The sequence below is a fragment of the Oreochromis niloticus genome, linkage group LG20 (genome assembly GCF_001858045.2).
Source record: "Oreochromis niloticus isolate F11D_XX linkage group LG20, O_niloticus_UMD_NMBU, whole genome shotgun sequence".
In the NCBI taxonomy this organism is placed as follows: Eukaryota; Metazoa; Chordata; class Actinopteri; order Cichliformes; family Cichlidae; genus Oreochromis; species Oreochromis niloticus.
Genome location: NC_031984.2, coordinates 28,948,369 through 29,065,702, shown reverse-complemented (window position 1 = coordinate 29,065,702; position 117,334 = coordinate 28,948,369). Strand labels below are relative to the sequence as shown.

The 117,334-nt window shown below is 39.3% G+C and overlaps 5 protein-coding genes, 1 long non-coding RNA gene and 1 other non-coding gene across 10 annotated transcripts; 5 read left to right on the top strand and 2 right to left on the bottom strand.

Annotated features, from left to right (window-relative positions):
* The first annotated feature begins 23,342 nt into the window (after positions 1–23,342).
* Positions 23,343–23,414, top strand: trnaq-uug (transfer RNA glutamine (anticodon UUG)). Its single transcript has one exon. It is a non-coding gene; the product is annotated as a tRNA-Gln (tRNA).
* Positions 23,415–24,052: 638 nt separating this feature from the next.
* On the bottom strand, positions 24,053–54,853 carry calcrl2 (calcitonin receptor-like 2). Of its 3 annotated transcripts, none has more exons than XM_005454091.3 (13): positions 54,718–54,853; positions 38,381–38,438; positions 38,066–38,240; positions 35,175–35,282; positions 33,486–33,598; positions 32,746–32,837; positions 32,401–32,530; positions 32,031–32,184; positions 31,502–31,562; positions 30,544–30,610; positions 28,375–28,593; positions 28,102–28,143; positions 24,053–27,927 (listed from the first exon to the last, which is right to left on the bottom strand). In XM_005454091.3, the coding sequence occupies exons 2-13, from the start codon at positions 38,432–38,434 to the stop codon at positions 27,649–27,651; spliced, it is 1,494 nt and encodes a 497-aa protein (XP_005454148.1). In that variant the 5' UTR covers positions 38,435–38,438; positions 54,718–54,853; the 3' UTR covers positions 24,053–27,648. The 3 variants fall into 3 exon arrangements, with proteins under 3 accessions (XP_005454148.1, XP_005454149.1, XP_005454150.1); XM_005454092.3 differs by lacking the exon at positions 54,718–54,853 and adding an exon at positions 38,569–38,644; XM_005454093.3 differs by lacking the exon at positions 35,175–35,282.
* Positions 54,854–55,777: 924 nt separating this feature from the next.
* itchb (itchy E3 ubiquitin protein ligase b) lies at positions 55,778–77,199 on the top strand. Its single transcript, XM_003449120.5, has 24 exons — positions 55,778–55,941; positions 58,815–58,906; positions 59,970–60,111; positions 62,156–62,280; positions 64,143–64,277; positions 64,566–64,611; positions 64,720–64,901; positions 65,994–66,240; positions 67,082–67,177; positions 67,408–67,582; positions 68,436–68,505; positions 68,784–68,868; positions 69,021–69,149; positions 71,412–71,484; positions 72,052–72,123; positions 72,303–72,391; positions 72,522–72,681; positions 72,821–72,954; positions 74,722–74,862; positions 75,080–75,200; positions 75,277–75,381; positions 75,733–75,829; positions 76,074–76,146; positions 76,505–77,199. Exons 2-24 carry the CDS (start codon positions 58,837–58,839, stop codon positions 76,602–76,604), a joined length of 2,667 nt encoding a protein of 888 aa, XP_003449168.1. The 5' UTR covers positions 55,778–55,941; positions 58,815–58,836; the 3' UTR covers positions 76,605–77,199.
* Positions 77,200–77,311: 112 nt separating this feature from the next.
* LOC109196226 (uncharacterized) lies at positions 77,312–79,792 on the top strand. The gene is made up of 2 exons (XR_003215500.1): positions 77,312–78,729; positions 78,878–79,792. It is a non-coding gene; the product is annotated as an uncharacterized LOC109196226 (long non-coding RNA).
* Positions 79,793–81,499: 1,707 nt separating this feature from the next.
* Positions 81,500–90,059, bottom strand: znf341 (zinc finger protein 341). Of its 2 annotated transcripts, none has more exons than XM_005454094.4 (16): positions 89,970–90,059; positions 89,260–89,370; positions 88,033–88,223; positions 87,606–87,755; positions 87,196–87,525; positions 86,917–87,100; positions 86,714–86,807; positions 86,542–86,632; positions 86,297–86,462; positions 84,281–84,498; positions 83,952–84,160; positions 83,553–83,649; positions 83,217–83,349; positions 82,645–82,756; positions 82,483–82,553; positions 81,500–82,366 (listed from the first exon to the last, which is right to left on the bottom strand). In XM_005454094.4, the coding sequence occupies exons 1-16, from the start codon at positions 89,998–90,000 to the stop codon at positions 81,810–81,812; spliced, it is 2,745 nt and encodes a 914-aa protein (XP_005454151.1). In that variant the 5' UTR covers positions 90,001–90,059; the 3' UTR covers positions 81,500–81,809. The 2 variants fall into 2 exon arrangements, with proteins under 2 accessions (XP_005454151.1, XP_005454152.1); XM_005454095.4 differs by having other exon boundaries at positions 86,714–86,804.
* A 494-nt stretch (positions 90,060–90,553) lies between these two features.
* e2f1 (E2F transcription factor 1) lies at positions 90,554–99,113 on the top strand. Its single transcript, XM_003449122.5, has 7 exons — positions 90,554–91,899; positions 92,147–92,246; positions 93,222–93,441; positions 93,584–93,736; positions 94,010–94,124; positions 94,215–94,497; positions 95,726–99,113. The coding sequence occupies exons 1-7, from the start codon at positions 91,648–91,650 to the stop codon at positions 95,965–95,967; spliced, it is 1,365 nt and encodes a 454-aa protein (XP_003449170.1). The 5' UTR covers positions 90,554–91,647; the 3' UTR covers positions 95,968–99,113.
* A 2,976-nt stretch (positions 99,114–102,089) lies between these two features.
* On the top strand, positions 102,090–114,289 carry LOC100697959 (protein-glutamine gamma-glutamyltransferase 2). Its single transcript, XM_005454097.4, is given in 16 exon segments — positions 102,090–102,153; positions 102,778–102,972; positions 104,488–104,528; positions 104,530–104,679; positions 104,681–104,732; positions 104,826–104,944; positions 105,043–105,171; positions 105,263–105,440; positions 105,930–106,065; positions 107,252–107,355; positions 107,586–107,825; positions 107,986–108,027; positions 108,693–108,905; positions 109,048–109,208; positions 112,014–112,153; positions 113,291–114,289. Coding segments are annotated over 16 exon segments (2,091 nt in total). The 5' UTR covers positions 102,090–102,116; the 3' UTR covers positions 113,445–114,289.
* Positions 114,290–117,334: the final 3,045 nt, after the last annotated feature.

The window sequence follows — 117,334 nt, the reverse complement described above, 5'->3', positions numbered from 1 at the left end:
AGGTATTCACACTTTCCTATTTAACCTTTCAATTCAAATGTAAGTAAACACTAACACATTGCTCTTCTCCTTATAGGTGTGACTGAGCATGTCAATACACTATCTCGCTGAGTCATTCAGTCATACAGTTCATATATATAATATACAAAGGCTAATGTCGCCTTGATTACTGCATTGAAAATCTTTACTTTTAAGCTCTGCGCCATGAGGATAGTCAGCAGTGAATGGCACTGTAAAGGTCATTGGAGCTGACGACTGCGGATGTTCATACTTCTATTCACATCACTCTCCATTTTTAAGAGCAATTGAATTGTATTGCCTACTTGTAGTTCAGTGGTCATTTTCTGCATATAAGCAATAGGCCACACTGGTTAAAATGATCTGTATGGTTGGATATCACATAAAGGAGGGAGATCAAAGCTTTTCTATTTCTTTCCAGCTTTTACATTTAAATATTAACTGGGTTAGACAATCTCCATTTACTAACCAAATATGGATGTCAAAAACTGATGTTTAGTGAAAAATATAATGGAATCCTTCAAAACTGGATATGTGGTTCCTATCGCCAAATAGCCTTTGTAACAGCAATAAATGCATTATTCCAATTTACAGCAGCATGGCTGCTCCCATTTGGCTGATAACACTGATGTTTCTTTATTCCCCCTCTGACTTCATTATCTCAATCAAGCGGTGCATGAATCAGTGCAGTCTGCCAGCTTTAACAGGGCAAATATATATGCATCTACATTCGTAAACCAATATACGTGACAATCACGTGTACGGGATATTTCCTCTGTACAGCGTTGCCTGTGTGTGCATGTGCTGGAATCTAGGCCATCCCCTGTTGCTTTGTGTCTGAGAGGCGGATCAGTCTATACGATGGGCAGCGAGGCATATGGGCGTGTTTATGTCAGGGGCATGCGCACAAGGGACTTAGTCTTCCTCTGGGTTTGTGTGTGCATGAGAGGGAGAAAGAAAAAGAGAGAGAGAGAGAAAGTGAGCGAGTATCATATGAGATGCCCGGATTTTCTTGGGGTGTTTTGACTGTGCAAACACACTACAGCGTAATAGGAGCAGAAGAAACACGAGGACTCCTCATAGCTCTCTCTTCCTCACTAGCTTCCTTCCTAGAACTCGGAATGTCTCCATCTCACTTTAATGCCCCCACCTACTAACCAACGCACACACACATACACACAGCACTCTCTCCCACTCACAGGGTGAGTCTAGAAAACAGCTGGAAAAGCAAATAGTTGCAGGCAGCCCTGGCCCACTGGCTCTTATATATATGACTGGACCTTTACTTGGATGAATGCAGTCCTCACACTGGTTTTTCAGCTGCAGTCAGAAGGCACAAAGACCAGTGCAATTGCACAAACCTAAAGGAATGCTGCAGCACTTGGCAAACACACTCTTTGATCAGCTTCACAGTGTGCAGCCAGAAGATTGGTTGCTGTGTCCCCTGAGTGAGCCACAAGATTCTCAGGGATGTTTTGGCACCTACACGGCCACACACAGGAACACACTGTCCGGGGGAAGGAGCGGTCTCAGTAACAATCAGGCCCTTTCCTCTGTCCCCATTTTAAGATTTTTTTTTATGCTCCTTGACTGTGCCTCATCCTTCAGCTCTTCGACAATGTCATCACAAGCCTCCAACATCAATAAACTGGGCCCAATATTCACAACAAATTTGCTGCATTCTTTCCATTCAGATGCGAGGAAATTTGAGAGCTGAGCAAAAGTGGAACATGGGGTCAGTAAGTCAGCAAATTGTTTTTGCCACTCCTGCATAGACTAGGCTTTGTTAGCATAGTCCGCTCTGATTAGAATTTACAAGCCTGAACTGTAATGTTTTTGGGATTAGATTACAGTCATGTAAATGGAAATCCATTTTACAGTTTTATTCAACAGAAAACAGTTAAAAATAAGGCAACAGTGACTTGAAATGTGCTACATTTCATGGTAATCCATCTTAATGTTGAGACATTTCAGTTGCAATCAAAAATGTCATTCTTGGGGTAAGACTAAAGCCCATGAATCACCAGAGTAAGCAGGACTGACTTATTTATTCCTTCTGTTTATAAATATCAGTATAACATATTACTCATGTCCGTATTATAACAAGCCATATTTCTTGTGGACAGTCTTCTTAGCTAAGTTCTTCTGCCCTGTCTTGAACGCGGTGCGGCAAGAGTGCAGTGTAGAAATGCAGCGAATGTGTTATCAGTGTAGCTTTGTCAGAAATCAGGGAGGACCTTTACAGAAATCAGAGCCGCCGTGCAATCTGTCCATCCATCTGCCATACTCAAGTCTGGCACTGCGTTTCGACATAATTATGAAACTCGAGGAGTATTTCTCTCATACACAGCAGATAGTGCCTATTCAGCACCTTGCCCATTGTGCCCAGACCACACTGTTTAAATTCTTACAAACCACATAAAGGAAGTTTTGAATCCTGAGATTAGTGGTACCAAGTAAAAGCTGTGACCACCAAGATCCCACTGACTCTGCAGTCCACTTTATGGAACATAAACAAGAAAGAATCGAGCCGCAGAAAATGTGAAACTTGACCTGTTGTTTCTTTTCAGAGTTTTAAGTTTCCTTTTGATGACATGTTTTCTAGATGCGCCAGTTTTACTTACTCATCTGGTTACATGTTATGTAAATGGTTGGCTTTTTTTTTAACAAAGAGGAACTGATTCTGTTTATTTGACTCTCTTTAAAAAAAAAAGTGGTTTTTGTTCTGTTTACAAAATACAAAAAGCATTTACAAATGTGAGGTTTTTCTTGTCTGACATGTCTGACACATCAGGTATTTATTTTTTTTAGAACAATTCAAACAATTTGCTTCTTCCTTTTTAGATGCTATTTTTTTCACCTTTGGGTACCAACAGGGACACAGAATCTGCTCTATACAAACAATAATAAAAATAATGATAAAATAAACCAAAAAAAAGCACACACAAAAATATTTAAATATCTCTTAAAGTTGCATTTGAGCCTTTAATTAGTTGTAGTAAATGATTCACTTTATCATTTAAATTCATTGTCAATGGACATTTTTTGTAGAAACCTGCATTATATTTTATATATGTTTCAACACAATTTTACTATAAAATCGAATGAAATATCTAAGTCATAGTACTTCATAATATAATTTATTTTAAATTCATTAAAATCATCAACAATTTTCCCTGTTTTTGGATATGAAAACTAAAGAACCAGCAGAACATGTGCAACTGGTTTCCCCTCAAAATAACGATAATGCTGATGACATAAAAGTCTCGAAACTATTGTGTAAATATGAAGCTAATATCTTTAAAGAGTTACTGTGATAGTCATTCTTGCACTTTCCTTTTTCTCAGAACACATCCGTGTCTCACGTTTCCTCAGGAAGTGATGCACTACAAAATATGCTGCCTGTGTAAACTGCACGTTTAGACACACTCGAGCACTCCTTTCTGTGCCCCTGGAGCTCTTTTTATTTGTTCACAATCTGAGAAATCCAATACCAGTATGTTGCGTTACTGTATTGCCACTTGGCTGACGAGGGTGGAGGGGTGGGGTTATTTGATGGATTATTTCCAGTCTTTTCAGCTCCTCAGGAAGCGTTTAATGTGAAGTGGCTGGGTGGGAGAGAGAGCGCAAGCACTTCCAGCCAGAGAGCGAGCAGTCCACTGCGAACACCTACACAGTCATAAATCACCTCTATCATAACACACCACCTGTGTACAGACAGAGTCTGCAAAAAAATAGTTTCCATCTGCGCTTAAAAGAGAAAAATATTCTTTTTGTTTTTTTTTATTTTGGTGAAATGATGGAATAATTATTGTAGAATTCTTCAATGTGGAAAAATACACAGGCTGCTGTAGGAGCTTAGAGCTTAGCAATATCAGAGAGTGCTTAAAGCTGTATTTATAAATAAAAAGAATTTATATGTTTGCATCAGTGGCTAATATACATAAATGTTGAGGTAGTTGGGATATAAGTTGACTGAATAGAAGCAGGAGGATGAAAACACAGAAGACTTTTCTTTAAAAAACAGATTTCTTACTTTTTGCTACAAACAGTTATTTTAATGAAACCCTCAGAAAAGAATTATTCTTTGGTGTAATTACTAACAAGCTGTGGGTTTGTAATACTTGTGATAAAAAACTCAAGGCGAAATGTTTTAAATAGTTCAGATGTTTAAAACCAAAACACTTGGAAAGCACCTGGCTGAAAAAATGCACAAGATCGCTATGAATACAAATATTTTGCAAAAACCCTGAGCTACAAAAACATTACAAAGTAAAGTAAAACCACACAAATGTCTTGGAGTAAAAATAGTTTTCTAGAAAAGTAGTGCAGTTTAAGTATAGCTTAAGATAGTGCTTAATTGTAGTATTTGAATGTGTTTAACTATGTGTCACCACGGCTTCAGTCAGATTTAAATTATTTGGTGACTTCACCAACATTTATGTTGATTTATGCAAATCAATTAGGAACAAATGATCAGAACTGTCAGATATTTAACGTGATAATTCTGATAAACACCAAATAACGACTTGAAGAAATTCATCAGTAATTTCTGTTATTCATTATTTTCAGTACTAAAAAATAAGTTTGTTCTATATAAATTGTTTTTCTTTAGATTTAAAAATATAGTCTGCCAAGATTCAATTAACCTTAAAAATGTGTTTTATAATACATCTTCTTGTTCACATAGTATATTGATTTAAAAAAAATATATAAGCAAATAATAACAGAAAAATAAAAGATATAATAATTTGAAAAAAGAACAGAAAAGAAGATATACATTGTACTTATAAGAGCTGATCTTCCCACATTATAACATACTAATCATAAACTGGCTGAAACCACAGAGGAAAGAGAAGTGAAGCCCTGGTGCAGAGCCGAGTCTCTAGAGTGAGAAACAGACAGCTTTAGGTTCCTTAACCGGCAGTTTATATATAACTGGCAGTTTAGATATATATATATATATATATATATATATACATATATCACTGACACTGTGAAGAAAACAAATTAAGAAATAGAAAATGGCCTGTTAATTTTCTGCCAGTATATCTGTTTGGTATGGTATTCAATGGGTTAAAAAATATAGGAAAAAACAATAAAGATGCATTCCTTAATAAAGGAATAATAAAGGAAATTCCTTCATTTTAAAAAACTGCAGATTACTGTAGTTTTACTTTTTTTTTTTTTACTTTTTATGTGTATATGTATATGAAACAGTAATGAAGTGTGTGCTTTCTCTCTCTCTCTCTCTCTCTCTCTCCATATATATGTATGGAGAGAGAGAGAGGAGGGGAGAGAGAGAGACTGGCCAGAGAAGCTTCAGATGGGCAAAAAACCAGAAATATGGAAAAAAACAGCTCCCACATTTCTCACATAGCTCTTAGACATTCTTTGTAGAAATGACAAAGATTTCTACAGATTTTAGATTTAGTGAAAGTATACGTTTCCCAGCTGTGGCAGAGGTGGTAGAGAGTCGTGATCATTTACACTGAGGAAAGAGATTCTTGGGTGAAAAGAAATACGAGGGAATGTGATAGTTTGGGATACTTTGGTGCTAAAGTTGAAGATTTATGTGGGAAGCAAGGAACATTATCACCCTGTTTTACGAGGTTATGCCATGCCTTGTGGATACAGCTTGAACAGAGCAACTTCCTCCGACGGCAGGACACTGAGCCGAAGAAAAGGCTCACAACGATGCAAAGACTATTTACAGAAGAAGCCTTCAGTTGGTATTCTCTTTATATTGGAGCTATCTATTGAGCTGTCGTAGGAACAGCTTTGCCTGTGGTACAGAAGAAGAATTAACCAAGCCAATCCACCTGCTGGGAGGTGCTTTAAGAAGAGCGGAGTGAAATATCACCACATTATCTCAAAACATGTGCAGCTAGATGATCAAAAATCAGTAAAGCTTTGTGTTTGAAACACAAACTGATTTTTCTCAGTCAATACATGTTCTATTGCCTCTCTAATTTACTCGATAAATAAAAGTGTCAGTTAAACTTTTGGCTTAACTTAACTTAAAAACACAAGACCATTACATGTGGTTAAGTCTGCACATTTAAAACAACATCTTAGATTCCTTTCAGAGCTGTGGTAATGTGGACTTCAACTGTTTCTCTATCTAAAGTATGTGCACAAACATAAAGGAGAAGTTTCTGGGTGGGGAGGGAGAAGTCACAAGAAGAGAGACTGCACACAGTGCAGATGGATGAGACAATGGACTGCCGCGTCATCATTCGACAACCCTGATCAATGTCAAGCTGTTGCACAACACCAAACCCCCTCTCTTTTGTCCTCCTTTCTTGCTTCATCTCCTGTCACCTCGCAGGCTTGCGCTCAATCCATGCAGGAGAAGTAATTACAGAAAGTTATTCTTTCTGAAGCCAAAATAAGAAACATCCCAAACCGCTACGATGTGGTGACAATAAGAAATGAGAAGAAAACACAGAAAATCTTTAAATAGATCATTTTGTCAACATTCGCAAAGTTCAAAGAGCCCTCCACAGTTTGGTGCCTCATCTCTCATCCTACAGCATTATATGCTACATTGCTACATTACTTAAAGACTTTTAGTGTTTTTGTTGCTTTTTTCAATGCAGGGTTTCCCGTCTTTCTCAGCTGTTTTCATTCCTGTCACCCCTCCCTCTCCCACCAGTCCCTCATGACCTCCACTATACTGCTAAATGGAAGGGAGGAAGCCCACATCTCAGCTTCAAATGACTCCATCTGTATTTGAAAACACTGAATATCCCCTCCCACACAAGAAACACAAGATACGGGACCTGCCAGTCTAACTGATGCACTCTTCCGCGTTCAATCGCTCACGTTCCCTTTCTTTACTTGTCGCATGTCTTCTAAAAAGTCCACATGCTGCATAAGACCGTAATGGAATACCCGCCGTGTCAGAGGCCAAAATGGTGTGTCAGGGTTGGCTCGAAGCCCACAGATGACATACTTTCTCATGAGCCTGAATAAGCCTGATAACTCCAGCTATCGTCTAAACTTCATATGTAAAAAAAAATGGGGTTGTCTTTTTAGAACTGAAGCAAGAGAACAGAACAGCAGGGCGAGACCCCTTCTTTTCCAACGGCATTATTCGCCCTTACTCGTGTTATTTTTCTCATGGCATTTCTGTCCCTTTTTTGATGTGATTTCACTGAACTATGAAATCATACACTTTGACTACTGGCAATTTCCTACCGCTAAAATTCCTGTTTTTATGTAGTATCCCACACATCCCACACTGGTTTCCCCACAGCTGGAAACTGGCAGGAGGTTTCAAAAATGAGGATGGTGCCATTTTCCTTACAAGTTCTTCTTCGCCCTACTATTGTTGGACATGTTGTTTGTTTGTTCTTTATGTCATTGGCACAGATGCTCCCGCTGGTTTGCTTTTCCCTCCACTGAAGGTTAGGCAGTGTGTATTCGTCTCTGCCCCTCGTTTTCCCTTCTATAGTCTCTGGAAATGATCACGACTCTCTACCACCTCTGCCACAGCTGGAAAATGTACGCTTTCACTCATTCTAAGTGCACAAAAGTTAATGAAACAACTGGAAATCTTTGTCATTTCTACACAGAATGTCTAGAGCTGTTTTCTAGCATGAGCTGTAGACTATTCATGAGCAGATCCAGGTAACACGCATCACAATACTCTAAAGCACGTACTTAGCTCCAGGGGTTAAACTGAGCACAGAACATGTGACTCCAGGAACATACAAACATGTGGGAGGAATTGTTACTCTGTTTGGCCTTTAGGGTTTAAATTAAATTGCAGTGATCTGATATAACTAAGTCCAAACTGAAAGCAATAATAATAATAATAATAATAATAATATGAAATAAATGCATTGAATTACACTTAAACTTCCATGGCTCTTTAACATCACATTGCTGGGATGCTACATGGTGCTAGTGATCGAAGTCTAAAAAACAATGTTAGGGAAGATTATAAAAGTGAATCACCTGACAAACAGTTTTAGCTTTTCTAATGTGAAAATATTTTATTGTGTAATGACTTTTGTAGAACAGTAAACAACTTTAAGAAGGATTAAGTTGAACCTTTCACTATTATTCTATTATATTCTATTATTATTCTATATACTAATTAGTCTAATGAGAAAAAAATCCATCTTATTTATAATTGAAGTAATCCCTAGATGAAAACATAGCTTTGTTTTTGACAGTACTGTTTTAGACCTTCGCATGTGTGCAAACAAATGCCTGATGCATATTACAGCAGTACATATGGATGGGCGCCTCAGGATGTGTTTCCACATGTTTGGCGGGATACACGAGGATGTCTGTGTGTGGCCAGGCATACTCCACCGAAGTACAGGCTGTCTTGTGCTGCTGATGTTTTGCTCTCCTTCTAAGACAACAGGTGTAAATCTGGATAAGCCCAAATGCTTTCTCCATTATCCTGCATAATTTCCCTAGAGGGGAAAAAAGAGAGAAAGGAAGATCTGAGGAGGCATGAAAGGCTTGAAAAATCTCTGGCTTTCCCCAGCTGTGCAGCCAAATGAAGAGCCAAGACGTGCATGAGCACACACGCTCGTATGCATATTTACAGTGTGTGTAAGTCCATAAATTTATACTTTGTGCATGAGTGGTGTGTGTTTATCTCATTAAAAAAAAAAGAACATCAGAAGAAAATCATAAACTGGAAACGCTGAAAAGCGTAAAGCCTCAGAGCCAGGGTTATACATAGAAAATTACACACTGGCGTACCAACACCGCCTGACTTGAACTTGGACATGCAAACACTGAAATTCTCCACAAACACGATTCCTACTGAGACAGCCAGTGCACGCAGCATTATTCCTTAACATCCCGGCTTCGTATTTACTCAACTGATGAAGGTCTGCTGCTGCCACTGCTGCTATCTGACCACCAAACTGTTATGTAATTGCAAGGCGGCTCTATTTTAATTTTTTAAACCTCTACTTTTAAAAGGCTTTGAGGTAAAACCAGGAGAAGGATGATTGTTGAAAGTCTCCAGGCAGAGCAATAAGCTCCTTGACAAGCTCAGGTTAAATGTTTCATGTGAGAGGGGAAAAGGGAACTGTGTGTGTGTGTGTGTGTTCGGGCATGAGTGACAGGTAGGACATAATAAAGCAGGCTCAGTCAGTCGGTAAGTGACTGTTTGAGGCAGTGTTTCCATTGTCAGGTTTTGATAAACACATTTTAAAGCTGAGAGGAAATAAAGCTCTTGCGTGTAAACATTCGAAGGTCGGTGTGGGACAGAGCCTCCGCTGTAGCGACCCCTGTTTGGTTCAGACTCATTTGGCTTACATTTTAAATGTTCAGCTTAAGAACTTGACTTGAGAGGGAGAAAAGGAACAGGGCTGTTAGGCCCCTAGACACTGCTGCTGTCTCCCTGAGTTATCATGGGTAAATGTTTGACTAAGAGTGTCCCAGCTTGTCATATCTGCTGCATGCTAGTGTGGCCTGTGAGGCCTGTGTGAGGGGAGCAGACAGTAAGCAGTGTAAGCAGGAGTAAGCATGCAAGCTGCTAAATTTTTTAAATTATTACTTATGTTCGCAGCAGGGTATGTACACATCCACTCCTGTTTCCTGATGTGTACACTTTACACACACTTTTTATTTCGCACTATTTATCACACACTTGTATACTCTGTATTTGCTTATTCATGCTCTTGTTTATTGTATTTACCTAACCATAGGGACTGTGTACACAAGGTCAATCTACACATATCTGCATATTTAGCTACACTTTTACTTAACATGAATGACTAACATCATATAAGTGCTTTTTGTAATTTGATGACCATGCATTTAAATACTGAGTGTACTTATTATGGTTTTTTTTTTTCATTCGCTTTGGTTGAATTCTTGATTGACAGTTAATTCTGTTAAAACAATAAAAACTTCATAAATGTTGGTTTTTGTCCAAATCAACAATATCATATAGGGGATATATGATATTGTTGTCCCCATATAGGGGACTACTTCTCTGCTTAGGCTGCTGCCCCCGCGATCCGGCCTCGGATAAAGCGGATGAAGATGGATGGATGGATGGGGAAAAAATAAATACAATTTAAACAATTATTGGTTGTATCCATGGTATTGTAATTAAAGCTCCACAAGAGCCTACCATTATTTCAGTCTATCATCCATGTCATTGCAGGGAGTATAGCCCATCTAATTCTGAAAGTCTGCTGAGGCCACAGGCATTTAGAGTTTTTCTTGAAAAACAAACAAACAAACTTCTTTTAGCACTAAGAACACAGTTCAGTCCTGGGGAAAAATGAAGAACACCCCATGATTCAGTAGCTGTAGAACCACCCTTCACAACAACAACTTGCATTACATAATAGGCTCCAGCTCCACTGAATTGGCTAAACAGAAGAAAATGGATGGATGGATGAATGGATGGATAGATTGTTGATTCTTTTCTTTTCCAGGTCTAGTCACGGTAGATTTGCTGTCATCCTTGAGATCATTTCCCTGTTACATGATCCAGTTTCAGCCAAGTTTTAGCTGTTGGATAGATGGCCTCCTCACATTTGACTCCTCTGGTATACAGAGGATTTTATGGTTCACTCAAAGACTGCATGGTGCCTGTGGGATAAAATAAGCTCAACTCCTCACCCCTCCACTACCATGCTTGACAGTTGGTTTGTTGCGTTTGGTTTTGATTTTCACTTTGATCTCGTCTGTCCAAAGGACATTGTTACAGAAGTCTTGTGGGGTTTTTTGTAACTTTGCAAAGTGATGATCAATTAATCAAATACACTTGATTAGCAATACCTGATTTACTATTTTTACAGAAGAAGTAAGGGTGAAAAGGGTAGTATTTCACAGGACTGTGAAAACTCTCTTTTTGACATGGTTGTAAGTTCTCATTTGCTTTTCATAGTAGAATATAAAGCCACAACTGTTTGACTGTTTGACTCAATGGTCAAAGAATAGCTGATATAAACTGCTCACATTCTATTATTTGCACAGAATAACATGTCTAATTCTTTCACAGCATTTGCAAATGCTTTTACAGAAATGTGTAAAATGTGAATGATTGTCAAAATCTAACTTTCAAACCTGCCGAGCCCAACGGTGTATGAATATTCTAAAACATCCTTACATGTTTCTTTTTCATAAAACCCTTTTTCCCCACAGCTTATAGACCCTAAAACCTACAAAATACTGTTTTGAAAGAATGACAGGGACTACATACATCTTCTGATTTCCTAAATGTCTTATATGACATGTTTTACCTGGCGCTGATTCCCTAATGTAGAAGACTATAATTTAAGGATTAGTGTATAATCTATCACAGTGAATAAATCCAACTATTCATTTTATTCCATCCATGAGTTTCCTGCATTATCCAATTTAGGGAGGCCCTGGAGCCGGGTGCATAGGGTGAAAGGAAGGATACACCCTGCACAAATTGCTAGCATATTGTAAGGCAGTTAATAATATTAAAGGGGAAATAATAAAACAAGATTTTTCCTTTAGTGAACAGCACTTATAGTGACACAGTCATAGTAATGATTTACTCTGTTTTACAGAGGGGGAAAAAAATTACACTATCATGTCATCCAAAACAAAAGAAATAAATCTTGTTCCACAGCAATATTTGTTTTTATTGCTTATGTCTCAAAAAGAAGAAGAAGAAGAAGAAAAACATGTATTCTTTTAAAAATTTTCTTTTGGATTTTGTGTAATTAATTTCGTCCTGGACAGAAAAGCAAAGCTTAAAAAGACTAATAATGTCTCTACCTTTAATCTAAGCAATCATTCTATAACACTCTAAAAACACACACATTTACATATACACTGGAACACACATTATGCCATTAATGACTTTGTAAACAAAATACAACGTCTAAACCATGTCAACATCGACTACTGCATGCTACTGCAACTGCAATAATTTACAACAGTCACAAAACAGTGCAGGGAATCCCTGAACATCCTGTCATTCTTCTACCTTTGGCTACAAATTGTCATAAACTTCACACTTAATGCTGTCCTTCTGTAATGTATTACCTAAAAACAGGACAAATAAACAATTTGTTATCTTAAATGCTGTTGTCTCACTTCCCCTTCTTCATTCGACCAGGATCCTCCATGATTGCAAATTGTTGGATGTTTTACAGTCTTCAATTTCATGACTTACGCCTGTAGAATACTTTGACCACAAAATAGAAATACTACAAATAAATGCTCTTGGACTCTTTTGTCACGTTCTGCGATCATTTTGAGATTTGAGCCAAAGCAACTGGGAAAAACTCTAAGCTTAAATGAGTTACAAATGAATAATGTGTGAGCATGACTGAGCTACTCAGATAAACATTTTACACGGGACACGAAGGGGTGATGACATGTGGTGGTGTGGCGAGGGGAAGACGACAAATTATACAAAGATGCAGACGGTGAAGAAGATGGTTGCGGGATGCACATCACATTACAAGAGCAGTAGGTGTGAAGTTGATGACAGTCTGCGGCCAGAGTGAAAGCAATATTTTTTGACTTAAGTATACCTCTGCATATAGAAGGCTTATGCTTTATTTCATTTTGATAGTGTATGTATTTTTATGTGGTGTAGTGCAGCATAATTTTCAGCTTGGTTGTTTTTTTAATGTTTTTTTTATGATTACTATACTATACACAAAAACGTTGTTGTGCTTTAAAAAGTAGATTGTAAAGCCATGTCCTCATGAAATCAGTGTCTCAACAGTATTCACTTGTGTTTAGAAAAATGTCTTTAATTTCAAACTGAAAAGAAATTCTGCTCCAGACTTCTGAGAAGCCTGAATAACTAGCTTTTTGATTGCACTTCATCTTCAAGGTCTCTTGCAATACAAGTTAGTTTTATTTATCCATGTGTATTTAAGCTGGCAGCCAGAATAATTAAAAAGGGTAAAATGGGATTAAAGACGTTAGCATTTTGTCACTAATTCAATTTTCATTGCACGTTACATTACATTAGAAAGCTCAAAAGAAACTTAGTTGGACTCAAGTGGAAAGTTAAGGTCTCATAATAGCTAACGTGCAATTCAGAGGTTTTTCCCTTTCAGCAAGAAACACTGACTTCTTGTCATTTATGAGCTTAAAAAAAGAAACATCTTTCATCTTGTTTGACATTCTAACATTATTCATGGCTTACAAATCAAGAGCATAAAGTCCAGTGTGTGACTGCAGAAGTCTTTAAAGTTCTAAAATAAGACCATTAACACTATATTTCTGTTTGCAAACCACCTGCAAAAAACCTGGAATGAATTTCAGCCCAGGACCGTCTAAGCCAATCAGACAAGAAGGATCCCAGGAGGACGCCAGCAGCTTTCTTTGCGAAAGCATGATTTAAATTACCACAAGTGGAACTAACTAAATATAAATTCTTCTAAACTTTAGGAAAGAGTGTGACTAAATATTCATATCTCAAGATCCACTAAACTACTGTTCCAGTGAACAATCAATCTTTGGGGAAGACGTTTCTTCAAACAAAGCAGTCTAGTAGTTCTGCATAATGGAGTCATGGCTTAAATCTTATTTTACAATTGAAAGGTAAAACTGTAGTCATCTATGTGGGAAATCAATGATACAACACTCTAAGGGCCACAAATTAGTTTGATATTTTGGGATATTCTGGTTTATTGAATGTGCGAATCACTCCAATTTCTCTATGATGCATTTGAAGCTATAGTAAGCTAGCAGACAGTTTTTAGCTTAGCTTGGAAAGTTAATTTGTTCTCGGCATGCAGAACTGGCCAGTCTGTCTCCGTCCAAAGGTTAAAAACAAACTGCTCCTAGCACATCAGAAGCTCAATTATCAACAAGGAATATGTCACTTACCTAATCCAAACAGCAAGCTTAAAAACACGTGTTTGGTTGTTCTGTATTTAGCATAGTGATGATTGGATAGGCTCATTGCCAGCGTGATTGGAGGTGGAGGGTTAAAAATGGAAGGTTAAATATATACTGGCCATACCAATGTTCACTGTACAAAAGAATTAAATTAAATTTAAAAAAGACAGTTTTGTAAAGACTGGTTTTAAAGTTTTTGGGTAATATCTCAACACTAGGTGTCAATAGATTACAGAATGCAGTCAACTTAATTTTTTTTCCTCACCTCCCGAAACACCTCTGGCTGCTGTTTATCTGTAGCAAGTGTAAGATGACAGTCAACTGTTACAAAACTCAGTTCACAACTACGCATTTGATTTACAAGTACAAAATATTTATGACCACAATTTGCGCCCATACGCTGCGTCCGGATAAACAGAATCAACCATTTGGGATTTACTTACCTGGATGATTGAGCATCAAGACTTCCTTTGAAGTGGATCTAACATTTTTGGACTTAAATAAACTCTCATATACAATTTGTAATCAGACTGTTTATCGGATAGAAAGTGTGGTTTTTAGATAACTCAAACCTAACATTAGCTAGAATATTAGCTTACAACCAGTTGTTATTGTTTAGCTGGCTTGTTGTCAGGTGCCCAGAGATGGTAGGGTCGCATCTCTAATCTGCTGACAATAAGTTGTTGTTTTTTAAAGTAATTTTATGCATATTTTCATGTAACAGAGCCCAGACTTTAGTTCAGGAGATGAAGCTTCAGGTGAGGATTACATTTGATCCAGATTCGGGTCACATTGTGTCTTTCCTTTGCCTTTTTGCTTCTTTGATGAAGGGGACCCCTTCATTAATAAAATTAGGCACTATGCTGGGGAACATCTCATGCCATCCTCGCCACACCTGTAAATGGCTGAGAACAAAAAGGGGAATAATTCTTCATAGACCTGGGACTCTGTACACAGTGTGCTGTTGCCAAGTTCAGTTTAATCTCCACACCTCAATTATAAAAAATTACTATGTCTGACTTTGGTTACTGGGGAAACTGCATGCTGGCTAATGGAACATGGGGCATCATTAAAAAAGCGAGTTCCTTTCCTGCTAACTCAAGAAGTTTTCAGTGAAAAATGTGTGTGGCTTAATTCACAACAAGCTGTAAGAATGGTCAGATTGATGATGGTGTGACTACAGTAAAGGGCAGCATTGACTGGCTTATCTTTTTCTGAAAACCAAAGGTCATGGAGGCTGTCTGAGCTAACACTGGCAATACCTGTCACTAATCTCAGGTGCTCCGTGCAGTCGTTATGCAACACGACACCACATCTGTCTCCCAAGTGACAAAAACCCTGTAGCCATCATTTATTTTTCATAGTCTTACGAAAGTGTCATTTCCTGTTTGGCTGAAGATAACTTAATTTTACTGACAGATGTCATTGTCTATTTCATTGTAGAATGTAGAACTACCAAGGGAAGGGAATCGAGCACCAGTTCTTGTAGACAGGATCATATGTGTCTCCTCATTAGGAAAGGGATTTGTGTCAGTGTGGAACTGCAGCCTATAGCTTTATATTGTTAAATGGTAACTATGAGGCAATGTGTTTCAGGTCATTATACAGAAAAATGTGATTAGTGTATTACTTTTAAGAAAAATGTTCTGTGTAATATGTGTAATACATTGGGGTTTTTTTTGAGTAATGACCCCAACAGTGATCACAATAAAGAGGGGAAATTCCTCCAACGTGCACAAACAATTCAGTTAATTTGCACAAATGTAAGCTGTGCTGATACACTGCTTAGACACGGTGGTGAATATCAACACGGAGTCAGTGGGAACCTAATGAGAATCAATAAGGAGTCAAATCAATAAGTGATATCAACAATGGAATCGGAATTACTAAATTCTTATCAATTCCCATGCCTTGAACTACCGCAGTGGAGCAGCAATTTTAACACTATCCTGGCCACTTATGGTATATACTGTGTGTTATATTGCAGGGGGCAGTATTACAGATCTTGTGAAGCAGTGTAGTATTCCAGGTTCAAAAACAAGCAAAGGATAAGATTCACTGGAAAATTAGCTCATTTGGCAAAAATATATTTTTGCTTGTTTGGATCCAAATGGCATTTTTTGTGTGATAATAACTAATATTCAAATGCTGATTTGCATTTGTCAGAATAATACTCTGATGTGTCTTCTCGCCTTAGATGCCTTCCCTTATGACTCCATTTCATTTGTAAGGCAGACTCACTATTTTACACACACACACACACACTGAATCCTTGCTTACAGTGTGAGCCTGTCTGTGGGAGTTCTCCTCAGTACAGTATGCAGTCTGTGGGTTTTATCAGAGGCGTCCCACCTGGAGGGAGTCTGGAGGCAAAAACACAGCTTCAGACAGATTTAGAGCTCTTTCTGCTCCACAGGAATGAACGAGCGGTGTTTGTCTTGCACCGTGTTTGAATAGTTCTCTTTTTGGGAGCGAGCCTCCCATTGGAAAGTGGCTCCTGGGGTGTGAGGATGCATAATGATGCCGTTGGATAAAAGTCTTGCATCTGTAAAATGGTGACAGAACACACAGAAGCAACAAAAAGATTAAAATTAAAGGAAAGCAAAGTATTTCTGTACATTTTTTATCATTATTATTCAGTGAAAAGTTAGCCTTGAGTAATCTTCCACATGCCAAAGAGTTTTTTTTTCATCCTGTGAGTAACAATGTGTTCTGCAGAATTCCAGCCTTCAATGAGTAAGAGAAATGACAAAAGCCTCAATGAAAAAAACATTTTTTAAAAAGAAAGTTGGAGTCAAGCATGTTCCCAGTTTGTTAGCTATTAATCTCCCCATGCGAGGCTTTCCCCATAACTTTTTAGCACCTTGTTTAATGTTGGGTAAAGAGGACACTTGAGAAAAGATGGGACGCATAAATGTTCCAGTTTAAGAATTAAAATCAGAGCAGTCTGAATTGCAACTCTGGGCATATCCAGTCATATATTTTCTGTTAATGGATGAAGAAGACATGTGTTCGGCAGCTGTCACTACTGAGAACTATGTATCTTCTTAAAATATAGTTAAGGGCCAAAAATAGGTCACATGCCTGTTTCTGAGGCTGATATGTGCCTCAGATTTAATTTAGTCAGGCTGACTAAGATTAAAACCCAAATTAAGCTTGGCACAAAAGCCTCACCTAATGTGGTTATGCTTTTCTTTTCTTTAACACGTTTAAAATGCATGATGATATGCTTTTTTAATGGCTTGTCAAAAGTACATGTGGATCAGAACACATGTCTGTTTATAGTGGTATGCCACATGATAATGATTCTCTCTCTCTCTCACTGCTATATGTATATATATCAGTGGAGGGAATGTGATGTGATAAATGATAGTTATAAATCCACAGTTCTCTGTGACCACTCTGAATGCAGTGGAGCTCAGATTAATATTGCCCCTCTTCATGGTGACTGTCTCCAGTGTATTATTGAAGTATCTAACCAAAATACAATCCTAGTATATATATATTGCAACAGTATTCAACAGTAGCAAAAGTATTTAGTATTTTTTCTTTTGCTTGAATTTGTGAACATAATATAATTCTATATATTTGAGCAAGGTGGAAAAGCTGCCATGTAACTAATAATTTGCCACCATCTACATTTGTGCCTTTGTAGTGCAGCTATTGTGTCCTTTAGCTCAGGTCCCCCAGGAACAACAGCACACTGCCAGGCAATTTTAGCCCCCTGATCACGCTCTAAATTTCACATCACGTGACCATCACAGAGCTCGACATGTATTGTTCTCACCGATGGTTACAAAAGAAATGCAATTGGAGCCATTAGGCACACAACAGCGTCGCTGAGATAAAAGGTTTGTGAAGCTTTAAAACAATGTTCAACCTATGCAGGCAGGGATCAACTTAGAGGCAACTCAGAAGATTATGCCATGTGCTAACATAACATTCATGGCACACATATTAGCATTAGCACTGATAAGGATCTGATGTACAGTCATAGCTACTGACATCAAACTTTATATATAGCCTGAGTTTTTGTGAGTTATTTTTCTAGATTAAAAAACAAACAAACAAAATTTTAGAAAAGATCAAACTTTATTTATCCCAAAGGACAATTTTTGTACTGCTCAGAAAAATCACACTGAAAAATAATAACAATAGAAGAATATGTATGGAGCAATAACATAATAAAATAACATCAACACCTAAAAGTGTGACACTAAATATAAAGTATTCATTGTAGAATTTAAGAGAATCTTAAATTAGGATTAATGTAGGATTATTTATGTTCACTTTATACTTGTACGTGTTTGTTATGTATAATAATGACAACACAAAAAGTCAATACATGAAACAGCTGCAACAGAAGAAAGACAGAGAACTAGGACAGCAGAAATGAAGCACGTCCGAGGCAAACTGCACAAAGTCGTGAAAGCAAGGTTAAAGGGATGTCCTGGCTGCTGTGTTTACAATATTGTTATTATTAGAATATAAGATAAAGCCTCAGAGTGATCCAGTAATTGAAAGTAAAGATGATACAACAATAAACCACTGTGAAATCTGAGTAAATAAAACAGAAAGAAGGCGAGTATTACTGGAAAGGCTACAATTTGCGCTGCTTCTGGTTTCAATTTCAGCTCATTATCCTGAAATGAGAACATTCTCAGAGCTTTATTTTGAGATAGCGCTCACAGTTTTCTAGTGATTATAAATTTGCCAGTCTTGCACATGCTTTATTGGTTGCATATTTAAGCAAGGATTAGTACAATTTCATTTTCATTTTGCTTTAAGTGGCCCTTTAGAATGTGGATTTCACTAAAGTGCTTACTGTGACTGAAGTTTAGTCACGGCTAAAAATAAAAAGCCCACAAAATTTCTACTCATGGTACCAAGGAAGGTTTGATCTTTGGATGACATGTTCGGTTTTTATTATGTGTCACTGCAGTATGAACCAGAATGGCATTGGCTTTTATTTATTTATTTACTTTTCCTTTCTGTTGCTGCTGTCTCCTCTGTGGCAATCAGGCAGGGTGACTCTCACCAGGGCCAGGCAGGCATGGAAGCACGGACAGGACGTGACTAGATCACATGTGACAATAGTGCACTGAAGGAGGCCTGCACGTCTACCACTGCTGACAGAGCGACATTATGGAGACATAGAAGGGGGTGGCAGTCGCTGCCCATGCGGAAGTGAACACAAAGGAAGAGGCTGTAATTGGTTCATATACAATTTCCATCACCAAGAAAGCAGGAAGAAAAACTAAAGTGATCTGTAACCGTGAGTCTGTGTGGAAAAAAAAGAAAATCAATTTGTCAAGAGACCACATCTCAACCGCAGAGAGCGAGAGACGTGTTAGAATGAGATCAGGAGAGATTATAAGAGCAAGCTGAGAAGGGGGGCGTGGGTCCAAAGGTGCTTATCTGAAGCTGTGTGAGTTACATAAACACTGACCCCTGCCTGCCTGCCTGCCTGCCTGCTTTGCTGCTGGATGGAAATCGGGTTGCAGCATCCAGTCAGAGCATTTAAGGTCACAATCACGGCCAGGACACTATGTACAGCCAAGAGGTGACACAGCAGGCTGAGACACCAATAATATCTACAGTACACCAGGGTACACGGAAGGGCTAGGAAATATGTTTTTGGCTTGTTGCCTCATAGCGGTGTTCACAAGTGCTCTGCACTCTTTGCCTTTTGAAAACTAACCAAGATGAACAGATTTGCTGGAGATTAGGGGGGGAAAGGGCTTAATTTCATAATTGTTAAAAGTTGTTTAGATTCATCCTGTTAGGGATACAATTTAATCTGTGAAGGGGCTCAATCACCATCCCATCCCAAGATGCTGTACACTTAGCGTGGTTGAAGGTAGTGTTGTGTTGCTGCAAATTTTGGCACCAATCCGATGCCAGATACAGGGCCAGTATTATCAGTACCAATACTTTTGATCTATAATGGCAGTTCATGTGAGGGAGAGTGGTGTGTCGGGATTCATGAGATAAATGGTTGTTAATTTCCAACACATTTTAATGACCACTAAATCACTGTTATTTTTTAATGTACATAATAATTAGCTAATACAAAAAACCACATCTTTCAGCTTTTTGTGGGGTTTGGAGATCTGGATTGTACAGTAAATATGCCTATCGCTACACAAAAAGGTTCACACATTTTTCACAGTGCATGTTTGAGGTATAGTTTTTTTTATATCCAACAAAGTGTCGTTCATGTGTGACCAATTGGACACTGCCTGCATTTGCTCTTTCCTGCAGTACCTGCAGTACCCACATTACTGGAGCCGCACACCTTACATTTTACGAGCTTGGCTAACATCACAGAATGGCACATTAAATATGTGATGGCTTGCAAGGGCGAAATTTGGACACGCTTCAGTTAAAATGCCAAAGAGGGAGCGAGTGTATTCATACCAAGAGAGGCTGCACGGTCATCAAAGAGCTAGATCACAAATCTCAAGAGACGCTGCAAAGCACACCTGCGTACAGTAATGGGGGTTAGCTGAGGTGCCTGCCTGTAAATTTGAAGTTCAGAAGAAACAGTGTGCTTTACTGTCTTTTTCCTCTCTTGAATTTACTGCAAATGCTGGATCTTGCTTCATCATCTCTCGCCAGACCTTTCATTGACACTTTTTCCTGTGAAAAACTGAAATCCATTGTGATGTTGCCACAAAAGATAAGCCTTAATAAGACCTAGCCTTCCCTTTAAATCAATAACAAATATTCACAAGAATAATCAACCTTTTGTAAATCACACCCCACTAAAATCAGACCAGACAAACCCCAGCTAGACGCTGCTATCTGCAGTTATGGCCTGTAGAGCTACATGAAAGCTAAAGACGCTGTTTGCAGGATTTGAAATATGTATTGCAGCGTTGCAATGTACTTGAACTCCTTTTTCTGTCCATAGTGTGTTTGCAAAGAGAGACTTAGGCGATCGGAGCAAATACTTTATGCTGTCAGTTTTGACTGGTCAAAAACTGAGCAGTGACATTGCTCAGGTAGCTTAGACACTGAAATAAAGCTTTGACATTTATTGTAACATGGGTATAATTCAACTACAATTTAGTAGCTAAAAATAATGTTTTTCTCAGAATGCCTTTCGTGCTCATCCTAAAAAATGATTCACTTAATGCTTTTAAAACCTGTTACCTTCGCTCATTCCTTTTCCCCACCGTAATAGTGAAGGGCAGCAGCAGTTAGCCCGGAGCCATCATTTTATGGCTAAAAAGGAGTTAAAAATGACAGGCAGCTCTTTTCTTTTCTTTTCTTTTTTTTTTTTGGGAAGCACTTGCTGGCTTTGTCTGTCAGACATGTTCTTATAATGATAATGCCTTAAGCTCAGCCTCCAATTTCTTAAATAATAAAGGTTAAACATTTTAGTGCACTGCACGTGTCATACATGAAAGAGGTTTTCTTTTTCTTTTTTCTAAGCTTCAGAAGATTAGATGGTTGATTTGTAACTGCTTTGTGTTGATAGAGCTGTTTTTTTAAAGCTGTTGACTCATGAAACAGTATTAAGTCAATAGATGTGAAAACTGGGTGAAAAATAAGTCCACTGATAGTTTATGTGCTAACTTGGTTGCACTGATCCTACCCCAGTTCACATATGATTAAAATAAACTTTACTGAAAGCACGTATAAGCACTGATGCATAGTATAGCTTAAAAAAGGACTTAAAAATGCTAAATCTATGCACATTGTAAAAGCGTATTACAGAAAAATTAAACAGTGTATAGTGTGTAGAACAGACTGAAGGGCCACACATACCATCTTGTCTTGCCTGGACAAGAACTGAGGCTATCACTAAAACAGGATTTAGCCTAAATCTGACAGGCTGGGATTAAAGGAAAAGAACAGAGGCTCATTTACTCCTGTGCCTGCTCACATGTGATGTGCATATGGGATTTATTCATGCTTGCATTCAGCAGTTTTTCACCTTGAATGCTTCAAATGATCTTTGATCATGACACTTTCAAAATGTCAATAAATGTGTGTGTATATTTAAGTTGGATAGAGATAAATGTAGCACATCGATATTGACCCTGCATTTGATAATTGGGTGAAATGATAACTATTAGGGCTGTTCTCGTGAAGAAAGATTGAAATCATACCTTATTTCCTTCTGTGTGGCTGACCTACTACCTGCATATAGGGGTTACCACAGTATAGGACGATCTGCAACAAACACTCCACTGAATTGATTTCAGTCACATTCCTGCATCCAAAGTTCAACACCACATTGATCTCCCTCTGATCCTTCTTAGGTCGAATGTGAGTGTAACCAAGTGGCCTGTTTGCTTAAACATACGTGCATTAAAACCAGTCTTTAATGGGGCCAAAGGTCAAGCGGGAGGCATCCGCTCACATGCTAGAGATTGTAATGAGTATGGCTGCTTTAAGCTGTTAGTATAGATAAGCTGTGGGGAATCAGGTGAATGTATCACCAGAGCACCCCTCTATTACACTATGGGTGGATGGAGCTGTATTGGATGGACTTGCAGAGCTTATACAGAGAAGCTCATCCACAGCATTCTGTAATTATCTAGGTCTGCACAACTGGGGCAAAACCAATCGTGCTTATTCGGCTGTAGTGCATAAGCTCAGTGACCGTGGAAAAGTGGAAATTTATTTTTAGGTTTGATTAAAATATAATCAATCTCATTTAGGGGAAAAATGTCATTACAATAGTTTAATCAAGTGTAGGGACAGAACTTGTAGCCTGCCTCATTACCTGCATTTTCAACAAAGTATCCGGGGGTGGTGATTTAATATGGGTGGAATTCCTTCCTGTACAGCCCAATAAAGAGCACATTTTAGTGAAATTATGTGATAAAAATGCAAACCATACAAAAACATAGAGAAGTAGACGACGGTGTGGAGTATGGTTAAAAACACATTCTCTGCTGCCTCCACGTGGCGTATTGTGTTACTACAACTCAGCAATAAACAACAACAACCAACTAAAGATAATAACATAACATTAACAGACGTACATATACTTTATTCTCACTGCTGCTTTCTGATTTATTATTCAGTTCATTTCTAGTATCCGAACTAATCTACGTGTACGTAAGAATGAACCTGGAAGCAACGATTAAGATTAGCGGCGTTTCTTATGAGAACTCACGGTAGTGAAATATCTCGTTGTGTTGTCATGATACTAGCTAGTTATACTACCGAGTACACGCAAACTACTACTCATATAAAAGCGCATAGAATCAACGCTGCCTTTTCAGTCTTTGGCATGTTTGAGTTAGCTAAAGGGGCTCGCTTAAAACCTACAACGCCTCTTTGCAGCTAACGTCACTCATATCCCGTCAGCTATCTTTAAATAGGCTATAAAGATAAATTACAGTTTACTGTCATCGTTTCAGCGGTGTCGTTGTAATGTAGCTGAACCTAAACACACAAACACGTCTAAGAGTTTAAGCAGTCTCTTCACTTCCTTCAAAAGTCGACGACCCAATGTGGCGATACCATCCGGTCCCATGGTGTAATGGTTAGCACTCTGGACTTTGAATCCAGCGATCCGAGTTCAAATCTCGGTGGGACCTCGTCCTTTTCTACTACAATGCAAGAAAATGCGGTTTTCTTTTAAGTAAACCGACATGTACTTAGAAAACAGCGAAAAACCTTAAAGCAGATATTTATTCTTTGGCTTCGCTTAACTCTTTGCTATTTAAGATATTTTACAAAATAATGGATTATACACGTAAACACTTGGGGAAGATTGCCCTGTCATATCCACCAAGTAATTTGTTATTTGATTATTTAATGGTCAATGGAATGGAATTCTAAATGAATAATTCTAATTGTCAATTCATTAACAAATGCCTACAACGAAAAACGAATTGCTAGGTCATCCTAGCAAACTGCTTATTTCCCAACATATAATCTCAATTACCTGTTAAATTTAATAGTACTTATTTTAATTACTTTATATAGCGTTGGTTTACACTAAACAAGGTATATTAAATAAAATAAATAATAAACAAACCAAAAAATAAATAAAGTACCACACGATTGCCATATTAAATATACGCCAAATAATAAAGTAATGAGCAAAACTTAAAATATTTTAATGGGAAAATAGTTGAGCATAAGTATGTAAAATAACAGCAGAAACACTTATGTAAAATACAAATATTCCCAAAATAACCCAGAGTATAGAATAGTAACAGACACAGCGGGCTTATGTTCACACAGATTTATTTCCATACATAAATGGCAGTGTTAAAAATATAAATTCAGTATTATGTTTGTCTGTGTAGGTTCTCAGTCATCCACGTCATGGCAATCTAAGCAGCTGTGAAAGAAACACGACTGGGCTTCTTTAGGTTTCTTGAAGACAGATGGTTTGAAAGAGGAGTGAAAGACGCCATCTATGTCCACTGTGAACGACCATCCTTGAGTCGCTTTTCTTTCCAAGCTCCTTAGAGTAATATGTTTGAAGTGAAAATTTGTTTGGCACTTTATTGGAATGTTTCTCAAATTGCTTTGCAAATGCATCCATGACAGTTGTTTCTCTGCTGAGCAGGTACTTCCCAAGTTGGTGGGATTAAGTGAAATAGCTCCTTCACAGTGCTTTCCCATACTTCGTTAATTTCCTGTTACCTCACTATACTCACACTGGAGCCTTTGTTTTTCTGTTATGATGTGTGTGTATGCATGCTGTAATAACAGCTAAATACATTTGCTAACAGCTCACCTTTAACAATAAGACTTGCTCAGTTTTCCAGTGGTCTGTAGCCAGGATACATACAGTGCACTACTATTAAATTGTATTTCTGTGACGTCACTGTAAAGTATAACTGTGCAAAGGAAGAGAGAAAGCATTGTGTAACCATAATAAGCACTCTTTGAAATAATAAAACAGCAACACTATGGAAAAAACTATAACAAAAAAGGCACACACATATCTGTTACACACAAACTCTTCTCCTGTCTGCAAAAGTTAGACAAAAGCTCATCTTCATTTCATCTGAAACCTCAGGGTATTAAAGCTTTACATCAGATCAGTATAACCTGTTCTATTACAATAAAATTAATGTAATTATAAAAGAAACATTAATGGCAGACATTAAATAAGTGCATTTTTTTCATACATTGTTCACAAGAAAGCAGTGGCAATTTGTGAAGAAACAAATTGTCTGATACCAATAATTGGTGGTTTAAAAGTTCGATGTCTCCCCCCCCCCTTTAAACACATGAAACATGAATAGATTTTCCTTATATTTTGTTATGTGTAGCTATTTATTTACTTTTATATGCTCCGCCCAGCTGGTTGTTGTGTTTGTGGCATTCCAAACAGGTGAGTTACGAACAGTTGCAGAGTGCCCCCTGGTGGACAAAATATCGTCAACATTCATGACATAGTTGAAGGGTAGTTCTCCCATCTCGTTTCCTTTTAAAAATTTGAATTATCAGCCATATTCAATGTCTTCAGTACCAACAGATTGGCCAACATTTTGGCTGATAGTATCGGTCTGCTGATAAATTGGTCAGGGTCTAGTGCACACACTATTTATGGAACTTCTCTGAGCCTTTCCTGTACTTAAAGCTCAGCCTCAGAGTTTTGAGCCAACCTAGTTGAGCCGTTCTAGTTCTTATTAATCTCATTGTAGAGAAACTGAAACTGGAGCTCAGCAAGAGACAATGAGAAAAGATTGGCAATAGAAATATTTTTTTGCACACGTATGTAAATATAGTTTGGATAATATGTAAATAAAGTTTCGATAAATAAAATACCACTCCTGGATTTTTAGCTCTTTTGCTGATTGTCCATAAAACCCTAACATGCTGACTGGTCAGTTACAGATTGAAGTTAAGGGATAAAACTCCAAACTATAACTAGCCACGACAAGTCTAGTTAAACCACAACACACACAATATTGTTTAGTCTTTACCTTACATTCTCTTGAACTGAACTAACTGAATTACCTTGCGTAATAAACAGCTAGCATAGTAGTTGCTAGCTTTTACCTTTTGCTAAAATCTAACTAAGTTCAGCTTTTCACCGTAGTGGGTTTGCTTGTGTTGTTTACTTAGGTGATGAAGTACCATAATGCCACTTCAATTTACCAAAATTGGTATTTTTCGACAAAATGCTAAAGACTAAGTAGGGTTTAAGTTTCAGATTATCCAGCTGCAGCTATTGGGCCAGCTAGCTTAAACTTTGGATATAATTTTTAGATTTACATGTCTAGTTAGCTGCCTTTCCGTATCATTTGGTTTAAGTTAACATCTTATTCTTATTTTTTTACATTGTTACAGTAAAAATCAACTCAAACTAAATATTACTGCATTTTGCCTTTTTTGCATTTTGTATAGGGCACATTAGTTCTATAACAGTGTATTTTCCAAACTCTCTGGGCACAGCACTCCCTCTGGTAATAAATCCCATCTCTATTATAGGATTCACTGTGGTGTGAAATTTAATATCTGAAACAACTTTAATGAGGATGCTGGCTTTCAAGACACCATGAGGTGTTTTTATCTTTCTTAAATAAAAGTTTGTAAAAAAAAAAAAAAATCACATCTGTGGGCTACGACATTCACTTGGTCACTCTGATATACAGTCAAGCGTTCGGTGGCTCTATGGGGCAACTAATGACACAAACACTCACCTGAAAATATGCATTAACTGTTTAGAAATGAGCAATGTTTTCATACACAGTCCCCTGTTATCAGAGGCTTAAATAAGGATTAAGATAAAATATCTGGATTGACTGCAGTTGCTGGAACTCTCAATATGAGGGCCCACAAGGTGTCTACAAAAGTGAAAGAGGAAATCATTCCCCCCAAATAAACCTATCAGACAGATAGCAAAAGCTTTTCAAGTGGCCAAATCAACAATCTACTACATTCAGCAGAAAAAACTACTGACCATTAACAGGACTAAAAGATCTGGAAGCCCACAAAAGGCAACTAAAGTGGATGATCGCAAATTCTTTCCTTGTTTAACAAGACCCTTTGAATTTAGCCAACCCAAGAACACTCTCAGGGAGGTAGCTGTATAATTTCAAAGTCTACAATCAAGCTAGTCACCTCATCTCAATCTAATAAAGCATATTTTACAGTTACTAAATACAAACTAGAGGGAGGGAAATCCACAAACAAGCAGCAACTGAATGTGGCTGCAGTTAAGACCTGGCAGAGCATCTCAAAGGAAATGCAGCATTTGATGATATCCAAAGTTTTTAGACTCCGAAAGGATTTTCATCCAAATCTTAAAAAAATGTTAAATTAAAATGATGCTGGTTTATCCAGTTACTTTTGAAAAATAAGGGACAATGTATTAAAATGGCTGGAATTCCTAAACAGCTAATGCAATACTCTTATTAATCGCATTAATAGATCGTCTTTGGTGGTGTAGAGATGTGTCATTGTCCAAAAATCTATTTTCCTAACTGCATCTAAGATACAGCGTCCCGACTGTCATCTTTCTCTATTCTGATGAAAACTACAAAAAACAAACAACAACTGAAACTTGACTTGACTGCAGCGACATAACAAAACGTTACAATACGATTACTGGATATGATGAACGAGGATAATGAATGATTGTTTTCTTCATCAGTTCCTAAAAGTCCAAAAACGTAAGCGTAGAAATGTGCCTGTATGAACTACACATTACATGCTTTTAAATCGCTCTCCAGACATTATGTACATACATACAAAACCTAACTTTTATTGTGAAAACTCATCGTCAGTCCCTGTTTTTTTCAGTGTGTGTGTTGTGTGTGTGTGTATATGGCACTAAAACCGTCACCTCTGTGTTTTATTCAGTCAGATTTGAGTGGTCTCCAGTATGTTGCCTATCTCCCCGTTGGTGCATGCATTGCTCTTCTTCCTGCTGGCGTTCTCCGGCACCACAGAGATCGAGTCCTTTTTTTCTGAAGGTGCATTGGCAGGCGTCTCTGAGTTCATGGTGATGCGGCTGGTTTCGGTGATGGAAGAGTTGGTGTGGTAGTTAAAGGGGCTGTTGGTGAGAGGTGTTTCACCCCAGCCGGTTTTGCCCCAGGCAGATTTACACTGAAACCACTTCCTCCGCACTGCTGTTTGAGCCTGCACATCAACAGTGAATAAATGTCATCTTATTTATGCTCTTTAGCCAATTCTAAGTCAGCGTTTTGGGAATTTGGACAGAATTTATATCAAATGAGTAAAAAAAAAATCTGCATTATTTGTGTCATGACTGAAGTCAGTCAGTTTAGCACTTTGAAAACTTCTTAGACATACCTCATTATTGCAGAAACAGAAAATAGATGCCACCAGGAGTCCCTGAAAAGTAACAGCCACAGATTCAATAGCAGTAAAAAACCATTTCTCAGTGAGATCACTATCTATGTGGTAAATTTGGAACGGGCTAATATTAATACACAGTGCTTATTTATGCAGTTTTAGGAGCAAAAAGTGGCCCTTTGTCACTGCATGTTGCAAATTATCGAAAGCAGTCTTTGGTTTAATCACAGAGTTTAATGTATCTCAAGTGTGCCATTGTTTTGAGTGTACCTGGAAGTGAGTGAAGATGTTAAGAAAGAACTCATAGACGGCGCGGCTAATGCGTCCCTCCGGCGCCCAAGGGATGAGGATATACTGGATTCCCAGCAGAGGGATGAGGATGAGCGTGGCTCTCACTGCTTTCATGTAGGTCGTGGACTCAGCACAGTGTGTCTCTTTCAGTTTCGTTATCAGAACCCGGACGATATTCAGGAGAAAGAAAAAGTTCACCTGGATAGATGCATGGAGGGGGATAGAGAAAAAAATATGTGGTTAAAACAAATATGGAAGAGAAGAAGGAGACATAGTGTTTATTATGAGGCTTTAAAAAATCTTTTATACAAAAAATACAAGTGGCCTGATGGTGGCACTGGAGTCCCAGTAATTAAGGAGACTGAAGTTTAATACATGACTACTTACTGTCTACTTACTCTGTGCGCCTTTTACAGATAAATACAATCATTTTGGCACTCGTTTCAGAACCTGGATGTCATGTTGGGTACTACATGCTAATGTGTAGCATGTTTTGAGGCCAAATCTGCTCTACAGTATTACATCAATTTTCTCCCATAATTATTCCAGTGGAATTGACACTAAACCAAACAGTGAAGGCAGAGACACACTCCTAACTGATGAACAAGAGTTGGCTGTGATCGGCTTCTTCTGCACCAGAAATGACACCTTACAGAAATCAGGCAACACATCCCAGGCAATGAAGACAACTTCAGCAATGTGGAAGCTGTAAGTATGCCAACCACTGCACATATGCTGAAAAGGTACCCAATTTCCCTAAAACAGCTCTACTATGTGCTTTTCAAGAGAAATGCAGGCATAGAGAAGCAACAGACCATTAAGTATGTTCAGTTTATGGCTCTGGATGCAAATAAAAACTCTCATAAGTTCATTTTTGTAGATGAGGCAGGCTTCCAACAAGCCACGACAAAGAGCGAGGTCAGAATTTCATTGGCCAGTGGAACATCATCACAGTACCTTGACAACGTGAGGCCAATATCACATGTCTGCTGCTATATTAGAAGATGGTGTGGTGGGATGCAGATCTTGTGTTGGCTCATGCAATGCAGAGCTCCTTGTAGCATTCCTTATGAGCTAAATCTGGTCTCTGGGACTGCTGGGGAATTCTGTGATACTGTGTGGGACAATGATAATTTGCATGATGCTTTCAGGTGCAGCCATGGTTTCATCCACAATTCACCACCATAGACTTGTCCATGCACTCTCCTTTCCTCTGTCTGACTGAGCATTTTTCCCCAAATGGAAGTAGAAAATATGTGACAGGCATCTGCATCAACAAGTGATCATCCTCCAGACATGCAACATGACAGCAGACCAGTGTCGGGCCTGGACTCGCCAAAGGTTCTTTCCAATATGTTCCAATATGTATATTATTTTTAGTAAATTGCTTTCATTTAAAAGGAACCATGCTGTTATTTACAGTGTATTTTATCTATCTAGTCGTCTATTTTTCTTTACTTATCTGGGTCCCAGTTGTGGGGGCAGCAGACTAATCGGAGACCAAGTTTTTTCCCAAGCCAAACGAGAGATGTAATCTCTCCAGCATGTCCTGGGTCTGCCCCAGAGGCCTCCTGTTGAGTGGGACATGCCTGGAGCAACTCATCTAGGAGGTGCACAGCAGCTAAGCTAGTAAGAAACCTCAACTGTCTCCTTTCAATGTGGAGAAGCAGAGGCTCTCCTTGTCTTACAGTGGATTTCATTAGTAAATTTAATATTTGTTCATTGATTCCACTTTTACAGCAATGACATATGTGTACTGCATGTACTCTAATATTCAATGATTTTCTGAACAACTAAACACTGAAACTGTGCCAGTTTTCCCTTGAAAAAATACGAATGCAAATGCTGTGTTTTGAACGAGAATTTTGTTTTTTGAGTTTTGAAAAATGACATCCAGGTTCTGAAACTAGTGCCAAAGCTATGATTTGAAAATTGTAGCATTTGATCATTTTGCTGTAATTATCCTGGCAATAGTTATCATGGCACTTAAAGGCAGACACAGCGTATTTGATCTCTTTGTTAATAAATGAATGTGTATCTGGTAAAGTGTCTATTTCATGTATCAGTGTGTGCAGCAGTGTAATGAGCTGTGGCTCAATATTTAAAATTTGGGTAAAAGATATTTAAAATACACTGTTATCAACTCACAATGAGTGCAACCTGAATGGGGGCGTGTACGATGTAGAGCAGCAGAGTGTGCGTGCTAATCCAGCACCTGAAACAAACACAAAGAGGAAATCATTGTTCATCATTTGTGCCACACTCAATGAACAATGCAATTTGATAAGATAATTCTATATTTTATAATTCCTCTCAAGAAAAACTCTGGCAAAGACTGTACTGTGAGGCTAGAGTAAAGACCTGCAAAAGCACTTTATTCTTTGAGTCCATACTGGAGGCAGAACAAAGGATCACAGTGTTTTTTTTAATATTCTTATATAGTCTCTTATATATAAGATGTTTAATTGTATAAAAATATTTTACTGAGAAAGCAGTTAAATTGACAGATATTCTAAAAAAAACTCCCCAAATTTTAAAAACTCCTGAACAAAGTTCAGATGGGAGAAATTTCATAATGGAAGCTCTGATTCAACCCAAATTAGATGTGACAGTGGGCAGAGGGTTCTTCTGTGTATCTGAAAAAAGAATATAAATATCATGATGGACTGATTGAATAGAGCGCTACATATATAAAAATATAAAGATCAGTAAACACCAACTGCATTTTTTGGGGGGGGAAGGTCTGACTGTGATGAATCCGGCAATATAAACCATGTGACTGTACAGATTGTGGGTTATGGGAATGGGTCACATTGCAGTTTGTACATGTGGATTACAGTGAATCAAATTACTCTCAGCGAGTCATGCTTATAGCTTATATCGATTATATAGTGACTTTAGTTTGTTGAACATTTTTCAGGCAAATATTTCTATACAAGAATCCACTTCATATTTTGAGACTATAGAAAAGATGAAAAACTCTCTTGTGATTTGCTCTACTTCCAGTACGGATATCTCTACACTTCTTACTACATTTCTCATCTTAGTCTGAACTTCTGATTTACAGAGATGACAATGGCAAAACAGTAAATGTGCTACATCTTACGGGTCGTCATGGAAAAGCCCACGAGCCACAGCATATGTGACAGCAGGAACGATGGGAAAACCTTTGGACAGAGAGAGAGAGAATCAGAAATGAATACCAGTCTGACGCCCAGGATCTCTGCAGAGGCTGCTGCAGCTGCAGCATTACATTTTAGTGTATTAGTGAATGAGGATGTATATGTATGTATAATACACGTTCACGTGTTTGGGTATAGTGCCGTGAAAAAGTACTTACCCTCTTCCTGATTTCTTTTTTTTTTTGTTGGGATTTTTTTATATTTGTCATGCTTGTCATGTTTCAGATCATCAAACAAATTTTAATAGTGGACAAAGATAACCAGAGTAAATAATTAAGGGGAAATAATAATCCCCTTAACAATAATGTTAAGGGGCTATCCCAACCTACCTGGCCCTTTGTGGCCAGAGCCAGGTCTGCAAATTTGCTGCTAACATGATTCCTGCATAACTAGACTAAGCAACTCCAAGAAGAATTGGAAAAGGCATAAATGTGTTTGATCCTCCTGACTCACCCCACCCCAGGATGTAGTACCAGAAGAGCTGCTGTTCCCCAACAAAGACGGCCACTATGATGAGTGTGTGGAGGTAGATGCCTTCACACAGCATCCAGAAGTAGGTGGAAGTAGAGGTATACTGAGTCAGTACAGCCAGGATCTTACAGTTCACCTGATGGAGGGGATATCGTAAGTCCTTATATACCGAATATGTTATAAGCAGATTTTTAATAAATATGTAATTAAACACAAACAGCGGACCACAGGAGAAAGCTGAGAAAGGCACTAGACTATGGATTATAAGGCCTTTTATGCACATGATATGGGCATTTTTGAAAACAGAGAAAACTCATGAGTGTAATGAGATGAAGACTAGTTGGTAGCTCACAGAGTTGCTGGTGTCTGTGCCCTGGCTATTGACTACACTGAATGTGAGCCATATCATAGTAACAATTGAGTTTAAGATGAAGGAAAGAAACATGTTCTTATGCAGGGAGATTCTCTGGCAGCTAAGGCTCCTGAAAGAGAGCAGAGAGAGCAAAGGAACAGCATCAGTGGACTACCGTATTAGTTACGGGTACTTCAGAATGAACTAATACTTTTCTCAGGTGATTATTATTCCCATTCAAGCAATCACCATTATTTTCCATGATAATTTAATCATATGACTATGAAGAGGGGAAAACAAGAAGCAGTCAATTAACCCAGACAGAAGAAACCTCCCATGACTCACTTGAAGTAGGAGAAGATGGTCAGACTGATGACTAAGGACACAATGGAAAGACTATGACCCACCATGGCCATGTAGTAGACACTGAAGGCAAGCTGCAGGGAAAAAATTGCTCAGCTATGATGAATGTAAATAGATTTATCGCTGATTAAGAGTGATTTTCTTTTAAAATTAAGATGTTAGCCAGCACAGTAAAAGTAATAAAATCGTTGCATCTTCTCTTCACAGTATGTGAAAGCAGCACACAGCAATGCAAAGAAAACAACTGCAAACTCTCTTCTGAGAGAGAAATTATTTGCTGGATGGCCATCAATTAAGATGCACTAAACAATAATCATTGCTGGAGAAATGGCATGGGAATTTTTAACTGATTAAAGACAATATACAAAAAGTCTGACAGGCTTTAGAGATTTGTTTCTGACAGGAATATTCTTCAAACAACTGGCTTGTTAGTCTAGACATGAAGTGTTATGGCTTTCTAATAGTTAAATTGGCATCTCCAAATCAAATAAAATGAGATAAGATAAAATGGCAAGTTTAAAGATGAAAGTGCAAATAAATTCTAACTCCAGTCATAAAATTTCACAAAAAATATTCATTTATTCAGAAAAATAGCTCCCAAAACCACAATTTATTACTGAGTCCAGATTACAGTCAAGGTCAATGCTCCAAATTGGTCAATCCAGCCAAAACCAAACCAAATTAAAGAAATGCAGTAAATGGTGAAAACAGCTCCATTTCACCTTGAGTTTGTGGTTAGTGTGTGCAGAACACATGGTGTAGTTGGACCAGATTCTCTTGCTCTCTGGGTGATGGAACCACTGGCCATCAGGATTACAGACTTTGGTAACCCTCTCTGTTGAATGAACAGATTTTACATGTTGTCATAGTTGGCAATGATAGGCCCATTACACATGAAATACAGCATGTGCATGATTTGTAGTACATGCAGTTAGGTCTGTAATTTGCTGCACAAAGGGACAATTTTTGCAGTTTTGCCCCTGTAAACCACCACAGTGGATTTTAAATAAACCAATCAAATTGTCCTTGAAGTGAAGGCTTTTAGCTTTAATTAAAAACCTAACCCTAACCCTTTGGGGCCATTATCACAGTTTAACAATTGCAACAACTTTTAAACACAGTCCCCCATTTTTGAAGTCTCTAAATTAGTTAGACAAACTAACTTAATTTTTTAAATATCAGGACTGTTTTTACATGAAGTCAATGACTGCCTTAAGTCTTTAACCCATGGGCATCTTTAAATGCTGTATTTTCACCCTTGAAATGATCTGCCATGCGTTTACTGTAGCTCATTTAAGTTACTGTTTGTTTGTGGGACTTCCTGCATTTAACTAGCAAAAGGGTTGTTTTTGCAGTATGCTTTGGGCCATTTTCCCCTTACCCAACAGTTTTGCAGCATTTGGCTGAATCTGAACAGAGAGTATAGCCCTGTTCACTTCAGTATTCATCCTGCTATTTCAACTAAAAGTCAAAACACCATTCATCACTAGTGATCTAGTTCCACTAGCAGCCGTACAGGCACATGCCATAACAAAGTCTCCACTATGTTGGACAGATGATTCAGTTTTCTCTTCCTTTTCTAGTAAATTAGCCTTAGTTTCATCAGATTTTTCTGGAAAGTCAAATCAGGTTTTCAGGTTCATTAGTGTAACCAGTGGTTTGCACCTTGTTGTAAACCATCTGTACTTCATTCATGAAGGTGTCTCTTGATCGCAGACTTTTGACAATGACACGTCTACCTCCTTGAAAGTGTTCTTGACTTGGCTAAATGTTGCAGAGTTGTTTTTCTGAACCATCGACAGAATTCTTTCATCATCCTCTCTAGTTGTCTTCTGATCAGTGCAAACAATTGTTTTAACACTGCAAAGATTGTTGATTTGGCTACTCCTGAAGTTTTTTCGATCACTCTAATAGATTTATTCTGGTTTTGATCCTAATGACGGCCTTCTTCACTTGCACTGATAACTTTTTGAGCCTTACATTTAAAATGACTAAAAAAAAAGCCATAAAACACAAATTCATTACTTTGAATGAAATTCAGACATTATGTGTCCTTTATTTCTCATGAAATAGCAAGGGAATGGACACCTGTCCAAGAAACTTCTTGTCAGTCCAATGAAAATGAAAATGGGCGACTATGTATAGACTATGTATAGACTATGTATAGACAATGTATAGAAATGCCTCTAATTCCTAAACAAATAATACAACATTTTTGTTAAACCCATTTGATTGTGATTTAGAGTTCAATCACATCTTGATTACTTGATTTAAAATTAACTATGGTGGTGTAAATTCAAAACTATAACTATCTTTGTTCAATCTATTATTGCCCTAACTGTATCAGTACAAATAAAAAAGAAGAATACAAAGAGACACAAAATTAACATTTGTGTCAATTACAGCCTTACCGCTAGGGTCAAAGTCCATAAAATATGCTGGACACATCTGCATGACAGTTCCTGGAGCTGAATCATCCCAACATAGCCAGCCATCCCATGTACGGTTACAGTAAGGGTCTAAAGAGGGCAGAGGAGAAATGTCTTTGAGATTTGTATGTCTGTGCAATGGTGATTTAGGGAAAGATAACCATCAAACACACACACACACACACACACACACAGAGCAGCTGCATAGTGTAGTGGTAACACTATAAGCCTTTTGGAAGTTCTAACCAAGTGGCTAAGATGAATAGACACAAAGCTCAATACATGAGCGGCACACAGAAAGCAATTGGCGGTAATACCAGAGGGGTAAAACACCAGGCACTTGTAGACAGAGCAGTTGCTCGAGAGTGCAAGAGCAGAGTGACCAACTGTGCACTGCCTGGATTGACTACAAGAAAGCATATTACTCATTGATCAACAGGACCCTAAGAGACGTCATTACGAACTCAATGGGGACATGGCAAACAACTCTAGAAGCCAACTTCAAGCCAACTGCATTGCTGTTCTGCATAGGCCTGAACCCCCTTGGTGAGCAATGGCTATGGATACTGACTACGGAATGGAGCAATTGACAGCCACCTCCTCTACATGAATGACATCAAGCTATACGCCAAGAGTGAATAAGACATCAATTCATTAATCCACACCACTAGGATCTACAGCAGCGACATTGGAATGTCATTCGGATTGGAGAAAGTTGAATAGTAACAAAGAGAGCGAAGGTAGTCAGAACAGAGGGGATCGAACTACCAGAAATGAATTCCTCAGGCAGCAGAAACCCAAGAAAGAAGAAGAGCAAGGATAAGAATCATCATGGTAGGACAGGGCCCTTCATGGTATGTATGAAGGCAGATTGAGGAAATTGTATCAGTGGCTGGACAAAGTTGGACTGAAGGACAATACAGAGGCCTTAATCATGGCACCACAAGAAATAGGCCTCAGCACGAGCTCAATAGAAGCAGGGTTCTGCCACACCAAGCGAGATCCCAGGTGCAGGCTGTGTAAAGATTCCCTGGGATACACGGAACAACATAAACAAGTGGCTAGCATAGTATACAGAAACATCTGTGCTATGGCCTGGAAGTCCCACGGTCAAAATGGGACATGGCTCCTAGGGTGGTTGAAAATGACCGAGCTAAGTTCCTGTGGGACTTCCAGATACAGACCGACAAACTGATGTTAGCTAACCAGCCAGACATGGTAGTGGTGGACAAGCAGAGGAAGATGGCTGTAGTGATAGATGTAACTATACTGAGTGATAGCAACATCAGGACGAAGGAACACAAGAAGCTTGAGAAGTACCAAGGGGCTGAGAGAAGAACTCAAGAAGATGTGAAGGGTGAAGGCAATAACTGTTCCACTGGTAATCAGAGCACTGAGTGCAGTGACCCTAAAGCTAGGCGAGTGCCACCAGCAGATCCCAGAAAGAACATCCAAGATTTCTGTCCAGAAGAGCGCAGTCCTAGGAACAGCAAAGATACAGCAAAAAGAACACCCACAGGGGCGAGAGGCACCCTAAAGTGATTATACACCAGCCTCTCATTTTGAATTTATTTTATCAGGCGCAGGCAACCCTTTAAATTATTATTATTATTTATATATATTTTCCATCCAATATAAATAGTGTGTTACTCTTATATAAAGTGTGTAACCACAGCTGGGCTACACAAAGCTTGTCAACAATACTCGGAAATTCGCTTATACCAGGTCCCACAGAGGCATGTTGGGAATTGAAACACACAATAACATTTCAAAGGCAGTGAAGTACTGAATGGGAGTAACAGGCACTGGGGAAATACAAAGGGCAAGTTTCCTTTCTTTCTGACTCACTTCCTCTCTCTCTTCCTCTTTCTCTCTGTCTCTCTCTTTCTCTTTTCCAAGGAATGTGAACACACCAAATAGGAAGGACTGCCAGTAATACACCTAACTTTCCTTACTATTCAACTGCTATCAGTTACTTAATATGGTGTATGTTGCTTTACGATATATATACAGTATTGTGCTGTAAACAAAATGCTGTAAATAAAGAGTGCTTTCAGAAAAATAAATGATTGTTTATTGGCCCCAAATGTATTCTGCAGCAGGATAATGACCCCAAACACTCAGCCAAAGTCATTAAGAACTCAGCGTAAAGAAGAACAAGAAGTACTGGAAGTGATGGTATGGCCCCCACAGATCCCTGATATCAACATCATCAAGTGCCTTTACGTATTTTTTCTTGATAAACAGAAAATACAGCAACTGCTTTATCACAGAGAGAGGTCTACACAACAGCAATGGACTCCTTTACTGCCCCCGAAAGGTGGAGGATGGAAAATATCCAGACTTTTGTTGATGGTGGTTCAGGGGTTTATTTCAAGCCAATTTCACATTCTAAGACAACTTAGTGGGTTAGCGGTAAACAACCCCATCTCCCGTGTATGCTTGCTCTACGGAGCTTTTAAATGCCATTGCTAGCAACATTTAAATTCTTCCGATATAGGTGAGGAATTTGAGGAGTTTTTCTTCTGCCTTGGTGAGATCATGAGTGAAAGCTGAGAGTTTTTATTTTCCTTTTCCTCTTCATTTACTAGTAATGCAACAAGTCATCTGTTCTAGCACTGGCTCTGATATAATTATGTGGAATGTTTTCCAAACACAATGAAAACAGATGAATTTTTATTAATTAATTTGATTAATTAATTGTTTCATGCATATTGTGCATGTTTATATTTGCAGAAGAAGGGTTTTCAATGCTTCTTTAATACTGCAGCATCTGCCATCTACCAGGAGTAATATACTTAAAAGAAATTCATCCAGCTGGGATAAGTGCTTATAGTGAGCATATGGAACAATGGGTAAAGTGTTATCATCACCTTCTTTTGTTACTGGATCGTGGATTATTTTCAAGTAGCATTCAAACTGAGCAGCCAGGATCTGCCGTCTCGACTGTCCAAGTAAGTTGGCCAAGTCCATGTCAGTAAAATTCTCCTGTCGTGGCATTGTTTTTTCAGTGACCGCCAGGGACTCCATATCCTGACAGTGGGCCACCTGGGCAATGTAGTCATCAAAAACAAAGAGTGTGTTAGAGATACTACAAATCTATGTCCTCTAATTAAATCAAAGCACATTCTGGCTTTGACATGAAGCATTAGACACTTAAACAGCTAATGGGTGAAAGGAGTACTCACCACTGTGAAGAGTGCCAGTGCAACCAGCAGGGAGAGTGTTAGGGTTTTCCACATGTCTCTAAAAGGAAAAGAAGAACATGAACAATGTAATTGTGAAACATCTGTACGCTAAGTCTCCCACCATATGTACATGTGAAGTGGCTTCAGCTGCTTCATTCAAGTACGACATAAAACCACCACTAGCATACATGAAATCAAGTGCTCCGTATAGCGTCACTGCTGCAGGCCGAACTCAAATGCCTCTGTGTGAACGCACGCTTTTATAAGCACGTTCGTGTATGTTTATTCGCTGTTTGTGTATCTTCTCATTTATCAGCAAAGGAAGTTCATGCTCCCGCAGTCATTTCTCTCTACTGTCCACTCAGGGTCACAGAAACAGATGTGTGTTTATTGTTATTTTTGGGCAAAAGAGCAGCGAGTTCCCTTTAGCTTTTCATCTTTAATGAGCCAGCCAGTTACAGAGTCTCGAACAACAAATACACAGTCGGTGTCAAAAGGCTGTGCGCTTTAATTCTGTTGTTCTCGCTTTCTATAGTCAGACTTTGTTTCGGGCATTTGCTCAATGCAAAAATCTACAGCTGCACATTCTGTTTAATTTTTCCTTGAAGCAAAGTGTATTGTGAAACTCTGGTGTCTACATTTTTTTTAAAGATTTTAAATTATTAAAGTCAAACACAACTGATAAAATAGCAACATTTTATCAACATGGTTACAAAAAAACCATTTTGCCAGATGTGAAAGGGATATAAACTGAAGAGTGTATGAGAAAAATATCTGAAAAAGCAATAAGAGTTCACATTATTGTCAATAAATTCTCTGTAGGGGACAGAGTAATGAAAGCATTTTGACAGATGCGAATAAGAGAGATAGAAAAGCAAAGAGGTAAAAGAATGTGTGGAAATGTTGTGAGTCAGCGGTGTAAGGGTGTGTGGATCTGGTGCTTTTAATGGTATGAATAAAGCATTCTTACTGTAACTTGCTCTACTTCTTCACATGATAAGCTATGCAGAGCGTCCATGTCTCGTCGAAGGAAAAACGAGACATAGCCTTATATGGGAGGAGCAACCAGACAGGCAGTTGCTGCAGCGACTACAGGATCTACTGTGCAACCCTTTAAAATTTAAACATTTTATCAGTGCCAAAACTGGGTGTAGTTTCTCTAAATATTCAGTTTTATAATTATTTTTTGTGTGTAAAAGAGCCTGGAGAGAAGAGCTCTCAGAATACAGGCACACTTGATTTCATTGTCCAAAGTCTTCTGCGTGACTGGAAATTTTTTCCCCCACTCAATCCAGCAGACTCATATAAGATGAAAACATTTAAGTTTACAACTGAAATATTCTTGTTTGATGCTTTTGTCTCTGTTGCTTATTTACTCATTGTGACAATAGAATACATTAAAAATAGTTTTGTAACTCTCATGAAAATTTAGTTCCCTTATTTTTAATTAAACATGCACTGTTGATGAAAAGAAAGAAACAAACACTGAACAGAGTAGGTGAGGAGAATAAGCAGAAAAGGGCTTGGTAGACAGATTAATCCAAACAAACAAACAAAAGACAGGACCCTTAAACATTTAAGAAAAAATGCTTAAAATATAAACTTAATGTATATCAATTAGGTAAATTTCATTTGACCAAATTACATTAAATTTAACATTTTACATTGTACACAAATTACATGTAAAATTACCATATAATCAAATGAAGTTAAGTCAGCATTATGGACATAAATATTTTTTAGTGTACTAAGCATACCTAAAATAAACTAAAATAACACAGAAAATTAAATGTATGCTGATTTCTTCACAGATTACAGCTAGTTCAAAATGCTGCGGCTCGCCTCCTAACTGGAACTGCATTGGCTACCCATCAAATATTGTATTGATTTTAAAATCTTGTTGCTTACTTTTAAAATAATAAATAATATTGCGCCTAGCTATCTCACTGACCTTCTCAGCCTGTATACTCCTAGTCGAGCGCTAAGATCATCAGGTCAGTTACTCATGGTGCAGCCTAGGTCTCGGCTGAGGACCAGAGGCGATGGTGCTTTTGTCTCAGCTGCACCTAACCTCTGGAACAGCCTTTCTGCTACTACTATGCGTGCCTCGGACTCTATCCAATCTTTCAAATCACGGTTGAAAACGTACCTATTTAATCTGGCATTCCCGACTAGCTAGTGCCCTCATCTCATCTATTTTAATCTTATTATTGTATCTTTGTTTAGCCTTTTAGTTGATATTATATATGTATGAATTGACCCTCCTAATTGAGGTCTGATACCTACTTTATTTAGCCCACACTTCTGGTCTAATTAGTGCTTCCCATCTGTTAGTGTTAGTGCTAGTGCTTGTTTTGTATTTTGGTAATGCCTTTTATATAAATTTATTTTGATCTATTGTATTATTGTGAAGCATTTTGGTGTACCTTTGGTTTTAAATGGATGTCATTTACTTGTATTGTATAAAACAGCTTAAACTACACTTATTATAATTAAAATATCTGTTCGGCAATGTTAAATGTTAAACTCCAATGTTTCTCAAATACTCACGAGTCGGTCACAAGCATACAAAAATGACTTGTAACTAGGTTCGAAGTGAAGGCAACACACAGGAAATGTCCCAAGCTCATTACAGTAAAGCTTGCCTGCAAGATTCTTTCCGAACTGCTTGCTTCTGCAGTTTTCCTCCACCAACCCAGAGAAAGTTTTGGTATTGCTGAGTCTGCTAAGATCAAGTGCAACCACGGATTAGTTTAGATTGTTTAACCACAGCTTTTTCCTCCAGCTGAGGAGTATTTCAAATTGACTGCAGCTCAGGGGGAATTTAATGTGAATATTGATCTTTAAGTAACTTACAGAAGTAAAAAAGTCACTTGTGTTTTTGCATTCTTTACATTAAGAATCTTTACTACTACCCTGTGCAAATAAATTTCTGATTTGGTCTTTTAATGGCGTCCTACCAGCGAAGAGCAACATCGTAGCCACAGGCTATTGTAGCCTACCATTACTTTTTTTTTCTTTGCATCACAATCTGTGCTGTGACAGTTTTTCCCATGAACTTCAGTTTTGAGTTTCTGTCAGTGACAATGATGACACGCACAAACACACACAAATATTTATAATTATGATTCAATCCATCAAGAACCAAACAATGAATGCCCCTCTTTCTGTTTTGTACACAGTTGCCTCTCGTAATGTATTGTTCCCCATCAGAACATTGTTAACCCAAGGACACGCACCCGCACATATCATAATGCCTTGGCAAGTGCTCGCTATGTGCCATTGTCACCAATAAACACTGCTTGCAATCTATCTGTGAATTGTAGCCAAGTGGTTTGGTTTGTCTTTGTTTTGCGGTAACAAACTGAGATGCTATTGCTGATTTGTCATTCCTTTGTCCCTGTGGTTTTGTTGTCTTTTATTTTCTCCCAGGTCGTCACCTCTCAATTTGAACTTAGGTGATCCAGATGCATGTTGATTTGAGTGTACCCAGAGAATTGTGTGTCCTATATTTGGCCAGACAAACACATTAAGACGCACACATACAATAAAGCCAACACCCTTTCCGCTTGATCTCTTTCTTTTTCTCTTACTCCCGTTCTTGAAGACTCTTCCTCCCAAACTACTTTTTGTCCTCTGGTTTTTCTCATCCTACACTGCTTCCTGTCAGCATTTATCTCAGTCATACCGGTTCATCAGGTGAGAACAAAAACCCGAAAATCACTGACATGTCAGTGACACTGAAGAATGTTGTGACTGCTTTTCTTCTACGGCTATGAAAAAAAGCTGGGAATCATGTTGGCCAGTGTTTGAACTCAGAGATTCAAACAGTGTTTGAAAAAGAAAAGTCGTACTGAGTCCAGACATAAAAAAGCATATCACTTTGACAAAGTATCAGCACATGCAGCTTACAATAACCTGGTTCATGAAGAAAACAATGAGTCTTTATACTGTAGCTCTGAGCGCCTTTAGCACTGTAGCTACAGCAGGCCAGCTGGGACAGTATCACTAATACTGTGTAAAATAACAACAAAAACAATAGTTTTTCCCCCTAATTTAGTTACCTTTCCACAGCATTATATTAAGAACTTTTACTTTATAACTCACTATACTGTCTGCTTAAGTATAAACAGCAATAAATCCAACAATCTCCCAATTTTGACCATGTTTATTAAAAGTCCCAGCACTGTCTGCAGTACATGTAGCAGAGTAGCATAACAGCTGAGCAGACACTGATGTGGGTCAAGTCACTGCGCTTTTCTTGTGTTGCATGGCACCATCATTTTTCACTTTCAATATAAGTCTGACACTCTGTATGACTATATTAGGGCATGCTCTGGAGCTTACTTGGATAGATATTTATATTGCGCTATGCTACACTTACCCACCACTCAAATATTTACACTGTAAAAACAAAAGATCCACACACGTACACGGAGCAGTTCTTTCTATGCCCTTTTGGTGCATTTTGCCCAGCACATGCGCACTCACGTGCCACTACATGCATGATAAATGATGGTTCAGTAACTTGCAAGGAGGTTTCCCCCTGATTAGTAGACCTCCTGAGACACGGCTTTGGCTTTAATCAGCTGTGCTGTGATTTACACCATATTTATACTTGAATGATCAGTTTTCCACAGATGAGGTTTTTTTCTTATAAAAAATAATTAAAAGTCTGTTAAGGCTTTCTTGTGGTTCCTTGACTTTCCAAAATTTAAGCCTTCATCTGTCAGGCTCCTCACCTGTGGAATCAACCCTCAGTCTGACTTCAGGAAGCAGACATCCTCTCTACTTTTCTGCTCATACGCTACTTATCCTTTTTTTTTCTCTTTCCTCTCAAACCCAACAGATCGTGGTAAAAGACAACCGCCTCTCTGACCTTGATTTTGCTGGAGGTTTCTTCCGGTTAAAAGGGAGCTTTTCCTTCCCACCGTCACCTACTGTTTGCTCACAGGTTATCATTTCCCCATTTATACTGTAGGGTCTTTACCCTACAGTATAAATGCCTCAAGGTGTTGTTGTTGTGAGCTGGGGCTAAACAAATAAACCTGAATTAAATTAAATACTTTAAAGATTAGGTTTTGAACTTTCTTTTTTGTCGGGCAGATCTTGTACACTTAGGTCTGTTGATCAGCACCTGCTCGTAATAGCAATTTTCCAGTGGTCTTGTACAGCTGACCCTGCATTCTTAGTCATAGCCCCAAAACTCTGGAATCATCTCCATCCTCAGATTAGGTCATCTACCCAACTACCAATCTTGAATTCCCAACTGAAAACATTCTTCTTTTCATTTTCCAGCTTCAGGCCAGCTTCTGTTTTATTTTCCCCAGTGTGTCTCTGTTTCTTTTACTATCTTCATTTTTATCAAAGTAGTTATGAAATTATTCTTTTTATCCTTCTTCTTGTTGACTTTTTGATAAAGCTTACTGTTACTATGAATTATGTGATCCACTAGCTGCTGACATTACAGTCCTCCATGAGGCTGATCCTGATCTTGGAAAAACTTCCTTCCAGGCTCATGATCCTGGAATAATGACCTTTTAACTTGAAGTGTCTTCCTGTTAAAAAGGAGGGCTTGCTCCACATAGTGCTTGTTCATAAGGGATTATTTGACTGTTGGGGTTTTCTCACCAATATTATATCTTAATAAAACTGAATTTAATTGGAATTAGATTAACATGTATATGATTACTGAACTAGTGACAAAAGCAGTAAAATTAGCAACAGCAAGGTGATCTGAAATAAGAGACACCTATGCTATCAAGGTCTGATGTCATATATTTGCATTTTTTTTTTTAATAAAAATAAAAACTTTTTTACATAACAGCAACTAAAGTCTAGTATAGGTCAGGCTTTTTCCAATGGCTCAGTGCATTCCTTTAATAGAGTTCTTTCTTTCTTTCTTTCTTTCTTTCTTTCCATAGTGAGATGTTTAGATGGCCTGAGAGCGGTCACTGTCAAACTGGTATGCATTGCTTGCTTGTCTGGTAACAGCTGTAAAAACAAATCAGGGCCACCAGTTCACCACATGTAGCAGCCTCACACTAGTAATAATGCAAAGGAGTCATCACCTATTGGAAGTGCTAATAACAGAAAATACTAACATGAGTCCAAACACGTGTCAGATGCTGTAGCCTTTCTTGGCAACCACAGAGCTCAAGGTGATGTTTTCAGTGGATGGCGAGGTTTCACTCACAGACCTCGCAACATATGCGCAGTAGTTTGAAGTAATTAGTCCAAACTGCTACTTCACAAGTGATTTTGGCAAATGAATTCTGACTAAATTAAGATAAACTGTCAGACTCTAAAAGAAGGAGCGACCTAACAATAAAACCTAACACGTTTTATGGAATAGAAAATGAAGAAACACACCAGGATCCTGATGTCCTGATGTCATAAAATGCTTTAAAAACAAAAGATCAGTCATCGGTGATATTGTGAGAAGCCTTTATTGCTAAAGACTTTTTCTCTCCTTAAACAGAAGTGTTTCTCATTATTTTTTGTTAAACCAAAGTGACTCTAATAAATCGTCCCTTTCCCTCTTTCTGGAAGACGGAACGTAAATATGTCTACATCTGAAAAAGTACAAACTGTACCTCTTGAAAGTTTATGAGAAACAGAAACATGGGAGTCTGACTGGAGTGGCCCGTATTAAGCAAAAATAAGAGAAAAATATTGATAATTTAGAGATAGATTAACAATAACAACAACCGTGCTATGTTTCTTTGATTTCCTTCCAGTGTTTAACCCTAGAACATTATCGCCGGGTGATTTACACCCGGGAAAATACATTTACATGATTTCTCTCTCCTGCAGCTGTTTGCGTGTCGAGGAGCCTGTGCCTTCACCAGGGAAGTCTCAAATGTCCCAGGAATGGGTGGACCAAAGACCAGCTTTCCAGAGTCATTATTTTGTTTTAGGAGGGGTTTTTTTTCATTTTGTTAGACATGGCACAGTTGAAAGTAAAAGACAACCACTCTAATTTGTCATGTGTTGTCATATTTTGATATATTTGATTACTTTTTATTGGTTATATTATATCGGGTAAAAATCACCCGGCATTAGTGATTGTGTTACTATTTATAGCGATAGTGTTCTAGGGTTAAATATCACCACACTGTAATGTTTTTGCACAAAATACCCAAGAAGAGCAATCCTGCCCACAAGAAAACCACCACCCTATAGCTTTAACCCTTCTTGTAATGAGGAGCTTTGAGGCGGTTGCTGTTCTTCAGATACAGCAGGTGTCAAAACCACATCAACATACTGAAGTTTGTGGTCCGCATAAAGGATGCCCTGAGCTCTCCTGCATTATCCAGGGCCCAGGGGAGAAAAAGCTTGACCCTGGCGCATCTAAAACCAATACAATTGTTGTTGATTTCCATTTTTTGAAGGGATGGATTACACCTTAAATCGGTGAGGTCATCTTTGCAAAAAAGTCAACAGTGCCTATATTTTCTGGGGGTGAAAAATGTAAAAATATACAGTCATCGAAAGAATTCTGCAGGTCTTTTTGTAAGAGCTTCAGTGATAGCTTGATTTGTCGCTATGATGAATATTAACACAGTCAGCTTCCGAAGAACATTTGGGTCAGGAATACAATAATCATTCTAGATCAGGACTCACGAAACACTTACAGGAACAAACTACAGTTAAATGGGTTAAATGAATCAGGACACAACACGCTGTCTACAGAATCAGTACACATTTTCTCCAGCTGCACATAACCATAGCAAATTTCCCATCAGCCTCCTGGTACTTGGAGGTACCTATATAGTAGAAAAGACTATATAAGTACTAGTCCATTTACCATTTATCCTTTGCCTTTTGAACATACACTGTTTTATATTTGTCTTGAACTATGTCTATCCAGCTAATATTATTATTTTTCATTGATTTATTTATTTCATTTGAGCTTTACGTGACCATTTTAATTTGAACAATATATTTAGTCTTATAGTCTCACAGTTCTTAAACCTGGCTCCTATTTTATCTTTCAGTGTGAAAGGACGCTCTTTTCCAAAAATGAGACGAATGAAGTCATTTCCATCTGAATCGAGCTATTTACGGACAAGCTCCTTAAACGCCTACTTTTTCTCAAACTGCCTTTTCCTTTAAATCATTTGTGACCTCCTATAGTTTCCACAATGCCAGTTTGACAGCATCCAAAGAGTGGTCATTTCCATCATGAAGTTACATGTGCAACATGTGTAGGCAGGAGAAGCAGTGGTGATGTTATCAGCAGAAGATACAAGAAGACTTTCAAGTAGGGGGGAACTACGAGAGACACAGCATGTCTCATAACATCACTGCATTCCGGTCTTTTGAGGTAACTGTTTCGGAGAAATTGTGTCTCCGTAGTGTGGTCAGTATGTCCTGCAGTCCGAGCCTCTTTGGACCTGTAAAGCACTGTTTTCCCTGTTTTACTGTGTTTGCTAAAATCACCTTTGGTAGAGTAAGAGTTCAGACCTTCCTCAGTCCTTACTGAAGAGATTTAATTCATTATTGAATCTTTTTCTTCATGATCTGGGATATCGTAGCAAAAGATATTCAATTCAGTTCAGTTTTATTTATATAGTGCCAAAACACAACGACAGTCACCTGTAGTTGATGCACAAATCACAGAGTCTCAAATAATATATATAATATACATATAGACATGAATGATATTATCAATTAATCTAAAAAACATGTTATCCAGTGGTTGTAGATAACAGTTAAAGAAAATTAAAATTGGCCTTTTTGGCATATATAATTTAAATAAATAATTTAAAAACCAGCTGCGCCAAAAAAGTATTCATTTAGCACACTAGGCACCCCAGCAAACTCAGTCTGTTTAAAGAACCCTAAACTTTCATCACTGGATCTGCAGGTAACTCTTGTTCATGTGAAACCAGGAGATGACTGCACTAATGTAACCTCCATCAGAAGTATATGTCACATCTGCTAATATTTTTGATAAATAAATGAATGAAAATGCACATTTGTTGCTTGAAGGTAGACTATCAATGCTGATAAAATGTTTGCTTCTTGCTCAGAAATGTGAAAAAAAGGTTCAAAAGAAATTCCTATAATTTCCATGGGAACTTACTAGTTTTTTTGCATGACTATATGGTCTGCAGTACAGGTCACCATCCGGAACTAATAGGAAATCCAAATGTTTTTGTTTTTGCTGTCCCAGAATTAGCTTTATCGGTACTTTTACCCAGTAAAATAGACTGCAGATGCTGCTGTGAAATAAAACTTTTTTTTTCTCCACTGACCTTAGTGGTCATTATTGCATAATGGCTAATTTTGTATAAAAAAATAGAATATTATTGTTAGTACATGTGTTATCAATTTCAGCGTTGCATTTTTGCAGGGTTAAAGGAATTTGAACTGTAGGAAAAAAAGCATTTTTGCCTTAAAAGCAGTAACTCGAGAAAGTTATTTTGGGAAGAATGCAGTTAGTTTGAGAAAATCCAGACCACATGGGTAAATACCAAAGAACAAAAGCTTAAATTAATTATGAAAAACCAATTTAAAAACTAACAGGCCTAAGAGCAAATAGCTGGCTGGAATTCTTATGCTGCTGTCAGCAACATAACAGAAAAAAGGACTGTGTAATTAAAAAGTCTTCTTTGTTAGATAACTAAAACAAATGCCACTCAAAGCAACAATGAATGCACTCCACTGGAGGTGAGAGTTTATCAGTGATAAGATTAAATCCCAAAAACACCATGGAGAACCAGAGGGAGGAAAAAGAAAAACTGGCCTTGATATTTATTTACAAGCCATATTTCAACTGTAGATGAAAACTGTTCTGTACATAAAAGCTCTAATATGCTCTACAGCTTGTTTATGTATCAATAAGTACTTAGAGTTAAATATAATTGCCAATATTGCAATGTGTTTTTAAAAAAACTAATTAACCTAAACTTCCATTAACAAAAGTCTTTCAAACTACTGAGTGATTGTCTGTAAAGCATACTTAAAAGTGTAAACACTCCTCATTTTGTAAATATTTGAACTTATATATTCATAAAGTGCTAATGAACTGTTGATGTTAACATTTCATTCTTACTTTTTGCAGGATGGAAGGACTTTAAGTTGCACGTACTGTAGTAGTTAGATATGGTAGAATCCAACCAAAGGTCAACCTTCAGGGTCAGTAGATAACCCTGGAGGTGACGTAAGATGATTAGGAGGGGGTGGTGCTGATGGCTTTGGTTTGAATACTTCTCTTTTTTGTGGAATATCGGTTCATTTAACTCACCAACGCGCAAGCAGAAGTGAATTTAATCTGCAGGGCCGGGCACTTCATTTTCCCAAGGGGTCCCATGAAAAACTGGGACTGCTGTGGAGGGCCGCACCAATAAGCTTATTGGTGAGGCCCATTAATCATTCCCAAACACTAAAGCTACTGTGTCTACATTTTCAGGCACCTTATATGACTCTTCCATGTTTGACAATCAGGGGAATTTAATTTTCGGAAGGGGCCATATGACTGGGCCTGTTGTCTGTCTTTGTTACTGTTTGTTTATACTGGAGCACTGTAACCAAAAATAATTTCCCCTAAGGATCAATACAGTATTCTGATTCTGATTCTGATGATTCTGATTCTGAAATAAAGTGCTCATATACAGTCAATTTAGATTTGAATGAATTTGCTTTGTTTCCAATAATGCTTACAGAGTCAAACAAGTATTTGTGGCTCATCCAGCTATGTTTTATTCAGCTAATTCAGCTTCTCATGTTTTATTATCTGCTCAATGTTATCCGTTTAGTTTCTTAAATATCCAACATTTAAAGTTCCTTTCAGTAAGCTGCTGTCGAACACCATCTAGTAGGTCAAACTGTCACTGCTTCCCTCCCATACAGGTCTGCTGCGGCTGAGGAAGTGTGTGTGTGTGTGTGTGTGTGTCCCGCAGTGCATTTGTGCATCTGTTCACACATTATTCCTATTTATTTGTATTTCACTGGGGGTGGGGTGGGCATCACGGAGCGGCAACACAAACCATAGTAATATGCAAGGAAAGGGAGACAGGAAGGATGGATCCTCTGTCATCCTGCACCAGCTTCCTCCCTGCTCTCCCCTTGCCACTTCTAAAGAGCCCAACAGGTTAAAAATAAGCCATTGTTACATGTACACAAAGGGATATGGAAAGGACTTTTATAGCGAGGGGACACAGATAACATTCTCAAAGCTTCTTAATATAAAAACACTCAGTTCGGTAGAGAGAGGTGAGGAAGTTCACTTGCAGAATTAGAAACTGAACAGTGTTGCATAGCCTTTGCATCTCTATTCTGTCACCCTTGCTATCTTTGTAGTTCAGTTGGTGGGTGTCGATTACAAAGTAAAATGGGAGGGCAAGTTTGCTGTAAGTCACAACTTTGTTTAACATGCTAATGTGTAAACATGCAATAAATCTACACAGTATGCTTGAACAGTATGAAAGGTCAAATAAGGCCTCCTTTGTTGCTCATAACTTACATCACTAGAAAAATAAGCTCTGCTGTAATTTCAAACAAGGAGGTACTAATTGAAAAAACAGACTATATGCAGCACAGAGCAGCTCGGCTAGTCCTGAACAGAAGCCCCGAGGTCATTTTTCTCACAAGTAGGCAGAAGTTTACAGTAATTTGGAGTGTGCTTGGAGATATCAATACCATTACAGATTCATCTGTTTGCCTTAAGTAATGTAACACACATCACATAATTTTTATTATTTTTTTTAATCAACAGGAGGATGAGACTGTCTATTTACCACATCTGCACTCATAGTTCAGTACTGTTCACTAACCCAGAAATAATTTCCATGAGCTGGCTTTACTAAACCTAATCATGCTATGCAGTCACACAACAGGGGTTATCAACTTGCCAGGAGCTTGTAAACATGGAGTGAGAATGCACACTTCTTGTTCTCTTTCTCACAAAGAGAAAAACCTATAAACCTAAACAAATATGAGGAATAAGCGACACAGCTGGTGAAGCCAAAGCCAGGAAAAAAAGCTGGCTCTGGCCAGACTGTGCAAGTTAAAAGGCTTATCAATAAAACTGCCCCTGCATTAACAAAAAGGTAGATCCCTCTGTAGTTACAATTGTGTGTTCCACTAAATTAATGTCTTTCTTAGATGTGTGCATGTAGCATGGATTACACTTGTCCTTAACATTGCAACTGTGTTGGTGCTGAATGGTGAGTAGCTAAACAACTAGCAATAAAACCTGTACTAAGATAAGATAAGATAAGATGGCCTTTATTAGTCCCACAGGTGGGAAATTTGTTGCAACCTTATAGTGACAACCTGTACAAGTCTTTAGGGTTTTAATTAAGATTATATCTAAAAACATCTCATTAAGCTGCTTGTCAGCAAAAGATATGATTTTGCTGGTCTCTGAGGAAGCCCCCTCTTAACGCTTAGCTTTGAAGAGAGTTGAATATCTCACTAGTTCTAACTAAACTGAATTGAAAATATTCTGAAAATAACTGCTGCATAAAAACCAATATTAAACCCGAGGTTACCTCAGGTATGTCTTCTAATTTCAGAAATGTTTCCAAAAACACAAGCTGTATAAAATGTTTTTCACTTGATTTGTAAGTCTGGCAAAAGTGGAAATATCTAGTCAATTCCATTGCATCCCCCCCGCATATAACACTGCTTTTACACTCAGGTATTTAACTTGCTAAGCAGATGTTTCCTTATTTTGTCTGTTGTTTGATGCAGCTAGTGAGAGCCACGAGACTCAACCATATGATAAATGTGTTTTGAAAAGCAAGCAATGATCTAAAAGTATCATGGCGGTTCAGAGTTAGGAGGTCATTCTCAGTATGTTTGTCACTATGTTTGAATCATTTCACATCATAGCTACATATTTGTATCTGATTCCATTGAATACTGATATTACGTAAGAATGCTAACCCTGGATCCAGGCTGATCTGAGGGCTCGTGTTTCAGTTTTCCCTTCTATGCAAAGAGATTTTCATTCATATGTTACTGAGTCATATCTGCAAGTTATGATCTGTTTACAAATGCTGACTCATTGCTATAGTTGGTTGTACACTGAAAAAAAAAATTTATGCCCCAAATACTGACTTTAAGTAATCAGATTACATGTCAGTTTTCCATGTTACATTGGAACAGTGTAAAAAGTTAAATTTGATCAAATCTGGTCAATGAAATTGTGCTTTACAGATTTTTGTGAGTATATCTCTATCCAGCTGCATCCAGAGGCATTTTGGTGCACACAGGCTGATAACTCCTTTTGGAAATCAAAAGTGAACTGAAAAATTTCAGAGGTCTTTGCATTTCTGCATTTGTCTGGTGTAATTAAAAAAAAAAAAGCCAAGTCGAAAATGTGGAGCTACAAGGAAGACCCCTTGTGAATGTAGGAACAAAGTGAAGGTAGCTTCTTTCTTCATTTGTCTGGCGATAGCTATACTCACACATCTTTATAAGCAGCTGTTTGGAAATAGAACACATATTTTAAAAACCTGCCCACTAACCTGTTGCAGAACAACAAGAGCCAGCAACTAGTCAACACACAAGAGCCTGTTATGCAATAACCACAAGGAGCTTTAATTACAGGTCAAACAGGGTACTTGAACCTACAGGCAGGGGTTGATGGAAAGGATGCACAGCACTTTCATAAAACAAATGCTTTCTACTCAGAGTGACCTCAAAGAAATATGATCTCCACATTGTAAAGTGATCCAGACAAAATGCATTGTTTGATTTAATACACTACAGTTGAGGCTCTGTGTTTGTTTAACGCTATGAACGCAACATCTTCCACCCTAAAAATGTCAATTTTTAGGAGGGACTTAAGGTCTCTTAACATTATCTGATCCTGTAAATCACTTATGAGAGCCAGCCCACCAATAGCACCAGGATTTACAGCCACCACGCTGTCCATGTATGACTTATTGGGGGCTTGGTTATGTTCCCATAGCTGGTCCCAAAAATAGCTCCTGCAGCTTGGAGCTATGCCATGCGGCTCCTTTTTTGTTTCTTATTTATACTTTTTTGTCCCAAGGACCATAAAAGAAGCACAGGCAGCACAGACCAGTGAATATAGGAAGTCTGACATCTTCTTAACTGCTCAATCCAACCAAACACAAGCGCTCCCACCTAACAGATTACTGCCAACACCCGTGGCTAATGATGACACAAAGGGAAATTAAACCTAATAAAATGGTAAATATGCCAGGTTTAGCCATCCTTCCCATCTATCAGCCAGCGTGGGAGCAAGCACACCCTGACACAGTTCCCAGATATGGTCAGCCTGACACCATGTTCACCACCAAAGCATCTACTATGATTCTTTTTTCCCCATTTCCCATATATCACACTAAAGTTCTTCCTTAGTTTACCCTTGAGAATAAACAGACTCAGTCTTGTTCTTTCTTTCCCCCACTTATTCAACTTCCTAGGAAAAAGAAAATCCAATATCGCCATGTAAAAAAAGGAATAATTCAAATGTGACATCAACAAGCTGGTTCCTGTTGTAGAAATAACCTTTAAAATGACCTTTATTTGTAAAGTTTTATAGATAACACAATCTAAAAAAATGATTTTCTATCTATGACTCCTATCATGCAGAATGACAGGTCATCTTAGGCAACCTAACAACAAACCCTGCAACTCACCACCTATTATTAACATACAGCATGCAACCCAAACAGTTATCTACCACTGAGCCTAAAATAAGCTCAGATTTTTTTTAAAAAATTTTTGTTTTGTTTTATGTAGCAGTGGGGGTGGGGGTGGGCGTGGGGGTGGGGGGTTTGTTGGCCTGTTTGTGTTATGAAAACTGAAAAGCCAGTTGGGGGTTGGGACCAAAGTAGCAGCTCAAACACCTATTAATACACTGATAGCTGCCTGGCAAGACCAGGCTGTTCCACTCAGACACACACTAGAGTGCAGGGGTGCAAAGTTTCCCACAGGCACATGCAAAGACCAGGAAGCTTAGAGCTTAGAGCATTCAAAAGAAATCAAGCAATGAGGTGGTCTGAGAGCTGAGAATGCACAGGTACGATGACTACACCTTGGCAACAGTAGGTCGAGAGCACAGTGGGTAGTCTTGAAGAAACCTCATTCGAATGGCAAATATAAGAAACAAATGCACAAAGCAAAACAGGAAACTGTTGTTGACATAAAAGTGTCTTGTGAAATTTTGATAGAAATGTAATAAAACAAGTGAGGGTCACTTATACAGAGCATGTGATTCTCTCTCTCTCTTTCTCTCTTTATTTTTCAAACACACACATACAAAGCAAGTCCTACCAGTCTGCAGAGTTTTTCTAGTGATTGCTAATGTGCATGTAGAAGGAAATGAAAATCACCCAGGAGAAATGCAAATGCTAAGAGAAATAACAAAGCACTTGTCAGTCTGCTGTGAACAACTTCGAGCAAGCTAGTGTACACCTCTGTGTTTCCTATATTGTTTTACTCTCTGTGCTGTTAAATCAGACTGATGATTTAACAGCACAAGAGCATGCACTTGGGGACTCCTTCCTTAATTTGCATTCTGTAATAATTTATCAACCAGCATTAGTCAAGGATATGAAGATTTTACAACAGCAATGTCAATTTCAGGAGAAATCCTTTCCCCACATGGCTTACTGCTTTAAAAACCTGTTCTATTAGAAGCTGACTAGCGCTTGATTGAATCTCAGAGCGCTCCTAATGACAGGAAACACTATCACCTCCCACTAAAGCACTGCTATATTGTCCATCTTTACTGTCAGATGTCATTTACTTTTCATGCCATGTTGACTCACTGCAGACTCCCTGATGTTGACCATCTGCCATCTGTGCTCCACAGTAGTGAAGATAATCATGGCATACACTATTTTATCCCTCTGTATTCTATTCATATATTACTTAGAACTGCAACAGCGGTAGCAGCCAAGGAGTCAGCTCAGGGTGTGACCTTCCCTCAACTTGCATGAACCCTATATACAAAACCCCATAAGGGAAAAAAAATGTTAGAATCTTTTAATATTGCATAAAATGCTTTCAGTGAGTGTCAGCTACAAAAACCTTATTGTTCTCTATCACAGTAAACATACTCATAAATAACTCTATTATTTTTGCGAAAAATGAAAAACGTTCATGATTATTACTACGTGTTACAGACACCTTGTATCGGACTTGCATGGCTACATCGTGGATTTTCCACAGTTATGGAGTAACTTTTCTTATGAATTGCATTGGTACAGTTTTTCTTTTTCATAAGATACAACACGTTTGCATCTTGCGCTGTGTGGATACAATTCAAGTGAAGGCTCATAAACATTGTAATAAGTCGTGCCCTGGACTGTTCCTAATGTCTGATGTTGAGATTTGTGGCTTACCTTTTCTTTGAGTTAGCTGTCAAACTGTCTTCTCCTCCAAATATCCCAATGCTTGCATGATCCGAGCAGAGAACTGTCTCATGCTGTCTCTGTATCAACAGTGACCAAACCCGACCACTCCGCTATAGGAGTCAAGACAAACGTCATAGCGAATACTACGTTCCTGTTAGCACTTTCAAAATAAAGCATCTCGGAACTGAAATGAAACATTTGTTTTCATTAAGTATATAGTAAAATACATCCTATTTTACATTTATGTTCTATGAGTGAGATTATTGATTTAATTAGATTTGCGTGTTTGTGTGCGTGTGTTACATTATCATTTCTACTTAACCACTTTTATGATAATCTAATAATAAATAAAAGAAATTAATCTCCGTTCTAATATCTATGAATTATTATTTAGTAAGCTTTAGTAAACACTCTTCTTTTTGTCCCTACAGCTCTTTGTCCTCACTGAGGAGGTGACAGCGGTTAAGTGACCTTACAGTCAGCTATACAGCACAACACTTCCATCTGCTGTTTGTTGTTGGGCCACCATCTGTAAATAGGAAACAGCCTCCGTGAGAAATATTTCTAACCAAATTAGAAATATGAACCACATTTAAAGGCAAATACAAAATATGTTGGTTATCAGGTAGTCTTTTGATACTTTAATGGCATGTTAAATTTTACACTGTCAAGAACTACATAGGGAAGATTAAGATTGAACAGGAATTTCTTTGTGCACACAAGAGATTTCTGGATATTTGATTCTTACTGTATTTACCTAAACTTATTTTCACTGGTAAACACATTTATGTATCAAGTTTGCCAGAGAAGATTATGAATATCCTCCATATTATGTATTCATATTTTGTATTATTACCCTTAAGCAACGCAAGAATATATATATTATTAAAAAAATGCTGCACTTGGGATTAAAAACTTGCCTTAATGTAAGGTTTATGAGTAGACTGCAAGTACCTTAAATGCAGCATTATGTTTACTGACCGTCTATTGGTTCGTAGCTCTCCAACTCTTGTCCAATCACGGCACAAAGGGGGAGTAGCGTGCGCACTCCACCTTGTTTCGATCACGTGACATGAGCTTACGAAGATGGTGGAAGTTTCTTCTTCCTTGAAGTGAAACCCCCACCAGAAACCCAAACATCCTGGTGAGCGAAGGCTGGGAGGATACTTCAGGTACCGCGCATTAGTTTAACAGCTCCTCGCTCGGACTCCGGTAAGTAATGGGAGCCAATTACTAGAGTTCTCATCGGTGATATTAGCTTTTTCCACAGCCGTTGGACTTTGGGATTTCCAGCCAGCCATGATGATGACACAAGCTAGCAGGCTAGCAATTAGCCTGGGCTGGGATGGCAGCAGGCTGTCAATTCTGGTGGCCAGCTGACATTCAACACGTACTCAGCAACTCTAGTTAAAAAGCCGCAGCGGCGAACATAACTAAAAGTGGTCAGCTTCATGGCATTTGACTTTGGCAACCAGGACATACTGTTCTTCTTTCTCCGGCTAACTGAATTAGCGTTAGCTTGTTATCAATTCCTAGTTGGATTAAATTATGTAATCTTACGAACGTTTCTTGGTTTAGCATCCAAGACACGGAATGTGTAGGTACATTGAGTCGTTTCTTCTCAGCTATGTGCTGTCATTTGCGAATGAAGGTGCGACACACTCAATCTCCTATTTTAGTAGTTCGATAAAATGTTTACGCTTTGACGTCATGGAGTCATTTCTCAGTACGCTGAGAAATGTTGAAGTCACATAAGTAGGAATTTATGTTATTATAAATGGGTTCGTGTTAGTGAAGCAGTAAAAAAGTATTATTACAGGTATACGGAAGCTTGTTGACTCTTCGGCAAACTGACTGCACCTGTCAGACGTCACTGGTCCCAAGTGTCCTCCATTAGCAAGCTGTCCTGACCGCATAGTTTTCTCTTTTGACATAATTGCTCTGTAAACATAATGCAAGAATGACGATTACGTTATTTTGTGCCCTCAGTCGCAATTGTTCTCAACAGTCTCTGATTTATACGTATAATGACTTATATGAAACGGTTTTTGAGTATTGTTTACTTGAATTGTAATATTAGGAAAAGCCATCTGTCCTTCTTATATTACAAAGATTTCGAGTTCGTCATTGCGACGGTATGTTTTTATGATATGCTGCATTGTTTTGCCCTCTTAGTCATGATGTAAACAACGTATCCATGTGACTTAACAAGGTGTTAGTAACCTTGACAGTAGAAGTTCAGCAAATAGTAATGAAAAGCTCCTCTTGTGCGGTTTTGGTCATACTGTTCAAAATAGGTGGTTCAGCTGCAACACCACAGCACTGACAGGCAATAGTTGAATCAGTCTGAGTTCAGATTAGTGTCAAGAAGCCCCACATGCACTTTGTGAAATAGTGGGAAATGTTGCTTAGTTGGAAACACAAAAATCCAAGTCAGCGCAAATGATTGTTGAGTTTAGTATCCAGGAAATACACGATACACATTCAGCCTACTTGCAAAGATGCAAAGTCAGCAATTATAATGAATTATTGACTGAGACCAGCAGCCAATGTGAAAGTTTACCCGGGAGCTCCTCACTTTCTCCTGCTCAGCTGTGTGCTTAGACTGTTGGATGAGCTAGAGCTGAGGACGATGCATTATTCAGTGCCACACTGAGGTAGCCAGAATCAAGAAAAGATCACAGGACCTGCTTCAGAGCTTTCAGAGTTCATATACTGTTGACGTGTTTATAAGCAAATGGTATAACTGGCCCTGGCAACCTTATCCCCAGAACCAATTATTGCTTTTGTCAGTGTATTTTTGGTGTGAGCTTTATATAATTGCTCTCATGGATTATATGTAAAATAGTGATCTTAAAGTGAAGACCGATGACAAAGATAACAAGTTTTTTGTTAGACCCATAAGATTTATTTTTACAGCCACCTTACAGGTTTTCACAGACTGCAGACCTGGCCTTTGCCTCCTTTTGTGGTCTTTTATTACCTTCCATGATGACGCAGCATTTAGGAGATTTTTACTGTTGCTTGAACTGATATTCTTTTCATTTTGAGTTTACCGTCAGTCTGTTCTCTTATTGCGGATGTTTAACAGGTGATTTAGTGTTGTTAACAATGGAATCCTGAAAGGAAATACTTTTTTTTTTTTTTAATGTAGACTTTACATTATTCAAAATGACTCTCCAGATGATGACATTATTTAGGTAGAAGTCTTTGTACAAAGGAAAAAATATGTATACATGTTGCTGATACGCTAAGTTGGGTGCCCATTGAACTGGTTTGCACAAAATAAGAGTAATGATTTGGTGTATTTCTTGTTTATCTTAAACTGTGAAGATAATTGGGTAAAGGCTGCTTGCTTCAAGCCGAAACCAGTGAAAGCATTTGCACTGTAAAATGACAGGAATATAGGAAGAAATATGCATTAGAGGTCATTTGGAGCCCACAGTTATGATACTTTTGTGTCAGCAATAGGAGATGTAATGACCTTGATGTGCTTTATCCATCTTGCAAGGTTCTTACAGTGACTGACTGTTATGGCTTTGACTGATGAACTGCAGCTGATTAAATTGATATTAATTTGGTTTTAGTTGCAACAAATGTAATCTCAGAGCACTTTACAGACAGGTGTTGGAGCGAGTTTTCCATTAATCAAATAGTTAATGGTTTGTTTCCCAGCTTTGCCGCTATTGTCTGTGACTGTGTGTGAATGAGAGACATTGCGTGCTATTTTAATCTCAGATGTTGTACGTTGTAAGAGTATTTCAGTAAGAAAGACAGTTGCCGTGTAACTCCTGTAGTTAATGAAAAGTTGCTTAAAGCTCTGATAATTTTTTTATTTTACTGTACAGTGTAGATTTACAGAGATAATTTGTGAAATATATATTCATATTTTCAAATATAAAACACTACATTATTTTTAATGTAGTGTTTTATATTTTTTTAACCTATTAATATTCAGAAATCAATTCAGCTCACAATGATCTCACCTGTATGGTGCACATCTGCAACTTAGAGATGAGATCATTTAGACCATTCTGTATGAGTTCTGCATGATTGTCACCAACCTAATGATGTGTTGTCTACAGGCCTTTATACCAGCCCTATGTCATGGCCAGTGGAGCCACCAAGTCGGGCACTTCCAATGGATACCCTATTAGGGCACAGCTACAAATCATTGGTGAGTCTTCAGTCTTTATCAAAGAAGACAGAGGTTAAAGTAAAAGTCAGTTTGACTTATTTTATTTCTGAGCATTCAGATAGCTGCTTCAGTTTTGCAGATGTTCTCATTACTAAAAGTCTGTGCTTCTTGCTATAACTGCATTTTTGTTTTGTTTTTTCTACCAATTAAAAAACAAAATTTGTATGTTTGCTCACTCACAAAGAAATGAACACTCTCTAATTGTTATGGTACTAATAGAGAGAGAGAATACCAACCAAAAAACCCTGAAAAAACTGATTTGCATGTCATAGACTGAAATAAGAATTTGATCCCCTACAACCACACCACAGTTCTGGCTCCCACTAATTACAATCAATCAGTCATTTAGATATATTCCTATATATCCTGATCTCAATTCATACTGTGTATGAAGCACACCTCTCCACAGAATCAATTTCTTCCATTCCAACATATCAGTCACCACGGGTAAGACCAAAGAGCTGCCCAAGACGTCAGGTGGGTCGTAGACATTCACAAGGCTTGAATGGGCTACAAGCCTGATGGCAAAATGCTTGGTGAGGAGATGACGGCTGTTGGTGCAATTTTCTTTTTAGAAAGTGAAGAAATGTAAAACACAATCAAATTCTTTAGCCTCAGCCAGACACTGAAGATGGGTCGTGGATTTTCCATCATGATAATGACCCAAAACATACTGTCAAGACAGCAGAGGAGTAGCTAAAGAAGAAGCACATTAGAGTCACAGGATGTTCTAACCAGTCTCCAGACCTGAATCCTGTAGAAAAATCTGTGAAGGGAACAGAAACCTCAAGCTGCCAAGCGGCAGGCTAGAAACCTAAAGGGTTTGGAGGTTTAGAGGTTGGGGCTTTGTTTCTGTTCATTAAAATAACTGTCCATTTCTTTGTGTGTGAACTTGTAAATTCAGCAGGGTATTAAATAATTGTTCCCCCACTGCTTTCGTACTAGTATTTTGTTCCTAAATTAAAGTTGTAAACAATTTATTTGTTTTGTTTTGGACTCCAACATCTGACTGCTCATTACTCTGTGTATTCTCCCTGTTTAGTGCTATCAGCAAAACTGAAAGAAAACAAGAAAAACTGGTTTGGTCCCAGTCCCTATGTGGAAGTGACAGTCGACGGCCAGTCCAAGAAAACAGAGAAATGTACCAACACTCACAGCCCCAAATGGAAGCAGCCGCTCACTGTGTGAGTCAGTCTTGCCATTACTAGACTCGTATGATATTAGTTCATGTCCAAGATACTCCTATGCCATACTTCTATTTTATTATACAGTAAAGGTATTTAACTCGAGACAGATCTGTCTAAATAAAACCTGTATTTAAATTGCAAATGTTTGAATTTATAACAAAGGGCACAGAATGAATTCTAATGTTTAAATGTGCCCATAAAACATCTAAAACCCCCCTCTTCAGATGATAGATACCATAGACTGTTTTTTGTCATAAATGTTACTACTTATATTTTCTGGAAACCAAAACAACTGTGTTTTTACCAAATCCCGAAAAGTTGATTCTGTTCATCTGGATGTGGCGTTTTCAGAGGGAGAAACAAATCAAATAGAGAGCAGAGTAGAGTATTTGCATCAGTCACAGTTTAAATAGATCTGTACTTCTGTTGGGACAGACCCTTTTCAGTCCTCTTCTTGCAGACAGGAGGTTTGAACAGTAGATTAATACAGCTGTGAGATGACCATATTAAGGATATCCCCTGTCTTTGACCACATAGAACATCTAAAACCTGAACTTTTAACTCACCAGAACTACTTGTACAAATGCTGACCTCATTATTTGAAACTTTGCCCATGTTTGTATAAATATCCGTATGAAAATGAGCAAAAGCGTAAAGGGCACCCTTTAAAGATTCTCCAGTCATCTCTATGTAGTGAGAAACATTTAATTATGTTGAAGGAAAACAAAAGTTTTAGCATTAATAAAGTGATAGTAGTTTATATTTGTAGCTTATAAAATGTATATATCAAAAAGAGAGCATATAGTAATTGATGCCTGTGCATCATTCCATTGTTCAAACATTTTTACAGCTCATTTAATGGCTGTGATCCCTAGAGACTGCATTAAGTGATTAATAAAAACAGTGTGGTAATTTGGGTTTTGGCTCTAAGGAAGAAGTGTACCATGCACAATTACTGCTGACTGCACTATTTGGTAAGACAAATCATCATTTCCCCAGCAAGCTGTCCAGTGGTTTCTCTCATGAGAATGTAAAAATAGAATTTCAGTGAAACTGTGCAATTGTTTTTCCTGCATACGCTCTTGGTCTTGGTTTTCATAGTGAATTTCCAGTTTAAAGACCTTTGTGTTTGGCTTCTATTAGCAATTACAGTCCCGCACAGTGGAGAGAGTGTTCTTTGCATTTACAGGAATCCTGTTTCTTAGCATGCACTTCACATTTAGTGCACTCACACCACTTGGCTTCCTGCAGTCAAAAATATTCACACATTTAGCACCCCCTTAATTTTAGCCTATCCAATGTCTCCTCCTGTGCAAAGTGGCCTTCTTAATATAGAACTCTCATACAGTTTCTTTTAGACCAACGGGGGAAGCGTTATTATATAACAAGTGTTTACTATGGGGTGTAACCGGACCCAGTCCACATATCCACTGTCTCTTTTCCTGGTGACTGTTAAATAACTGTTGTAGTGATGGTCATGGACACTCACTGTCCCTGAATAGCTTTTGAACTTTATTGTCTGTGGTTCGCTTTCACAACAACACAAAGATTTTTGCTGCTCACACAGACACAGTGGCTTTCACTTTTTTGCTTGGTAAAAACAATTGTCAAACAGATTGCAGTGCTGGGAATTCCTGACAGTAATTGGTTGTTATTTCCTACATTTGTAATTATTGATGCTTGTAGAACTTATCATTGGGAATTGTACTTAAAACAAATGTGAGATTGGAGCTGTAAAAGGTTTTAAGACTTACACAAAATGGTATTCACTTGACATTGGCTAGCTAAGGACTTGTGATTGAGATGTGGAATAAGAACTTCTTACAAATTAAATTTTTTTAGACACTGGAAAGCTTATAAAAACACTATCAGCACATATTAATCTGTCAACCTGGTTTTTGGTGAAATGGTGTACACGACGACCATGAAGGGCTTTCCTGTGTTAGCATTTCAATAGAAAAAAGCATCTTTGTTTTGTTTTTTTTAGTTTGTTTTTTAAACTTTCAAAGGTAATTGTTTCTAAATATATTTCTTTTCACAGGATCGTAACTCCATTCAGCAAACTAGTGTTTCGTGTGTGGAGCCACCAGACCCTGAAGTCAGATCTGTTGCTAGGCATGGCCACACTGGATGTTAGTGAAACACTCAAATCTAATGACATGAAAAGTGAGTATATAAGACACAACATGCATACAAGCGGTGGAATTTAAGCTCCCTCCACAGCGTGCCTGGGCTCTGTCTTAAAGATAGAGTAAGGAGTCTAGTCATTTGGGTGGGGCTCAGAGTAGAGTTCCTGTACTTCCACACTACAAGGAGCCAGCTGAGGTGGTTGAAGCATCTGACTAAGATGCCTCCTACGTGAGCTGTGTGGGATATGTCCAACTGAAAGGAAACAGCTGGGAGATTATGCTTCATGGCTGTCTGAGGAATAACTCAACTTACCCCTAGAAGAGCTGGAGGCTGAACATGTCTGCTTACAAAAGCAGTGACATGTTAGCTTGGTAAAAACAGTGTCTTGTCACTCTGAACCTTGTATGCATCAGAGCTAAAATATATATGATTATAAAGATATATGATTTAGTAAAATCTTTGCAAAGGGATTAAATATAGAGAATAAGTTCTGTGAGCATCTGATGACAAAGAAAAGGAAACCCTCAACCTTTTAAAGGATGTTTATCACATACAGACGTTTGTCAGTGATGAAGCAAAATTTACTCAAAACGACCACAGAAAGTGTAAATTGGAGAAAAAGTCCCTGTTTCACAACTTCCTGTTCCCTGACAAAGAAGTTTGATACACAAGTCAGACAACTGTGGTAGGCTCCACCACATATTAATAAGCAACCGAAAACCAATAGATCGACTGATCCAGCAAATAAGATCATGGATAAAACAGGAGAAATGAGCTTTGGCTAACCCAAGTAATACAACAGTTGCACACAGAACAAAGGAGATTGCTACATATAAGAAATTATGTGTGTGGACAATTAGACAGCAATGATTAACTAGTATTATTCTACTGCAAAAGTAAACTGCTGCAAGTGTAAACCACATCACTTCCTGCCCACCAACGTTTTTGGCAGAGACTTTACTGCTGTCTGTGTGATTTGGTGCAGGTTTAAATGGTTTCACTGCAGCACACGTCATAACTATGTTGATGAAACTGTTTGAGGTTGTCGAGGCTTGTGTTTAAAAACAACAACCAAAAAAAAAACAAAAGAAATCAGGCAACCGTGTAATACAAAAAGAATTTCAGAGAGCTTACAGATGTGGTTTATCTGACTTACACCCAGTAAAACAATCAGTAGAGTGTTCCATTTATAATCTTTGTCATCTGCTTGTGTGCTGGAAGGTTTTTGGTCTGTTTATCTTTTTGTTTTTCCCTCATACAGACCCCATTTCAGTTCACTGTGCGGTCATTTTTATTTATGTTTTTTAATATGCATGGACCCTATCCAGCAGAGCAGAGCTAATGACAGGGAGCTCTGGGAGCAAATTGAATGTCAAGAGCTGAAACGCATGCTAATCACCATAACTTTGTAATTTAAATTTTCAAGATTTCATGTTTCAAATCGTTTGTCGTGTTTGTTTTTTGTGTTTTTGTGCTGTTTTCCCTCTCAAAAATGAACCTTTTCATTATTGTACTAGGAACAATATTTAGCCATAACAGAAACAGGAAAACAGTCTTTTAAGTAATCTTTCTCATTTAATTAGAGAATTTATTATAATATATAGTTAAATCTCCTGGCGGTGAGCAGGGTAAACTGCTTCTGTCACTGTGCTATCAATAAATGGCTATAGCAGTACTTTTATATTTATTTATTTTTGTTAGTATCCAGTATGTGATCTCAGGATCTCATTTTGGTTTTTTTGAGTGTCGTATGAAATACTACTGTGTATTGTTGGTTAGAATTTTTTTAAGGGACATTATATTACTGACTGAGGTAAAGTTTGATGGCATCATTAATGGCAAGGTTTATATTTCAGATGCCATTGTAGCACTGACCATGGTGTGTGTCTTGTATGTAGTTTCTGAGGTGGTGCAGACCTTACAACTGTGTGCAGACAGAGACGAGACAGACGTGGTGGGGGACCTGTCTGTCTGCCTTGACGGCATGACTGTTGATCCTGATATGTTCGCAAAAGCAGAAGTCGACCATCACAGTGAGTCACAGAAGAGCGCCAAGAGGAACTTACATTAGAAGCATGCTAAGTTTTTCAATGTGTCATTTCAAAAAGTTTTTAGTTTTATTTTACTGCCCCTTTTGTTTTTTGTTGTTGTTGTTTTTTTTTTTTAACTGAAAAAGGGGACTGAACATATTTTGACAAGTTCAACTTTTTCATCATATCAGGAGTACTAATAGCAGAGTTCTTGATTATTTGACTGGTTATGTTACATGCTAACAGAATCTCTCATTTTGACTACATTTCTGTTGCGTGCTTTTATTTCAGGTACATCAAATGGGGAGTTGCAGCCAAATGGGGATCATTCCATAAGGTATAGTACATCTTCCTGTCTTTAGTTCTACCAGTGCCACATTTCTGGTTTCTTCTTTTATTTATTTTTTTTCCTGCTTTATCTGTATCCACTCACCCTCCTCCACAGGCACAGTCGAGACAACTCTCCGGCTGTGGACACCATAGAGCACAAGTCCTCTCCAAGTGGCCGTAGATCAGCGAACAGCACAGGGTCTCCGTCAGTATCTTCAGCAGGGCTGAGGCCCGTTCGACCACCTAGGCCATCTAGACCTCCGCCTCCCACCCCACGCAGACCCACCTCTTCACCAGGTAAGAGATTTAATGAGTGAAAACTACTCTTATCTGTTGAGACACTGAAACTATCAACTGAAGGAAAGCAATGAACCGACACTCTTTTTCTATACCCACTCTCTATCATCATTCCAGTGTCAAATATTTACCCCAGAGGTAGATCTGGAATTGAGCCAAAACTCAACTTGCTCTGGATATGATTGTACAACCGGTTTCCGTAAATATGAGCTTTCTTCATGCACAGCAACACAGAGATGCACAATTAGTTCATTTCTAGCTAAATCCTCTGATACATGCACCTTAATGGAGATCTGTTATAATCATTTTAACTCCAGTTTTGTTCTTGGACTCCAAAATGGGGCTGATTCACACGATTCATGATTGACAGCTCAAAATAATCTTTAACCTACTGACAGGGGATTTCTAAAAATCACCCCGCAGTTCTTCAGCTAAGACAACTGAGTTAGAAAACACAAACACTGCAGTTGTCTTTCAGTCGCGAGGGCAGTCATGGACGCACGACCTGCGTCTCATCACTGTCTGCGTGCTTTACTTATACTTTTCTGCGTGTGTGCGTGCGTGTGTGCGTGCGTGCGCACGATAACAGAGTTATTCTAAGAACTCAGAACTGAGGTTCCCCTTTTCTAAGTCTGTATGTTCCAGAACAGAGGAAGCTGTTAGTTGGTTAATAAGTTTACCATCACAAAAGTTATTAGGTGAAAAGTCACGTAAACATGTGGTTTGCTTAGTGATCCATAAAAGAGCACATTTCATGTAGCTGATCACATTATGTACAATTTTCTTTTAACACCTACAGTGCACCTTGTTTCAACTATGCAGTTCATTCGCTGTTTGAAACGAGACATTTTAAGCTAACTTTCTTCTAATTGGCTGGCCCTCGCCAACAAAAAAAGATTTGAACCAAAGTGCTCACAGTTAGATCCATGTCCCTAAGGTGAATATTTTAAGGAAATAGTGACATCACACAGTAGTGACATCTAAGATAAGAAAAAACTGTCTTAAAATTTGTTTAGCGCAGTCTGAAGCCTGAAATTTGTTCATATGGTCTGGCCATGTTTAAAATGAGGATCCACCATTGTCTTTCCTCAGCATCTTCCAGCAATGGCTCTGCTGCAGCAGACTGCAGCGACGGCCAGTCAGGTTCTGATACCCCGGTGCGAGTGCCGGCCTCGGGTCCCTCATTAGCCCCAGACTCAAGTCCATCATGGGGCTCTGACAGGAACTCCACAGTGGTTTCCGGGTCTGGAGCTGCAGCAACCAGACAGCCGACCAGCACCATCACCCCTGCTGTCACTCCCAGAGTCCCCGCAGTCAACACGGGACCATTACCTCCTGGGTTAGTGCTCATTTTCTAATTCTTCCAGAAGAAATGAGAGAGGTTTTCTGTACAGTAATAAGTCATGAACATGAAAGAATGGAAACGATTATCTAATCTCCAAAGCCATGCTAAGCAATAATAGTGCCCAAGCCAGAACTACTAATTGCTAATGCGGCTGACTGCGCTGTAGTATAAATAGACCAAGAATAGGAACAAAAAAAGAGTTGAAGCTTCATCCAGAGAAAAAAATGTTTAACTACTGAGGGAAAAAAATAAGGAAAAGGGGCTGTTGCTTAGCTGTAAATTAATGTTTTCTCCAACACAACAATAATACCTGAACAAGGCAAGGTCAAATGATCGTTTATATTCCATTCATCAATCTAATGACGCATTAGATGGTCGAGCATGCTGAGTATTGTAAAGATAAAAAACAAACAATATGCAGAAATGAGTAATAAATGTGAGCACAGCTTTTAGCATAGCAGAATGTTCTTACTGAAAAGAAAAGGTGACATGCTACTCGTTTGTCTGTTGATAGCAGATATGTCTAAACAGTGAATGACTTTATCTCACATTTTATGTTTTCAACGTGGTTGTGATGAGCCAGCTCCGTGATTGTGGTGTTTTTTGGGGGGGGGGGGGTGTGTCTGGCCTTATCCAGCCTGTAATTATTTAAACATCCCTTTCTGAGCTCTCAGTGCTCCTGTGCATTGTGACCTTCACTGGCTATTAGCTGTTTTTCTACTTGGATGACTCATGTAGAAAATGCTAGAAATTATAAATCAATGCATAATCTACTAGAGTAGAGTCTTGCACCATTACCAAGTGGCCTGAACTTTATCATTGTTGCTTTTTCTAGATGGGAGCAGAGAGTGGATCAGAATGGCAGGCTTTATTATGTTGATCACGTGGAGAAGAAAACAACGTGGGAACGGCCTGAACCACTGCCCCCGGGGTAAACAAAAAAAAAAAAACCCTCTTTCACTTAGGTTTCTAAGAAAAATCTATCTCTAGTGTTATTGGACTGTGATAACACTAGATACTGGTAATATGCTTGTTGTTCGTTTTGTCCAGTGCTATATTTTGTCATGTACTTTAGACTAGAAAAAGTGCATGGTTTTTCTGTCATTAAAGCACTTATCTTCCTCTTCCTCTCCCCCCCCCGACTGCCTCCTACGCCTTCAGCTGGGAGCGTCGTGTTGACCAAATGGGGCGGGTCTACTTTGTTGATCACATCACACGAACCACCACATGGCAACGCCCCACTGTGGAGACAGTGCGCAATTATGAACAGTGGCAGCACCAGCGAAGCCAGCTGCAGGGCGCCATGCAGCAGTTCAACCAGAGATTTATATTCGGGGTGAGACATTCTCTTTGTCATGTGATGCTGTGTTTTGACTTTTTGTCTTTGACTTTTGGATGCTAATAAGCTGGAATATGGTAACTATAGGTGTGTGTCATCTGCGTGAATTTACAGAGCCTGGTGAAACAAATACTAAATGATTAGGAAATCTGATTTTAAAGGTATATTGAAGACTGTAAGTTGAGGAAAAAGCTAGATATCTTTCTTTTCCTGAAGCATTTTATACAGAATATATACATAAGTACTGTGCTGGATATAGCTTATAGTTTTCTTTATGTTGTTGTATTTCTGTGACGTGACTGTTAATGAAGAAAGTGGCTCACTGGTTTTGAAATGTTACTTTGGTCATGTAGTTACAGTCCTCTTGCTCTAATATAGAATAGAATAGCCCTTTTATTGTCATTGTACATGTACAACAAAGTTGTGGGTGCTCCACGCCAGCTTTGTCGGAATAAAACACAAATAGTACACAGTCCCCCCCAGATAGTGTTTGTTAACAGTCCACGAAAGAAGAAGAGGCTGTTTTTGAGTCTGGAGGTGTGGGACCTGTTTGACCTGAGGCACCGGCCAGAGACCAGGTGGGTCCAGGTGAGGTCAGCAGAGATGTTGGTGCCCAGAAACCTGAACTTGGACGCAGATTCCACCTGTTCTCCTTTTTTAATGAGAGGGGAGTGATGCACAGTAGTTGGGAGCGCTGTGCCGCTGCATACGTCCTCACATGCCGCTATCTTGAAAACACGCCAAGCTTGGTAAACACAAAGTTTGGCGTGTCTGTTATGTTATACATACCTGTGTACATGCTTCTAGTACTGTTTTTGCTTCATATTAACGATCATCTTCTGCTGTCTAGGCCCAAGACCAGGCCACAGCCACTCAAAATAAGGAGTATGATCCTCTTGGGCCTCTACCACAGGGATGGGGTAAGATCATAATGGCTTTTTAATTTAAATACAAAAGTTTCTGTCACTGTTAACTACAATTGTTGCTGTAAGACATCCACACAGGAAGCCATTTGCTTGTTGTGCAAAGCTTTGTTGCTGTTGGATTATATTGGATGTCTACATTGGGGACTTTTTTCTTGTTAATGAATTGAAAGGTAGCCATGCTTAATTGTGGCTTTTGCATGAATCATTATAATGTAAAGTAAAGATGGAGTTAGGGTGGGGCAAGATAACTGTCTCACTTTGTGTGTTCGCAGAGAAGAGAACAGACTCCAATGGCAGAGTTTATTTTGTGCATCACCCTACACGGTCAACACAGTGGGAGGATCCAAGAACACAGGGGTTAGTGTGTGTTTGCATATTCCACTGTTTTTGTTATCAGATAAACATGTAAAAACACTGTACTTTTATAATCCTTTTTTTTTTTTTTTTTTTTTTTGGGATAACCTTTACTGAGAGCATTTAACAGGAAATGGTTTAATGTCGTTTTTCAGTTTGCTGAATGAGAAGCCCCTTCCTGAAGGCTGGGAGATGCGCTTCACTGTAGATGGTATTCCCTATTTTGTCGATCACACCAGGAGAACTACCACCTACATCGACCCTCGAACTGGGAAATCCTCACTGTACGTTATTCAATGCATTCTTTTCCATTCTCCTAAAATTTTAAGGCTTCGGAAAGATATAGAAGACACAGTCACATTGGCTAACTAAAAAGACATACATTCTTTTCAAAAATTGTTTTATTGCTAATTAATGCAATAATGGTACTTTGTAACAGAAGCAACACACATGTCTATATCTCAAAGCATCTTTGTGTTTTTTCTAAACATAATCATGATTCTTTTAAAAGATATTCTGAGTATTTCGGAAACAACTACCAGGTTTTATCTTTAGAATCTGGTTTGACTGAAGAAGGTACATAAATTACTAAAGAAACAAAAAAAACTGTGCTGTTATATGAATTAGTTTCTAAAAGAACTTAATGGTTTGTCTTTCGAAAAAAAAAAAATTCCCTTTAGTAGTCCCCTTTTAATTATTATTTGTTAGTTACATGTGATCTAGGTTCACTGTGAGTGACATTCTGGCTGCACAAAGTGTTTTCAACGCTTCTGCATACCACAGATGAGTAAGCAAGTGGGTTTGGGTTTCCAGCCAGAGAATACCAAAGACTGGTTTAATGTTATGCAGAAAGTCATTCAGGTGTGCTGATAAAGCTGCTACTGTAACAAAGGCAGGTACTTGAAGACTTTTTTCTGTTTTTGTTCTTTTTGTTGTTGTTGTTGTTTTTTGTTTTGCTTTTTTTTGTTTTGGAAGGGGGGGGGGGGTGAATCAACATAAATAGTTTTAATTTCACAGTTGATCTACCATCTCACAAGATAGCTTTGATATACCAGGTAATTATGTTTCAGCTGATTTTTAGTCATATGTGTCACTGTCCTAAGAATCCCTCTCTAATTTTAGAAGTTGTGACGCATTAGCCTGATATGACTAATGGGTCACCTAGTCTCCTACAGCATTCTCAGTCCTGATGGTTACTGACTTGATACTTGGGTTTGGTTTTTTCACTCAGGTGGAAGAACCAGTTTGGGTGGAAGGTGATGAGAATGTGGTTATGTAAATTAAGAGAAGCAGTGGCAAAATTTGCATGTTTAAAACCTTCTAGTGTACGTTTTTGTACATGGATTGCTTTAAGTAAATCTATTTTGCAAGGAAATTTATGTGGGCGATCATGGGCGTGGAAGCGAGTGTGAGATCGAAATATCTTAAAGTAGTAATAATAATAATAATAATAATAATAACAATAAACTTTATGAAGCACACTTAAAAACCAAGGGTATACCAAGGTGCTTAACAAGTAAACATATAGAATAAGAGGTAAAAAGAAATAGGACCAAAGCAAGTACTGGGTATGCAAGCAGATCATTGTCCCTGATACATAAAAGCAGCAGTACATATCAAACAAAGAATTAAAATAAGCATAAAAGTACATAATGTAAAATCACAAGTCAAATATTAACTAGAAGGAAAGGCAAGATTAAATAAGCGGGTCTTTAGTCGTGATTTAAACAATGCAATAGAATCAGAGGCGCGGATAGTGAGAGGGAAGTTATTCCATAGTACCGGGGCAGCCAGAGCGAATGCACGGTCACCACGAGACTTCAGCCGAGATCTAGGTTGCGCCAGAAGTAGTTGAGTAGCAGATCTAAGTGTTCTAGCAGGAATATGTGGCCTGAGAAGTTCACTAAGATAACTCGGCGCTAATTTATAAATAGTTTTGAACGTAAGCAGCAATATTTTCAATTGAATACGGTACTTAATGGGCAGCCAGTGCAAGCCAGCTAGAACAGGAGCAATAGAGGAGAATTTCCTGGTACCAGTCAAGAGGTGGGCCTTCGAGATAAGGCGCAGTTGGTGGAAGCTAGATCTCACTACAGCAGACACTTGCTTATCAAGTTTAAGCGAGCTATCCAGCAATACACCCAAGTTACTGACATAATCACAGGAAGAGCTAGCAAAGGGACCCAAAGCAGCACGAAGTTGGACTCGAGGGATATTACTGTCGAACACCACGATCTCAGTTTTGTCATCATTTAAGACAAGGGAATTACTCAGGAACCATTCTTTGACCTCACGCATGCATTCTCGAAAGTAATGCAGAGACACGGCAAAGTCATCAGTAAGTTCAAAATAGATCTGTATGTCATCGGCGTAACAGTGAAAGGCGATATTGTATTTTTCAAAGATTGCACCTAAATGGAGCAAATACAGTGAGAAAAGAATAGGGCCTAAAACTGATCCTTGACGCACAACGCCTCAAGGACCTTAATATTTAAGGTATTAATGAATGAAATGAAACTCTGGTTTTTCCTTCTTTTTTGTCACAGTGAAAATGGACCCCAGATCACCTATGTTCGAGACTTCAAAGCCAAAGTACAGTACTTCAGATTCTGGTGCCAGGTGGGTGTCACTACAGGAAAGGAGAGTTGTTGTCTTTAGAGTCAAAATCTGCAGATTCCTGGCATTTTGTGACTATGTGGAAACTGGATTATTTCATATCTTTCTAATGGATCTGTCAGTATCAGCATACCAACATTGAGTCAGATTGCATGATGAAACAAAAAATAGCATCAGTTTGTATCATCCTTTCAGTGATGTTCTGTTTTTAATTGAAGACTGAAGATTTTTCCCTATTTTTTTGCTATCGTTTAGTTTTGTCAGTAGCAACAAAGTAGAGATCAATTCAGTTTAGTCAGTCATGAATTTATTCACGGTGAATGACGACTTTAGGTTCATTTCAACTCAATTTCTTGTTTTCAAGTCTGAACTCCCACGGTGTTCGATGGATAACAAAAAATCCCAAGTCATCATAAATAGAGGAGTGCACTGTTTATGCTTTATTTAGTGTTCATGTGTAATGCTTGTGTGCGTACCATGTTAAATAAAAAGACGTAATCCTTCCTTTAAAGCGAACCAGTGAGTCTTCACTGCAAAATTAACTCTTGCTGGCATTTTTCTTTTCTCCAGCAACTGGCGATGCCTCAACACGTCAAAATCAACGTAACCAGAAAAACCCTGTTTGAGGACTCCTTCCAGCAGGTACAGCAACCACCTTAAGCCACACTGTTCATTGTATTTATTAATGCATAATAATGACAAAAAAAGTGCAGGGCATAAAGTAAGCAGACTGTAAAATTCCTAATTATGATACTGGGGTATTTTGTTTTAGAATAATAGTGATTTCACAGGTGGTATTCAGTCTATTGTCTCTGTTATAGATAATGAGCTTCAATGCTCAAGATCTGCGAAGGAGGCTGTGGATCATCTTCCCTGGAGAAGAAGGTCTTGACTATGGCGGTGTTTCCAGGTTAGTTACGAGAGGTCTCAGAATTCATAGCATAGAACTATTATTGGGCTGCTGCTGTCATTTTTATTTATGTATTTGCTGGATTTCTCATCCCACACTCACTTCTGCCTTGTCTTCTCCTCTCTCACAGGGAGTGGTTCTTCCTGCTGTCCCATGAGGTTTTGAACCCGATGTATTGCCTGTTTGAATATGCTGGTAAAGATAACTACTGTCTTCAGATCAACCCAGCCTCCTACATCAACCCTGACCACCTCAAGTATTTCAGGTTCATAGGACGCTTTATTGCCATGGTTAGTCACTTTCTCATATGCTGGTTTTAAAGCTGTAATGGCAAGTAAGATATTGTAAGAGTCACTGTAGTATTATTTAGAACATAAAATATAAAACAGTAAGGTGTGTAATAATGATGAACATGTGTTTCCCCCTCAGGCTCTTTTCCATGGTAAGTTCATCGACACTGGTTTCTCACTGCCATTTTACAAGCGCATCCTCAACAAGCCGCTGACCCTCCATGACCTGGAGTCCATTGATCCGGAGTTCTACAACTCCCTCATGTGGATCAAGTGAGTTCACAAAACTGCTGTGTGTGTAAAGCAGTTTCAGAGATGCTGCATTCTTAATTATTCTCGTTCTAAATGAACTTGTTGGCATTTCTTATTACAAAGTTACTAATACATTAGATTGTTTATATGCTTGTATTAGTGTGTATCACCCTGTACATCTGTTTTTATTTATGAAGAGAAGAGTAACATATAGCTTAATGTGCTGCTCATGTTTATTTGTGACACATCACTGCACTTTGTTACACTAACTCATTTATGAAACAAGAACTGCCCGAACTGCAGGGGTTGTAATAAAACTTTGATGTTTTATGATTTTATTACAACATGCCGACGTCAGCTTGCTGTTATAACAACGCACTGATGTCTGACCTTTGACCTGTGACTTTGAAGCACATACATTATAAAAAGGTGTATTTACTATCTTTTTCACCCACATGATTGGGGCAGAATTGGCTGAAATCTTTTGCTTTTATAAGCTGTAAAAACATGAGATTTTAAGATGTATTCATGCAGTGTGTGTGTGGGGTTGTTTGTTTTTTTTTTTTTGTTTGTTTGTTTGGTTTTTTTTTTGTTGAGAAACATTATGGGGCCATCGTGACGTTGGAGGATCACATATTTCCTCTGTGCCCTTTCATATTGCACTGGTCAACTTTGACCTTGGGCACTAACAATGAAGGTCAAGTTCAAATGCTTGGCCAAACTAGTTGCTCACATCCTCAGAAGCCTCGTTATTGGGAAGTTTGAAGATATAAAGCTTTTACTGCTTTTCACATTTGGTTGGTCCTTGACCTTGATCCGATAATTTTGTTTGTTTTTCTTCAACAATTAAATCGACTCTAGCTGTCATGGGTTTTTACCATCACATAATATCTTATGTATATAAATATCTTATATCTAATCACTAATCACATAATATCTAATAACTGTGGATGCTAGACTGCTGACAAACAAAACAAATGAAGCCGATTACTTATTTCCTGACTTTGTGGGGACAGCCAACTGAAATGATGCCTCAAGACGAGTACTGAGCTCAGTCATTTGGGATTGCAAAGTCTAGTCCTATTAAGTAATCTAACCTAAAAAGAACTGGAGAAAAAAACAGTAAAGTCTTATCTAAAAAGCTTGAAAAGAAAAGTGACTAGACCTTTCACCTCTCATCCGAGAAGCTTCTTCAGTTCTGGAAGTTTTATATTAACTAGCTACAGATGACGTAAATGTTTTTATGCCATCATTAATTGTCAACAGAACCCCAGCACAATGATCAAAAACCTCCATTAACATCCTGCAGTTAGCCAATCATCTCATGTGATTTTTAGTCCTTTTTAGTCACAGGAATAACTGAGACTAGTAGTACATTTGTGGTACATTTCCATATCTAAAAACTGAATTTACATTTTTACAAAATAATTGATTCCATGTTCTTCAGTCAATTTTACTTACCTTCTAATACTAATCATGCTATTCAAGCTTAACATTAACATTTCCTTAACATCTATTAACGCTCCTTGTCAGCAGCGTTAATAATCGCTTTAATGCGTTAGTCTTTGGGAAACCCTTGGTCAGGTTTTCAAATCATTGTTGGCTGCAGCAAATTTCCTGTGGTGTTAGACTCTCAGAGCTTTAAGTGTAGAATATGTCATGATAGCGGAATAATATGACATGGATGAAAACTCCAAAGTGGGAAAGGTACATGGAAGGTAGATTAATATATATGCATACACGGCTTGTTGTAACAGTAATGCTGCAAGGGACCTTGTTGCTCTTTAGGGATAACGACATTGAGGAGTGCGGGCTGGAGATGTTCTTCTCTGTTGACAAGGAGATCCTGGGGGAGATCTCCACCCATGAGCTGAAACCAGGAGGAGGTGACATCCAAGTCACAGAAGAGAACAAGGAGGAGTACATCAGGTGGATTTTAGTGTATTTTTCCATTTATTGTTAATTCAGTCCATTGTCATGTAGTATTATTATTATTATTATTATTATGATTATGATTATGATTATGATTATGATTATTATGATTATGATTATGATGATGTCAATTCGATGTAAGGCTGATACGACTTGTTTATTAAGATAAGAGTTCTTTTAGGTTTTAAGGTTGGGCTTGTGTTTGCCTGTGCAGGCTGGTGGCAGAGTGGCGCTTGTCCAGAGGAGTAGAAGAGCAGACACAGGCTTTCTTTGAAGGGTTCAACGAGGTCCTGCCTCAGCAGTACCTGCAGTACTTTGATGCAAAAGAGTTGGAGGTATGCTTAAAGACAAATACTCAAGAATGGAGTGGGGGTCTACTTCTTGTCTTAATGAAAATGTATTCCGTCCCAGGTCATGCTGTGTGGTATGCAGGAGATTGACCTGGTAGACTGGCAGAGAAACACCATCTACAGACATTATGCTCGCAGCAGTAAACAGATCGTCTGGTTCTGGCAGGTCAGTGTGAAGCCGAAGGAGTGACCCATTAAACTGAAGTGTTTTGATCTGCAGCGCAGATTCTGAACATCCTGCTTATGTATTACTGTATACAAGATTCTTTTTAGTCCTGAGTGTTACATTTCCATTTAAAAGTGAGCCTGGAGCACATAAGTAAGAAGTACTAATACTAATTTATGACTTGGTCACAAACATTATGCCCAAGTGTGATGTGATACATTTTTAAATATTAGCTTAACTCACTTAACTCTAACAGCCATCTATTTAGGATGATGCTATTCTCACTGATAATGAATAATAATATGATAATATGGTCTTTAATTTTTCTTGTTTTGCTTTTTTCTCCTGCAGCTTGTGAAGGAGATGGACAATGAGAAGAGGATGAGACTGCTGCAGTTCGTCACTGGTACCTGTCGCCTGCCAGTCGGAGGCTTCAATGACCTCATGGGTAAATATTGCAGGGATGACCATTTGAAGTGCCAAATAATTCTACATGCAGCATGAGGCCGAAAGAAAACCTACAAAGTTTTGTTGGTGGTTTATTTCAGTAGTATGTTTGTTCTCATGGTTGAGATTTAAGCCATTTGTAGCCTTTAGTGTGTTAGGTAGGAAACTGTCAAATTATTAGTTTGTTTTGAAAGTTCACCTTTTCTGTAAGCATCAAACTTAGTGAGTTGTGCTTCACCTCGTAGGAAGCAACGGTGCTCAAAAGTTCTGCATTGAGAAGGTGGGAAAAGAAAACTGGCTTCCCAGAAGTCACACATGGTGAGTTCATACAGACGACTACAGAAACTACTCGGTGTGGATGGACGATAATGGGCATACACCTCACACCCCACCTCATGTGAATGAACAGAACTGTCTTGAGTTGTTATGGCCCGTGGTGAAGTAACCATGGAGACAGTACAGTTTTCAAATTGGGCTTGGATATTATGAAGGCAGATTTACAACCTACTCCCGAGTTGTTTCAACTGTCCATAAACTTCTTTAGTTTTCATCCAAGCACACAGCTCCACACTGACTTGCAAACATAGGCTCACTTCAGAATCAGGCTAGCTTTGTTGTGGTAGCACCAGAATCAGCTTTTCAAGCTAAATTGCATTTTTTTATGTTCATTTTCCAGCTTCAACAGACTGGATTTGCCACCCTACAAGAGCTACGAGCAGCTGAAAGAGAAGCTGATGTTTGCCATCGAGGAAACGGAAGGCTTTGGACAGGAGTAAAGGAAACCAGGAGGAGCTGGGTGCGGGAGTCTGAAGGAATGAAAAAAACCCACCAGTGTTCAAATCAGGGAGCCTCTTTAGAATAGGCAGTTTTTGGGAGTTTGTGCTCATGCATGCACTCACATGTGTAGTACTTCTATGGGAGCATGTGCTAGACTGTTGCCTGCATGTTGTTGGGTTTCGGGCCCTGCACACTGCAGTCTCAGCAGGCCTCTGCACGCCCGACAGCTTGGAGAAATTTTTGTATCGTTTCAAACCAAAACACAGACGCTGCTCCCGTCTCTCAGAATGTGCACCGCTTTATGCCCGGTGAACTCGCCCTCTGTGACATCTGTTTAACAAGACTACAGTTTTTTGTTTTGTGCTTTCAACTCATATGATCATGTCAGGTAAGAGGGAGGGGTTAAACTGAAAACATCTTGACCTGATGGAGCACAAGAAGTTCCAGCAGTAAAGCTTTTAAATGAGATTGAGAGGGTCTGCTTTTTCTTCTAAAACTGACGTGAGATTCACCAAAAATCATTTTTTTAATTCTCTTGTTTTAGAATCAAACTTACACTTTGGTCTGCATCTTAATTATAACTGGACCTTTTTTTTAAAAAAAAAAAAAAAAAAAAAAAAAATATATATATATATATATATATATATATATATATAATATATATATATATATATATATATATATATATATATATATATATATATATATATATATATATATATAACAGTTGCTTTAATTTGGTGACATTTTCAAAAGTAGTGCTTCAAACTATTACTAACAGACAATCCTGGTGCTTCAGAGAGAATTGGCCACATGCCTATTTTGCGTTCCTGCTTCTTTAGTATTTGATCTGTGAATTGATTCGATGATTGTGAAAAGTGTTGTAACTTCCATTGTCTTTAGTGGTGGGAGGAGTGCAAGACAACTTAGAGGCCCTAGTTTTATAGGGCCAGAGTTTGCACGCTGTGATGTGTGATGAGGACTTGTGGATTAGAGTATCCTGGGGGAATCTTTTAAGTTATTCATCTCAATATCAGCTTTAAAATGTTTTCCAGCTTCCTCCTTTTATTTCACAGGCTAGTCTTGATTAAAAATCAAATAAATTAACATTCTGAGGAAAACTTTTTTTTTTAGTAATTAATTAATCAAGATTTGTTTTAATGCTATTTAAAGTTAAAAGTTTGAAAACAGAAGACATCAAAATCAAGTCAAACCTAATCAACTTTAATGATGATGGATGTTTTGAATGCTCACTTAACAGCTTGAAAATAAGCAGTTTGTAGCTTTTCATACACATGTAGCATTTGAATTGGATCGAGCTCTTTGCCTTAGTTGGACCTTTACAAACCCTACAGCGAGAGACAAAATGAAAGAGACGAAGCGTTTTAGAATTGAAAAAGGTTGAATTCGGTCTTCCTTTTTCCATTTAGAGGAACATTTTACCTCTAAATGTTTTTAGCAGGCAAAGCAGTTTGTAATTCTATAGTTTGTGGATTTGGGTAATTCTAAGAAAACAGAGAATTTTAAAGCTGAGGGAGGCATTGCACTGCTCCAAGGAAAAAATTAAAAGTCATGAATTCCTGAAAAAAAAAAAGAAGTCTGAGATTGAAGTGGTGAATTTACAAGAGGGGGAAAAAAGTGGCGGTGGTGAGGAGGGACTTCAAATTCAGACCAGAGACGACACCACCTGCTGGTTCATGCCTGCAGTGGATCACGTAATCAAAGAATTACCTTCTCATTATAAACCTCTGCACTTTGAAGACACTCACCCATGAATCAGGCCTGTTCAAATGAAAACAACATACAGATTGAGATGATGTGATAGTTGTTATCACAGACCAGCAGTCTGTAATATGACCACTTCTTACCAAAACTTTTTTTTTTTCTCCTAAAATAACTACTTTAATCTCGGACAGCATACTGTTTTTTTTTTTGTTTTTGTTTTTTTTAATCCCAAATTAGTTTTTAATGTCATGATTTTAAGCTTTGTTTTGTTTTTGGTTTTGTTTTGTTTTTTTCTTCAAAATGATAAGTCTTCCACAGCTTCATATTCTTAAATTTTACCTTACCTAGAATTGCATTGCGAAAGTGAAAGTGTGTGTGTGTGTGTGTGTGTGTGTGTGTGTGAGAGGGAGAGAGAGGGAGTGTGAGAGTTTTTGCTTCTCCTTTTTGGTTATGCATCCATGGAACAGCCGACTTGGGCATATTGTTGTATTAAAAATGTGAATGCACAAAGAAACCTCCTGATGCTTTACCAAGGTGGTATCCAGAGTTGTGTGTGTGTGTGTGCTGAGGTTGGTGTAGTTTGGCATCAATCATATGAAATTTATAGCAGCAGGTAGTGTGGTTTCTCATTTTTAGAGCGCTCCTTTGAATGATTCAGGTTACACACTTGAAAGACTGTTGCGGTCACTGATGGGGGCATTGGATTCAGGCGGTGTTAGTCTAATAAAGCACAGCACTTTCTTTCCCAACACCCCCAGCGTGTGCGAGGTCCATCCTGCTTTGTCTGTACCCCTGGGCTCACAGTTTCCACGTGCATGGTGAGATCATCTGTCATTAGCCTTCAGGTAGCCTTATTTCCACCCTCAGGCTTCAGGCATGCTTTGTTAGCAGCTTGAGGCCGGCAGAGATGATCCACCGCACTTGCTAAAATGAATACTCTGGACTGCACCAGATTGAGCTGGGGGGGTCACGTGGCCTGTTTTTAAATAGTCAAGTGTGACCTCAGCTAGGATAACAACTACTGAGAAAATGCTAGCATTAAAAACTAATGAATGTATCAAGATGGAAAGTTGGTCTAGTGGCCTATTTACAGTTTTGCCTCAGATTGTTTTTCCTGATGCAGGATGACGTTTTGATCTTGTTCTGGGTCGATCGCATATTAAAATCTTGGGAACATCGTTGAATAGATATGTAAATATTAACTGCTCCTTTTTTTTTTTTTTTGGTCTTTTTTTGTTTTGTCTTTTTGTCTAGAAGCCTCCATATCCAGATAAACCGCTGTCACTCCCCTGTACATGAAACAAAGTTGTAAATGGTGTCAATAACAAAGTTTCTTTTTTAAGAGAGGTTTTAAAAAGAGGTTTATGGTAACACTATTTTCTTTTCCCTGTTTAATTTCTGATGTATATGAACGATGTGTAATATAGAAAATGCCACCTTAATAAATTAAATAAAAAATGTGTGTGTGCGTGTGTGTTTGTGTGCGCCTTTATTGGGATGCAGTTGGTAAAGAAGACATTTCATATCATCTTATTTATCACTTTGATTTTCTTCCATTTTCCAGTAGTCTTGCTTGCCCTGGCAGGTTTAAGGACACAGGTGTGGTTTGGTTCCTTATCCTCTCTGATATGCTAAGCATATTTTCCTTACATGTGGTGTTTCACTACCCACACTATCATAATATTTACTATGCCAGATGCATCCTGCTTGCTTTTTCCATTAAGCAAGCTCGCATGCTTTCTTGGGACTCTGACCTAAAATCCTCTGCAACTGCAGTTACCCAACAGCAACAGGGTCAAGGTCTAAGGCAGCCATTCGCAAATTCAAAGTCAGCTCAAGCCGTCTGTTATAAACTGCTAAATCTACCCAGGCATATGCAAATTGTAAAGGCCAATGTGTGACCCACCTGTTACTGGGAGACAAACAACATCAATAAACTGGTCAGAGTAATGAGTGAAATCACAAACTAACCACCTTTATTTACCGATTTTAATTAACCTTTGTATATTAATAAATTTCAATAAACATGTAACTGTACATGTGTTTACTTTCAAGCCGAGTTTCTTCCACACTTTGGGAATCAATGGTCTAAAGCATAATTTAATCCGGATGAAAGAATATACAGAAGTGAAATTTGGTGTTGGAAACATTTTTGGGTGATTCACCATCATGAATGAAATGGCAATGAAAATTTACCATCCACTGAGAATTGAGCTTAGATTAAAAGCAATGGTAAAAACTGGTTATTTGGTATAGTGCTGTGAAAAAGTACTTCCTGACTTCTTAGGTTTTTTTGTGAAATGCTACCAAAATACTCTCAGATGGCATTGACGATGAGTTCCCCTTTCATGACAGATGCAAAGTGGAGACTAAACCGGGGCTGCTTTGAAATGCTTTGCTGTGTGGCCCAACCTAAGCCAAAACTGAAACCATCACCATGTGATGCTAAACAGGGCTTACACAGACTAATGAATCGAGAATCAGAATGTCTCTGTAAGACATTTCTGTTTCTGATTGTTACATATGCAAAAGTATTTGACTCTGTCTGTCACGGGATATAAAATGAATGCTGCCATATATTGTAGTGTTTGGTGAGCTGTGAGCACGGCAGCTACATGTGCTGTTTGTTTTCCAGTTTCTACTATTTATTTAGACCTGTTATACCCATTCCAAACCTTTGAATGGTTCTGTATATATGTGCTCAACATCAAGGCACACAGAGATTTGAAATAAATGTACCACAGTATAATAGTTAGATCTGAGAGATTGCTCATTATCAAGAACACCCCAACCGGTCGCAGCAGATGGCCGCCCCTCCCTGAGCCTGGTTCTGCCGGAGGTTTCTTCCTGTTAAAAGGGAGTTTTTCCTTCCCACTGTCGCCAAAGTGCTTGCTCATAGGGGGTCATATGATTGTTGGGTTTTTCTCTGTATTTATTATTGTGCTATCTACTGTACAATATAAAGCGCCTTGAGGCGACTTTTGTTGTGATTTGGCGCTATATAAATAAAATTGAATTGAATTGAATTGAATTTTTGGCTATTTTAGCATCATTTTATTTATTTTATGAAATGTGGGGAATGTCAGCAGCTTTAGTGGCACCTGTATCAAAACTCCTTGGATCGTTTCAATAAAGGAATGTGCATTTAAATAGACACAAATGCACGTACGAAGCTTAAAGTAATTTTATTTGTAGTTACATGAAATCCCATGAAAACAACATTTTGGCAAAGGCTTGAGATTGTTGTGACGGAGCCACGACATAACTTGCACATAACACAAGAATTTAGAAACTTTCCACTGAGCATCATAGATCCAACAGATCTATCAAATCTTCCAGTTCCTGTTAATCCAGTGTAATAATTTAAATGACGTTTTAATTTAAAACAAATAATGTTATGTAAATGTGTGGTTTAAATAAAAAAAAAGATAACAAAGCTTGTCGACTGGTCCTGGAAACATTCGGACTTGGCATTAGGACTACAAACATGGCTGCTGCAAACAGTTTTGGTCATCGCTTGAAATCTGCTCCAGTCCTCCGCCACCATGATTCACCTCGTCATCCTCCTCCTCTTCTCCCTCTGTCTGCCTTTCGATGGTGCTGATGGACAGTGCAGCCTGACAGCCCTCATCATTCCTCCTCTCCTCTCCCTCTCCCGCCTCCCCATGCGTTTCCACTTGCTGCCGGCTGCCATTTATTCCATCGCTCTCCTCTCCATCATCTCCCCCTGTCTCAGTCCTTTTCGCATTCCTCGTAAACCCGTTTCTTCTCTCCTCATCCTCTCCGTCCTTCTCCTCGGCCACGTGCGCGCTGCCTACCTCGTCTCCCTCTGTTTCTCCCGTCCCCATTTCTGCTCCCAGCTCATTTCCTGCGGCAGGACATTTGTGATCTCTGTAATAGCTCTGCCTGGTGAAGCCCTTGTTGCAGGTGGAGCAACGGAAGCGGTAGTTATCTGTGTGGGACTGCTGATGCTCGAGCATGTGAGCCCTGCGGCTGAACGCCTTCTGACAGAACAGACACTTGTAGGGCTTGATACCTGGAAGAAAGTTCATGTGATGATGCATTAAAATATACGTATCGGGGAAACAGACGATCCCTAACAGTGCTTCTTCACCTTTTTCCTCAAAAATATTCTTGGTGTTATCCACTCACCAGAGTGTGACAGGATGTGGGCCTTGAGTTTGTCTGGTCTGTTGAATTCTTTGGTGCAACCGACATGTGTCCTGATGAAAACGAGAAAAACAAAAGTGAATAACTTCTAGAAAAGGAAAAACAAACAGAAGAGAACAGGGCTTTCCCACTTAAAGGTCTCACCTGAAAGGACACTTGTATTTCTTAAAGGGTTCATGAATGAGCATGTGTCGCTTCACTTTGTCTTTCCTGTTGAACGTCGCCTCACAGAGGGAACATTTATATGGCTTTTCACCTGGAAAACGGAATCAGCATTAAACTTACGCCTTTACTTTGACTACTAAGCTGTATGCACACCGAACAAAATCAGGTGTTCACATCTCATGAGATGCTAAAACCAGTCTAGAGTCACTGCACATCTGCAGACCACCTTACAACCCCCGCCTCCCAGCACTTTCTTGTCATGCAGCCTGACTTAATCGTTACCTGTCTGTCGTCTGCTCTAGTCTGTCCTGTTATTCCAATCCCATAGTCTTCCATTGTTTGTATCTGTATATATTAGAGCTATTTTGTAACATTGTAATACATTGTATTAATAGTTGCTGTTCTTAGTCTCTTGGAGCAACTGTGACCACCTAATTTCCTCTGGGATTAATAAATCCCTCCTTCAAAATAACTGAACAGAAGGGAAACTGTGCATGTTTTACATATCGTCGTATCGTCGTATAACGAAGCCAAACAGATGGAAAAATAACCTGAGTGAATCCGTGTGTGCAGTTTGAGGTAGTGCTCCGTCTTAAAGGCCTTCTTGCAGATCTGACACTTGAACCTGCCACCAACGCCGTGAGTGGGGAGGTGGCGTCTGAAGTATCTTTCACACGGGAAGACCTGATTGTCGCAAAGGGCGTGAGTCAGACACTGCACTGACACGGGAAACAAGAAGCCTAAACAGCTCAAACCTTTGCTCATAAACTAAACCGTTCAAGCCAAGTTGCATTAGGCACAGGGAATCTGAAGCCTACTTTAACATGTGCATACACAGAGCATAACAAATGAATAAAAGGTGAAACGTCGGGTGTGTCATAGTGTACCTTTTGACAGTGTGGGCAGGGAAAGCTGTGTGATGCAGTTAGCAGATGCTGCTCTAACGCCTCTTGGGTAGAATATCGGCTTTGGCATTTCACACATCTGAAGGAAAAACGTAAACTGTCACTGTTAACAAATCCTTTGAAGAAGCACATTCAGCCTGACAATGTAAAAATGACTAACAGACAAGCAGTTCAGATGATATATCATTTTTGCTACAGGCTAAAGTACAAGTGATTATTTACAGCAGCAGAACAGTGAACATGAGACCTGCTCAAGACAAACTATGCAACAAAGGAATATGATATTTCTGTTATGGGATTTATGCAAGCAGGCTCTCTCCACCTCTCCAAACTTCTTCTCTCTACTCCTTCCTCCACTTGAGGATAAGTGCTTGAGCTGACCTGTACACAGTGGCCTCCTTGCGTGTGTTTTGCTGCGGGCAGAGGGAGTGGGAGTACTGGTGGAGTCCCAGCTCAAAGAGCGAGGGGAACACCTTGCTGCACAGGTGGCAGCGGTAGGTCAGTTGCTCCTGGTGCGTCCGGATGTGTTCCAAAAACTGATCCAGGATCTGGAAGGTCTGGGAGCATGATTTTAACACGCACTTATAAACCTGCGGGAAAACAGTCACAAAGTCCAAGTGACTAACCCCGTGTGTGTCTGGAGGTTTTGAGTCAATCCAACTCATTAGCACAGTTTTCTAATGTGTACCCATCATGTGTTTATGACTCACCTGCTCCCCCTTGTGTTGGGTCAGGTGGGACTTGAGCTGGAAGTAGGTCTTGAACCTGCTGGCGCAGAACTGGCACTGGTAGGAGCTGTCTATCACCACGATCTGTTTGGTTTGAGCCGGGCACTGCTGGTTCTGCCTGCTCTGCACATCCTCCACTTGGCTGCCCTCTGGATCAGCCCGAACCTCGGCCACTCTCTCCTCCAGCTCCCCAGGTGCTTCTGCAGTCAAGCATCGAGTTTACAGTGACGGCTGTGAGTGTCCACATGTGTCAAGAAACCATAACCATGAAAAGATAGTGGAGGCTGACTTATCAGTGACAGTCACCCTCATCATGACAAAAACACAGACTTCTTGAGGAACACCACCACATCTCTACAGCTGAGGGTTACAGCAGCAACTTAAATCTGTCTGCTGTCACATTCAACGTTGTCTCCTTAGAATCACTGGACTGATTTCACTGATGCTGCCTTTTCTGGCTCGCTCATTCACTCTGACTTTGTGTCAGGCAGTGTCAGCGTCAGACCTATCAGGTGTCATTTTGGCGAGGAGTACAAAGGAGGCAAATGTGCTGAGTAGTTCTGAGCGACAACTGCATTGCTCCAGCAGTTCAGAGTGTTTGCCTAGAAAGCTCCTACTTAGATGTCACAATATTAACCAGTAGAACTTTATCACAGGACCTGAGGTGGTAAAGCGTCTGTGCCTGGTCATGGTCCTGACCTGGAGCACCACATCTGGGCTTGGACCCTGTGGAAAACTGCTGTTTGGTCAGATCACCACCGGAAAGTCTCAACATGACAGTCAGGTTGGTTCAACACAGGAAGTCAGTGATACAAAGGGTCAGAACAGGACTTCCTGTGAGACACAGACTGGAAACAGTCCAGAAGTGTGCGAGGATGCAATCTCGAAGAGAAGTTTGACCAAATTTAAATCAGGTACATTTTTTACTTTACTTTTTAAATTGTCTCATGTTGTAACTGATCGTTACTTCTAACTTTACATATCTCTTTTCTCCTGAGTTTCAATTGTTGATGTTCTGAATGACATTTTAAGCGTATTTTTTGAAATTCATTGATTAACTCGTGCTTATCTGGAAATGGGGTCGCAGTGGCAAAGTGTTCCAGACGTCTTTGTCCTCAGCAACATTTTCTAGTTCCTCTTGGGAGATCCTGAGGTATTCCCAGGTGAGACAGGGCATATACGGCAAGATTAACTAAACGTGACAAAATACCATGTAAGTACAATCTCCAAAAAGTGCTCATATGTGTGGTTAGTTTTACAGATGATTTACAAAAGCTGTGCTGCTTTCTAAACACAGGTGCAGTCAGTTCGTTTTAATATCAAACGCAAAAACGTGCTTTTGTTCTGCGTCAAATATCAGCACAGTTAGCAAATGTTAGTAAATCAGAAAGGAACTCCCAAAAATACATAAAGGGAGAGTAAAACAAGCCCAGTTTTCTACTGACAATGTGTAAGTAAAGTGGGCCTTAATCTCTTCAGTGGGTTGTGGATCTACACCGGGCTCTGCTTGCAGTTGGGTGTGCCCAGAAAACCTCCAAGAGGAGGCAACCAGAAGGCGTCCTAATCAGATGCCTGACCCTCAACTAGCACCTTTCAACCTGAAGAAACAGCGTCTCTGCTCCCTCTGGCTGACCATGCTCCACAGCCTCTAAACCTGAGTCCAGCTACCCCACTTTAGTGAGGAGCCAGCAGTGAGTTATTACTAACAGGTGGCTCTCCCTCACACTGTGAGACATTTCTATCAGTTTAAAACATTTCCAGCTTTTAGTCTGTTTACACTGATGACATCTCCTTCCTACTCATCATCAAATGAAGAATTCCTGAGCATTGACCCACTCTTATTTCATGACCGGCTTACGAGCGTTGGTGTTTATTTCTCTTACGCAATGACAGCAGCTTGTCCATTTCTAAGTTTGTTAGTAGAATCCTAGTCTTGGACACTTCGATTGTTTCTTTCACTGATATCCTTTTCACATTGTGTTATTTAACAGACGGTACCTGCTTGTGTCGGCTCCTCTGCTTGTGTTTCCTGCACCCCGTCCTCATCCCGCTCACTTTCCTGCTGCTGTTCCCCGCCCTCTTCTTCCTCACTGGGGGGCACTGGCACCACCTTTACTGTGATTGGTAGTCTAGACACAGTGCTGGCCACACTCATAGGCCACACCTGTAAGATAAAGACAGCTGTTGTTAGTGTGTTGATTAACATCTAAGTACATCATGCAGATACCTCTATATCACAACACCTTGTGTGTCTGCATGTGTTTCTTCACATTGGACTTCTGCGCGAAGGCTCGGCCACAGACGATGCACTGAAACGGTTTCTCTCCCGTGTGGCTGCAAAAGGGAAATTGTTTTAATGAATCCTTTATTTCAGCTTTAAAGTTGGTCGAGTCTACATCCTGGCAAGCAACTCACCTCCTAATGTGCTGCTGGAGATCAAAGTTTTTCGAGAAGACTTTGTCACAGAAGTTACACTTGAGCTTTGGACCTTTTCCCTTGAGCTGCTCTGCTGAAGAGTCCAATTCAGACAATTAATACAGTTTAAATAAACATCCATCACGTTGTCCTCTACAGTTCCATTAGGTAAAAACTGTAGCCTACAAACTGAATCTTTTTACCTGCGACTCCATCTGAGCTTTTTTTACAGTTCCTCGGTCGCTTGGGAACGATAACCTTTTCAAAGTCACCCAGCTCCGTCATGCTGGTGGTGATGCTGCAGGTCTTGGTTTTGGTGCCCTGCTTCCCGGGGCTGTACACGGGAGGGGTTGTGAACGAATGACTCTCCACACCCTGACTGGGCACCTGAGGAAGACACGTACGCTCACAGAAACTGGAAACAAAAGGGCGCGTATCATATTTAGCACTGTGACGGCAACCAAACGGCAAGCTTCACTCACTTGCACAGGATGGAAAGGCTGCAGACCCAGTGTGTGGATCTCAGCTCCACCCCCGCCACCCCCACCACCTCCACCACCTCCGACCATGTGGGGCAGAGTGCTGTACACCTGCACCACTGAGTTGCTGTGGCTCGCCGGGACCTGGGAAGTGAGTGTCTGCTGGGTGGGCTGTGCAGGTGGCAGGGGATGGGAGGGTGGCTGCTGCTGCTGCTGTTGTTGTTGTTGTTGCTGCTGCGGGGGCTGCTGCTGCTGTTGATGAAGGTGATGGAGGTGGTGGTGGTGATGGTGCTGTAAGTAGGACACACCGGCTGTGTGCATGCTCAGGTTACTCTGTCATAAAGGAAGCGGACAGATTTGATGTAATAAATTAAAACACTGGGGCGTGAAGGAGAGAAGGAGGCAAACAGTACCTGTATGGGAGTCTGCATGGGGGCCATGGGCTGGTCGATGGAGGTAAAGGCTGAGATGGCGGACATGAGGACGTCATCGCTGACGAGCACGTTCCCTTGGACCAGAGTGTGCGTCAAAGGGGAGGGAGGGACTGTGATGTAGGTGGACACCTGTGTGAGTGCCAAGTCAAACACAGTCACATCAGCTACTTTTTGAATCATTATAAGAAAATCTTTTTTTCCTTTACAGTCCTGGCCTCTTATATAACGTATTTATAAAATACTTTTACTATCAGGTCACCTTTACCTCCGACCATTACCTCTTTCCCACTTCTCTTTACGTTTCTTATCAGTTTTATTACCGCTTTACGCTCTGCACAACTAACTTATTAAACCAAGCAAGTTATTTATCACCCCCACAGATAAATTACCCTTTTGCTTTCCTCACCTGTCTGTTGGCAGGAGTCTGCGGTACTGAACTAATAGACGGGACAGGCGTGTAGGCATTGGTGGAGGCCAAGGACACTGTGGACAGAGAAGGGGTGCTAGACTGGCACTGCTCCCTCTTGTGCGTCATGAAAGCAGGCAAAGAGTTGAACTGTTTTTTACACTTCCCACACAGGAATACGTCTTCATCGTCTGTATAAAGGTTTTAGGCAGCAAGAAACAGCAGAGGGGAAAAAAAAAAGACACACATGAGTCAATTTTGAGGATGTTAATGCACTTTTGGACATTTAATGGGTGGTGATATTCGTCCTTTAATGTTTTTGCAGTGATGCGTTTGGCTTTGGTAGCTATTTTAAAGGAAAAGTATTTTTCGAAGTCTGCACACGATGACTGCATTTCACAGCAAAAAGTGTGCACCACCAGATAAATGAAACTAGCAGTCGAGTGTGTCACGAGGACTTAATTTTGGTTTGATGAACCAGCTAATAGCTAACTAACTAATAACACAACTGTAATAACGTATCAAATTCTTGCCTCTAGATTCTTCTTTTTGTGTAAGGTTTTTGTTATGTGACACAAATATGAGCTGCAATAACATCAGGATGAAAACATGTGCTTATATACTACTTACATTGTTTTAACTGACATTTACTTAATAAACTGATCTGAAGACAAGACTTTAAGAACCTTGGTCTCTGGGATGATTTAATCAAATTAAACTGAATCCAACCACCAGGGTCACTGACCGCCACCCAATCCACAAGGCACCGAACCCCTGTGGTACCTTCTATTTGTGGTGGGCTCATTGTTGCTCAGTCTGACTATGCCTGGACAGGGCCCGTAGTTAAGGTCTGACCTCTGCCTCAAGCCACATGTCTGACTCCAGGGTTGGGCCTTGGTAGCCCTCTCCCAGGCAGAGTAAACTGGTCCGTATTTTCAGTTCAAAAATACCTGCTACCTGAGGGATTTTTCTGACATGTCATCCCTTTAGAATGCACTGAACAAAATCCAGGAAAGAATGGGGAGCAATCTCTCAGCTGGCTTGGGAATGTCTTAGTGTCCTCCTGGATTAGCTAGAAGAGATGGGCGGGCATCTCTCCTTCTGCCCACACAACCCAGACCCGGATAGGCGGCAGAAAATGGATGGATGGATGACATGTCTCTTGACATAAAAGAATAACAGGACAATAACACAACCTGTCCCACAGCTGTGCATGCCATTACATACCCATAGACTGGATTGTTGGCGTCCCAGAGACGTTTTGGTTGTTTGGGTCAGGAACACCTCCTTGGCTGTCCAGCAGTGACTGGACTGCCAGCACCGTCTGATTGTCCATGCCTGAAGAGTAAGAAGAAGAATTCACCTGCTGCAAAGATCCATTTTATTCTGAACACTCAGTGATGCACTGAAGTGTCTAAATATGAATTAGTAGTTTTATCTTATTAAAAGAAGAATCAACTGTGATCAGAAACAATAGTAGTGTTGAAGACTAACAGCTTTCCATAAGGATATCTCCACTGCGCACAGTAATCTCCTAATACTGTACTCACTACAATAACAATAACAGTAATAATTCATTTACAACAAAGAGGCTGTTAGTCCAGTAATATTACAAAGTCTTGTCATTAAGAGGACCTGGAAAGAAAATTACCGTGAAATGTAAATACATTTACCATCTGACAGCAATACGATGACTACGATTTATAATAAGCTGCCCGTTAGGTCGAAAAAGTGTTTAATCACTTTGTTTGTTTACATTCATACTGAGTCCTTCCTATATGCTGTTTTCCTTATTGAAACAAAAACCAGAGGCTCGTACGTGGATTTACGTTATTTTTTCTGCGTTTCCAAATGGGCCTACATCAGTGAAATGTCTAAAGTAGGAGTAAACGTTTTGGGTAATTGTAATTACGCTGCCAATGAAGAAATACTCATACCTTCCAGCACCTCAAATATTGCCTGCGCCATCTTGTAGCACTCCTACTGCGTGGTAGGCGCTCGATTACCTATGGCTGCCTCTTGAGGTAACTCTGCTCAACTAAGGAAAATCGCTTTCACCCAGACATGTTTTACAATAATAATAATACTAATAATACTAATACTACTACTACTACTACTACTACTACTAATAATAATAATAATACTTATTATTATTATTATTATTAGTATTAGTATTATCATTATTATTTGTGAGAAACTGTTCTCGAACACGAGACCGGCTAGAAGAACTGCGGTTAATATTTTGTTTTGTTTTTTACTTCGACAACAACAAAAATATAAATTTATATTAATTACAAACAACTTGGTTGACATCACCCTGATAAACTGAAATGTATTTGCTTCAACTAAAATAAAATGGTTTATTTTCCAAGTTCCGCGAACGCGCTTCTCATCGATTTATCTGCGTTCGGTAATGTGACAGACATCCGCTTCTTCCAATCAGAGCTCCTCGGCCCCGCCCTGCGAAAAGCGCTCAGCTCGGACCAATCCCAACCGACTGTTTGGCGCACGTGTCGGTTTCGCGGCAAAAAAGATTTCGCGCGAAAACCGTCAGGGGCTTGTTTAGATGTAGATCAGCTGAGACAATAACAACAATAAAGGACGATAACGGGGTAATGACGGCGGTTTAACGGGTGGATTGCGGCCGGGGTGAGCAAGCGAGGTCCACCGATTGTTATGTTAAACCGTGCGCTTGTTTTTCGCCGCTTTATGTGCTTATATTTCCAGTTTTGTCGGACTGCTTCCTGCGTGCCCCAACAAAACAAGGGGATTGAACAACTGCCGCTAATAAGTTAGCTAACATGCTAATCTGCCCTATATATTCATATTCGACCACATCTATGTACTATCCGCTGGACTGATGCTCGCTTTTATGGATATAGTCTCAAAGATGATTTTAAGTTCCCGTGATGCTTTTTTGCGGCGTGGATATTTTGTTCTGATCGCTCACTTCTGTAAGCTGCTGTAAAGTTTTAATAGCCTCTTAACTTCGCTCGGTGTTTAATACAAGGAGGAGTAATATTGTTCTAGCGGCGTGACCTGCGAGTTTGGCGGCTGCTCGGGTTTGTTTTGTGACCCTGTTCGAGTCTTTGTCGTTTGGTTGGAAGCTAGCTCGTTAGCCGGGGTGGTAGCTGTTCAGGGGCAGTGTGGCCAGGCCTCGGCTCTACTGTACTGACAGGAGAGATGAAAACAAAAGATTAGCTTGCTCCCTTTGCTAGCTTGCCAGAGTGGATTTCTCCCACGGCCAGTTTCGGACTTATTCGCGGCGGAGCTTTTATAGTATGCATTTAGCAATATTTCATGTGCCAAATTTCCTGTTTGGCAGCACACCCTGGCTTGCTGTTTCAGCCTCAGCCTGAGTTTTAGGACGTGGCTTTACATTGCTGTGGTGTAATGAAAATGTTTAACAAAATAAAACAGTTTATGAAATGTTCCACCTGCTTATGAACTCATTCGAGACAGTTTTCACGAGAATTCACCGTTGTTGCCTTCATTCACAAAAAAATGGCAGATGTGAGTCGGTGCTGATACTGTCATAACAGCATCTTAGTTTATAATCACCACCACCACCGCCACCCAAGTCCAGTGAAGAGGGGCTCCTGGTGACACACTGCAATGTCAGAGACTCTGATAACAGGGCAGACATCGGAGGATCTGTTAGCAGACTTTGAGACTTTGCTGAACTCTGGGAGTATCAACTTGGACGAGGACCACCAGATAGTGATTATCACCAGCCCCAGCAATGAAGGACTCCACTCGGCCCCTGCCCCGACCAGCACGGGGGAGATCCTGCTGTTCGCCACGCCACAGGGCCCAGCTGACGTAGGGATCCAGGACAAGAGGAGACCACCTCTGGGAAGGCCACCGGTGAGGAAGGGAGGTGTGGGAGGAAAGGGGAGAGAGAGAGAGAAAGTGAAAGAGCAATAAGGGAAGTGGTTAAACTGAGAAGTTGTTCGTTTACATACTGCACGTAGCAGAGCTGCTGTAAGTTACCCACCTGTTGCTGGTATCAGTTTCACATTTCTCTGCTCGTAAACAGTGCGTGACTGTGTCAGCAGTTAGTCTGTTACTGTCTTATGTCTGTTTCTTACTCCAGACATGTGTGTTCCTTCAGGTAAAAAGGAAGTTGGACCTGGACAGTGACCATCAGTATGTCAGCACCACTCGACCTTCCACAGGCCAGGCACCGCTTTCCACTCCTGCTCCTCCCAGAGGTACAGCTAACAGCCCACACCCCACTCTAAAAAAATCCTCGCCCACACATCCTTGCTCACCTTTGCCCTCAGCCATTGTCATAAAAGCAGCTGTTCTTTTATCAGCACGGCCTGTCATCCTGTCTCCTCCAGACTGGCTGTATTGAGAGATACTTACAAATATTTGTCTATTCAAATAATAGAGAGACTGGGGTTTTTTTGAGAATGGAGCAAAGGAAGAGGCGCTGCGATTTATCAATTCATTTGATCCCTTTCATTTGGAGTATCTGGGCACTCTGCATGCACCAAAAGGATCAAATGATGGACTTGAAATGGAAAAGCTACACGTGACACACACATTATATTAATTGGTATAATGTGGAAATACGAGTCTATCCCTCATGCAAGATAGACTTCTGAACCGTTTAGAAATGCAGTCCATGTGGATTTCCACTGGGATCTGTTTGGAAGGAGATGGATGCAAAGCAGCTTTTCAGTATCAGTCATTGACGAAATCCACAGCTGGATAGCAAAGAGGGGAATTTTTTCCTTTAAATATCAAAAGCACGGTGGTTAGCACTGTTGCCTCACAGCAAATAGGTCCAGGCCAGGGTCTTTCTCTGTGGAGTTTGCGTGGGTTCTCTATGGGTACTCTGGCTTCCTCCCACTGTCCAAAGACAATGTAGTTAGTGGGTTAGGTTAATTGTAACTCTCAATTGCCCATTGGTGTGACTGAGTGCAAATTGTTGTCTGTCTCTATTGTTAGCCTTCCGACAGACTGGCAACCTGTCCAGGGCGTACCCTGCCTCTCGCCCTAAGACAGCTGGGATAAGCTCCAGCTCCTCTGTGACCCTGAGGAAGAGTCCCATTTTTTAAAGTGACTGATAATCTTCATTTGAACCTTTTGCCCACCCCAAACCGCTGCCTCAGCTTACGCTCTAGACCAGTAATATGTGCATTTCTTTTAATTCTTGTATGTATTCTCTTTCTGCCCAGTTCCTCGGACCACGGCAGAGAAGTCTCGGTATGACACCTCTTTGAACCTGACCACCAAGCGCTTTCTGGACCTGTTGTCCCAGTCGGCCGACGGCGTGGTGGATCTAAACTGGGCGTCTCAGGTGCTGGATGTTCAGAAGAGACGCATCTACGACATAACCAATGTCCTGGAGGGGATCCAGCTCATCTCCAAGAAGTCAAAGAACAACATCCAGTGGCTGTAAGTGTTCAAAGACGCCTAAAACAGCAAATGAAAGAAATCTGGGAACGGGAGCAACAACTGTGGCAGAATAAATTTGAGTGCTTGGTGGGTGTGTCTGGAGATCCTAAGCAGTCGGTTTTTCTCTCGTCTACCCCTGCAGCGGTAATCGCATTGATGCGGCTCTGGTTTCCCGCCATAAGGAGCTGCAGAGGGAGGTGTGTGACCTCACAGATGCTGAGGAGCAGCTGGATGATCTCATTTCCAAATGCAATCTGCAGCTCAGATTGCTCACAGAGGACCCACAGAACAAAAAATATCCTTTTTGTTTTGAGTATCAGGTTGTGTTACAGAGCTCAGAGTGTTGCCGTGTGCAGACTCGTCACGTTGTGCACAGCTCTGTGATCTCTAAGTGATGAGCTGTGATCTGTTAAATGGAAAGTAGCTCCAGCAGCAGCAGTGGAGCCGAGCTGAACATGTGACACTCGTGATTTGTGCTTCACTCAGAAATGGATGTCAAAAAACAGATGGCCTAAGCATTTACATTAATGAATAAATGAAATTATTCCTTAATCGCTGAGTTCATCACACTGGGGTATGTGCGCTGTCAGGACTTGAGGCAGTCGTTCGATTCCCCTGACCAGCTGGTTATGGTGATCAGAGCTCCACCAGAGACCCAGATGCAAGTTTCAGAACCTTCTGAGGTAAAAGCTTTGAAAACATTTTGCCCAGGTGACTGGACTCACTGTTGTCGAGGTTTCTCCTAACGGTGCACATCTGCCTGCACATCCCAGGGTTACCAGGTGTCGCTGAAGAGCACGCGAGGTCCGATCGACGTCTTCCTCTGTCCAGAAGACAGCTCTGGCGTCTGCAGCCCTGTGACAGGAGGCAGTCCCTCTAAACCCAATGCTGACCCTTCCCTTGTTCAACCTCCCACACAACCCACCGACCAATCACAACCCAGAACCTGCTCCACAGCCCTGGAAGTGGGTTTGTCATCTCCAGCATCCACATCATCCACTGTAACAGCAGTGTCGCAACAGGACCCCTCATCACTGGTGTTAGGTGGCGACACAGGTGAGCGTTGTAAATAAACCACATTTATGTTTTAATTTGTATAATTATCATCATGAACTCTTTTAAGGCCACTTCTGCGTAACACAGTCTGTTTCCAACACTGACATTTTAGCCAGTGCAGCCAAAACATGAGGAGCATGTTTGCCTCACCTTTCTTGAACTAATATATTTCCAGGAAGTCCCACAATTTTGCTTAAATTTCTCCAAGGACTTTTGTGGTCTGTCTCTAAAATAGAGCGAAAATGAATCCTAGCTCTGTGGCTGTCCACGACAAGAAGTGTTTTCTTAGGTTGGGATTATCGTCAGGCCCGGGAGAATCCACAGTCCATAGGAGACTCACACCTGACAGGGTTTTGTGAGATGGTTTCAAAGTTTTATTAATGTAACCTGCTAAAGATCTCTTCACACTGAACTTTTTGTGTGTTGCTTGGACATATAGAGAGCATCAGTGTTGGAAAAGACCTTTTATTTAATTTAAAGACTTTTATTTATAGTATTATTCTTTTTATCTTTATTATATCACTATATATAGTGAGAACACTAAACAAATGAATAATAAAAACATATTTATGCTTTTGTGTAAGCTATGTATCCAGTATATAAGACAAAGTATTGAAGCACAGGCAGATATGGATGATGGCACACTCCAGCGACTCTTAAAGTGCCACTGCACTAAAAATTGTTTATCAGAATCTATCTAGAAACATACAGGAAAACATTAACAAAAACACAATGTCAACAATGTTCATGTAACATTGACATGATGTCACAGTTTTTTCTGAACTTGTAAGGCTTTGAGTTTTATAAAAGTGGTTCCTAAAGCTATATAGATGTTGATAATCCTTCCCATAGTTTCGTCCATATTGATGAACACATCTAGGAGGATTTAACACAGCATAGTGTAACTACATCCTGTAATCATTAACATATTTTTAGTGCTTCAAATCACTCCACAAAGGTAAAGCATAAGTAAGCATAAGTTAAAACTACTACCAATTATACCAATCTATAAATTTAGTACGGCTCAGTTCAGAAACTTTGTAACACTTTTTTTATAATAACAAAGTAGACGCTTAGTCTTGTAATATGAGATTTCCGACATTTTGTTGTTGTGTCGGTCGATTGTTGTGTATTTATTAGAAATGACATCTTATACTGTAACTTGGTGCAGCTTTTTAATCCTCTCTTTAATCTCTTACTATTTCTTACATTTTCCTTTCTGTGACAGAATCCATCCTGGGAGGCGACCCATTCTCCAACCTTGGAGACCTACCTGATTTTGATCTCTCACCGCTCTCTTCTACGGACTTCCTGAATGTAGAGGGCCTTCCTCTCCCATTGGACGGTTTCATCAACTTGTCCCCCCCTCACAGTCACGACTACCACTATGGACTAGAGGACCATGAAGGCATCAGTGAACTGTTTGACTGTGACTTTGGTGACCTGTCACAAGTTTTGGGGGCCGATTAGAAGTTAAAAAACAAAAGAAGAGGAGCGTGCGGGCAAATGATTATAAATTCAGGCCTTCTCCTCAGTGATCTGGAGCTCCTTTAAAACAAAAAAAGAAGAAAAAAAAAGTGGGAGTCAATATTTTATGGACACATCATTGTCAAAAATGTAGTGTTTTCATTGTGGGGGTTTGGAGAAATGTTTTGTGTATTGTTTTAATTGTGATCCCCGAAATACCACCCTGACTACAAAATCTCAAATAATTCCCCCTAAATTGTACAGCATATCATTAGCACTTCTCTTTGGCCATTCAAAAGTTTTAGACCAAGAGTTTAGCTTTAGAATAGCTATTTAAATTATTTATATGAATGTTATTTTCATATTTTGTACCTTGTGAGTTTTCGTTATTGATGTTTTTTTCCAAGCGGATTGTGCAGGTGTTTGTGTGTGTGTGTTTGCGTGTGTGACGTTGGGACTCTTAGGGCTGGTTTCCTAAACACTGACATGTTATACCTCTTCAGGTTTGTTCCTCAGATGGCTCGGACTAAGCGAGAAACTTCACACACGTCCAGGACTTTCAGCCCAAAGCTGCTTCAGTGAGGCCAGCTGGGCTTTACAGAAGCATTTTGGCGTTGCGGTGCAGTTTAATATTTTTCTTTCACACCTACAGAGATCATTACAAACCCAAATCTAAAAGGCTTTTCCCTTTTTAATAATGTGGTTCAAAATACTGGAGTCTTGATAGAACTGGATCCTGTAACATGGCTTCATTGTGAGCTCCAAATTAGATTTGCACAGACCCAAACTCTACCACAGTCAGTGGATTTGGATACAGTGTTACTGTTGTTAACAAACTAAAAACTGTGGGAAACTGGAACTTAATAAATGGTAAAAGATTTACCACGACACTTTAAATTTCTTTTTTGTAAAGAAAACATCTGCACAGTAGTCAAGCGCTTTAAAGTATGAAAATGGCAAAGATAGAAACTCCACTGCATGACAAAAAAAATGGCCGCTTTGTGGATCGATGTGAACTTAGCCTGAAAACTTAAGGTATGTGTTGTCAGTGTGCAGGAAACCAGGTGGGTAAAAACTAATACTGAATATCTTCTTTATTAGTTAGCTAAGCGTTTAGCTATAGTCTCAGGTGTTCGGAGCAGAGCAAAGTCTTAAATCAATTGTTTCGATGCAAATGTGTGTGGGCGTTACGGAGGTTAATGGTAGATTTTTAAAGGTGTGTGTTTTAAAAAATTGTCGTTTAAATATTTTAGCTGTAGGTTCGAGTGAGTTCACCGGATGTCTGCAGATGGAAGTTCCTGAAACAACCTGACTGTTCGTGTCGTGTAGGTGGGGAGGAACTTCCAGCAGGTCCTGAGCCCCGGACCTCCCAAACTAGTCATTGTTTTCTAGAAGTATTCAGTGTGGTTTGTTTATCGTCCTGGGTGAATCAAAAGACAGCTGGAGCTTCACTTTTACCAATCCAATCAGTGTAAAGCAGTGACGACTCCAGGAAGGATTCTTGAAAGGAGTTCAGAGCAGGCGCATCCTGTTATTGTTCAGTACATGCACATCGAGTCAGTTCAGAAAGTTGTTTGTGATGTTCACGCCTTAAATCCATACCCAGTCAGGTCAACAGGGTGGTACATCTTATCTTAGCTGCGAGTGATCGATTCTGTGTCGTCTTCTGCGACGGTCACACCGGCTTCACTGCACGTACTACTTTGTTTGTTTTGTTTTGTTTTGTTGTTAAGGAAACCATATTGATTTTCAGAAGTATGTGGCAATAACAGACATTTTCACATCATGTACTCAAGAGTATGAGATGATAATTGTAGTTAGAAATGTCTGTCGTATTTTCTCGTCCTAAGTTATGTAAGCTAACATGTTTCTCATTTTGTTTTTTTTCCCTATCATTCTTTAAATATTGGATTTCGTGTGTGCAGGTGCATGTGTGTGGAAAATGCACATTTTGTTTTTATTTTTTGGAATTTAATATTTATTTAAAAAGGGTACAAAAAAAATTTTGATCTATTTTCTGTCAGGAAGGGACTTTTATTTTGTAAATCCATGCAAATCATTAATTTCTAAATGTGCTATTTGTAAATTAGCTTCTTATTCGTAGCACATTTTTAGATTTTTGCTGTGTTTTCTACTCAGTGCATTTTCCTGCCTTAAGCTGTTGTCCATGTGCAACCTTTGAATTGGCGTGTGATGCCAAAATTTGAAAAAGAGAAGTCTGTTTTTGTTTTGTTGATTGATTTATCTGTAACTTACTTACAGTTCAGATTTAAGTTTTTGTCATGTTGCAGGCAACATTGCTGTTCTAAGGTTGTACATGAAGTATTTTGTAGCCTTTGGGTGCCTCAGTCTCATCCAAATGTTTTCAAATGTTGTAACTGCTGTCTTGTTTCCATATAACTTCAAAATACCATCTGAGAGGTTTTCAACTGTTGTTACAAGCCACTAGACTCCTTTTATAGCAGGTGATGTAACACGTTTCGTCTCCGTGTTGGACTTCAGCTCCCATCTGCAGCTGAACCGACCAACAAATGTAAGCGTATTGTGTTCACTGCCTCCCCCTTCCCAGGACAAATGCAGCAAGTGCCTTGCTGAGGTAAAGCAGTAAGTCCCTGAACATATTCAGATCAGGATATCTTAATGTGTGGCGTCCTGATTTTCCGCTGGTTGTTTGTAGAATCTGTTTGATTTTTGTTTGAAAAAGTTTGCACCTTCAGTACTCAAATCTTTTGCAATTGTAAGATTCAAAGCACGCATAAGGACACAAGTGGGATTTTTCTGAAACAATGGGCTATATTGAACTTATCATGAAATGACATTTGATCCTAGATTTATAACACTATAAAATGCACATTTTGAAAGGCAAATTTCTTTCTGTTGAAGTCGCCTTTGAGTACAAAATAAAATAATCCAGATCTACTGACAAATCTTTAAAAAATGATGTGGTTTAACAGAAGTGAACGGAGTGCAGCCCTGACTAAGTTGCTGTTCTCAGTGCTGGCTTATCGAGAAACTTAACAATCTTCTTGGTTTTTTTCTTCCTTCATTCTGGTTAAAGTTTGTACTTGTGATTTACTTATGGATCCCAAAATGCCCTTTTGTATCAAAATGTCTTTTGACAAAAATAAAAATAACTATTTTCATTTGAATCATTTGTGTCGCAAATTGTTTTTGTGTGATATAAACAAAGTACGAGGTGTAGCTATTACCTAAGACTAATGATGCTTTCTTTTACATCCACATCAACCTTTCTGAGTGCTTTAAAAACAGCTGCCTGAATAACCTAAAATTATTGGTACTTAAATCGGCAATACTGGCCCTGTATTTAGTTGCTATTGGATCGATCCCAAACTTTGTAGTGTGGCACAGCACTACTGTGGCCACCAGACTGCTGAACACTGACCACTAACACTTCATAGACACTTCACTGTCACTTATCGAAACTACAACACGTATGCACTCCATATTGTACATAAATCCCATTTTTGCACAATAGTCATCTGCTGACTTCTGTATATGTTATATATATGTATATATACCCATACACGTATACATATGTATGTGTAGATATATATCTTTGGTATGTGTGCATATATTCTTATAATTGTACATATATTTATTCTTATATTTCTCATATTTCTTATATTTATATTTTGCTTTGTTTCTTGGGTTTCTTGTATTTTGCACACCACTGTTGCTTGTGAAGCTTGCACCCAAGAATTTCACTCACATGTGCCGGTGTACCAGCAACGTGATGTGACAATAAAAGTGATTTGATTTGATTTGATACATGTTAAATGACAAGATACACGTGTTCAAATAGCATCAATTAACACACAACTTCAGTTATTTTATTTCTATGTGATAATTCTTCATAATTAAACAATAAGAACAAGGTTACAGGACATCAGTACAAGTCTGATGTCCTGTAATCATTATGACGCTATAATTTGAAATACAATAACACATTAAGTTTTTGTACAAAGTATCCGTATCAGATCAGTGTCGTAGATGCCACCCTGAATTTTACTTGGTATCAGATCGGAAAGGAATTCAGTGGAATCACAAATGTGTATTTGTGACCATTTGTGTAACAGGCTACACCCTCAGCAAGGCACATCTGCCATGTTTTCAACACTTGGGTAAAATGATTATGATGCAGCACTGGAGACTTTTTACTTTGAGAAAACTGTGGGAGAGTTTGGGACCTTTTCTCATCCATGTGCTGCTGTTTGTCACACTGTTTCTGTCCGTCTGTCTGTCTGTTGGTTGTTTTGCGAGCCTGTAAGTCCCTCTGCTCTTCAGGACTGATCTACAGAGTTAGTGATAATCATGGATGGATGGACGGACGGACGGACGGACAGGCATTTCTCTCAACTCCCTGGCATTTTATGCTGTAGTCAGAACATTCAAAATAGGCCTACTCCTTTTATGAGCAGTCATTGTTTAGACGGTGACTTTTTCCCCTCCTTTCTTGTAATTTGAACTCTACAGCCAAAGCAGTCTTTAAATGACGCAATCGAAGGCAAACTCCGCACTTGCTATAGTCTAAAGACCTCGTATGACTTCATTTTAATTAAACAATGAGGAGACAAGCCACAATGAAATTGCTCAAATGTCCGATTAGTTTTTGAGCCTTTGAAAATGATGGCACTATGCAAAAATGGCTGTAATTCCTGAAGGGTTCAGTCCATTATATTGACTCTAAAGGACTTTAAAAATATATCTGAAGTTCTTTGTGATATAAAAATGATAAATCATAAATGTATTCATCTAATCCTGCAAGTCCATCACCACACATTTGACTGGCTGACTCACAGTGCTGTTGCTCAGCATTTGATCATTGACATTATTGTGTTTCACTTATAGTAATGGGTTATGTGGAAGGCGTTTTTCAGACATCAGGAGATTTTTTTTTCCTGGGTAGACTTTGTGAATCTGACATGCATGTGTGGGGTAGCGAGTTCTCGATGAAAAGGCATGGAGAACTTCACACAGAGATGCCCCAGCTGGCCTGTGAGTTCTCGCTTGCACGCTAACCACTGCACAGCTGTTTATCATATTGTCGCCCCTATGCCACGAGCGCTACACTCTTGCAGTCCACTTGCAACATCATTCTGGGGAAATGTGTGACGTGTTTGTGTTACAGAAACAGGTGGGGCATACCCTGAAAAAAAAAGTAAGAGTCTGTGCAACCTTTCTGCTGATGAAAGTCAGTCCTCTGTTAGTGCTTTATTTTCCGGACCCACTAAGTGAAAGGTATGAAAATAGGTTTTAAGGTTTGGTTTAAAGCACACAGACTTCATTTCATACTGTTTCATAAACTCATGGATGAACTTTGAGTGTCACCAAAATGAACCACACTATTTGACCTCAGAAGCTAAAGATGTAGACTACTTTGATATTAGAGTTGTTCTGTTTGATTGTGTTTTGTGAACTTTTAATAGAATATCAAATAACAATGACAATGCGCTCCAAAATTTTCTTGGTCTGTATTTTAAAATACTGAATATTTCATGGAGTACATAGAGTATCATTAATGACTGAGAGGCAAATACAAATTTCATTAGCGTGATCATGCTGCAGAAGAGCTTGGCAGGTTTTAGATGTCTCAGCGAGCGTCACATGAAACCTGTGTCATTTTCTAGAGAAAGTGAATCATAAACTTAATAATAAACCACGCAGTTTCTCTGGAAGTTTGAAGGGACAACACTTGAATGCTTGAATAGCGAATACTTGAAAAGTTGGAGGGTGTGTCTCCTGCTGGTATGAAGTCTCGTGGACAGGTGTGCAGAGTGAGAAGGTTAAAAAGCCAAGCAAGAAGAAGAAGAAGAAGAAGGAGGAGGAGGAGAAATGTTTTTTGTGTTAGGGTTGTTGACTTTTCTGTAGGTTTTGCACTATGAATAAAGAATAAAGACACTGACACAATTTCCTGCTGTGCTTTTGCAATTTGTGATTTGTGTGCAATTTGTTTGTAATCTATGACGTACACTTTGTCACACACCTGAATACTTAAAATCAGATAAGAAGAAAAAAACCCTGAATGGTGATTGGGTAATCACTGGAGAGGTGTGAGATGTTTAGCACTGGGAAGGGCTACTTAAAGCATGCCTGTCATTCTTCCAGACACTTGCAATTCTAGCTGTCACACCATGGACAACATGCAGCAGACAATATACAGCATCAATGGTAAGTGCACTCTGCCACTCAGATGTAACTTTAATCTTTTTCTTGTCCACAGGAAGGCACATGTGTGCGTTTGAGTTGCTTTAGAGCTTTGCTTAAATGAATTGATTAAATTTCTTATGATTTTGCATAAACAGTTTATTTTCCAGCTGGAAGTAATCCAATCAAGTTTTATTCCAGCATACATTAAGTGCAAAGAGTAAGGAAAATAACACTAATATTCTACCAAGTAATCTGATACATGGAGTTTATGTAATAAATATAAATATTACAGTTGTGAAGCAGAATAGGATAGTTTTTAACATGAATGAGAGAGGCAGCATCATTTGTTAAGTGATTTAGTTTGTTAAGTAGAAAGAAACAATTTCAAATCATTCATTGCAATATTTTTTCTTGTGCTGTTGTTTATTTTTGTGTTCTTCTATAGTTCATTTTACCCAGCGGTAATCCAGAAAACCTGTAATTCCTTTAACACTGATTTGTAAATTAAAATTGATGGCTTTGCTGAAATTCATCTCCAAAGCTGCCGTCTTACCTTCTTATCCCCGTCTGTTCTCTAGTTCTTGACAGATCTTTGTCATGTGTACTGTCTTCAGATCAGTATGGGTTGTGCCATCTGTTTTACAGGTACCACTAACGGCCACTGCCGACTAAAGTCCATGAACTTTGAGATTCCCGAAAACAGCATTTCCCATGAAACTCAGGGGCTTAGCAGGAGCCGACTTGTGGTTCGACGAGGGAAACCCTTCAAAGTGACGCTAAAGTCTGACAGTTGGCTGTGGAATCCCTCCACTGAGAGGCTGGTGCTGGAGGTTTGTTTAGGTATCAAAGACTAAGACTGTTCACATTTAAAGCAGTACTTCTGATTTATAAATACCACACTCATACTTCTTCAAATGAAAAATTGCACTCAAAAGCATTCAGGAGCACCTTTGCACCAGGGCAGTGCTGATATTAGAGGGACAAATTTGTCACATTCTCCAATTATATAAAGATATGACAAAATTTGAATATGTAAATACCTGTTTTTGTCTATTAAAATTAGAATTGGAAACCTTGATACAGTGTATAACAAAATTACCAAGTAATTACACAATGAATACAACAAGTACATAAAATTAAGGTGATAAGGTAATCATTTAAAAAATGTGGCAATATTGGGCGGAGGTTGTATTTTTTACTGGTAATATTGGGTGGAGGCTTTATTTTTACTGATGACTCACAGTGAATTTACCACTAAATAAAAGAAGCTTTTTTAAAGACTGTTTTTCCTTTATTTGAGGAAACTGTAGCAGCTGCCAGACAGCAACAGGTCAAAAAGGGGAGAACCACAATGTTTTGGCCCTTCTGAGGTATTGGAAAGTGTACAGGTCCCAAAGGGAGGGCAGACAGAGAGCAACCAGCACTCTTCTGAGCTATGTTGATGATCTGCTGAAGGCTCCTCCTCTCCGGTTCAGTGCAGATTCATGCACCACACTACAATGCCAGCATCCTCTCTATGGGGAGGCTGTACAATATCACTAGCAGCTTTTGGCCCAGGTGGTTCTTCCTGAGCACTCCCAGGAAGCGAAGTCACTGCTGTGCCTTTTTAGTGACTGGTTTAGTCTCAGCAGTGCAAGACAGGTCATCAGAAATGAAGGTACCCTACAATTAGAAGTTTGGGACCCTTTCTACATACTAAGCATCGATGTAGAGGGGATTGGATCTATGCCATTCTTCCTGAAGTCAAAGGTTTTTTAGTGTGCTATATGGCTCCTTTGGGCCTGCAAAAATACTTCAAATTTGCAAAGGCAGAAGTCCATGCCAAAGGGACTTCCACAAAAGAATGCTGCCCGTCTGCCTGACACACCTTCATTTTTGATGTTGCTTATCTCACTGTGTAAGACATGTGCATATTAATAACCTGGGGATTAGTTTGTCAGTTATACAACAGTGTGGGTTCTTTAAAACAAGAACAAGTCATCAGTGCACACCCAAATTTATTTGATAGTCAGTCAAAGGACTTCCAAATAATTAATCACTGGTTAGAACTTGTTGTCTTTAGCATAGACTTCATATACAAGATGGATGGACCATGACATCATCAATGGTTTGTGGATAGGCATGCCAAGGTCCAATTTTAGCATTTTGGCCATTGGCATCGGTTTGTATTTTATTTTATGGTAATTCTACTTTCAGTGTTTCATGTGAGAGAAAAGAACAGCTTTCTAGAACAGCTAGTTTTAGAAAAAAACTAGCTAAGTTTAGCCATTATATATTTTTTTATTACGAATTCAAATTATACGGTGGAAATGATGCTGCTGTTATTTTCATTTATTTATTTTCTTTACCTTACAGGTGGCCTGTCAAAGAACATCCCAGTCCTGCTCTATGAAGAACAGTCCCACCCCCCAGCCCTATGACTGGACAGCTACAATCTACCCAGGAAACATGCATCCCCAGTCAGTCATTATCCACATTTGCTCTCCTGTTCAGTCATCAGTGGCTCTGTATGAACTCCTGGCCCACATAGAGACCAGACGGAGCAGAAAAAACTTATGTATTGGGAACATTTGTCCTACTCTGCAACCCTTGGCTGAAAGGTGAGTCCATGTAGCTGCTGCCACTTGCTGTTCTTGTCCACAGTCTGCTGTTATCCTTTTGTAGACATAATTCCACCTATCACCGCTTTTCAGATGATCCAGTATACATGCCACTGGATGCCCATAAAGAAGAGTACATCAAAAGTGACTATGGGCTAGTGTATATGGGGAGCAGTTCAAATGTTAGCAAGCGTCCATGGTCATTTGGTCAGGTATGTGACACCCAGAATCGTAGAACAAGTCTGCATAGATCATATATAGTAGCATTATTAGCAGGTAACGTGCTAAATTTCCATCCACATGTATGCAGTATGAGCCTGGAGTCCTGGAAGCATGTCTGAAGCTCCTGGAGTTCAGCCCGCAACACCTCGCTGACAAAAACAAAGATTATACATTACGAGCCAATCCTGTCTACCTCAGCCGAGTGGTCTGTGCTATGGTGAGAGACAATATAATATAATGCTAAGCAATTTTGTCCACAGTAAAAGGAAACAAAAGTGAAGTCATTAATGTGTTTCTTCCTGCTCTAGATAAACTGTAACGATGACCTGGGTATTCTGGAGGGGAAGTGGCAGGGCAGCTACAAGAATGGTGTGAAGCCTACAGACTGGAGTGGCAGCGCTGACATCCTTCTCCGCTGGGCCTCATCCAAATGCAGACCTGTGCGTTATGGCCAATGCTGGGTCTTTGCATCCGTCCTCTGTACAGGTAGGATGTGTGTTTAGGACGAGATCATTGGTGAAATTTGTGTTTGACTGAGTGCAGAGCTGTTAGGGTTATCTACGTCTCATGGAGTTCTAGATTTGTTGACCTAAATCTGTCTTAATTTCTCTACAGTACAATAGTGATACCAGTATTAGTCTCAATAATACTTTGGTTGCTTGTCCTTAAAGCAAGAATTGTCCAAACAAGTCAGCACAGACCCAAAATCTAAATATATACAGGCGAGTCCACACAGGATGGATGTTGCTCTTGTGATGCTTAAAATGCTGTAGATTGACAGAATTCCATCATATGCCTCTTGACTGTCAGATACACATCAATTATTGGATCTATTTTCTTTCTTTGAAAGTACATACTGTTTAGTCTGCACTCCCATGGTAACTTGGCATAGGCATTATGTCAGCATTGCTATATGACTATTGAAGATATGGTTTCTGAATGATATTAAAGCCTGTTTTTTTTTTCTCTCTCCAGTAATGAGAGTTCTAGGGATTCCCTCCAGGGTGGTAACAGTTTTCAATGCAGCTCATGATGGAAATGGCAACATGATAATTGAAGAGTTTTACACGAGAACAGGGGAGAAGTTCGGCATGTCAAAGGACAGCATTTGGTTGGTGTCACTTGCTCTTAACCATAAATATACAATTTCTTTTTGTAACTGGTTAAATATCTGGTTCTTGCAATCTGCACTCGGTGACGGCTTTATTAGCTAGAAGTGTTCACTTTCCTGTTAACTCAAAGATCTAATCAGCTAGTCACATGACAGCACTTAAATGCATATAGGCATGTAGACATGTTCAACAACCTGTCGAAGTTGAAACCAGGCATCACTCAAACTGTGACGAAAGGTGATTTAAGTTATTCTGAATGTGGCATGGTTGTTGAGGTAATAGGAGAATGCTTCAAGCTGACAGCAAGGCAACAGTAACTCAATTAACCAGTCATTGCAACCAAAGTTATAGAAGAACCGACTCTCAACTGCAGCAGAAGAGTGCACTTGTCACCAGAGAACAAGAAACTAAGGATACAATTCACACCGGAATAATACACATAAGAAATACTGGAAAAATGTTTTCTAGTCTGATGATTCTCAAAATCTTCTATAAGAGTTGGATGGTAGGGTCAGGATTTGTCATAAAACATCATGAAAGGAAGGATCCATTCTGCCTCGTATCAATGGTTCAGGTTGCTGGTGGTGGTGTAATGGTGTGGTGGATCCTTTCTTGGAAACTTTGGGCACCTTAGTACCAACTGAGCATCATTTAAACACCACAGCCTGCCTGAGTATTGTTGCTGACCAAGTCATCCACTGAGCACAGTGTCCCTATCTTCTGATGGTTGTTTCCAGCAGGATAACACACCATGTCACAAAACCCAGATCATCTTAAAATGGTTTCTTAACCATGACAATGAGTTCATTGTACTCAAACGGCCTCCACTATCACCTGATCTCAATCCAACAGATCACCTTTGGGATGTAGTGTAATGACAAATTTACATTATAGATGAAGCGACAAATCTACAGCAACTGAGTGATGTTGGAAGAAAATCTGTGAGGAAGCAGCTTGTTGAATATGTGCCACAAATAAATTAAGGCAGTGCGCAAAGCAAAAGAGGGCCCAACCTGCTACTAGCACAGTTTATCTAATAAAGTGGCTTTCAAAAAAAACGTGTAACTTGCTAAAAGGATGTTTACTACTACAAATATTTTTGTTTTTGTAAAATTAACCTGACTGTTCTGTATATTAATTGTATATGCACATCATATGTAGTTATCTCTACTTGACCTCTTGCAGGAACTTCCATGTGTGGGTGGAGTGCTGGATGAGGAGACCAGATCTTGGTGCAGGGTGTAACGGTTGGCAGGTAGTGGATCCAACACCGCAGGAAAAGAGTGAAGGTACATGTAGGCCCCTGTTCCAAATAGCTGTCAAAATGATGCTCTTTATAGATTGGATTGATTTCTTTCTACTTTTTTGAGTAACTAAGTAAATGATTTGAGTTCACCTACATAATTAAAACTTTATGTTTGACAAAAGAGTGTCTTTCTTGAGGTGGAAAGTGACAAAATAATGCAACAGATGTGAATGATACTGACTGATATTTCTCTGTAAACACATTGATCCTCAGGGATATTTTGCTGTGGACCTTGTCCGGTAGCTGCCATCCAGCACCACTGGTTGGACGCCCGATATGACATCCCATTCGTCTGTGCCTCTGTTGATGCGGATGTTGTAAGGTTAATTGTGCACAATGGACTGGTGGTGGGAAAGACGGTGGACACTGAGTGTGTGGGAAAGCTCATCTACACCAAAAGCATCGGATCAGATAAACCAGAGAATCTGACGCCGACATATAAACCTGACAAAAGTAAGAGAATGTGCTCAATCTATCTCTGAGGCTCGTCATAGCAAAACGTTTCTCTTATAATTTTTAAAAAGCTAAAGATCTTCAGCAATTGTTTCTTGAAAAACAGACACTGTAATGAGAAAAGAAGTACAAGTAGTTTTATTTCTGCTTTTTCTTTCAGGAGGAAAAACATCAGTCTGTGCTAGAACACTGCAACACCAAGGTCAGTGTCTGTACCTCAGAGCACCCCCACCAACCTTTCAGACTCCCCTTATTTCAGTGGCAATATTAATGAAAGAATTTACTTTGCACAGATCAAAATAGCATTCATTTCATATTGACTGTTGCTATTAGGGACAGTTGTCTTCTTAACACATAAGAGTTAAGGGTCGTAAAAGTCAACAAAAGACATGCCTGATACTGAGAAAACAGTCTTTTATGGTTGCTCACTATTGCAACATAGTGACTAACAGGAGCTAGTTCACTGCCAGTGTTGATCAGTGGGCTATGCTGAGGCAGCAGAAGTCACTAACAGGGGAGGAATTTCCACACACCTTTAATCATCTAGGGCAGGGGTAGGGAACTCCAGGCCTTGAGGGCCGGTGTCCTGCAGGTTTTATATCTCACCCTGGGTCAACACACCTGAATCAAATGATTAGTTCATTACCAGGCCTCTGGAGAACTTCAAGACATGTTGAGGAGGTCATTTAGCCATTTAAATCAGCTGTGTTGGATCAAGGACACATCTAAAACCTGCAGGACACCGGCCCTCGAGGCCTGGAGTTCCCTACCCCTGGTCTAGAACAAGCTAGATTGTTCAAGGGGTGAAAATCAAACCAACACTAGCCGCATATCTTTAACCTGAAACAATGTACATGTTATCACCAGGTATAATGTCACCCAATTTGAACGTGACCCTAAAAATAGTTGGGGTCCCAAAACTGGGTGAGCCCATCCACATATGTGTGACCATCACAAACCAGTCCAACAACCCCAGGGTTCTGGTGGGACACATCAACGCTCAGGTGAAAGAGTACGACAGCAGCCCAAGTGAGGCCTTCTGGGACGCACAAACAGAGGTGCAGATACAGCCATTTTCAGGTGACTCAATACATTCACGATTCCAATACATTTACTATTGCACTGCTTATATATAGATTACTGTTTGATAAATCAAATAACTAACCTTCCCTTTGATTTGCTTTTTTTCTTCCTTTTCCCATGACGTTTTCCTCATCTCCAGTGACAACACTCAATCACACCATCTCTCATTGTAAATATCAGTCATTCCTGGCTGGTGATGATATTGTGAACTTGGCAGTGGTGCTAAAGGACATGATGACCAAAGAAACATTTCTGGCTGCTGAAGAGTTCAGCATAAGTCCTCCACAAATAACCATACAGGTACAGCAACATCAACCCTCCCGTCTCTGCAACTCACAAAGTATTATATATGAATTACGTAGCACTGTCTTCCTTTCTCTTCCTTCCTCATCTTCCTCACTTTTATCTATTTCATGGCTGTCAGCTGAATATGACAAGATCAGGTTATTATTGTAATGAAGAGCAAAGTGAAAATCACATCAAAAGAGCATCCACAACAACAGTCTCTCTAACATAGTTTGGTGACCTAAATCAAATTACCTTTCACATTATGATGTCAGTCAACTGATAATATGTCGGCCTTGCAGGAAAAGATTCAGCAGCACATATAAATTTCCTTTGCTGTTTCCTGACCAACTGTATTCATTCACGTTACACCATATATTAAATTCCAAAGCCTATTTAGTGTAATTAATGACCTTCATTAGGCTCACCAAAACTAGAAAATAAAAAATATTACCTGGTGGTAACATGAGTCTCAATTTATGGTCAAGCATTCAGATGGTAGGGTCAGAATTTAGCGTAAAGAATCTGAAAGCGTGGATCCATCCTGCCTTGTATCGATGGTTCAGGCTGATGTTGGTGTAATGGTGCAGGGGATATTTTCATGAAAAAATCTGCTAGCCTTAGTACCAACTGAGCGTTTTATTTTAGTTTAAACACCACAGCCTACACTGTTGCTGACCATGTCCATCCTTTTGTGTGAGCACAGTCTACATCATGTCAAGCTCAGATAATGTCAAACTGGTTTCTTGAACATAATGATGAGTTCACTGTACTCAAACAGCCTCCACAGTCACCAGATCTCAATCCAACAGATCAACTTTAGGGTGTGTTGATATAAAAAAATTCACATTATGGATGTGTAGCCGACAAATCTACTGCAACTGTGTGATGCTATCATGTCAATATGGACCAAAATGTCTGAGGAATGTTTCCAGTACCTTGGAAACTAACTAATGAAGTAGTTGATGACTGTAAAGATGACATGCTGTTAGTATTCAGAAGACTTTAGATGTTTCTCAATAATCTTTTTCTTTCATTTTCCTACTTACAAATTCTTTTCATTTTTATCAGCATGTTACGGTATTCAAATTTGGAGAGGTACAAGTGTTAGAGTAAAGGTCATGAAGCGTTATGATCACAGGCTCACTAAAAACCATATTCTTTACTCTCAGTCAGTAAGCTCTCACAGTCTTATCACTGGTCCTTCTGGGCTCAACAGAAAACAACAGCAATGAAAACTAAAATTTACAAGAAGACGAGCATTGTGCAGTGTACATATGAATATGTAGAATTATACACTGCTTAAAAATTAAAGGAACACTTTGAAAACACATCAGATCTCAGTGCTGGATATCTATAGTGACATGGACTGGAATGAAAAGGTGCCACATCATTTCATGGAAAGTGAAAAAAAATTATACAGTAGGCTAGTCATTTTGATGAAATTTCTTAGCGGCAAATAAAATGGTACTAGGTACTTTGTAGGGCCCTCACAAGCTTGCCTGACAATGTTGGGACATGCTCTTAATGAGATGACAGGTGGTGTCCTGGGGATCTCCTCCCACATATGGACATGGGCTTTAGTGAGCTCCTGGACACTCTGAGGTGCAACTTGTTAAAGGCAACATAACATTCTTCACAGCTTATCCACACCCTTTTATGTCTGTCACATGTGCTCAGGGTGAACTTGCTCTTATGTGTCAAAAGCACAGGACACCAGTAGTGGACCTGCCAACTCTGGTATTCTATGGCAAATGCCAATCAGGCTCCATGATACCAGGCAATGAACGCAGGGCCCTTCAGAGGTAGAGGATGTCGGGCCCTCAGGCCTCCCTCATGAAGTTTGTTTCTGATTATTTGGTCAGACATTCACAGCAGTGTCCTGCTAGAGGTCATTTTTATAGGCTTGGCAGTGCTCATCCTGTTCCTCCTTCCACAGAGGAGCAGACACCGGTCTTGCTGATGGGTTAAGGGCCTTGTACGGCTCTGTCCAGCTGTCCTAGAGTACCTGTCTGTCTCCTGGAATCTCCACCATGATATTGAGCTGGGAGACAAAGCAAGCCTTGTGGCAATGGCATGTATTGATGTGCCATCCTGGAGGAGTTGCACCAGCTGTGCAACCTCTGTGAGTTCCAGGTAGCACCTGATGCTACCATTAGTAACAATGACTCTGGCCAAATGCAAAACTAGTAAAAAAACAAACAAAACAGAATCGATGAGGATGGAAAGAATGTCAGTGGCCTCCACCTGTAAAACAGTTCCTGATTGTCTCACTGTTGTCCCTATTTTACAGCTTTTGTTCATTTCATTAGGACCAAAGCAGCTGAAACTGATTAACAACCCTCTCTGCTATTTAACTGACCAAAAAAATATCCCAGACTTGATGCATTACTCTGATCAAAAAGTTTTTGATTTTTTTCACACAGAGTATAAGTCACTTTGCTAAAGAGCAGAATAGAGCCCAAAATGCTAATGCTATTAGCATTTTTAGCAGTGTCTGGTGAATCATTTACAAAAGCCAAAAGAAAGGTGGATCCATCTCACTAACTAACTAACTTGTAAAACACTGATAGATAATGTTTGGTGCCAGAGAAGATATTGGTGAAAAACGCTGTGTGAAGAAGAACACCACTAGCATTCAAAACTTTATAAAACACAAGCTTCCACCTCGAATTCATATGAAAACTTCCCACACTTCTTTAAAAATATCCATATTTTTTTTCCTTTTTTTATTGGGTTAAAAACAGTAGTACCTGCCACAATCAGTTTTACAGATCATTTTTTTTCCTGTGTGCTCTTGTAATTGTGGCTGCTCTGCAGATTGAAGGAGGCAACTCTATCCAGGTGAAGAAGGAGTGCACAGTCCTGGTGTCCTTCACCAACTGCCTCAGCACAGCTCTGTATGAAGCTGTGTTGACTGTGCAGGGAGCCGGCTTGCTGGAGGGCAAACAAGTGGCCAAGTAAGTGTCTCAAAAAAACAAAACTATCTTCCCTTCAAATCTGAACTGGGCAGATGTCTGAGGAATGTGGCCTGAGAATGCGGTCAGGTATGTTTCTGCAAGAGTAGGAACAAGTTGCTGTCATATATGTCGTCTAACTAGGAATATACATTAGTGCACCATTGCCCACAGGCAATTAATTTACTGTTCCAATTATTTAATGATGACCTGTTTACATTATCTCACTTTTAGAAACGCAAGATTTCTTCATCGAGAAATTAGGTTGCTCAAGGTTCATGGTTGTTGTTTAAGATTACAAGTACTGTAAATCTGTGGCTGATGGTAAGGTGGAACGTCTTGAGGAATGTCGAGAGGTCATAAAGTCTTGAAAAGTCTACAGTTGTGCAACACCTCCTTTAAAAACAGTGTTGTTTCAGTCATCCCAACTAAACACCGAGCGTCTACTGACCAGTCTGTATTTTCAGGCTTGGCAGTGAGTGTATTTAGCTTCAGCTAATTTGCCTTGTTTTTTGTTTTTTTTTACTGTGCCAAATATCATTTTAAAAACCTCTTCATAAAATCCAACCTTTTTTTTCGTGCATCACACAAAATATACAGGACCCTGATTTTTACACACTGAATTTCACTTGGTTAAATTCAGTATCTTTTTATGCGCTTCAAGGATGTGTAAGATATTGTAAATCTGTATCCATTGGCTTTTTATTTGCACAGACACCCCAGGGAGGAATAAATTAGCTAACAAGGGAAGAGATTATGCAGAAATAATGTATCTTGTTAAGATGTTATACATCAGATTCACTGAGACTGGTTTGGCATTGGCTTTTTGGCTTGATATATAGTGGAGAAGAAGAGTAAGGTCTGCGAGCCAGAAAAAAAATCTCTACCTGGCAAAGGTTTCCTTGAGAAATTGGTAGCATTAGTCAAAATTCATCATCCACAACACATGGAGATATTAGGATCATTTTGTACTGTGGGATAGAAAATCCCTCACCAATTTCTCCTTTATTCAGTTTGTACTATTACTACCTGCTTTCGCCTGTGCGAAACATTAGATCTCCGAGCTCTGGAGCTGTACTGTGCGTGTCTTTGTGGGAGGTGAGATGTGAAAAGAATACATTTGTCTGCTCTGTCTCTCAGGATAATTCTCCTGCAGCCAGGCGAGAAGATAGAGAAGAAGGTGTCCATCACGGCTACTTCACCTGGCACCAAGCTGCTGATGGCCACTTTGTCACACAGCAACAAACCCAACATCATTTCCAGGTGGTACCACACAGTGCCTGTCACAGCATAATGACTACGAAGAGTTCATCAGCGTAAAACAAATTAAAAAGTGATATTAAAGTAACACTTTAACCTTTTGACTATTGAAGAATACAAATGATGTTACATGAAGGAAAAAGTGTGATTTATTGTTATTATTATTCTGTCATGAACACAACTTGGGTGAAGATGTCAAGTTTACAGAGTGTGTTTGTTTACTTTGCAGTCTATACTTTAAATATATTCTACTTATTAAATTTATTTATTTTTTCATCACACCTTCCAATGTTTAAATGGCGTGCACGCATATTTACACTGCAAGGTCAAAGTTTTATGTTATATTAATACATCTTTGTTTGAGTTACCTGGGGGTGTGGCTTCTCTTTCCCGGTTGGCAAAATGTGTGGCAAAGGGGTGGGAGAGCTGAAGTACTGCGGACAGCCTAATTGGACGAAACCACCTTCTTTATTGGGTGTTTCAAGTTTGTTTAATTGTTTTGTATTAGTTGGTTATATAGTAGCCATTTTGTTTCCTCCTTGTGTGTAATTTGGTTTAGCTTAACCAGTATTTAAGTTCCCTCCTGTGTCATTTCAGGGCAGTTTGTCTTATGTTTGTTTATTCTGAGTTTAGTTTATTGAGTTGACCTCTTTTATTTGTCTGCCTGTTTAGGTTTTTGGCTTGTCAATTAATTTTCATGTTTTGGATCAATAAACCCCCTTTTTAGAATTAAACACCTGTGTTCTTTATGCCTTACTGCTTGGTCCCTGACACAGCAGCGCATGAATGTAGCATATTTCTTATACAACTGTATGTGTTGTCCTACAAAATGTGATTATTATACTGTATCTCCTTTTTCTATGACTAAATAAAAACACAGACCTGCTTTTTTTTTCCCACTTGGAAGCTATTCTTATTGAAATACCGTCCATAAATATATATAGATTATCAGTGCATGATATCTGCTTCAGGGAGACGATGAGATTTAAGGTTAAATTCCAAAAAACTGGCACCGACTGCTCTTTCATGAAATAATTCAAAGCTGCTGTCAGGGGGACCAAAGCGTAATATGTAGTTTGTGAAGAGATTCATGACCTATAAATGAACATTAAGTTCATGTTACGTTTCTACTCATGCAACAGGTAATAAGTTTATATTTGTTTTTCTTTTTGAATGTAAACCAGACAGGCTCGGTTTTATCATTTTTTTTGTCCTTGATACAGGCCAAAAAACCCTTCAGTATCATGCCTATTTCTCTATAATGAGAAATATGAACAACACATGAGTACAGTCTTGACTCCCCCCTTTTGTTTTTATCTGAGGCTGGACTGAGCTGCATTGCTGTAACACAAAAAGACCACCAGGCGGCAGCAGTGGCTTTTCCAGTTGTCTGTTTTTTACTTTCTCCCTCATGCAGCTGTTTGTTTAATACCAGGAAATGAAAGTTTGCCCTGTTTTAATGTCTTTAATGTTGCCTCTGAGGTTCTTTTCATCTTTTCCCCACACTGGCTTTAGTTTAGCTCTTCCTCTCATGCAAGTAAGAGGCTGAAATTTAGACTGCTAAACTTACTGCAAAAAAAACAAACCCAGTAGATTTTGGGGGGTCAGAGGATATCATCAAAGGCTCCTGATATAGGTGAACTTTAACATTTGACTTTAGGTTATTTTTCAGCTTCCCGCAAGACCCAGGAAGCTGAAAAGTGATGGGAAGAGAGATACTCATTCCTTATTCTGTTCGGAAACAGGTCCATCAGCCTGTAAAACTATACCTAGTGAGCTTGGATAAGAGCTTCTTTTTTTCCAGCACTACCTCCTCTGTTCCCTGTCAGTTTAATGGGCTTGTAAATGGAATAATATAGAAGATCTTGTCTGTGTTTGGGCATTTCATTTCAGGCACTTCTGGGAGATTAGAAGATGCTTTACACAGAGATACATTGTGTCTGCACGGGTGCAGCCTTTAGATGAGGAGCGTTTCAACCTAAAGGATTTCCGGCTGACGTGCGTACTGAACAGCTTGTGATCTCACCTCGGTGTCAGAGATTGAGGCAGAGGCGTTGGCAGACGGAGACGATAATCAGACTCCACACTCGCTGATTTCCAGACAAATTAAACGTCAGGGGAAAGCAGGGAGCGGGACCGCTGGGCTGCTTTGGAAAGCCGAGGCTATCATAAATTATTAATGGCTCCCCGTCACGGCCTCCCTCTCTCTCATCATCCCTCCCTTTTCACCCACCCCCTTTCTTCATCCATCCCTCACATTTCCCCTCGTTAAAAAAAAAAAAAAATTCTTCATCTTTGTTTCTCGCTTCTTTTTTGCCTGTCACCTTATTCCATGCCTCCTTCCTTCCACCTTTTGTCAGTTCGTATCTGTCTTCCCTCACCCCTCCTCCCTGTCTTCTTCTTGACTTCACTGATTTTCATCCCTCCCATCCATCTGCTCTTCATTACCATCTCCCCTGTTAATCTTGATCACTTTTTCCTCCTTTGAATATCCTCTTCTCATCCCTCCTTCCTGTTTACCATCTTGCTTTCCATCCTTCCTCTCTTTATCTCTTCTCCCTCCTTTTGATAACATTTTGTCTTCTGGGAGTTTTTTTTCTCCCTGCCGTCCTCTCTTCTCTTCTGCTTTGTTTTGTCTTTTCACCTTTGACACCTGTAAAACGGACCCGCGTGATTTTGCACTGACTTTGTGTTTTCAGTTCTGAAATATTTTGGCACTATAGCTAAAACAGAAAAGCCTCATTATACACAGCGCATACGCCTGGCGGTGGGTTTGCTCTTCTTCTCTCTCTCTCTCTCTCTCTCTCTCTCTCTCCCTTATTTTTTCAGAAAGCAGAAAGATCCTCAAGAAAACGAGTTGACAATTTAGAGCTTATTTAAATTTGCTGTTTTACTATACACCAAATATTGCCTATCCTTGATTGATGTTGTATTCAGTTTATTCTTAATATTTAGGTACTAAAAAAAGCAAAAATTTAAAGAGTGAAAACAGTAGGCGACATTGCAGAGGACACCACTTCCACTTTTTTAACGATGGCATCTTGAAGAAAATATTATTTCATGGAATACTAAATGCTCAGAAACTAATTTATATGCTTATTTGCGGTATTTAATTAAGAGTTTATTAAATCTGTTCAATCTGAATTCAGGGTTGGGGTTGCTAGGATGCGCCATGTGGATTTTTGATTGACTAATCACCCTCGCACAAAAACTTTCACCCTTAAAGAACTTTATATAACCTAGGCTAGCATTCTAGGAGTATTTATACTGAACACTGCTGCACTTTACAGTTTCCATCCAGTGCAGTTACATTCTGTGCAAAGTAGGTGTAACAAGCTGAAAAGGGTGCAGGGTAACCTAACCTACAGGCTGTGCAGGTTAGGTTCATTGTGATACAAGAAATGATGCAAGTGATAACAAAAGAGACCAGGATTTGTTCCTTGTTCGTGTTACCTGCATAGAAGAAATTTCCATGCACAGACATATAGAAAATAACTGCTGTCAGAGACATCGTAAGTCCTGTGACCATTTTAACCTTGCGCATTGTTGGAAGCTATTTGTGTTGAAATGCGCTCAGTAGTGCTGACTTTGTGTTTGTTGCCAACTCATACTAGTATTTGTACCACAAATACTTCTTGTCCACCAGTATCAGCAGTGTGGCTAACTCAGAACCTGTTGCATGCATTTCCACACATGCTCCAAAGAGGCAGGAGTCATTTTCAGTCCCATTTTGTTTTGGTTTAGGCAACAAAAACCCAGATTGGGCTTACATGCACGATTTCCATGACATTTACTACATCATACAGAGCCTGCTTAACAGAAAGCATCGAAGGTAAATGTGTTGGGGCAAGAAACCAATAATTTGCTATACTGTCAGCACATTTTGTCTGCTATAATTTTGTTCTGATTAAAAGTATCCCAACT

Bases quoted from the DNA above. Each gene is read 5' to 3' on its own strand.
- calcrl2 (XM_005454091.3), bottom strand. From the start codon at position 38,434: ATGTGGAAAACCCTAACACTCTCCCTGCTGGTTGCACTGGCACTCTTC. The intron at 35,283-38,065 runs GTGATGATAACA...TGCCCTCTTTAG, and splicing joins CGATCCAGTAACAAAAGAAG to ACCCTTACTGTAACCGTACA. The intron at 32,838-33,485 runs GTGAAATGGAGC...TTTTCCCTGCAG, and splicing joins ACACTAACCACAAACTCAAG to CTTGCCTTCAGTGTCTACTA.
- itchb (XM_003449120.5), top strand. From the start codon at position 58,837: ATGGCCAGTGGAGCCACCAAGTCGGGCACTTCCAATGGATACCCTATT. The intron at 64,278-64,565 runs GTGAGTCACAGA...CTTTTATTTCAG, and splicing joins AGCAGAAGTCGACCATCACA to GTACATCAAATGGGGAGTTG. The intron at 67,583-68,435 runs GTGAGACATTCT...TCTGCTGTCTAG, and splicing joins ACCAGAGATTTATATTCGGG to GCCCAAGACCAGGCCACAGC.
- znf341 (XM_005454094.4), bottom strand. From the start codon at position 90,000: ATGGCGCAGGCAATATTTGAGGTGCTGGAAG. The intron at 87,101-87,195 runs GTGAGTGAAGCT...TGTCTTCCTCAG, and splicing joins AGCCTTTCCATCCTGTGCAA to GTGCCCAGTCAGGGTGTGGA. The intron at 84,499-86,296 runs GTACCGTCTGTT...GCTTGACTGCAG, and splicing joins AGAGGAGCCGACACAAGCAG to AAGCACCTGGGGAGCTGGAG.
- e2f1 (XM_003449122.5), top strand. From the start codon at position 91,648: ATGTCAGAGACTCTGATAACAGGGCAGACATCGGAGGATCTGTTAGCA. The intron at 91,900-92,146 runs GTGAGGAAGGGA...GTGTTCCTTCAG, and splicing joins CACCTCTGGGAAGGCCACCG to GTAAAAAGGAAGTTGGACCT. The intron at 93,442-93,583 runs GTAAGTGTTCAA...CTACCCCTGCAG, and splicing joins AAGAACAACATCCAGTGGCT to CGGTAATCGCATTGATGCGG.